The 113214-nt window shown below is 39.9% G+C and overlaps 1 protein-coding gene across 1 annotated transcript; it reads right to left on the bottom strand.

Annotated features, from left to right (window-relative positions):
• Positions 1-34738: 34738 nt before the first annotated feature.
• Positions 34739-108064, bottom strand: LOC149079877 (protein stum homolog). The gene is made up of 3 exons (XM_089240383.1): positions 107384-108064; positions 37328-37501; positions 34739-37231 (listed from the first exon to the last, which is right to left on the bottom strand). Exons 1-3 carry the CDS (start codon positions 107763-107765, stop codon positions 37185-37187), a joined length of 603 nt encoding a protein of 200 aa, XP_089096509.1. The 5' UTR covers positions 107766-108064; the 3' UTR covers positions 34739-37184.
• Positions 108065-113214: the final 5150 nt, after the last annotated feature.

Raw genomic sequence — 113214 nt, forward strand, 5'->3', positions numbered from 1 at the left:
GCACTGCAGCTAGCAGTAACTAGGCAGGTGAATCTGGTGCACCCACTTGGAATAGGGGCCTAAATGGGCAAGAAAGGGGCTAAATGCGAAAACAAGACAAAGGAATGGCTAGTTACGGTACTCGTTGTTGGTTATATAAATTAATGTGCAGCATGAATGATGAACAACATACGGTTTCACAATGTATAAATCCCAAGCGTCACAATATCGGTCACTATACAGGATGGGCAAAAAGTCCATAGGAAACTTGACGAAAAACCGGAAAAGGGGTCATTCAAGTATTACGTCGGGGGGGGGGGGGTTCGGATTTGCTAACTTTTGATGACGACGGGGGGGGGGGTTTGAAGGTTGCTCACGTCATCAACCACGGTATGTGCAATCATTAAGGCCGCCCTTCAAACCAGTGACGCAACAAATCGATTTAAAACTGAATTGTTGTGTAGATTTGTACCTTCTGAGATATGCACGACTGCATTCAAGGAGCCCCTGGGTCGTGACTCATAGCTTAAGAACCCCTGCATTAAGATGTTCTAGCTCGTTTGTCGAAAGATGTGTGTTTGACATTGCATATTGTCATTTGTTGGATCCAAAATACCAGTTTGGCGAGTCAGCAATCCACTAATTTGGCACAAAAAATAAACAGTTTCAAGATCGTCTGTCAGCATCTGGAGCATAGTTTCCAAAACTTTTTTGTTCCACCGCCCCCCCACCTCTTCAGAAGTATTTTTTGTCTCATCGCCCCCACTCAAGTGAATCCATAGGATACTATGTTACACCCGTAGCTTCTCTCGCCCCCTCCCGCACCATTTCATCGCCCACCAAGGGACATTGCCCACTTTGGGAAGCACTGATATGAAATGGCGAGTTGTGTGATGATTTTTCGCCAACAAATAACAATATATGACAACATGTGTATTAGAAAGTGCTGAAATCCATTTTTCCAATTTTATTACTTTTTCATGAGAGTATTCCCCCCCCACCACCACCCCCTCCCAAAATTTGGGGACTGGTGCTCGTTGTGACGAAATTTGTATTCGCAGTTCGAAATTCTTAGAAACTTTTAATCACAAAAATCTTTAATTTTAACGAATTCGTAAAACTTTTCACCGGATAATTCTTAATATAATAAATTTTCCATTAGATAATTTTTGCAAAATTTATCATGGGCTTGGAATTTTTCACAATGTGTGTATTTGTTGATAAATTTTATAAAATATATATATATATATATATAAAATTCCTAGAGATATTCCACCGGAGATGTGATTCTTAAAATTCTTCATAATATATTTCTCAGAAAATTTTCCCCGGATAGTTCTTAGAAATTTTTAAGAATGTATTACCGCATACTTCTTAGAAAGTTATAAAAACGCAATTCATACCACATAATTCTACTAAAATCTTTACTGAATAATTCATAGAAATTTTCATCACATAACTCTTAGAAATTTTCATCATATAGTTCTTAGAAATGTTTCATCATAAATTCTTAAAAAATTTTAGCCATATAATTCTTAAACTTTTTATACGGTTAATTTTTAGAAAATTTTCAAAAAAAAAAATTGAATTTTTCTAACTGAACATAATTGAAGGGCTACCGTGCTTGGTAAACTAGGTTGATATAGCTCTAACATTTGGTGTGGGGAACACTAAAGGCTAGAACCCCCCCCCCCCCCCCACACATAATTTCGGTGAATAATAATTCGCAATACTAGAAAATCAAAATAAGGGGATCAGCTTTTCCGAAGGGGGGGGGGAAGGGCACTTAAACTTCTATTCGTGTGTAATTAACCGGGCAATCGTGTGATAGTTAGATGTGGTACCACAACTTTCGATAGTAAAATTTTCTCCATATAATTCTTAGAAAAAAATTTACCATATAATTCTTAGAAAAAAAATTAACCGTGTAATTCTTAGAAAAAAATTATCATACAATTCTTATAGAATTTTTTCCCACCATTTTCTTATTAAACATTCTCCTTCCTATAATTCTTCGAAACTTTTCAATGATTCTTAGAAAATTTTCTCCATATAATTCTTGGAAAATTTGCACCGTTCTATATTCTTTCGAATTTTTCATCATATAATTCCCAATAATTTTAATTCCTGAAATGCAGATTTTTCGAAAGTTTCAAAATAATTTGAATTTTTGAAATTTTCCAATTTTATATAATTGGGGGGGGGGGCGTTTCCATCCTCCATACAGATAGAGGTCTAGCCTGTAGGGACGGGGGTCCTGGGGGAGAAACTTTGTATTTTTCAATTTTTTACATTATAGTACCTGAGTACGATGGCCCTGACAGAAAAATTTTGTAGCGATTTATAATTAGTAATAATAACACTCCCCTCACAGTATGAATAATCAATTTTTGTTACTCACCAGTGTAAATTAATATAAGAGAAGATAGATTCATGTTTTTTAAAGTCTTCTCCTCTTCATGTTGGGTATCGATGTCTCCAACACACAACAAGAACCAATCATGCCACCTTTATCAGCTGAACCGGCCATTTCCAGTGTCCGTCCGGGAGAATTACGTCCACTTTATTGTCCGCGTCCAAAACACAGAATAACTCTTTTCCACGTGTTTCCACAGGACTTAATGTATCGCAATTTTTTTTTTGCTTGTTTTTTTGTTTCTACGTCGGCGCCTGTGTCGAGATTTTTTTGTGTGCATGTGGTGGCGTAACTTCGCCAACATTTGATGTCCTGGAGCAGGATTATTATTATTATTATTATGAGGCGGAGGGTCACGCGTTCATTCTACTAACGCGCGTGGGTGGAGGTCCGTTTTTCCCACGGGAGATTATACGGAAAAAAAGAAGGAAAACTGGGTGAAACCAATGAAATATGATTTAGTTGATGGCTTGTCCCGGAATGGGGGTGAAAAATGGCGGTTTTTCGTTGCTTTGGCTTCAAAAAATTCACTCATTGGATTGACGTTGGCGAGGTAATTTGCGAGATTAGTATCATTTATCTCAGAAATTTTCTAAAAGAATTCATCAATTTTGAGAAAATAATTTTTTTCCAAAATTTAATTTAACTATTTTAATTGTAGAACATAATGATTCCCGTATACGTAAGTGATTATTTCTCAAATTTTGATGGATTTGTATATGCTCTGATTTTTATAATTATGCATGATTAAATAATAACTCCATCGTATTAGACCTTCGATTCGCAATACGTAGGAAGTAGTATAACGTATAAGTTAACCCAGTGGATCTCAACCTGGGGCCATATGACCCCCTTGCGGTTCTGGGATACTTTTAGGGGGGGGGGGCATGGAAAGAAAATAAAAGAACGGGGGTGCCATGAAAGGTGATTTAAAGGGCCTCGGAGAGCTTTAAAAAATAAGGCTTTTAAGTGAAATGTGGGGGAAAAAAGTATGGCTATATTCAGAATCCAGTGGAATTGCTCAAAGAACCAGGGCTTCCCTTCAAGCACGGGGCCCCCATCCGGGAATGGCCACAGGATCTTCATGTGCATACATGATTCTCCACAGCTAACATGATGAGGTCTGGTACTATGACTGAAATTTTGAAAGTAAGCATGCAAATTTGTTGTGCTTGTTACTTCCAGCTAAGTGTACGCGGCCTCAGAACATCATTGGAGGATCCCACAATGTCAAGATGGCCTGCATAGAACCTCCAGAAGAGGGAAGCTCACTGAAGCACAGGGGTCTAAAAGTCAACATTATGTATAAAATTTTGTTTTATCACTTTAGTATGGGCATTATCTATATAAAACTAGTAGGAGTTGGACAGATGCGTATTTACAGAAAAAAATGGGGGGGGGGGGGAATAAGAAGATATTAACCAAAGTGGTGTCGTGTTCAGGGGAATGGGTAATCAAAAAAATTAGACGAGAATGGGAGCAGGGTGGCAATACCACAAATTCGCCTTTGCTTCTGGATAAAAGTGGATGAGGTGAACGGGAGGGGGGGTTTCTCTGAATAACGACGGGGGCCGCGAGAAGAATGGGGGGCCATGGGTGGAAAAAGGTTAAGAAACACTGAGTTAACCTATTAGTATAACTTATAACCTAACGCATGACCTATTAGTATTAGCATAAGGAGGGATTTTTAACCTATGGGTCGCGGGGCTTCCGAGATGGGCCATTCAAATCAACTTACAGCGAGATTCTTGAGCTATGGGTCACAGCCAAGTACTAAAATTATACGGTACAGTACAGCAATTAAGCGGTGCATGTACTGTATAATTCTTGAGGAATTTTCTATTGCAGTCGTCAGAACTTTTTTCTTTTTACATCAACATTCTTAGGAATTCTTGGAACGTGCGATTCTCTTGAAATTTTTTATCGTAATTTGATTTTTTTAGTTTACTGCGCAATTCCTAGAAATGTTTTTCGTTTGTTTTTCGAAGGTTTTATTTTACTGTATAGTGGTGATTGCTTCTAATTTTCAACGATTCCTCAATCGTTACGATTTCCTTACTGTAATTAAAAAATAAATAAATTTAATTACATTTTTTTATTGTGTTTCAACGATAAAATAAAAATCTATAGTTTTTCGTATTTCTTACGAATTTTCATTTTCAACTCGAAAAAGAATTTTTGTTTTGTGATTTTTAAATTTATAAATTGCCCATTTTATAACTCTGGCATTCATTATAAAATATTTCAAAATTGAAGCTATTGGCATTCTCATTCTCTAAACTTAATTTTGGTCTTACTATTAAAATAGATTAAATTTTCTGATACAATTCAACATTTCAAGATTCCATAGAAAAAAGGAAAAAAACAACAATTTGAACTAATATTACGAAAATTTCAGATACCAATGAAGTCATTCATTTAGATGTTATCATCATAATTATAACTACAGTAGGATATCGATTATCCGGTGTAGTCTCTTGGCGTCACGATGTCGCCAAACTTTGCCAAGTTCGTTGCCAATTCCGGCCATATTTACAGGGAAATGCGTTAATTTTCATTTTTAAGTAAGGTAAGGACTATGTGCAGGCGAAACATGACATAATAAATGATAAATAATAGCTATTTGCATAATTTTCGTAAGAATATTTATATTCTTAGACTTCCTTTTTCTGTAATAAATTTTTGAAAACGTATAATACAGTACATAACAAACATACACATTTATGTATAAAGTACTGACCTGCACCAAGAGGTCACAAAATATGAATATGAGCGTTTATTGGTATTAAAATGGTGTTTTTGATGGTATGATGGGGGTAGGAAGTGAGCATTTGGCCTATCCGGTTTTTCTGTTACCCGGCCCATCCTTCGGCCGGATAGTTCGGATTCTACTGTCCTTCCCTAATCTAATCATTTCTTCAAAGAAGGAGCTAATCAAAATTAACAAATACGATAATCACCATCTCGGCCGTAACACCCCCTCTCCCCCCCTAAAAGGCATGGAATCGGATAGCTCCAATGCAGAAAGAAAAATTAATATCGAAATTCCAGAGGAAAAACAATCCGCTCTTTCCAATATAGGTGAGAGCATCCGGGTCACGGCCGTCCCGATCTCGCACGGGGATCGGTCGGCAATAGCCGTAAAAGATTTTTATGCTCAGCTTAACGACATTTCGCCCAACGTCGTGCTGACAACTCAGGGTTGAGCAGTTGATAAATTATTAGTCCTCTACTTGTCAACGCGCTCCTTTCTCTCTCAGGTACATTCGGAGCACACACAAAAACGTATGAAATAAATCCAACTCTCTCCGTAAAATTACTGCAAATATGGGTGGTGGTATTATTATTACTGATGTAATTTTCTTTTTACTATCTGCCTGTCTCTGGAACGTGTGGCGGGCATTTCGGATCGTAAAAATGTTAACAAACTTCCACACACGCTCCCTCTACTTTTTATGAAGGTTTCGAGTGGTGAAATTACTGATTTTTCACTCCAAGGTCCACGCTTACATTTGCTAATGGTCAGTGTTTTAGGGTCACTACCGACAGTTTCCTCCGGTTTTAAGTATTTGGGAAAAAAAACCATTTCTTGTGTATAATAACATGACCATGATGCCATGTAAATCATATCACGACTGTTGGGAATGGGAATTATTCAGCTTATATTCTCACCCTGTCCGGATAATATCTTTTCCTGATTAGCCATATCTTTGGAATAAGACTAAAATTTTTTTTTCAATATTTCTCTTAGATATTACACAATTTGTGGAGGATCCTATAGCGATTCCGTGCACACCGAAGCCACGGGGACGAGGGAGACACATTGGGCAATTGTACCTCACTGATTTTTCTAAAAGGGGGCATTTGCTTCCCCGTGGTTTTGATTATCTGTCACCCACTCAATAAGGCCGTATCATTTGCAGATTAAAGTCTTACGTCTACGAGCCAAGGATTTAGTTAATAATACAACATAGTTAAAACATATTTCAAGTGAACATAGTGAAAACATAAGACAACCATAAATACATTTTATAGGCATTGTATAATATTTTATCATGTACATATAGGCCCTAGCACGTGACAACTAGAAGGGTTGTCACGTGCTAGGGTCTTCAACCAATCTGAATATTTGTATGTTTGTATGTTTATGTCGTTCCAACAAATGTTTGTTTGTTTTTTTCTGAATTACTGGTACCTTCCTTGCTCTTTTTCTGCCGACCCCAAGCTTTTTTTTCTCTAAATATTTTTCCTCCTTCCTTGCCTCTTCCTGGGGGGAAGATTGGCAACGTTCGAGACGTTTTTCATCGCCGAAAGTTGCCCTTGCGGGTGATTCTGTGGGTGGGAACAAATCAGGTAGGAGCGAATATTAGTGAGTCTCTGTCAGAATACCGGGATTTACTATTATCCGCTAGGGAGGGGGGTTCAGATGTGGCAGTGATTCCAGTGCTGCCAAGGGGTAGTAGGGGATATAGGAGTAGGATCCACCAATTCAATATAGGCCTGAAGGACATTTGCTCCTCACTTGGGGTCACGTTCTTGGAGCTTCCCGCATTTACCGATAGGTGGCTTCGTTCGGATGGGATCCATCTAAATAAGAGAGGGGTCTGGGAGGTTTACGATAGTCTTAGGTCAGGTTTTTTACTCCCAGACCACGTAGTCGGGAATGCGGGTTAGTTAATGATAATCACAACAGTACTGACGGGGAATTACCCACCTCTGACTTGGATGGCTTCTCGATTGACAACAAACCACCGGGCAAATTAAAATGTGTGTTAATAAATGCCAGGAGCTTGGGTAACAAGAAAGATTTTTTAGAAACTATGATAGTTGTGGAGGACTTGGATCTTATAGCCATTACAGAATCTTGGGCAAGCGATGGGGATGAATCTTTCTTACACATCTCCGGATACGATACTTTTTTGAGAAATAGATCTGATAGGAAAGGGGGTGGAGTGTTGATATACGTGAAATCATGTTTGAAGGCTAGAGAGTGTAACGTGCAGAGAAGTGATATTGAAACCATATGGGTTGAACTTGAGAACAAAAGACGTCATAAGCTTATTGTTGGGGTTTGTTACAATCCACCGAATAGGGATCAAAACTACATCGCCAAAATGCATGATGAAATTTCCTACATGTGTAAGCGAAAGAGGGTTCTCATACTAGGGGATTTCAATTACCCGGGTATTGATTGGGAGAACCTTTCATCTGGAAATCAGTATGAAAGAGACTTTCTTAAGTTGGTGCTCGAAAATTTTTTGTATCAGCATGTATCAGAAGCCACTAGGGGTACTGCTATTTTGGATTTAGTTCTTACTAGTTCTGAGGATCTAGTTGAACATGTTTCGGTGGGGGAAGAGTTTTCTTCCAGTGATCATCGTATCGTCAGATTTCACTGTAACTTTTCCTCGGGTGAGGTTGATAACAAAAGACTGGTTCCTTGTTTTCGGAGAACTAACTTTGATGTTTTGCGAAGAAGGTTAGCGGAAGTTTTCAAAGACCGGTTGGAATCAGTAGGGGTGGTAAGTCAATGGGGAGAATTTAGTACGAAGCTGTCCTCTGTTTTGCACGACGTCATACCCTTTGTTCGAAAAAAGCGTGTTTGTACATCACACCCTCTATGGTTCACGGATAGCGTGCGGAACCTTTATCTTGAAAAGAAAAGAGCATTCAGAGAGTATAAAAGTGGACGAGGTGACCTATCATTGTTTACTGATAAAAGAAGACTGTTGAAGAAAGCGATAAGGGATAGTAAAAAGCAAGTTGAATCTAGGTTGGCAGATAACATTGGCTCTGACCCAAAATCATTTTTTCGATACGTCAATAATAGATGTAAGGGGACAGTTGGCCCCCTCTCGATAGGAGGCTCAAAAGTAGAGAGCAATGTAGGCATGTGTAGTGCTTTCAATGACTTTTTCGCGTCGGTTTTTAATGGAGATAATGATATTCGATATACGGGTGTTGCATGGGGTAATAAAACGCTCAACGATATTCAAGTGGAAGACGTGGAGGTCCTAAATCTTCTAAGAAATGTATGTGCAAGCAAAGCACCAGGACCAGATGATATCTATCCCAGGGTTCTCAGGGAAGGTGCTAATGAATTGTTGGGGCCAGTCGCACAGATATACAGGAGTAGTGTTGCTGAGGGTATCGTCCCGAGAGATTGGAAACTGGCTAACGTTGTTCCGATATTTAAGAAGGGTAGTAGAGAAGTGGTGTCTAATTATCGTCCAGTGAGTTTGACGAGCTCCCTCTCGAAAATTTTGGAAATTATCATCAAAAGGCAGTTTGTGAAGTGGATAGACGAGAATAATGTATTGTCGGATAATCAGCATGGGTTCAGGAAGGGGAAGTCATGTGTAACTAACCTCCTTTGCTTCTATGATTACGTGACTAAGGCTTTGGGTAAGAGCAAAAATGTCGACGTTGTTTACCTTGATTTCCAGAAGGCATTCGATCGGGTCCAACATGGCAAACTCTTGAAGCGTTTACACGAGATTGGAATAGGGGGCAACTTGCTGAATTGGATAGAATCGCGGTTAAGAGATAGGTCGCAACGAGTTATGGTGAACGGGGAATTCTCTGGTTGGACAGACGTCACAAGTGGAGTTCCTCAGGGAAGTGTCCTTGGCCCCATACTTTTTTCACTTTTTATCGATAAACTCGATCAGGGTATCGATGGAATTACTAGCAAATTCGCAGATGATGTGAAGCTAATGGGGGTAATCGGAAATGAAAGCGATAGGGAGTTGCTCCAGACCAACTTAAACAAGATTGCAGCATGGGCAAATGAATGGAGCATGACGTTTAGCGTAGATAAGTGCATGGTCGCTCATTTTGGTTCGAACAACCCACGGTTCTCTTACGAGTTGAATGGTGTTACTATCCCGGATGCAACTAGAGTCACCGATTTGGGAATTCTCATTGACGAGCGACTTAAGTTTTCTGAACATTGTTCAGCGGTTGTCAAAAAATCGAATAGAATGCTTGGTCTCATTTTCAAAAAGGTCTCTTCGCGTTCTCCTAAAGTCATTCTTCCGCTTTTTCGAGGCTTAGTTCGTCCTGGACTGGAGTATGCTGTAAGGTTTTGGAGACCATACCTACAGAGGGACATAGACTTGGTTGAAGGGGTGCAGAGAAGAGCTACGCGTGTCCTTATTGGCACACAGGGCTTGAGTTATGAAGAAAGACTTCATTTTTTGAATATGTTTACATTGGATGAACGCAGGTGTCGAGGAGATATGATCGAAGTGTTCAAAATTTTCAATGGGATGCATAGGATGGACCATGAACTTTTAGTACACCGCCAATCGACTGCTTTTACAAGGGGACACCAGTATCGATTGGTGAGGGACAATGCAAGGTTATGGTGTCGCAGGGAATTTTTCTCCAATAGGGTTGTTAATAAATGGAATAGCTTACCCCCGGAGGTAGTAAATTGTAACACAATTGACACGTTTAAAAAGAAATACGATAAACATGTTGGGGTAAATCGAGAAGCTATCCATTCTTAGAATAAGACAACCATAAGTATTCTTTATGGGCATTGTATAATATTTTATCATGTGTATATATTGTTTGTAATTTGTGTTAATTGCATTTTTAATTGGGTTGCTGTATTTTTGAAACATATGACAACCATATTTTTATGGGCATCTTTTTATCAGCCACCTCGTTGGGCATTTTGCCTGTTGTGGCGTTGTATTTGTATTTGTATTTGTATTTGCCTTGTTTTGGGGGGCATCAATTTCTGAAATTTTGCTTCCTTGTCTTCTCGAAATTTCTTTCTATTCGTTTCGGAATTTCTGTTTCTCCTCTTCTTCGAATTTTTCTTACTTTTGTTTTCTGAATTACTACTTTCTTCATTTTTCTGAAAGTCTGTTTTCTTCTTTTATCTGAGTTTTTCTTCTTACTTCTATTTCCTGAATTTTTGTTCTCTTCACTTTTTTTGAAATTCCGCTTTCTAATTCTTTCTATTTTTCTGAATTTGTCTTACTTCTCTTTTCTGAATTTCTGCTTTCTTCACGGTACGCTCTTGTGACCGATGAGTGTGTTTTGAATTTAAAAAAGTTTATCAAATATTGCTTATTAACGAGATGTCGAGTTTCCGAAATTAGTTGAACCACTGGTGCAGCAAGTGAAAATCCCTAATTGGATTTGTAGGACCCATGTCAAAAGCCCCTTAGACCCATGTTTGGGCTCCCACCCATATAGGTTAAGAATCTCTATGATAACACAAGCCTCCTCTGATCAATTGCTGCTCACACTCACCAATCTACCAGGAAATGTATAGTCTGGTTATCCTATTCGTTCATATATCCGACCAAGATGGCGGCTGATGCTTCTGTTAGACCGACCAGCGCTATTTTTCCAGTGCCGTGAGAAAAATTTAGGGTACGAAAGATATTAAAAAGAAGAACGGCATAAATTATATCATCGGGTGATCAGTCTCATAATTGTGAAAATGTTGGTGATGAGGGAGAAGCCATGTTGGATCTCTCTCTCTCTATACGAGATCGATGCAAGTTGAAAAATTCCCATGGGGCTCGTTACAGCCTTCAAGGCTGCGGCTACATGAGAAGCAAAAAAATAGGCAATAATAAAATTACGTGAGCATGTGTGTGTGTTACTTACTCCATTTTTCCGCACATTATTATTTTTGGGGGTTGATGGAAGGAGAAAGAATGGATTAATATCACAATCAGAGCTATCGACACATCAAGGTTTTTTTTTTGTCATCGATTTGTAATCAGTGGTTACACCAGAGGTACGAAAAATATTTTTATGCCCGTGTGTGTGTGTATGTTGGTGGCCTATTCCGAAAATAGGCCGATCATTCAAGGACTGGTTTAATGACGTAGCGGCAAATCGGACACATGGAAGTGATTTTCAATGGCCTTCGTGATTTTTGTGTTCGAATCTCGACGTGTTGTGTTTGTCACACGTAAAAGTATTCCAGTCTAGGCTGTGTTAAAAATGATTCAGCTGATATCGACTGAGATGTCAAGCCCTTCTATGTGCGGGTTTGAAGGCAGTATGATACTAAGGGAAAGTAAAAAACGATACATGAATTGTCACTTGGTAGCTGAGTGTTTCGTGAGCTGCATGCAAATAGGCCTACCGCCTTCTATTTTCCTAAATCCTGAACTATCGATGCTTTATGCAGGTGTTTCTTAAAATTTTATTTTCGTTCGTGGCCCGCTTTGGATTACATTTTCTTCTCATGACCTCCCCCCCCCCTCCTTCCTGTGTTATCCAGGGCCCCTCTAACCTCATCCAGGCGTGAGACTCTTTCTATTTGGAGGGCTCATATGCCAATGAATGCAAATCAGTTTTCTGAAAACGAATTTTGTATTGCAAGTGCCTCTTCTCATTGTTAGAACTTTCAGTTGCCAAAGCATTCAAGTCGCTATCTTGAATCTATCAATGGAAAAAAAAAACCATTTTGAATGAAACTTTGTATTTCAGAAGTAACTAATCTAAGACCACCAGTGTATCCAGAAGTAGAGTGGGGGAAGTAATCACCCTCTCAAAATCCGGATAATATGGCAAAACTCGGCCTGTCCCGTAAAATACAGGACGATACGATCTCTGCCTCGGCTTTATTCGCAGCTGAAGATGAATGTACCTCCGCTCCATTCGGAGCTGAATATTTCTGCCTCCACACAATTCGGAGCTGAATATTTCTGCCTCTACACAATTCGGAGCTGAATATTTCTGAATCCACTCATTCGCAGTTTAAGATGTCTGCCTCTGCTCTATTCGCAGCTGAAGATATTCACCTCTGCTCCATTCACTGAAGATGTCTGCCTTTGCTCAGGAACGGATCCAGGGGTGGTTGTGGCCCGGGTCTACGATGATCTTAAGGTGGCCTTGATGTACAAATGGGTAGGGGCAGAAAAGAGAAAGGAATCTCTGCCCGTGCGGGATCTATTTTTGGTGCTCCCGGTGACGTTTCTCAGCTCAACAAATTTCTTTTTACCTTCCAACTGATTTGGCACCCTTTCCTAGAGAGGTGCCCCATGTGGCTGCACACATCGCACGGCCTCTGTGGGGACTGAAGGGCTTCAGCCTAGTTTCTTATAATTTTTGTTTTTTATCATACTATAAATTTTCTTTATCGAGGGAAAAGTGAAAAATCTGGTCTCCAAGGCCCCAACAAAGATCCCAGCCTAGCGACCCCTGCTGCAGGGGACGTGGGTGCGATAAGTGCATCCAGTATAAGCTAGGCCAGTACGTCCTATAGATATTGTGTCTAGGAAGTAATGAGTCCCGTATATACCTGGTGACTCGAAATGTTACGCCGTCCGCCAACAGCATTTTTTTTTTTGCCTTCTGGCATTTGCAGCGAATTGACAAAGGCACTAACAATTTTAAGGGAATTAAAATTAATTTAATACTCTAGAATACTTTAAGACATCCATTTTTAAAAATATTGTCGGTGCTTCTATCTACTTTCAAAATCAAAAGTGCCTTATTTAGTATTAGTATGTGGTGATGACGAAGCTCGGGTATAAAAAATTAAATTCTTCTCATTCAGCTTTGCTGCTTATAAACTGACCTGAAAGATCAAACTTCCAGTTCAGTAATTTTTTCAAGACCCAAGGAGACATCCAAAACAAAGGAAAAAACAACTTTCCACAACAGCAAACGACAGGTATCGTAACAAGTGAATTTTCCCACACTCTACAATATAGTAATGTGCTGCCATCTAATGTCAAATTTAAAAGCGACTCATGTGGTGATAATGAAGTTCAAAGTAAAAAAACTATATTCTTCATTCGGCTCAGTTCCCTATAAACAAAACTCATAAACTGAACTGGGAATTCAAACTGAAAGTTCGGCTATTTTATTTGAGCATAAGGAGACGTCCAAAGCAAAAAACCTCCTAATGAGCAGACGACAGACGGTTTGTTCGGTTCCCTACAAGCTAAGCTCACAAACAGAACTGGAAGTTCGAACTGCCAGTTCAGTTATTTTTTAAGGACACAAGGAGAAGTCCAAAACAAATAACCCGGAGAGAAGCAGACGACAGAGTTTGAGGCTTGCATCGAGCTTATATTACTGGAGGGAGCATCCAGCCGGCGCGACGGCAGCGACATCAAATGTGAGGCGTGACTCGGCGAAAACAAAATTCCCGCCTGGCAATTTGCACAGTTCGGTCTCTAAATATTGGGTTTTAAACATTAAAAAAAAGGACAGAGAACTCATCTAAAGGTGAAAAAAGAGTAAATTATTTTATTCATTAATATTGGAATCATTTCTTTCATCAATTCTTGAATTTTCCTTCATTAATTATCATTTCTAATTCCTATTTCTATTCTTATTATTATTTCTATTCTTATTATTATTTCTATTCTTTCATTACTCATTATTATTTCTTTCATTACTTCTGAAATAATTGCTTTCATTAATTCTGGATTTGTTTCTTTCATTAATGCTGAAATTATTTCTTTCATTGATTCTGGAATTATTTCTTTAATCGATTCTGAAATTATATCTCATCAATTCTGGAAATGTCTCTTTCTTTCATTCTGGAAATGTCTCTTTCTTTCATTCTGGAAATGTCTCTTTCTTTCATTCTGGAATTATCTTTCATTAATTTTATCATTATCTCTTACATTAATTCTAGAATATTTTCTTTCATTAATGCTGGAGTTATCTTTTATTAATGCTGAAGTTATATATCTTTCATTAATTTTGAAATTATCTCATCGATGCTGAAATTATTTTTTCATTTATTGTCTTAAATTCCTGTGGATGCCGTAAGAAAATAACGGGGGATTGTGTTTTTTTTTCACCGAGTCACTTGATGCTCCGACGAAAGATGTTGGGAACACAGTTCTCAGCACTGCCAAGGTGGAGACCGCTGACGTCATACTCTCTCCAGTAATATAAGCTCGATGGACGCTTGATTTATATATTGTTCGTGCTGCTATCTAATCTCGAAATTTCAGGCAACTCATGCGATGATGAAAGAGAGAGAGTTCTTTGTTACTTTCTAGCATAAAATTTTTTCATCAGACGAAAATTTCTGTAACAACATTTGCAAATTTGCAATAATCGATTTTTTATGTAGAAAACATAATTATTTCTCTCCACAAAATAATTCGGACAATATGGATGATCGAACAAATAAGTGAAAATCCGGATTATGGGATCCAATCAAGATAGGGTTACCAAATTCAAAACTGAAAAAGGAGGACGTCGGGTAGGAACCTTAGGCAGTACCGTCTTAACGCATACCTCCCCTCCCCGGGCCGTGCCCGAAGGCCCTCAAGAGAAGAGATGCCTCAGAAAAACGAGACGTAGTTGAATTTTTCGAGAATTTTTCAGGTAGGGCCTCAAAAAAATCCCTTGGCTCGGGGGTCCATGATGCTCTTAAGACGATCCTACCAGCCCTACCCTTGTGGGGGGGGGGGGGGCATGGAATTCCAGTACTTGATTCCTTTAGTTCTATTAATTGACATTAATTAAACAAAACAACAGTAAAAAATTCGAAAAATGATCAAATTTATAGAATTGCAACGTATTATTTGATAAAGAGATGATGAAGCGCATTAAAAGTATGACATAAATTTATGCCTGTTCAATACGGTTCGAGCCACGATGAAGCGTCAGCAGGTAGACCATGATTATTATTATTAATAACTAGGGGGGCTCAACCCCCCCCCCCACTACCCTTCACCACATATCTTGTTTATTTCGTCCCACTTCATCAGCGTGCTATGGAAACGGACGTGTGAAAGCACCAGCTTACTGAAGAAGCGAATTTTAATGAAAATAATAATAAAGCAACAAAAAACAAATGAGATTCATCAAGTACCCCCAGAAAACTTCCCCATGGTGGTCCCCAGATTCAATTCGCTGAATTTCAGTGGGGTCCCACACTGGATATATATCTTGGGCTACCGATGTATTGCAAATTTTACAATGTTAAACAACAAAAATCAATGAGATACATCCAGGGGCACCGAATTAGAACCTGTCAACATTTCCATGGATCCCTGACCTGAAAGCTTGTCGGACACCGCCCTGTGAGGGGCCACGAAAATTTTTCATTTTCATCAATTTTACAACGAATAAAATCCAGGGCCCCACATCCAGTAGCGGGGACACAATACGCAGATTTTTAGTGGGGAATCCAGACTGGATTTATCTCGGTCTTCCGCTGTTGCAAATTCTACAATGTTAAACAACAAAAAAGAATGAGATTCATCCAGGGCCCCCAAAATGAAATCTGTAAACATGGGGCCCCAGACTTGGAAACTTGTCGGTCATCCCCCGGTGCGAGTGCCATGAAAAATTTTCATTTGTATTCGTTTCACCAACGAATAAAATCCAGGCCCACCCACGCAACTACCCGTGACCGAATTCCCAAATTTTATGGGGCCCCCAGACTGGATATATCTTTTGCTTCCGCTATCGCAAATTTTTCAACCTTAAACAGCAAGAAAACAATGAGATCCATCAAGGGCCCCTGGAAACGGAAACTTTTAACTTATACGTGCAATCCCCCCCCCCGGGTACCCCGACCCTGTGTGTTGGGAGCACTGATTTTGTATGCATATAAATCTCGGCATCACCCCTCACCCAAAAGGGCAGGACTGACAGGGGCCACAGCGATTCTTATCACTTTTTGATTTTTCACACTATAAATTAACCACAGAGGGCCCCTGAAAAGCTGGTTTCGGGGCTCACCATCTAAATTCCAGTCTAAGGGCTCTGCTGTAGGATGTAGGAGCCTCTCGAATTTTGTAAAATTAATTTTTAAATGCAACGATCCCTCTCAATGGATCGTGCTTGATTACGATCCGGACTATCAACGCCTTCCTGAAATAATGAAAAAAATGAGTGCAATAAAATGAATTATTTCTGAAAAAAAAATTTCCCCCTTCAAGATTTATGTTCGTAACTCGAAAAGTTTGTAAGTCGGGGAGCAACTACATTAAATTTTTTAGAGGGGGCCACAAAAATTGTTTTTGCATTGGGCCGCGAAATTCTCCTAAGCCCGGACCCGTCTCCGATTTTTGAATTTTAATTTCTCAGGGAATAATGCAGTTAAAAACATGTAATTTGTTCGTTGGGCTCAGAAGAGAAAGAGCAACAACTGCCTGATTGGAAGTTAGAGGACGGGGAGGGAGGGATCGTATAAAAATTTACATTTTTTTTATTTTGTGTACACTGTATTTTCATCCTCAAAACTCGTACTGGGTGATTTCTGGTCACATTTTGAGAATTTTTAAAATTAGAACCATATCCAACTACGACGAACGGTTGGTGACTGTAACACACTCCAAGGAGAAACCATTCAATTTTAGAATGGCCGTAATATTGACAATAGGTAGGGCCGCAAGTAGTGGGGCGGGGGGAACCAGGCGGGTCTGATGCTCCGGGCGCATCACAAAAGGGGAAGCAAATTTCACCATTCAACCTATCCTCCAGCATTTTGGAGGGGGGGGGGTGGGGTTGCCTAAATGAGTGGTTGCCCCGACTAACCAAGTACCCAGTTGCGGCCCTGCTAGTAGGTATCTTATTTGTGACGAATCACCGTTATATTGGGTATTTTTTCTTTTAGATACATTCTCAAGTTTGTAATTTACACCTGGTAGCATTTCTTTAACTTCTATAGATCAAACTACACAGTTGATCTACTAATGACCCACAAAAATCTCATGTCTTTATTCTGTAGAACTTGGTCTACTGCATGTGGCCCATCTGGGCACTTCTGGCACCGGGTTTTCAAGTAACAATTAGATCTGGTTCCGATTTTCAAGAGTAAATATGCAAATAGATAGGAATTTTTAGCTAGGCAGTAGTGCCTATCTGGGAAAAATCGCTTTGTATGTGGGTGTATGATAATGTTAACACAGCCCGGGGCGTAGTTCATGAAAATTGTGAAAAGCTAATCGAAAAGCTCAGCAATAATGTGTGAAGTCTAGTTTGCAATATTATTAGTTTCTCATCTTTTGTGTCATCCTTTGTGATAATGATCTTCAACTATACAATCAAGTGTTCTTAAAATTTTAGGATGATCGATGTTGGAAATAAATTGTACGTAAAATAAAAACACCATTTGATATCTTTTTGTGGTGCCCCTTTATTACCGATGCTCTAAGCACGTGCTTATTTTGATCAGGCCCTGGTGACAGACAGGAGTCATGGACGGTTATTATTGCTGCGTCACCGCCGGGGCTCGTTGAACTCCTGTCATTAGATTGTCCCGTCGCACGGATCTCTTGGGCTGAGCCCAAGAGATTGAAGATGGGTAAAAATCCACAGGAACGAGGATTTGAGAACAAATAAACGCCTTCATTTGCATCAACTAGAAGTCCTGCTGTAAAACTAGAGCAGCCTTCCAAACGTACGCCTTCTCTCTTCGAATTCCTGGTCCGAGTCCCCAGAATCTCGTTCTTCCATTCGAATAATCGCGTGCTACGCGTCATCTCTTGCATGCGTTCCCCAAAAAAAACACCTCTTCAAATTTCTATCCTTTTTAACAATATAAACTTATATGGTGATTGTTCCGCATTTACTGATCACTGTGTGTATTCAATCACCCAGTATCGAATGTTTCGAAATAAAAATCACACTCTCAGAACGTGTTGCTCTATCTGTATTTCAGGGAATTCATGGTATTCTGAACATTCATTCAAATGTGTTGCAATGGTTTTTGTGCCTTCGGTATATTTAGGGAAAGAAAAATCGATATCTTCACACCAAAATAAGTCGCCAAGTCAACGAACTGAGACATGTCTTCAATATAAAGATGGCGTATGTATTCCTTATGCGATGTCTTTTCTCTGACGCAAACGTGCTATTGTGTGTACTTACGTAACGGATCGAATTCATTTGCGTAATGAATGTGTGGTTTCTGTATCGTCGTGGCAATCAGTCTCGATGAAGTTGAAATAAAAGTCCCGCTTGTTTTATTTGTTGGTATGGTGACGATGATCGTTTGCTCACTATTATCATTGTTATTATCATCATCATATGAGGAAAATAAAGGTCCCCCGTCCACATAATTTCTACGTCTTGGTATACCTGCATGTGGTTCATTTACAAACAAAATTGTGTCCTGGAAGTTAAATTGTTCTCGGAATTCCCAGCCCATTCTTTGAATTCAGGGCAAAAGCTTGAGTGTACGGGTTAGTTTTGTTTTTACGGACTAACGAATTCCTCATTGTGAGACACTATGATCACATCATGATGGGAACCGGAAGCTGTTGAATGGTCAAATATGCTGACCATCCGGATTCCCGGATTGATACCGGTTTCTTCAACTTCAATTTGAATAACACAAGTAATTTTAGGGATACCCAATATTTGTAACGTTAATACTATAGAACTCCGCCTCTTCCTCCTCCAGCCAGAGCATGGCCCACCGCTGTCTCAATGAAGAGATTAGTCGGTCGAAGAAGACCTCTGGGCCATGCTGGAAGCTGTGCATGTATATGTTGTGAATCTGACGAGAAGTCTGCTACTGTTTAGGGGCCGTTCAAGTATTACGTAAGCAAATTTTAAGTCATTTTTGACCCCCTTCCCCCTTGTCAGCAAAATTTCGTCATCAGCTCTGCCCCTCTGAATCCTAACGCATATTGGTGGGATCACAGAAGTACACAGGGAGGGGCATGGGGGGGGCTCGTGCACCCCCCGACGATCAAAAATTTATTTTTTTAATGCAGAAAATATATTTTTTAAATAGAAATTTCTCAAGAAAATAGATTTATATGTTACTATAATCAATTTCTATTAATTCCAATGTTATTTGAAGGCTAAGAACTCAAAATTTATCTTTAATAAATTCATTGCGACCTACACTCTAAGCCATATAATGATAAATCGCATAAACGCCCTTGGCCCACGGACCAAATATGGCCCTGGGGGTTATCAGATGCGCCCTGCCCTCCTCAAACATAATTTTGTAAAAATGAACTAAGCGGCACATTAACAGATCGCTTAAGCGTCCCGTGGTACAATTCCAAAGCATTTAAGCGACCCGTGGAACATTTTCAGATCACTTAAATGACCCTGGGCACAGTTCCGTAACACTTAAGCGCACATTTAGAGAGCCCTTGACTGACGTGCGACGTAGTTTTAAAGCACTCAAGTGGCTCCCCAATGCGGTTCTACATCACTCAAGTCACCAGCGGCCCATTCTCAGATTATTTAAGTGATCCGCGGTATATAATTACGAATCACTTGAGTGATGCGTGGCACAGTTCCAAAGCATTTAAGCGGCCCGGACACATTTCCAGATCCGCGAAACATTTAGAGATCACTATAAGTGGCTCTGTAGGGCACTTATCAATAGGGGGGGAGAAGAATGTTACTTCAAGTGCCCACAAACTATCGAAAGGTTTTTGGCACACCGAGTAAGATGCCATTAAAAATATTTCATGTTTTCATAAAGGGTGGTTGATGACGTAAGCATTATCCAAACCCCTCCCCCACCCCCCTTGTCATCAAAAGTCAGAAAGTCGGAAACCCCCCCCCCCCCCATCGATGCTGACGTAATAATGTTCGTTATGTGTAGCGCTGCCATCTACCGTCAATTTTTCCAATGAAGTGTAATGATTGAATAATTGTATCTTTGTATAGGCCTCTTGCTCTCTCTTGACAGACTTTTCAACGGGGACATCGGCTCGCAAGACTATATAAGACCAGGTTCCCGCCTAAATTTGGGGACATCATTCCCAGAAATGGACCAGGAAGGACGTTACAAAGCTACAGATAAAATATGGGCATGAAGGAAAAAGAGATCTGTTATTTCTTATATTAGCTTTTTTTCAATTTTTCAAAATTGTATTTATTTTATTGAATTTTCGCTCCGATTTTATTTCTTTGATTTCTAGAATTTTCTGGATTTTTCTTGAATTTGAATTAAAATTTACCTATTTTTCATTCTTTTCTTGATGAATTAGAGAAAATTCGACTTTTTCCTTGCGGGGAATCGAACCCACGTCGTCTCACCTTGAAGACCACTAGATTACAAAGGCAACGAACATCTCAATCTTTCCTTCGGAGCACTCTTTCCTAAATGTCTCTTCGCATCAGCCAGTTGTTAAAAATCTTCGTATGGATATCGGAGAGTGACGTCATCCTCGGATAAGAGGCTATCTGGTGGCACTGTCAGCAATTATGAGCTTTGGCTTGAGTTAAGCCGGATTTTCCTAGGAATAGGTTTGTTGCGCCGCATGAACCGAATTAGACCATTTCACGCCGGCAGAAACGTGTTACATAATTACGCTACGCGTTTTTGTTTTCCTAGCATGGCGCATCCTCAGTGGGCGCATCAGATCAGGGCTGCTATATTATAATATATGGCTTTGGCATCAGCTACTCTGTCGTCTGCATGCTCCGGTTTCAAGGGAAGGGAAAGAAAACACACAAGAATGAAGAGAATCTCGTCAAAACCGCGGCGCACGACGCATTTGACACCTCCAGAAGCAGTCGGCCAATCACGCCTGACGCGAAACGCTGTCGTGAGGCGTATTGCGCTCTGTAGGAAAACAGTCACGCTGCTTTTCTTATTGGTGAGTGGACGGCGTGTCGCGCTGGGCGAATCACGTTGCTCGCGGCACTGGAAACCTGCTCATAGGAAAACCCGGCTTTAGGTCCAACCGTCCATGTACGGTCCCCGTTCAGTGCTCTATTAATATTAATGGCATTTTTATTAGGAAAGCGAAAAGCGAGAAAACCTTTTCCTAGTTTGTGGCATTACACCCCTCCCCGTATTGAGAAGTCCTCAAAAGATCTAGTGTAGACCTCTCAGACCTCCAAAGAGACACCCATTTCCGCGTCCTGTCTCACTTGTAGCATAGAGGGGAGTCGGTTAAACGGTTTCGTGTCCACCCACTTCGTCACGTGCGTTGTCCTTGAGTGATAGGAACTCAAGGACAACGCGGGAGTTGTCAAGTACGGGAGTCCATTTGCTGGACTCCCGTACATAAGCGAATACAAGCTCTTCGAACAGGGGGAAGGGGGGTCCACCGAGAGTGCGTATTGCGATCGAGGGAGGGGAATTGTTTACTTTCGCTCTGCTACCCTATGTATATTCTCGAAGGGCAATGCCAATCCGATCGAGGGGAAACAAAAAGGCTTAGCGGTTGAGTCACGAGGAATTTATTGAAGAGAAATTTTTGAGTTCTTCGCCTTGAAAGCATCGAAATCGACAGATATTGATTAGAATAACATATAACGGTGTTTTTTCCCAATATTTTATTAAAACATCTTTTGTTTTGCTCATCTGGGAGTGGGGAGGGGTATAGTGGGCTCGCGTCCTCTCCTCCGCGCATACTTCTTTGATTCTCTGATCCCAATATGCATTAGAAGGTAGGGGGTCAAAGCTGACGAAATTTTGCCGACCAGGGCGGGGGCGATCAGAGTTATGCTGACAGGGGGGGGGATATAAAATCTACTGAAATAATACTTGAATGGCCCCTAATATTGGTAAATGCATATAATAAAGTATTAAATAAAACGTTACACGGAACCTGGAGAAACAAAAAGTATTTTGTGCATAAATGATTGACATTTCAAGCAAATACCTAATGAATACAAGTATTTATTTTAAGCAAATTGTAAACAATTTTTGCAAATTTCCTTTTTCGAAGTCAAGTTCCAAAAAAAGCCCCAAAGTCAGTTGCGACGTACAAAATCCAGTTCAAGGAAACCATCCATCCCCCACACTAACAAGAACCGATCCATTCAAAATAATACGATATTTTCCAGGAAGTATAATTGTGCTGAGTGTCAAGTGGATTGGGCCCTCGTTACTGCCGTTTAACTGATTAGTCTCGTACCGATCGTTCCTAATGAGGATAACTCATTACGAATATCCACACGAGGACATTACGCATATGAGAGGGATCCACCCACGAATTCAATTGGAGTCACCGCACGAATTTTAAGTAGCCTCCCCCTCTCTCATTTTTTTAATGAGCCGACAACGTGATTGTATTTTGTAAATACACGCATAGTACATAAGCGGGAGTGAAACAGCCGCCATATTGACCTATAAACCTCGGAATTAAACATTTGCTTGCTTAATATATTCAATGAGTTGCTCGAAAGGACAATAATTACAAGCAATTTCTGAGTTATGGATCTGGAGAATCGAGTGTTAATATTTAATTCCGGGGTTTTCTATCTATTTTTTCTTTTCTCCACCCGGAATCATTGTTATTTGCTTAATCGTGTCTCTTGTTCATTAATGATTCATTAACTTTGTCTCTCGTGGTAGTTTTTATAAATGATATACCGTTTTTCGGGCCACATCAAGCTTGACGAATAAATCATAACGAGGTACAAAAATATGGCTTTTGCCCTCTTATTTGATTAAAATACGCGAGGAATGTAAATCTCTCGTTTTAATGGTTGGAGAAATACTGAATTATATTACGTTATAAATATATGTATTATTTCCTAAAAAAATTTGAAGCGTACTAGAAAAGGTGAAATGCGATTCACATACATTAAGATGTTATTTAGTCGCTGTCTAGCGGCAGGTATTACAAGTTTTCATGTTTGATGAGATTTCTCATTCAACTGCCATCTGTCGGCCAAAAGCTCAAACTCTTGATAGAAATATCTTGTGGTGCTGCCATCTATTATCAGTAATCACAAAAAATGTTTTCAAAACATTTCTGTAAAATTTGTCTTTATCGTTTTAATTTAAGTTTTTCTTAACCAGAGGGTGCTAAAGACATTTTCAGTGTGTGGATTTTAATCGCATCTCTCTCCTGTACAGTCATAGTAACTCGTGGGAAACTTCCCATATTCGTGGGAAAAATTGGCCACAGGGGAAATTTCTTGGCGTTTGTGGGAAATTTTGAGAGGTTATCAAATAAAAGAATTTTTGTTGAAAAAGAAAAAACAAATGCAAAACCAATGCTTTTCTAGTGCAAAATAATTGACTACATATTTCCACCGATAGATAACAGCACAAATTTCGGAATGTGGGGGGAACATTAGTCAAAAGGGATATTTTGCTTGACGAGGTTACCATCACTGCTCAGGTAGCAGAAGTAGCAGATGCTTCAGAAGTGGATGTTATCAGCTCAGCATCCAACTACACAGCTGAACAGAAATTGGTACAGCTAAGACCAAGGAATACCTTTGTTACAAATTTTAGAAAGGAATTTTAATTGCTAGGACAAGTAATAATGATTAACCATACTGAAGTCACATGATGTTGAAAATATCGTGCACTTTTGATATTGTTAATGCCGTTGCTAGTTGATGCGAAGTACCGAGCACTAAGCTCTCGTCTTCTTCGTTTCTCTACTTAGGTAGAGATATTGATCAGTCAATGGCAAAATGGTTGCTTAAAAACAACCACCAGTACATTTTTTTTTAAATTATATATAACCCTTTATATATAAAATATTCTCACTAATACAAAACAATATCGATATACTGTTAACAATTTTCAGGGGTTAAAACATCTTCTACCCCATCAGATTACACTTACTTTCAAAAATAAATCTCGTCGATTGCAAACATTCCCAATATCTACAATATTAAACAAATCAGTTTCACAAAGTGATTAACACAACATAAGTTTACAGCATTTTTTGCAATATTTTTCCATTTAGACAGAAAAATGATATGTGTATATACATGAAAAACTCCAACAATGTCACCAAAACCATTCAATATGATTTCTAAACATTTGACAAATATATTTAAAAAATATATAATTATAAAACAGAAAAATAGAGTATAAGGTTATAAATGTTTTTTTTTTGTAAAATACTGCAAATAATAGCAATATTAATCACTACAGATCGATTTTTTTTCGATATAGTAGAATGAGAATGTTTTATGTAAATACATTTATTTGCAACAATATTTGAAAGGTATATAAAATGAACACTTTGTGTGAATTATATATATGACCTATCAGCATAGGCTTTTCAATCCAATATAATTGTATAATTATCAGATGTGCAAAAGTAATATCAAATAATTCTGAGATTGTAAGGGGGGGGGGTGTATTAATGTTCTGTGAATTCTAATGACCATTTGTAACCTTCCACTCTATTTTATTTAATTATCTATTTATTTTAATGTGTTGGTCAAATGTTCAAAAGTCACACTAAATGGTTCTGATGGCTTTGTTGGGGTTTTCATGTATATAAACATATCACCGTTCTCTGAATGGAAATATACTGTAAAAGATGTTGTAAACTTTGTTGTAAAAGATTGGTAAATTTTGATGGGGTGGAAAACCCCACCAAATTTCCGCATTTCTAAAGTAAAATCGGCAATTTTAGCACTGATTTCTATGGGAATCGTCCTTTGCCTGACCTTCAAACTGATGCTGATGATGATTATGACGTCTATTCGAAAAGCCTCATTACTGGGAGGATTTAAAAAGTGGCAAACCATTATAAAGGCATAAATTATTATACATATACTAACAGGATTAAAGAAGTGACAAACCATTGTAAAGGCATATACACGTCTTAAACGCATTGCTAGGAAACCACGGTAACCAAAGTAAACGTTCGGAAAGTGATTGTTGAGGCCCAAAAACCATTGTTGCCGGACAGTTTTTTGCCCATTTGGGGCATTTGCCCTGGTCTGACGAAATTTTAAAGTAGCCTATCGTTCAAGTCGGGTCCCATTTGGTATATATGCAAAATTTGGCGACGATCGATCTAAAATTGTAGATTTGTATAGAGAACATACACACACACACAGACACACAGAAAATCAATTTTATATATACAGATTGTAGATATTGAGGATGTTTGCAATGATCGAGATTTATTGTTAAAAAATATTTATGATCTGAGAGAAGTAGTAAAAGATGTTATAACTTTCTGCGAATTGTTGAAAATCTAAATCAATATACTAATATTGTATTGTAGTAGTGAGAATATTATGCGTGTATAAAGGTTTTATATAATAAAAAAAAAGAATCGCCGATGGTATTGTTTAAGCAACCATTTTGCCATTGACTGATCAATATGTCTACCTAAGTAGAGAAGCCAAAACGGAGAAGTCGAGAGCTCGGTACTTCGCATCAACCAGCAACGGCTCTCCCGTAGTAGAACATCATTCTTCGTCAGTTTAGCAGAGCCCCCTGATAAGTGAGAGGAGGGGGACATTTCTATAGATCTTGACCTACCACTAATCTTGGACTACACAAAGGAGCTTGCAAATGCTCATTTTGACAGACTACGGTCTTCTGAGATTGCTTTGGAAATACGACTGCGACGCCAGTCCTACAGTGTATGTACTGCCATCTCAAATTGCTTACACAAAATTTTAGTATGAACTCATTTTGTGTTGATAAAATACCTCTGATTGGCGTATCTCGATTTTATAACATTTTACAATGTTTGGAGTTTTTGGGTAGATAGATAGATAGATAGAACCGCTCACAACCCCGAGCTGATGCAAAGCACCTTACTTCCGTTACCTCAAAAGAGGCACAGTTGTGTCGGAAAAGTTAGCAAAGATTTAAATTGGTTACTCCCCTTGCCCCGTGCTCGCAAGTTTCGAATCACTCGCGTCGTTCTCCCTATGAAGACAGCCATCAACTCGATGCAACGTACAAGCCATTTGACAAAAATGGGTGACTGAATCCAATGACTAGGGAGAAAAATTGCATGTGCGCCCAGTGGCACATAAAGCATAGCTAGGAAAAGATTGAGAGCATTTCAAAGAAAGGTTGAAAAGGCTACGACTGAAAACAAACTGGATAGACAAATTCAGTTTAACAAAGAAAAAGCTTTATATAGAAAAAAGATTAGAGCTGCTAGAAACAATGCCTGGCGCAACTATTGTGAAAAAGCCGTGGACCCATTTGGGAATGTGTATCAAACAACAGTAAAGAAAAAATCATTACCACTCCAGATTGTTCTTCAGAATCCACAACAATCTCTGGAAGAAGCAGCAAGAGAACAACTTGGATACTTCCATCCCGACCCAAATAAAAGTGATGAAAATGAATGTTCACCTGATCTTTCAATAAGTTATGGTATTAGAAATAATTTTCTTCATGATAAACCTATAACTAAGAATGAAATCAAGAGATCATTGTCTAGAACTGGGAAGAAAAAAGCCCCAGGTCCAGATAAAATTACCATACCTTTGTTGCTTAAAATTAACAATATTTTTCCTGACTTTTTATTTTATCTATTTAATAGATTTTTAAATCTGCAATTTATTCCTGATATTCTTAAAACAGGAAATGTTATTTTTATTGCTAAACCCGATAAGCCAGCTGGCACATTAGATGCATTAAGACCTATTACTTTATTGCCGCATGTCGGAAAAATATTTGAGCGTATCATAATTCAAAGAACCTCTTATTTTATTGAAAGAGTATCTTATTTGCATCAATTGCAATATCGATTTAGATATGGGCGCTCAACGGAAGACGCTATTTGTGATCTTTTAGATAGAGTAAATCAATACAAGAACATTGGAAAACATGTAGCATTGATATCTTTAGATATTAAGAAGGCATTTAATAGTATTAGATACTCTAGACTTAAACAATTAATTAACAAATTACCAATTCCTAATGCACTTGCTCAACTCCTTATTAATCTTACAGAAAACCGATATGTGGCAATGGAAGTGGAGGGAAAATTTGTTAAACAATCATTACGTATGGGTTGTCCACAAGGGTCTTGTTCGGGGCCGCTAATGTGGAACCTTGTTGCGGATGAATTGCTTAAACAACGCTGGCCAGGTGGAGTACGTGTGCAAGCATTTGCCGATGATTTAATATTAATGATTGCACACAAAACAATCAAAGGTGTGTCTGAAAAATTCAAAGAAACTATGGTAATTGTAGATAGTTGGATGAGAAGAAATCATCTTCAACCGGCAATGGAGAAATCCAGCTATTTGTGGTTGAGTGATACTTCTAGAAGGCCAATTGTTCATCTTAGAAATGATAAAATTAAGAGAGCAACAACACTACAATACTTAGGGGTTTTAATTGATGACAAACTCAATTGGGTCGCTCATTTAAAAAAACAGAAAATAAAGGCTAATCGAACACTACAAGTTTTGGCTCATTCAGCAGGATCTAAATGGGGAATCAAAGATAAACAAAGAAAAATTTTATATGAGCAGGTGGCGGTTAAAATTTTGTTATATGCTGCAGCCGTTTGGGGAGCCAATCAAACTGTAAGACTCAGCAATCAGTTATTAGTAGTTCAAAGACCTTTTCTGTTGTACATGACAAGAGCTTACTGTACAACATCAACAGCAGCTTTACAAGTGATAGCGGGAGTCCCACCGCTGCCATTTCTAGCAGAAACTGTTGCTAAAACATCTCTTCTTACCAGATTGAATACTGATGTTAAAATTGATAATACAATAATATTTGCTAACTCATTTCAATCAAAAATATCTGGTTGGGACTTGCATCCAGCAACAGACGTAATTAATCAGGTTAACATATTGGAAGAACAAGAACCAGTCTGTATGCGAGGAAATACAATCTTTACCGATGGGTCAAAAACTTCCTCAGGAACGGCTGCAGCATGGGTAAGCTACATAGATGATGTAGAGACAGCAATATGGCAGGTTAAATTAATGTATCAATGTTCAGTCTTTCAAGCGGAACTTCTTGCCATAAGGAAAGCAATACAGCTAGCTGCACTACAAAAGAACCCTGTAATTATTTATACTGATTGTAAATCTGGTCTTTTAGCCATATGTAATCCACTTTCAACTAGCATGGATGCAAGAACAATTAGAAAAATTTTATACCGTAACAAACATATTACACTCAAATGGATAAGAGGCCACGAAGGAATTCTCGGTAATGAACGAGCCGATACTTTGGCTAAAGAGGCAACAGAATTTGAAAATAATGTAGCAGACATTCAACCACCTGGTTCGGCAGCGAAAAAGATCTTGAAAGAATATCTGTTGAGGAAATGGCAAACATTCTGGGATAACCCAGAAACAAAAGGTAGGCAAATACATATTGTATTGCCAAAAGTAAGCTTTAAAGCAGCAGGTTGGTCGAGAGAGACCACAATTTTCTTCTCTCATCATGGACCCTTTCCTAATTATTTAGAAAGATTTAAAAATCCAATAATTCAAATTGCAAGTGTGGGGACACAGGTACTCCCATTCATTATGCTACTAGATGTCCCTACTCACAAGAATTTCATATTGTTACACCTAGAAGTGAACTTATAAAAGAATGGTATAGAAGAATTCTTAAAGTTCCAAATTGGCTTTTTAAAATTACCAATTTAATTCACTTTTTAGAAGCTAATCTTGAAAAAGTACATGATAAACAGCCTCCAGTAATCTCAAGGAACTTGGATAATATTGGACCTTCTGATAGAGTTCTCAGATCCATGGTGAGGGAGAGAATTAGGGCTCCGAACATTGACCCACAATATGATTCTGATTTTGAAGAATGTATATCAAATAATAGTGTAGACTTGGATTCAGAATACTACCCGAGTGAGTAGTAATAAAATATCCAAGTTTTTGTACATATTCATTTTTATTATTGTTGTCACTGTTATTATTTTTATTATTTTTGCTCTGTAACTGTAAAAAGATTTGTTGTAATTAACTTACTTTTGTTTTAAAAGAGGCTATAATGCCCAAAAAAAGAGGATTGCCCAAAAAAGAGTTTGTCTACATTTTAGACATAAAAACCACAAAAGAGGCAATAGCCCAATAAAAGAGGCAATCCCAAGGTAGAAGTGATTTGATAATAAATAATATTTAAAGGAGGAGGAAGAAAGAAAAAAAAAAAATTTAATCTTATTTGATATAATAATGGAAACCCGCTGGTGCCTGGCGATAGGAGGCCCACTAGCGTGAGAACTTCTTTTGTTGCTCCTGGAGGATACCCGCTGTTGCCTGGTGCTTGGTGGCCCATCAGCGTGAGAATTTCTATATCTTTCTGGGCGATACCCGCTGGTGCCTGGCACTAGGTAGCCCACCAGCGTGAGAATTTCTATATTTTTCTTGAGGATACCCGCTGGTGCCTGGCACTAGGAAGGCCCACCAGCGTGAGAATTTCTATATCCTTCTAGAGGAAACCCGCTGGTGCCTGGCGCTAGGAAGGCCCACCAGCGTGAGAATTTCTATATTTTTCTTGAGAATAACCGCTGGTGCCTGGCACTAGGAGGCCCACCAGCGTGAGAATTTCTATATCCTTCTAGAGGAAACCCGCTGGTGCCTGGCGCTAGGAAGGCCCACCAGCGTGAGAATTTCTATATTTTTCTTGAGGATACCCGCTGGTGCCTGGCACTAGGAGGCCCACCAGCGTGAGAATTTCTTTGGCTCTCAGGGAATACCCGCTGGTGCCTGGCACTAGGAGGCCCACCAGCGTGAGAATTTCTTTGGCTCTCAAGGAATACCCGCTGGTGCCTGGCGCTAAGGCCCACCAGCGTGAGAATTAAAGCTTTCCAAATTCTCTGTTGTACATTTTTGATTTTGAATATTTGCCATGCTACTGTTAAGACCATGTTCCACCGAGGACTGTTGTCGCAAGACATTGATCTAAAGCATGGATAAGTTAATATATATATATATGTATTTTTTTTTTGGATATGGGGATCGGGTTGCGCTATGGCGGCCGCAGCGTTGTTGGTGCGAGAGGCGGGAGTGTTGTGGGAGATTGGGAGGGACGTCTGGCTCTCGGAAAGGCTGTGATGTTGAGGTTCATTTTTCCGCTATAGCTCACCCAATTGGGTAAAGGGCAGAAAATCACTTCATTGTGGTAGGCCTGAGCTATAGTCGGTTTCAGATAAAGATAAAGTGGCACATAAAGGCCGGAGACCGCAGCCTGGGATTTTGAAAGAAGTGTGGAAAAGAAGTGTTATGCTATCCAAAAACTTTGGGCATTTCATATATTTCACATTACGGTAATCCATTCTTTTATATTTGTGAAACGTCTTGTTAATTAATTGATTTCATTTAATCTCGGTGAAACGCAATTAAATATAATGTTTAACAGAATGTTTAATTGTAGTTAGATTCAGATGTGATGCTAAATATATACGAAATGATAAGAAATAAAAGAGAATCTATATTGTGGCACACAACGCGGCAGAATATTTATTTGTGCATATGCATTTTTCTTTTAATACCAATATGTTCGTGACCCACGGCCTCGCGACACCAGAGCCGTGTAGTGTGCCTTCTCGGTGCCCCGGGTTAGACTTTTCCTTGGGGGCCCGCCCCCCTTCTTGAAAGGAATATTATTATGCAAAACAACTGCAAACTTTCGTTGAACCACCATTCGGCTCGGGGCCTTGGTTGCCTCAACCTATTTACGGTCTTGGGTTTTTACAGTTTCTTTTATGTACCGACTCTCAGTAGATCGCGCACCGACGAGAGCGAGGGTGCAATGCTGCGCTGTTCATCGTCCACAGCTCAACCTGAGAAATCGGGTTTTCGGATGCCGGTGTGGATTCGGTTTAATAAAAACGGTTTATAATTGGCCGTTGCTCAACCAAAGTAGTGGACATCCTTAATAGATTTGATCCTATTTGCGTGCGGGGGGATGGGGGTGTTTTTGGAAATGCGCCTTCTGATGACAGGAAAAGCCACAGAAATTCCAAGAACTGGCTACATATGTGCTGCCATCTAGCTATGGAAGAATACAACGAAAGATTTTTCAGTCGGGGAAATGACAAAGGAATAGCTCTGTAGATAGCGTTACCAACCGTCCGCCTTTTTGGTGTCATTCGGAGCGTCTTTTTACGTTTCGAAAAATTCGTCCTTTTGTTCCCCTTTTTGTTTCCAGAATCAATTTCTTTCTTTTTTTTAAGGAATTGTTTTGTTTTTTTCAATCTCAAACATATCTCTTCATTGGTAGGAGTATTTGCGTGTAATGTCTTTTTCCCCCACACATTTTTACACTCTTTGACCAGCGTCCTGGAAATTCCCAGACCAATCCAAGTTGCCTTCAAGGCCACTGAACGAGACCGTACATGGACGGTCGGACACAATTCAGTCCAAAGCTCACAATTACTGATGATGCCACCAGATGGCGACTTATCCGAGGATGACATCACTCTCCGCTATCCATACAAAGGTTTTTAACAGCTAGCTGATGCAAAGATATATCTTTGTAAAGAGAGAAAATTCAACTGCCTCTCTGCGGGAAATAACGGAGAGTGACGTCATCCTCGGATAAGTTGCCATCTGGTGGCATCGTCAGTAATTGTGAGCTTTGGCCTGAATTGTCCGACCGTCCATGTACGGTCCCGTTCAGTCTTAACCCCAGTGTTCGAGGGTTACGGTTCAGTGCGCACGAGAGCTCCAAGGAAAGATTGAGATATTCGTTGCCTCTGTAGTCTAGTGGTCTAGGACGTTCACCCGGATAGTGAATGGACGTGGGTTCGATTTTCCGCAGGGGCAGTTGAATTTTATCTCATTCCGAAAAACGAGCTGGAGATTACACATAATCACCTATAAATGTGAAAAACAAAATTTATTAAACTTGTAAAAATGATTGTTAACTATGCATAATATCCGGCGATTATGCGTAATAACCGGATTTATTCAATTCCTGGAATGCATATGGCGGTTCTGTTTTAGTCGGGAAAAATTATTGTAGTGATGGGGTGTCGTGTTTGTTTTTTTTTTCTTTTGGGGTTTTTTTTTTTGCAGGAAAGTGGCGCCATCTGTTGCGTAAATTACAGGAAATGACGCCATCAAGGGTGCACGCAGGCATCCTCCTTTCTCAATTTTCGAATATAGTAAACCTTATCTGTTGATCCTATCGATTTGTGCGTGTGGTTTACAAAAGCGACATCTAGTGACGCAAAAATCTACCAGAATTTCAAAAACGACTATGATCATGCTGCCATCTAGTTACGAAATAGCACAAAAGGACGATGATGGTTTTTCAGTTGTGGGCGAGGTAGCTCAAAAGCATTTTATAATGAATAAGTCAAGGAATATATGACAAAAGAAACTGACAAGATAACAATCAATTGTGCAATAATCGTATTTATTGAATTTATTTTGATCATATCGTGCAGAGTGTGTGTATAAGTGACAAAATATCCGTTCAATCGAATTTCAGCCAATTTTATAAATTCAAAATGTCATTTTAACTATGCATATGTCGTTTTGTTTTACCTATTTTTGTATAATGGTACATACTAATGCCATTAATTTCCACTACATGCATAGGTATGATTATAAATAATAGAAATTGGTCAGAAAAATGTTTCAGATTTCTGAAATGAAGCACAATAAAAATACCTAGGAAATATAGTGTTAAGCTCGTACAAACATTTATAAATTTATTCATAGAAATCATCCGAATCTCCAACATTATTAATTTCATAATAATTTTGCTACCGCTATCCATTGTTGAAAAAAAGATCATGTTCTCTTTCACGTTGGAATTCTTATTCGTTAAATTTCTGGAATTTATCATTTTTGAACTTGAAAAAAAATTGTACGTTTAAAATTTTTTAGTTTTTAAAACCTGAAAATTCAAATTTATTTTGAAAAATGTTACAAATTGTTTTTCTTTAATTCATGTTCTGGGAAAAGCATAACCTCAAAATTTTAATTCTGGTTCTGGCAAGAGTCAGCGGGGACGTAAATATCCACATTTATCTAATTCTTGAAATGCTCATAGATTATTTTAATTCATTAGAATTTTCTTCCTGAATTTTGTGGATATATTTTGAACTTTTCCCAAGGAATTATGAATTTACTCAAAAATTAATTATTTTTCCCCCAATAGTTACCGCTGATTTTTTTTTTTCCATTGTTGAAAATTTCTCTTATTGTTTTCTTTGAATTTACTCAATTTTTTTTTTATTTTTCAAAATTTATTTCCTTTAATTTCCTCCGTTACCTTTTCTGATTTTATGTCAAAACACATATTTTTCGGTTCCCTCATTTTCCTCTGAATTTCGCAAAATATTCATCTTCAATTTTCACAAAAATAGTTTCCGATCAAATTTCAAAAAATTATTTTTACAAATTGCAAAACCTGTTTTATATTTTACACCTTCTCCCAATGTTTTTCAATATTTTCCGGTTTTTTTTTATTCCCACTTTGCACGTTATTATTTTCCTTCAAAAATTTCAATCCTTTTCAATAATATTTACATCGTTCCAACAAATTTCCTGTTGAATTTCCACAAAAATTTATCATCCGTCAATAACATAACAATACATATAATATATTCAAGTACGATAAAATACATTTTTTGGGTAACTCTCTAAATTTTTGCTAAATCTAACTTGTGACATATTCAGGGTGTACACACACTTACCGTTATCCAATAGCTAATTCTTTAATTTCGTTAGTCTTCGAAATAACTTCCGATTGCAAAAAACATTTCAGATAAGCTTTACGGGTAGCAATATATCACAATTCAAATTTAACAACCACTACAATTTTCATTGAATTTATTTTATGACAACATTCGGAGTTGATACGAGGTTCATAAGGAGTAAAATATGTTAGAAAGAAAATTATTAGTTCCTGAAATTTTGTGCATTACCCCTCCCCCCCCCCAAAAAAAGAAAAGCAACTTCAATTGGTCATAACTAGGGTGACCATACGTCCCGTATTTCCCGGGACAGTCCCGGTATTTTCTGTTTTTTAAGCTGTCCCGACTTTTTAGCAAAAGTGTCCCGGTTTTTCCCGTATTTTTCACGAAGCCTACTTGAATTTTTATTCTTTATTGAAGTCAAAGATTGAAATTATTTTCAACTTATAAATTATATTATGATAACTACAACTATAAATGAGTATATGAATCTCCCATATTTGTCTTAGTGAAAATTTTTTTTTCGTGGAATTTATTTTAATCCACTGCAATTAGCAGTAATGCTGCATTTCCCGCCATTGTGATTTCTCTGTTATTTCAACAATATTTGGCGACTTTGTTCGGTTTTGGCGTCGTTTTTGGCAATAATTGGCGATGTCCCGTATTTGGAATCCCAATGTCCCGTATTTCTGTCGGGGAAATATGGTCAGCCTAGTCATAACTCACTTTTGGTCTTGAAATAATGAATCTTTAACAAAAATTCACAAATACTATTTTAAACATTCAATTTTGTTAAACATTATTAAAGAAACCTCCGGGATGATAGACAACATTTGAAACATTTTTCGAAACTAGAAGTTTCTTTTATAAGGCTTACGAGTTAGGAATCAGCTATAGGGTTAACGGTGAGAGTGAACACCCCTCTATATCAGGGGTGCACAAACCTTTTCAGTCCGAGGGCCGGATTTGTTATATTTTTTACGGCTAGCGGGTAGGAAACTGTGCGGTATCGTCTATAAAAAAATTATAACAAGAATTAGAACTTTGCCTGGTTTTAATTTATACAAAAATTAACACGTTTTTAAGACAAATAAAATTTTAATTGGTCGACGCGTTCCGTCATCAGGACCTCGTGGTCAGAAACCACATAAATGAGTCGTGGAGGGGCAAAGCTGCATTAAGAGTCTTTATTAACTTTCAAGCGGCTTTGTGGAGGGTTGATGTTTAGGTCTGGTCATCCGGAGAGTTCGCCTTTGTATTTGCCGAGTCCGAGTGGTCTTTGGGTGCGAATTGGGGCGCCATCTGTTGCAGAGTGTTGAAATTCTGTTTCGACTGAGGTTAATAAAGCCTATGCAAGCTGACGAAATAGGAGGCGTGTTCCTTCCATAATTAACGAGGGAAATCTTGGCAAGTTCTGATACCGTATCCCTCGAGAAAATTCAGTTCGGAATTATGTGTTGCTTTTTTGAAAGACAGACGCTTTATCAAAATTATGTGAAATCGGGTGATTCTTCTTGAAACACCCTGTATATTTTAAAATTCTTCGATTTGCATTAGTGCTTCATTTCCCGTTATTGGCGATTTTAACAATGATCTGTGTGATAACTGGCAATTTCGCTCACTTTTGTCTATTTTTTGCTCCATTGGGCAACTTTTTTCAGCGATAATTGACGATGCCACATTGGATCCAAATTTCCCCGTATTTTTTATGGAGGAAATGTGGTCAGATATTCTGTTGCAAGTGTATTGACAGTTTTCTACCGGAACACTTTCCGCCAGCCGGAGGTTGTGCACACCCCTGGTGTATATTACGCATAAGTTTACGGATAAGGCGTTTTGTAACGTATTTTTAGAAGTACTGGTCCTTGCAGGTGGTTTTGTGCCCGAGACATACGTTGCGGGTATTGAGCGAAAAAGTGTTCGTTAAAAGGATGGGCTTGAAATTCGTAAATGATATCTGCTTTTGATATTACGTTAGTACAATAGGAACATGCGACTTCTACATGGGGGTTATCACATATCAAATATGCTTATTTTTCGACTTTGCATAGATGGATAGTGAGTTATCCAAATAGAATGTTCACCATGTCTTCACATGATCTGTAAACCTCCCTTAATCCCTTTAAACCTCTCAACTAAAAATACTTTTTTTGGCGATTTTTTCTATCGCTAAACAAGTTTCTTTTTGTTGCTCACAATCTCAAATCACGTGATTGGATAACTCAATCTTAGAATAAAAAATTGTTGGTGAAATTTTGAAAGTTTTCTTCTCAACAGTGAAGAAAAATTGGTTCTTTTTTATGCCAAATTGAAGTATATAATCTGACCTGACCTGAATAAAACGTTTTACGGCGGTTCCGCGGCACGTTCGCCGTTCTACCGCACTTAACAAACGGGCCAATAGGGTGGCCTATAGTGAAGTATATAATCTATGATTGAAAATAATCTAATACTCTAAAAAAATTTCCGTGGATTAGAAAAACGGTCCAAGGAAAGCAACGAAACTGACATGAGAACAATAATTGGTCGAAATCCCAACCCAAGATGCGCATGCGCAAATAATACTTGACGATTCATTCATCATTTTTTTTTCGTGACATATCGTCTTCACATTCTTTCTCACCGGGATTTTCTGGTTTATTAACAGACACCGAAGCGTTGCCATTTTCATGGCAGAAACCAGGTAGGAGTCAAATTTTGTATCCGGTTCATTCGTCAAGAACACAACTGACCAAAAATCATTAATTTTTGATACATTCTTTTTTCCTCTCTCAATAATGGCCAAATCACAAATTTGTCGATTTTCTCAGTAATCTTAAAAAATCTGGCGATATTTTTCTTGAGGAATTACATGCCAAATCATTTGGGCGATTTTCTTACAAAACCACGAATTGACAATTTTCTTCCAGAAAGATATCCAAATCACAAATTCGGAGATTTTGCTTTCCCTCGAAGCATGACCAATGGCCAAATCACGAATTTGGCGAGTTTTCCCCCCGAGGAAACCGTGATGACCATCAGAGGGTTCAATCAAGAAGCTATCTCTCTCTTGATTTGAGCCAACATTGGCAGTAGTATCTTGTGCTTGTTTCAACCAATTCCGCTTATCGGTCATTTATTTTGGCACTTTAGCGCTTGTGTGTGTGAGTATGCTGGTCAAGTCTTCTCGCGTAACGGAGCAGCATATCATGAACGTCGATGGAAAGACACCAAAGACGTACATATGAAGTCCAAAACGTGTTGCGTGCGCACCGTGTTATTTCCTTCATGTAGTGTTTTTATTTAGTATTTGTGCAGGTTCGGTATAGCTTGAGGCAGAGCTAGGAGTAAGCAGAGTGACTTGCGACCTATTAGTGAGTGCCAATCATCGTGCAAATATATTGAGGATCATTTGGCTGCAGAACTGAAGATAAAGGGGGGGGGGGAAATACAGACAAGTATAATGACACTTGATGAGATGTGGGCTGTTGCGTGAGTGTTTTTTTTCTTTGAGTCACATTCCCCGTCCAAGGATTCAATATCTGTCTCTCTCACACCGCGGCGCTGCTCGTCTGCGGTTCTTGCAGAGCTTTCTTCACTGTGAAAATTAAAATTGAGATTTTAAATACATCATCCAAAAATTAACGTTAGAACTATGACAGATACGAGATGATGGAGGCAGGGTAAAACTTACGGCTGAGGTTGACGAAAGTGATCCCCCAGTAAACGCTCCATATCCATCCGACGATCAGAGGCGCCGTGATCAGCTGCATCAAGGCGGCGACCATGTTGTAGCCAATGGATAGCTTCATCGTCTCGTGTTCCGTGCGGCATCCGCAAAGAACTGTCAAACCTGCCACCAGAGTTCCTGGAAAATTTCCCAAATTTTAATACCAAATTAGAGATACCAAATAGAGAGGAGGTACTAGCTATAATACCCGGCGCTGCCCGGGTTTTCTTCAATGAGGTTTTTCCTATTCTTTGAGGGACTTACAAACCGTGTCCACGTTAACCAATACATGGCGACTTCCTGCGCGACTCATGAAATGAACAAATCTAGATTTAAAGAAACATGGAAATGTAAAAATATATTTTTTTTCCTTTTTTTAAGGGGCGCTAGGTATTCCCTCCCCCTCTTGAACTTCAAGTTATCCATCTGTCTGTTTCTGCTTCAAAAAATGCTTAATTAAAGCTGTGGAATTTCTTCGATGTACTTTACAGGCGCATAATTAATTTTAAAACATCCTAAACTGTATGAATTTAAGCAGTTAAATATTAAAAGACAATAAGAGGAGACATTAATTTTCATGCTTGAGAAGATATAAATAAAAAGTTGAAATCCATGTTATTGCCTGGATATCCAACGCAAAAGTAGGTCCGGGGCTAATTACTTCCTATTTAATCTCCTGGGCTTCGTATATCTCTAAGCGAACTCAATATTTCAAAAATCGAGAATTCAATACAATTTTTAAAATTATTGATGTGGCGGCAAATCCCACTTCTACAGTAAAATCGGCAATTTTAACACTGATTTCTATGGGGATCATCCTTTGCCTTACCCTCAAAGTGATGCTGATGATGGCGTCTATTCGAAAAGCCTCATTACTGGGAGGATTTAAAAAGTAACAAACCATTATAATGGAATAAACTATTATACATATACGTACAGCGTTGAAGAAATGACAAACCATTGTAAAGGCACATACACGTCTTAAACGCATTGCTAGGAAACCACGGTTAACCAAAGTAAACGTTCGGAAAGTGATTGTTGAGGACCAAAAACCATTGTTGCCCGACAGTTTTTTGCCCATTTGGGGCATTTGCCCTGCTCTGACGAAATTTTAAAGTAGCCTATCGTTCAAGTCGGGTCCCATTTGGTGTATATGCAAAATTTGGCGACGATCGATTTAAAATTGTATATTTGTATAGAGAACACACACACACACACACACACAGACAGAAAATCAATTTTATATACACTGCTGGCCACCCAAATTACAACACCAAGAAAGACAAGAGATATCGCAACAATATTTATTTTGTAGATAACATGTTGACCAAGCATCAAATGATTAAATTTATAGACTTCTGTGAAGTGTGGTTCCTGCCAAAATCAGTAGCCAGAGTAGCCGCCATTGTTGGAGATCACCGCTGCCACACGCCTCGGCATTGATTCAAAGAGACTTTGGATGTGTTCTTGGGGTACAGCAGACCAAACAGCTTCCACGCGTTGCCAAAGTTGATCTGGTGTGGCAGCTGGGGATGTAATCTGGGTCAATCGTTGAGCAACCATGGACCACATGTTTTCTATCGGCGAAAGATCCGGAGAGCGAGCTGGTCAGTGAAGCAATTCAATCTGGCGATTGACGAAGAACCTTTGGACAATGCGTGCCACGCGTGGTCGCGCATTATCCTGTTGAAATATGGCTGTGGGCAAGCCCTGAAGGTAAGGAAGGACAACTGGCTCCAACACCTCGGAGATGTAGCGCTGGCTTTTTAAAGTACCGGCAATGCGTACTAGAGGAGTGCGAGAGTGATATCCAATACCGCCCCATACCATAATACCCGGTGCAGGACCAGTGTGGCGGTGCATAACGCAGCTGTTCAGCATCCTCTCTCCACCGTGTCTCCAGACTCGAATCCGACCATCGTGGTGTTGCAGACAGAAGCGTGACTCGTCAGTAAAGACAATTTCATTCCATTGTGCCGTCCACATCCTTCTTTCATCGCACCATTGGCGGCGGAGACGTCTGTGGTTCTGCGTCAAGGGTAGACGAAGCAATGGACGTCTTGCGGACAGACCACTCTGCTGTAAACGGCGTCGAATGGTACGCGCAAACACTGGATGATGCGGTACAGACTGAATGTGCTGTGCTATGGTTCGTGATGTGGCTGAGCGATCCGTCACTGCCATACGCCTGTCATCACGTGAAGTGGTGCACTGAGGTGGATGCGATCGAACACGTCGGTCCATCATACCCTCCTGCATCCAACGATCACATATCCGCATTACAGTTGTTTGGTTTCGTCCAACACGACTACCGATTTCCCTGAAATCTCGGTAGGCCACTATCCTTCCTCTGTCGAACTCGGATACTTGATCAAAAGATGATCGCTGTTTTCTACGAGGCATAATTGATCGTTTTTTTGAAAAAACCACAAGAAAAACACAATTTCCGTACTTCAAATCGTCGAAATCTCCAAGCCTTAAATAGCGCTTTGAAGTGGCGCCACAGGCACGCGTGATGTGCGTCTGCGCTGAAATTCTAATCATTCGCATATCTCACCTCCGCTAATGCATGTTGTAAATTTCATATTATTTGCATGCTTCCTTCAGGGTGTTGCATTTACGGTGACCAGCAGTGTATATAGAAGATAGATAGGTAGCGATATACTTTAATTTGATTGTTTTATATGCCTCTGGATGGTGTCAGATTAAAATATTTTTCCCCCAGACTTTAATATGTCTGCCATCTAGCATCTGAAAACAATCAAATTATGGTATAGCGTTCCCTATACTACTCCAGTTAACTCTTTTAAGCAGATCATTTTTTTCCTGCCTAATATTCCTATAAAAAATATTTCAAAATAATTTTGATCACGTTATACGGTTTTACTTCGATATTAAAAAACATGACATGAAATTTATGCCCTCCGTGAATTTAAACTCCCGTGTTTAATGAGAAAGAAAATGGAAAAATTCATATTATGTTTCATACTTTACGCTTCAAAGAAAGCAATAGCTACGTAGCGATCCGAGAAAAATTATAGAAAATGTTTTAGTTAAAGTTACGCGAAAGAGCGATTTCGACAACCCATAAAAAAAATGGTGGAAAATATTTCCAGTGTGTGGTAAACATGAATAAATAAGCATTATATTAACATATTTTTTTTCGAAAAAGTGAGAAAAATAATTTTTAAATTTACAACCGTGCAAAGCTAATACAAAATACATATATAATTCATTAAATTCTGAATATTATAGTTTTATTTTATGTGTGTTGTTGTTTTAAATTTATATTTTAGATTCCTTATCGTCCCTTTTTCGGAAAAAATTCGAAAATATTTAAATTTTCTTCGATATACGGATTATACTCATGTCCATAAATTAAGGATAATGCCAGCTCCGGCAAATAAAGGTTCAGAAACAAAACAAACGTTACTTATTCATAAAGTCCATTTATTAAACAAAAGATAAAGAACAAAAACGATGGTGTATGTATCATACCATTCATAAAAACTACGATTTTTGCTCCCTGGAGCAATTGTAAAAAAATATCTTCTTTACAAAAAACTTACTATTACATGGTTGGTATGATGGTTAATACATTGTATGTCTCCCATGCGATGAAATACAGTCCGTACAACGCCTAGGCATGCTGAGTATCAATTATCGATCTGATCTTGGGGAAGATCACTCCACTCAGAAAGAAATGCTCTCCGAAGTTCCGGTACACATGTAGGAGGTGGTTGACGGGCTGCAACTCGTCGGCCAAGCATGTCCCACACATGCTCTATCGGAGTGAGAATGCTGGCCATTCCATACGGGTTATATCCTCAGATTCAAGGCATTCGTTTACGATGTTTGCTCGGTGAGGACGGGCGTTGTCATCCATAAACACAAATTCTGCGCCCATGGCACCCCTAAACAAACGTACATGTTGTTCCAGAATAAAGTCCCGTTAAATTTGGGCTGTCGTGGTTCCGGTTTGACCATGCAGATCTGTTCTGGAACCCAGTATAATTCCACCCCAAACGAGCAATGCTGCACCACCGTAACGGTGTCGTTCAATGATGTTGTCTTGCTGGTAACGGGTACCTGGCGTTCTCCATATGAAAGTCCGACGTGAATCACACTGAAAGCTAAACCTGGACTCGTCGGAAAACATCACACAAGCCCACTGTGACGATGTTCACATTGCATGTTTTCTACTCCAGGCTAATCGCTGCCGACAGTGAGTTGCCGTGAGCGGAACACATCTGACAAGCCTGCGAGCATATAGACCAATATCTCCCAAACGTCTGTACACGGTTTGCCTTGAAACTGTGATACCCGTGGCTGCAGGTAGCTGACGAGACAGGTCGGATGCTGTGCTCCGTCTGCTTCTTTTGGCAGTTACTGCCAAATACCGGCCTTCTTTCGGCGTTGTAACTCGGGGGCGACCTGTACTGTAACGTCTACTGACATTTCCGTTACCTTGGAATCGTTGCCAAAGCCTAGAGATGACACTTTGGGCAATTCCAAGTTCCTCGGATATTTCCATCTGAGTACGCCCACATTCCACAAAAAATCATCCACATGCGTACTCTGTGTCATAACTATTCGCTTATGGCACTGAGCGCCTTACAGAACTCTTGTGAACAATTTTACTTCTTTGCCACCATTCCTTATATACCCCCCTCTTACACTCTGGTCATTGTGACGTACTATCGGCATCATCTGGTGGCTTCCTGAAATTTGCATATCATTCTTGCAGATGTGTGTGATAATTCTACAGGTGAAATTTTTACTTTTTCTGACAGGGTTGTCAGAGTTTTGCTGACAGTGGGGGGGGGGGGTGTCAAAAATGGCTAAAAATTTGTTGACGTAATACACTCATATCCATAAATTAAGGATAATTCAGCATCACACGGAAATCGAAATCTAAAGTAAAAATTTCACCTGTAGAATTATCACACACGTCTGCAAGAATGATATGCAAATTTCAGGAAGCCACCAGGTGATGCCGATGTACGTCACAATGACGAGAGTGTAAGAGGGGGGTATATAAGGAATGGTGGCAAAGAAGTAAAATTGTTCACAAGAGTTCTGTAAGGAGCTCAGTGCCATAAGCGAATAGTTATGACACATGTGGATGATTTTTTACGTGGTAGAATTATCGGCCGCCTGGAATGTGGGCTTACCTAGGTGGAAGTATCCGAGGAACTTGGAATTTCCCAAAGTGTCATCTCTAGGCTTTGGAAACGATTCCAAGATAACGGAAATGTCAGTAGACGTTACAGTACAGGTCACGAACCGAGTTACAACGCCGAATGAAGACCGGTATTTGGCAGTAACTGCCAAAAGAAGCAGACGGAGCACAGCATCCGACCGGTCTCGTCAGCTATCTGCAGCCACGGGTACCACAGTTTCAAAGGAAACCTTGTACAGACGTTTGGGAGATATTGGTCTATATGCTCGCAGGCCTGTCAGATGTGTTCCGCTCACGGCAACTCACTGTCGGCAGCGATTAGCCTGGAGTAGAAAACATGCAATGTGAACATCGTCACAGTGGGCTTGTGTGATGTTTTCCGACGAGTCCAGGTTTAGCTTGCTGTCTGATTCACGTCGGACTTTCATATGGAGAACGCCAGGTACCCGTTACCACCAAGACAACATCATTGAACGACACCGTTACGGTGGTGCAGCATTGCTCGTTTGGGGTGGAATTATACTGGGTTCCAGAACAGATCTGCATGTTCAAACCGGAACCACGAAAGCCCAAATTTAACGGGACATTATTTTGGAACAACATGTACGTTTGTTTAGGGGTGCCATGGGCGCAGAATTTGTGTTTATGGATGGCAACGCCCGTCCTCACCGAGCAAACATCGTAAATGAATGCCTTGAATCTGAGGATATAACCCGTATGGAATGGCCAGCATCCTCACCTGACTTGAATCCGATAGAGCATGTATGGGACATGCTTGGCCGACGAGTTGCAGCCCGTTAACCACCTCCTACATGTGTACCGGAACTTCGGAGAGCATTGCTTGCTGAGTGGAGTGATCTTTCCCCAAGATCAGATCCATAATTTGATACTCAGCATGCCTAGGCGTTGTACGGACTGTATTTCATCGCATGGGAGACATACAATGTATTAACCATCATACCAACCATGTAATAGTAAGTTTTTGTAAAGGAGATATTTTTTACAATTGCTCCAGGGAGCAAAAATCGTAGTTTTTATGAATGGCATCATACATACACCATCGTTTTTGCTCTTTATCTTTTGTTTACTAAATGGAAATGGGTTTTATGAATAAGTAACGTTTGTTTTGTTTCTGTTTTCTTTATTTGCCGGAGCTGGCATTATCCTTAATTTATGGACATGAGTGTACTTAAACATCTCCTTATCGGGATATCTAGTTTCGTTTATCTCCGAAACTGCCCAATTCGCAAACAATGCCTTATAAAATTTTTTGTGGGGGGAGGGGCGGGCGTTATCCGGTTATGATTCGTTTCATCAATCTCCCCAATTGCCCACTTCCCAAAAAAGCGTCATCTGCCATTTTTCGGAGTGCGCTATCGGGATACGGTTCATTTCGTTAATCTCTCAAACTTAAACCTATTAAGTTTACCTTTAAGAACCTCCCTGTTTCAAAACGTCAATCCAAGAATCTACATAGTGGAGGATATTTTTGTATGGCCAACACAGACTTAATTAAAGAATCCACACACATACCCGTACTAAGGCATAAGGAATCAATTTAGGATTGGGTGTGCTTTATAGGATTATTCCAGGAGTGTTTTCATAGGAGCGATGTTGGCATATAATTTCCTGAAAGTGGTCTTTCCGGGAGAAATTTTCTGAAACCGGATTTTAGAATAATTAGGTTCCATAATTCCCATCCAAACTGAAGACTTCTAAAAGAGATTAATGACCGCCATATTTATTATCTCAAGAAATTATCTTTTCTTTTTATGATTTTTTTATCGTATCTTTTTCCATGTTTCGCGTCCATTAAAAAAACATTAGCGTTGGTTTTTATATATTGGAGGTTTTTCCTCATTTTTTTCATTAATGAGATTTCTATTGACGATCGATTTTTACATGTCGAGGTAAAATATTACAGTTACGTTCCTCATGACGGATACAGTGAATATTTGCATAATTAATGAGTGTTGCCATGAGGTAATATCGATTTGTAGACTGCTCCGTCTACGAATTAATTTTACCTTTCTTTTTTGGTGGCGTATTTGTTTTTACAATGGTGATGTTTTCGGGTGGAAATGCGGACGTGTTGATTCATGTCAGCTCGAAATTTCACGTACTAATAATGTTGATCTATGATTGTAATATTCTCGCGTCTTTTGGATCATTAACTTATAATAGAAGACAGTAACGTGTCTCGGAGACTTCCTATGACCCAGCGGCATTGGAGTCGGAAGTGCCGTGGATGTTCAAGCACCCACATTATTTCGTAGCACGTGACTGTGGGCACCCTCTAAAAATAATTCAGGGATGAACGTTTTTTCTGAACAAGGCAGGAGCCGATCGCCGATAGGGTTATAACGCTTTTGACGCCCTGAAATTACCCAGAATATACATGCATTGAGCAGAAATCGATGAAGTCAGAATTAATGAAGGTGATTATTTGAGAATTAGTGAAAAATAATAGTTTTTTTTTTAATCAGTGGAAATTCTGAATGAAGGTAATAATACCAGAATTGAAATGAAGTTCGCGGAATAACAGGAAATGATCGCAGAATTGAAATTAAATTCAGAAAGATAAGCAATAATTCCAGAATTAATGAAAATTCGTAATTATTTAAGGAAATAATTTCAAAATTTTTGAATGAATAAAAAATAATTGTGGAAATAAACGAACGAAATAATTCCAGAATTGATGAAAGAAAGAATTCCAGAATTTATAAAAGAAATAATTCCAGAATTTATAAAAGAAATAATTCCAGAATTAATGAAAGAAATAATTCCAGAATTAATGAAAGAAAGAATTCCAGAATTAATGTAGGAATGAAATAAATAAGAATCAATGAAATAAATAAGAATCAATGAAATAAATGAATCAATGAAAATTCATAATATATGTGAAATAGATAAATTCATGATTAAGGTCTTCGTGTTTTATTCGAGGCCCGGACCTCGTTGGCCCACAAGTTAACCTGCCACAGCCTCCACGCGAAGGTATTCTCGTCGATTTGCACTTGGAAAGGCGGGCATATGAGACTTCCACTTCCGCAGATTCCCTATTCCTTCGCTTAAAATTGAGCCTCCGTGGGATAAATATCTTAATTTAAACATCAAACAAGAAATTCCCGTATTTTTTTCCCATTCCCGAACAGCACAAAAAAAAAAAAACGGGACGCTTTGACCGTTGATGCCATCAGTGGAAATTCAAAAAGATAAAGGGGTCCCTGCCATCTAACGTAACGAAACAAAAACACAATTTTATATCAAAATAAAAGCGAGATCTCTCTCTGTTTTTCCTGCTGACGTGGATAATCTCGTTATAAAACCCCCAGCACATGCATGTTTTCTCTCCCAGGAAAATAGTGACGGCGAAAATCGATCCCGGGGATTTTCCTGGAGGGAAAATTCTTATTTCATCCCCGAACGCCAGGGGGAAAAAAATATATATATATATATTAAATGAATAATTTTCTATTCTCGAGGATGATTTGTTGTTAGGCCGAGGAAAAATGTGTTCCTTCTCCTCCAAGAACTTTGCCCGCCAGTATTAAATGCAATTATTAATGGCTCCATCACCCCCTTCGATGATGGATCGTATTGTGCAAGATATTCGTGTGTGGACTTAAGACGGAAGGAGAATTAAGACGAATTTCATTTCGTAGGAGAGCTATTCCAATATTCATGATTACCCTATCATTCATTAAGAAGGTCGGCTCTCGCGTGGGCTCCCATGGAAACGATCCCTTTTCTTCTCGGCACTCGAACTTGAGCTTTTAGTGACATTTTAAAGGATTAGATCCATAGTATTAGCGCTCGGGACTCTCTTCCCTGCACTCGTTCAGCGTCCGTTCACTTTAGTCAGCTTTCGGGGCTACGTGGCTCGGTGCCGCTTACATCAGAGTTTTTTAACCGATGGGTTCGGAAGATTTCGAGAAATTTCGACCATTTCATGGAGAATTGTATTGGAATACTGTATGAACAATTATAATTTTGTATGAATACTGTATGTCGAATTACTGTATGAAGGTCTCCTATAATTTTTTCCATTTTACTCTGTCTGATGCTTTAGCCATCCAGTTGACTGCAGCTACTTTGCTGATCTCATCGATCCATCTTGTGTGAGGGTCAGAAAAAAGTCAGGGAATTTTTTTTTGTTTCTCCAGAAAAATTCAGGGAAATGAACAAACAAATTTCGCTGAGGACCCGATATTGCACAACGTTAGTAAGGTAGAATACTTTTCCTCTGGTTTCGTGAGTTTAAGTTAAGAATGTGAGTTTGGTTTTTCAACAGCGAATCTCAACCCAGCGACCCACAAAATTAAAAAAAAAATGTTTCAACATTACATCCACTCAATGGTTGAGTTGTCGAATTGTTTACATCAAATCAACTGCTGCAAATTCGAAGAATTATATAACACATAAACGTACGCACATCTTTAGATAAACCCACTTCTAAACTGCAACTACTGACGCATCCAGACGCAATTCACCGCCTTTGAATGAGTGAAACATTAGTAAATTGTTCTATGATAATTTACCTAGATACTCGTCCACACACGCGCAGACACGCCTCAAGCATTCTCCACGCGAAACGTTGTCATTCCAGAAATGCAATTTTGGTTATATAATGGTCTCATATTCCTATCCCGACTGTCTAGTCTAACTTTCAGGGCCTTTTGGGCTCGTACCATACCTGAGCCGCAACACTGACTCCATTTCGCAATCTTAATTTCAAACTCTGAATGAAATTCCTATTCATCCAAACTACGCTTGCAAAGGTCTTGGAATGCCGAGCTCTAGATATACAGTTTGTTAAGTACGTTCCGAATCTCAACTGTTAAGTGAATCCTTGCAATGTCAGCTTTTCGAGAACAAGGGCGACAACTAGAAGAATGGGGGGGAAAAAAAGTACCATCAACCAATTAAATCAGTGGGAGCAGAAGCAGCTCCGAGTACGATTCCTGGCATTGACCGCATACTTTCTGTCGCAAGGAGGGGATTTTGAAATCAAAACGGGACACACCATCTCTCCGCCAACGTCTCAAAGCATCACGACCATCATCTTCACTAGAGAGAGAAGAAAAGAGCTGCGAATTCCCACCTCATCTCAGAAGAAAGAAAGAGAGAAGAAATGGTTATTTTGAACCAATGCCAAGGAACTTAAAAGTAAGAGCTGATGGAGTTGCGCTCGTGGTAACACCGCTCTGGTGCTGCTGCTGCGTCAGCCAGAAAGATGAAGAAAAAAAAAAATTCATCGTCTAGATTTCCAACTGGAACAAGAATAGGTGGAATAATGCAAAAGAAAACAGGAGAGAGAGAATAAGGTTGTTACAGTTAAACTTTGCTCAAAAGAGGGGAGTAAATGGAGTAGAAAGTAGGTTGTAGCAAATTGTGTTACCCATAAAGAAAAAGAAGTGTTACTTTGTGTTTCTCTCATTGGCGTCCTAAACAGCAGCCAACGGAAGAATGTCCGAACGCATTGCCGATGGTAAAATTTTCGTAAGTTCCTTCATGGACAGAATTTACTTAAGTTGCAAGTCACTGCGCCAATGATACGATACGTAAAATCTACGGAATTAGATTCGAAAACAGCCCTTGTTGAGTTCAGATTCTAACAAATACTCACGGCAAAAAGCTCCGAGAGCCACACTTGCCCAGGGGACCATGGTTCGAAACCTTAGACGCTCATATCTCAAGAAGTATGTATAACACGTGAATTGTCTTCGTGTAGATGTTGAGACATATCCATCGACCCCAGTTAATCTAAACCAGCGGTTCTCAACCTTTTTTGACTTGCGGAGCCTTTTTCAGTATATAATTTCTATGGCGGAGCTCTATTTGACTCAAGGAGCCATTTTTTGTACTTAATTTTTTGTGGCAGAACCTTGTAGGTATCTCTTATTTACTTATCTATCAAATTTACTGATTCATTTTATTTTCCTCGAGTCCACCGGTTGAGAACCGCTGATCTAAACCAACCTTTAGGTTTGGAAACCAGTTGCTGCCCATTTACGTAGCGAAATAATTTTACGCTATATCTTTGGAAGTACAACTTGCGAATAAAAACCAAAATTGCATCAGGGATAGACGTTGGATTTATTCGAGATAAATCTAACGTCGCTTTATTTTTCCGTTTTGGATGCAAGACCGCCTTCATTGTACCCCTTAATGAAATCGCATTTTATGACCAGAAATATAATTATTCAGGAGCAGAAACTGCCAGAATGCTTCAAGAGACTTTTAGAGACAGGCCAAGTTTTTTTACGATTGCTTTTCTTGATCCAAACGGGGGTGAGATCACTTTGAAATTAACCTTGATCTTGGTGTCTATTGATAAATAGAACGGTAATAATCTTTTGCGATTCATACATGTCCAGGGGGGATTCAACATAGAACCGCAAAAGATTAAGAGCAGAACTTTTGCGCAGCGTGATTCGTTTAAAAACTCTAATTTCAGGTGTTTCAGGTTTTTGCAACCAATCCCCCCATCCTCACTCATCACGCGGCGCGAAAAACCTGTTGTGTTGGGAAAAAAAAAACCACGCCGTTTAACACACATTTCCACCAGAATCGCCCTTAGGGGGTTTGCTACAGTTGCGGTCGCACCGGACTCCTCGTTTTGGGAGATCCCCCCCCCCCGCATTTACGGTAACAATAATTTCATGATCTTCAAAAATCCTGAATTTTAATCAATTCTGGAAATCTGAATTTTCATCTATTCTTTCATAAATTCTGAATTTCCATCATACCTGAAATCGTTTTTATCTATATATATATATAAAACGAATGTATGTCTGTGTTTGTACTTTATGCATTACTACACCATTCATCCGATCGCCATGAAATAACTTGGGAAGTTGTTGAGTACACTCCCGCGAAAATTTCTGGCAGTTCCCCCACCACCACCACCCCTTTTTTCTTCATTTCCTTTCTTCTGAGAGCGCAGCAACGCGCGTTTTCAATAAATTCTAAATTTCCATCAATTCGTTAATTCTGAAGCTTCATCAATTTCGGATTTATGAATTTAATCGATTTTCGAATCCTGATCTAAATTTCAGGGTATTTTCAGGAGTTTTAAATCACTTTTTGCATCGGAAAAAATATTAACATTTAAACGATGATTTCACATCAACTCCACCGTTAGTACAATTTTAATATTTTAGATAAAGTTTGTATCGCCGGTAAAAATGTAATGTTAAAAAATAATTTATGTAAAAATTTGGCAATTTCTCTGCATCATACACTATACAAACTCTTCCGTTAAACACGGTATAGCCAACGACAGAATAACGAAAGTGAGAATCAAGAAACGGCAGCGGGAATGAGAACAAATACAAAAAAAAAAAATCCCAATCACATAACAAAGTTGATTCAGTCGGAAAACGCAGTTAATCGGCCTTGTAATCACTGAATAAACTGCTATCGGTTTTATGTGTGGAATGCCCCATAAAAAAGCAAACTCTCCTATTTTCTTTCATTTATTTTTTACAGGGTAATGGTCACCCGGAAAAAAAAAACGGGACAATTACCAGAGAAAGAAACTGGATGAACGAAGGTTGTTTTGTGTTTTTATTCTGTTCAGAGGAATTTCCAGGGAGATGGGTACCAAAAATTGTTCATTCGGCTGACTTATAATACCGTTTTTATTTCTGGTTATGGCGATGCCAGGCAACAATGGTTTCTATATATCTCATTATTGTTATTACTATTTTCGTGGTTCACTGGAAATAGTGTGGTAATTGGATGTGAAGCATCGGAAGTTATCGTAAACAAGTTTTTTTGCGGTGGATACTTACTTGCCTAGGTTATGATTCATATCATATTTTTTATCCATCTACCCCTTTTTTTATGCGCATCCTCTTATTTTATTTCACTTTTCCCGGTTTTATTTACTGGTACAATCAGGTCCGTCCTTATCAGACGCGGGACCCGATGCGAAAATAATTTCGGGTCTCCGTAGCTCCGGTTTTATATATTTTGTAGGGGAAAGGAATCCACAAAGATTCATGAATTATAGCAGAATGTGTATGGGAATACTGAAAAAAATATCTACTCATCAAAAAAAATCCAAATAGATAAATATTCAAAGTTAATGAGAAAGAGAAATCCAAGAATTAATGAAAATTCAGGATTGATGAGGAAAAAAAACATCCAGGAATATTGATGGAAATTCAGAATTGATGAGAGAGAAATCCCAGAATATATTTTTTTTGATGGAAACAATGAGATAAAAAATCCCAGAATTCATCAAAACTTGGAATTAATGAGAGAAATAATTACAGAATTCATCAAAACTTGGAATTAATGAGAGAAATAATTACAGAATTCATGAAAATCCCAGAATCAAATCAATTGAAGCTCAGACACCTTGTTTACTACGCGCGCGCACTATTTGATATACGTAACGTTTTTTCGCTTCTAATTACTGTAAATGAAACCCCCGAAACCGTGGGGCCAGGTCAATACCGTCTAGACTCTAGAGCATAGTTACCCAACCTTTTTTGTCCCATCACCCCCTTCTTCAGAAATTTTTTTCTCCCATCGCACCCCAACGCAATCTAACCCATAGAATCCTACGTCATACCCGTAGCTTCTACCGCCCCCCAGGGGGCGTTAACGCCCACGTTGGGAATCACTGGTCTACAGCATCTGCTCTAGAAGGTATTGGCCAGGTGCGACTGCACCTATCGCACACAAAGGGGATAGAATTCCTCTACTTTTTTAAACAAACTTTTACTTCTTAATCAAGTCGTACGTAGATTTTTACGGAAGGGTCTACAGAGCCGGGCACGTTTCTCATAAGTTTAGGCCCTTAGAAAACAATAAATTTTTGGCCCGTCTTAGCCTTTTTTGAGGAGTTGTCATGGAGTATTGTAATCAAAGAATCTTGTACAAATGCTTCCAAAATACAAATACAACGCCACAACAGGCAAATTGCCCGACGAGGTGGCTGACTTAAGAACATCATGGATCCCCCAGCCATTTTTTGGAGGCCCTACCTACTACTGCTACACCACACATGCACTCCGCCCACACCCACGGAACCTCCAACGAATCGGTACATGCGGGAATGTGCGTGCAGTGAAACCTGACGTGAAGTTTTTTGTGTTTCTCTGTAATGCTTGTTATGTGTAGTGCTGCTGCCATCTGCCACCAGTTTTTCAAACTATGAGTGAAGTGTTATGATTGAATGATTTATCGTTGTAGGACTGTTGCTCTCTGTGGCGAGACTTTTTAACGGGGAGATCGGCTCGCATTTGCGCCTTGAAGTTGGGAACCACAGCAAAAACCAACTTCAGCCGACCACCACTATGGGGTTCGAACCCGGATCCTCGCATCGCGAGTCCGTCACTATAACCACTCGACCACCACAGCGGCGGTGGATAGATAGATTCAAAATAGAATTCATCACAGTGTTCTTCAACATTTTTGCAACTGCGAGTCTGTGAAAGAAATTGAACAATTTCACGGTTCGGCAGAAATGGGAGAGATAATTTGGGGACCGGCAAAAAAAAAGTAAATAAATGGGAAAAATAATCAGCAAAATAGCAAATATATATATATATATATATAATAAATAGAAGAAATAATTTGAGGACAGCAAAAAATTAAACAAATAAAGTAATAAATAAATAGGAGAAAAATAAGCAAAAACATTAATAAATATGAGAAGGAATTTATAGACCGCCGAGAAAAATTAATGGGGAAAATAATTTGCTCAGCTGCAGACGGCCAACACAGAAATAAAAACCAGTATATAGAAACGGTGTAATGTTCAATTATGTATCTAAAATTATTCACCGGCTATACGTATTGGTCGAAATTTTTCGCTTAAAGAGCACTGAACTTCAAAATTTTAATAATTTTTTGGGCACGGAAATTATGGGCCATCAGAAGGTGACCCGTTTGCACTTGCGAGAAAAAAGCACCCTTCTATACAGAAATTATTCGTTCGATTGTTTTCGCAAGTCAGTCATGAAAAGGAGAAAGAATTTAAAACAAAATGATTGTCTGATTTTAAAATAAATGTTTAACAATTGTAACTCAAGTAACGTTTTGAATTACGTGTGTAATACAACGGCATTTCATATTCACAATGGCCGTACAGACACAGCATTTTTCTGGGGGTTTCAAAATTGAACTGCAAAACTGTGAGGAGGAGAAAGAGATCAACCATAACAAACAAAATTTGTGTCAGACGCAGCTGAGGACTAGGAATGTCACTCGATGTTGACAAGAAGCACTGTTCGTCAACGAGGCTTTTTTCCCAGTGGGATATTTTCGAAGCCATGACGTGCAAAACGTCCACTGATGCGGTCTTGAAACAGACCGCATAGGAAGAATTACTACCGAGTTGTTACAGGTGATGCATTTAATGACACGAAATGCAGTGATTTTCGTACCTTTAAAAATCGACAGTATGAAGAGATGGTATTTTTTCGGCCTGAAATATTGGTTAGCGCACTTGCCCGGTGTGCAAGGGGATTCTGGTTCGATTCCCGGAGGAGACAAATCACTTTTCTTTCCAAATATCAGTTTCAGCATAACATCCAGAAAATTCAATTTCTCAGAATCAAAAGTTTTGCAGGTACCATCAAGATCATTTTCTCCGCTAGGTCGTTTTCGAAAGTAATGGACGTTCCCGTACACCGTGAATCTGGATGCCTCCCACAGATCGAAAAAGGCATGCTTTTCTTTAAATTAAATTCTTACAACACCGCTACTGCTTTTTCCGTTCTTCTTCAGATAAGCATTAAATAAATCACGAATAAAACCAAGAAAAGGGAAATAAAGACATTATGATCAAGATTTGGGCAATCTCCAGGTACTAAACACATCAATAAAGCAAGACGGAAAACACTGTACAGAGAGAATAGAGGCATGACAAGTGAAATGTCTCCGAACAAAGAAACTTTACAGTTCAAGAAATACATCTTCTAGACATTTTAGTAAATATATATTTAGAATAGAAAAAAGTAAATTTATATTATGTGTCGCATGTAAAATAATAGAAATTTATATTATCACTCACATACATCAATTAAACAACGAGTTCGAGTTACAACGTAGGTGTGCAGTGCAGGTGGACTATTATTTTCAATTTACTCAGAAATATTCATTTTCATAAAAGATGTGTTTTTGCAAAAAGTGCCAGCACACACACAAGCAAAAGAGGCAAAGGCAAAAGGAAGAAAACTACACAAATGTAGAAGAGGGGCGATAGAGAATAAAACTAGATGTGTGGATGTAAAATTCAAGAGGAATGAAGACAGAATGGGAAGAACATAGAGTGAAAAGCTGATGGAAATTTATTATGATGAAATACGAAAAGGTAAAGGGGGTGGAAACGGGGAGACGATAAAAACAAAAATAGGAAGATAAGAGAAAAAGTTAGAAAAGAGAAAAAAAAAAGGACGGGAAAATAAGATGGAAAAACAAAAGAAAAGAGAAAAATATGAAGAAATCACCGAGGATAGAAAAACAGAATTATATTAAGAGATGCAAAAACGGGGAAAAAAAGGAAACTGAAGGATGGGTGAGGGAGAAACAAGAAAACAAAGTGAAGAAAGAAAAAGATGACAAGAAAGGAAGAATGAAACGGAAGGGAAGAAAAACAGAACGAGAAGAGGAAAGAGAATAAAAAGTGAAATTAGCAAAATAGGAAGAGGGATATCAAATTAAGCGAAATAAAGTTGGAAAGGGGTAGAAGATAAAGAAAAAGAGAAAAAAAAGAATAAAAAATGAAGGCAAGAAAAACAAGACTGGGGGATGAAAGAAAACCAAAAGGAAAACGAGACAGGGTGAAAAGAAACTGAAAGAAAGAAAAGATATCGAAGAGAAAAAAAACAAAACAGAAAGAAGGAAAGAAAAACTAAAGGAAAGAACAGCGGGACAAGTAGAAGAAAAACTAAAATACAGGAGATAGGGACATGGAGAAGAAATAAATGCAAGAACAAACAGCAAAGAATAAAAAAAACAAGACAGGAAGTACGAAGAGAAAAAGAAAAGAAACGAAAAACCTTACACCATAGACTAAATATTATTATTACTCTGTGCCTTTACACGAAGAAGTAAAGAAAGATAAACAAGAAAGGGATAAAAAGGAAACTAAAAAAAAGAAAAAAATATATAGGACAGGAAGAAGAAAGAAACTAAATGAAAGAAAATAGGAAGAAAGGTAAAGTAAAACAAGCCCAGGAAGTAATGGACAGAAAATCAAAACGGGAAGAAAGCAACTAAAGGAAAGCAAGACGTGGAAAGAAAAGCTAACTAAAACGGAAGGAAACAAGAAAAGCACTGAAGAAAAGAAAAACAGGAAGGAAAGAAAACAGAATCTAATCAAGTTGAACGTCGAAATGAAATTCAGAGAGATAAGTAGAAATAAATATCAACTGAAACGTACCGAGAAAGAGCAGAAACAAAATAACGTTCAATTCAATAACCTCTTTTCTGTTCGATTTTCGAAATACTTGTTCCTACTAATAAAAACAACGTGTCCCTGAAATATGTCTGCAATATTAATGCACTTCTCTCATTAATTTAATCGAAGCTTCGAGGTATTTTCCTTCCGCAAAAAAAAAGAGCTTTGATAATAAATTCTTTTATTGATGGCAATTCACGCATCCGGAACCGCTACCAGCCCTCTCCGAAAACCCACACAAGTGTCACTTTCAAGTCGTAAATTGGACATTGATCGGATTGAGCGATACGTTCTCTACTTCCACAACAGTTTAACGCTTTCCGGGTGTCATTAATCACTTTTCCAGAGTTTAGCGATTCCCGGGAAAAAATAAAAACGGGTTGGAAATATATATGTATACACAAGGAAGAAAATTCTCGAACCCTTGTCAAAAGCAGTTACGGAACCAAACAATCTTCTCTCTCTTTTTTCAGACAATGGTCTTTGGGATTATGGATTTCTCTGCACCAAAGGATTATAATGTCCCTCTTTTATGCTTAGAGTCATTAGATAGTGGAAAGGATATTAATGGATAACTTCACAGTTACTTTTTTGGAAGTTTCCGAAATGGAGCTCCATAGTGACACACTCTTAATGATGTCTGGTGTCTGAATATGTATCTGAAAATCTAAAACACCGCGTGAATTGCTTTTTACTTTCATCATTATATAAATGACCGTTTTCTCTACGTTTCGGGAAAATATGCTTTTGTCACAACATAAGATGATTTTGGTCAGAGTAAGAGGTCATACAAAATAACTGGTATTACTCGATGTATTTGCACGTGACGATTGCAATTCAAGATTTCGTCTAATTGAAAGTTATTTCCTTCTATGGCTCATATATCAAAAGTTGATGACGTATACATTTTTAAACTGAATATAGATATTCAAGTCCAACTTTTCGGATTATGAACACAGAAAGTTTGAGGAGATATTGATGTATGAATTGAGATTTTATTTCTCATTATCAATATTTCTCTCTTTTTATCTGACTTTACATTTTATGTACTATGTCTTTCACTCAACATCTCTTATCTCTTTTACTTATTAACTCTGACATTTTTTTACTAACCATCAGTTTGATACGATTTGACACTCTCATAACTTTTTCTTTCAACCATGTTTTTTTCCTCCATATATCCTTCATGCATTCCTCTTCTTTTTATGCCTCTTTGTTTTCTATCCAATTTTATCTCTATTGTTTTCACTAGTCTACCCTTAGCTCCATCACTTTCGCTCATCCATTATTATGTGTGTATCTTTTCTATACTCATCAATTTTTATTCCTATCTCCCATCCACACAAATTCCTCTTCTTTTTCTTATTTAACTGTATCCATCGCTTTCACTCATCTATTCTTATCTTTGCATTCGTTTTTCCATTCATCCTCTTCCCTTTATTTTTCTCCTTCTTTTATCTCTTTCATTCATCTACTCTTACCTCTAAGTTTGTTTTTCAATGTATCCACTTATCTCTATCTTTATCTTTCACTCATTCGGCTTCTTTTCCTCTTCCACTTTTTTTCCCTTTTTCTCACTCATCACATTTATCCTCTTTTACATTTTTCTTTCTTTAATGTACTCTCACATCTACCTTTACTTTTATTCCCCATTTTTTATCACTTTCCTTTTCATTCATCCACTCTTAAATCTCTACCTTTATTTTTTAACATCCATTCGTATCTCCATCGTTCACTCATTCCTCCTCTTTTTCTATTTTTTCTTTTCCATTTACTCATCCTCTCTTATTTTTTCATACATACACTATTATATTTGTGTCTCTATATTCTCCTCATTGATTTTGTCTTTCATTCATCTATTTTATATCTCTTTTTATTGCTCTTTGCTTTTCTACAATAAGCCTTTTCTTCAGAACCTCTTATAAACACATTTAAAAAAATTTTAAAGAAGCTAAACATAAGCTAAAAATCAAATGAGACCATCTTTCAAATGCTTTTCTTTCCTCCCGAATCTCACGTGAATGAGAATTGACAATTCTGTAAAAAAACTATGGGGCTCTCTCCATGCTCCATAAAAAAAAACTTTAAGTTTCCCACGCAAGAAGCTTTCACTTCGATATATTGATTTGGCTGGCATAACACAAAAGCTTTGATTCAGTTTTCTGAAGAAACTGAGCATTTTCGAAGATCTTCTCTCATTTCGTACGCAGACTTATATGCGGCTGAATTTTTACTTATGTGCGGGGCTTTCACATCTCCCTCCGAATCAGATATGGGTTTCGGTTTTCAATACCAATTTGTACTACACAGCTAACCATAATATCAGCAGAATTTTTCCAATACTCTAACGCATGAGTTATCTCGCACGTTTCCCCTGTAATTACGAGAAAACCTGAGAATTCAATACCATAAACTCACGGTCTTTGACTTGAACAAATTCGAGCTCGTATCAAAAAAACAACATATTGGTCATATTATATGTAGCATTTATTAAATCCCTAGATATTGAGAGAAAGGCGCATGTATTTACTTTGGAATATTTCCCTTGAAATATACTTTTCTTCAGATTTCCTAAATCAAAACACTGGCTGGAAAATATATATTATTCTTACCTCCCGACATGTCTCAAGAGTAAAGTTTGGTTTAATTCAATTTCATTTCCAAAGAAATTTCTCTCTCAAACATTTTTCCATATATTTCGCTTATCTTGAAAATTCCCGGAATATTTTACAGATTTCCAGACTTTTGGGATCACCCTCCACACACAGGAAAAATGTGAAGAAATTTTTCGAAAATATTCTTTGAAGAACATTCAATTTTCTCCAAAAAAAGATGGGAAAAGAAGAGAAATGATGGGAAAATAAATTGGATCCAATTAGCATAATATGAGTAGTCACCTGATGACTTCCATCAACAGAAAGAGAGAGAGAGAGAGAGAGAGAGAAAAAAAAAGTATTATCTCCAATGTACATAAGTATTCTCTTTCGTGGAAAAATAATATTTTTTGGGGAAAAGAGTAACGCATTGGTCTTTTAAACCCCAAGAATCTGGTACAAATGGATTCTGGGGGAAAAAGTATTTCCGGGGATTCGAGTCTAAGGAATTGAATACCTAGGAAAAAAGTAATCCAGGTTTTGTCCGGGATTCTTCTTGAATAAAATATAAGGAAATATGACGATCGTGGAGAAAAGTAATCTTCACTGGGGGTGATGATATTGTGGAATGGAGTTTGTATTATTTATTTATGATTCACCTTCTGCCTTGTACGAGGTACGGTTTTCATCGTACAAAGGATCACCAAGAGACAGATTGGCTTCAGAAGCCATCTGGGTCATCGCGGATCGAGATGGGAACGGGAGTTTCGACGATTATTCGGCTGTTGATATATATCCGAAGACATGCAATGTTGATGACTTTTTTTTGTTCAGTAGCGTAGCCTTTGAACATACAACAACATCTTCTACATTCGCGTCGAGTGACGCATGAGAAATTCCAGTTTCCATTTTCAAGGAAAAATAAAATTCGTTGGCATGAATAGTTAGTTGACATCATAAATATGTTAAGGCCATGCAACACACACACAACATGCTGCTGCATGTAACCAATTCATCAGAAGTTTCCCAGAGGAATGCTCACGATTGTTTCGATTTTTTTTCGGTATTTCGTTGGTACAGTTCGTTCTTTATTGCACCTACCCCGCAATGACAAAGACCGCTGCAAGTTTGTCCCTTTGCAGTTTTGGTGATAGCTTGTGAGACCTGCTGAGAGAGAAGCCGAATGCACTGGTCCTTCCAATTATCGGAAGGGGCCATTGTAGCAATGAAGTACCGTTGTTTCCTGATGCAGCTCATTGGATTTTTAGAGCAACGGAACCTCTAAGATAGTGTGCGGATTTTCAGGTTCCCAAATTCGGCATCTGTGAGTAATGACTGCACCCTCCAAGTGAAAATGAGCTTCGTCTGTCTAGAGGATATTCCGAGGCCATTCTGAATCAACCCCAACGCGAGCTAGAAACTGCAGTGAGAACCGGAGTCGACCGGTTGAACGCGGCCTATCCAACGCCTGTGCTATACGCCTACCACGAGAATTTGAAGCTCTGTCCTCTTGCACCTGAAGCGAAACCTAATGTACTGCGTCTGTAGAAACGGGGTTTCTTCCTCTTTTAGGACGAACAGCCTACGATCCCGTGGTTTCAAATTTCGTTACCATACTCTGAAGGTTTTTAACATTCATTGGACCTTTCCGAATCCTCTTCCAAGTCCGATATTTCCATAGAGCAGTTACTGCGAAATTGCTGTTTTGGTAAAGCAATTTGACCAAGGAAGCGCGATCTCGAAACTTATCGTTATTTTGAGAAGCAAACACATTGAGAAACAATATCTCAGTGAATGTTTCTAGGTTTTATAACAGCTGTTGCGTGGCATCACATACATTACATGTTTACTACAGGTATTCAAAGGGAAGCGTTCTCTGGTGGCGACATGTGCTACTAATTTTTTTTCTCCCTGAAACGAATTTCCATCACTTCATGAAGTCCTCCACAAAATTTCACAATTTTCTGATGACTGGTTTCGCCTGTAGGATACTTTAAAATAGGATCTTTTAATTATGGACACCCTGTATATATACATACATAAAATGCATTCACAAAACACGCTCAAAATATTAAATTTTATTCAAAAATTCACGTTTTTTCCGGTAACTTCTTCATTTCCAATAATTTCAAAATCCCAAATAGTAGTTTTCGTTGAAAATATGGGAGTAAATACTTCTTTAAAAAACAAACGTCGAGACGGTCATAATCACGGAAATTTCCCGAAAGTTATGAGCCACTGGCAATAATACCCGGCGCTGCCCGGGTTTTCTTCAATTACCGAGAGGATTGAAAAAAATGACAAACCATTGTAAAGGAAACGCATTGGTGAAGAACCACGGTAACCAAAGTAAACATTCCGAAAGTGATTGTTGAAACCATTGTTGCCCGACAGTTTTTGCCCATTTGGGGCATTTCCCCTGCTCTGACAAAATTTTAAGGTATCCTATCGTTCATGTCGAGTCCCGTTTGGTATATACATGCAAAATTTGACGACGATCGTTCTAAAATTGTAGATTTGTATAGAGAAAACACACACACACATAATCACCCTAGGCATAACTTGATCAATTTTCACTCAACATTCACAGATATTGCGATCAGGGCCGCAAATGGGGTTGGGGAAGCAGGTGTTTCTTCAGCCTCGGGTGATAAACTGGAGAGAACGTTGCATTCACCCCTTCAACTGCTCCTTCTACATTACATGGGGTTGGGGGGGGGGGGGTTGTTTCAAAATGCGTGCTTGTCCCGGCTGACAAAGTATCTAGTTGCGGCCCGAATTGCAATTAAGTTATCTTTACACAATAATACACGTGCCGGAATAATTTCCTCTATATAATTCATTTGATTAACACTTTCTGGAATCCAAATAAATTGGATTTTCGTATAATCTAATAACGCTAATCGAAATTAATGATCCTACGGCTCTCGTGGGATTTCCAAATCACGTTATAATATTCTTCAGTTAATTATGGCGTCGTAAAACAAAAAAATACCTCGTGTTATTGCTTCAAGCATGTCTAACACGATATCACAGTAAATCTAATTAGATATGAATGATCAAGTAATTAAATCTCTTTTTTTTCTGTCTTTAATATTTTTTCGGGAACGTCGTCTCCCTTTTTTCAGTACAAAGAAAAAGGAGTACCTTCGCTTAAATATCTCAGGAATATTACGGAGCCTATGGATATTTTTGATTTTCTTTTGGTTCGGGATTATTTCGCGTTAAAACTCGGAGGGGGAGGACAGAGATTATCATCATGACGTGAGAAATATTCGATTACAAGAAATTACGACTGGAAATGAGACGCGAAATAGATTCTATTTGCGAGGTGGGCAGTTAGGAGATGGGAAACCTTTAAAGAAGTTGTGGTTTACGGAGGAGCATTTGTTGCTTCTGGAATGGACAAAAGAGAATCGCCATAACCGCTATTGGCAGTGATGCATGAGTGGCAGGCAGTTCATGTGTGACATCAGTTATGCCATGATGTGATTCATTCATTACACCGGTAAGGTAGGGATTTTTCAGTTGCCACACATTTACCGTATGGTAATGCTTGCATTGAATCGAAGAGTAGATTGTCAGTAATTATATAGTAGGTTGTTGGCAATTAGTACATTGTGAGCATTGCCACTGTTGGGAGTGATGCATGAGTGACACCAACAATGCAGTGATGGGTGAGAGTCTCCGATAATGCAGTGAGGTATGAGTGACGAAGAAAATACAGTGATGATTGAATAGCAATGCATATGCGACACTGGTAATGCATGCGCTGAATCGAAGAGTAATATCACAGAGCGACATCGAGTACAAGAGTAACATCGAAGAGTGACACCAACAATGTAGTAATACATGTAATGCAATGAGTGACATCAACAATGTAGTAATACATGTAATGCAATGAGTGACATCAACAATGTAGTAATGCATGAATGACGCCCACAATGTAGTAATGCATGAATGACGCCCACAATGTAGTAATGCATGAGTGACGCCCACAATGTAGTAATGCATGAGTAACGCCCACAATGTAGTAATGCATGAGTGTGTAATGCAATGAGTAGCATCAACAATGTAGTAATGCATGAGTGACATGCATTGACGCATGAGTGAAACAAAAAAAATTCAGTGGTGCATCAGTGAAACAGAAAATTCAGTGATGAATGTGATGGTTTGAAGAATAGACATAGCCCACCATATTGGCCGCGCGCGAAATATTATATAGTGTCTATTAATTCAGAATGAACGAACGAATTCATTCTAAATTAATAGACACTACAGTAATGCATGAGAGACCCCAAGAATGCAGTTATGCAAGAGGGACACCGGCATTGCGGTGATGCGCGATTGACACCGAAAATACAGTGATGCAAGAGTGACACCGGAAATGCAGTGATGCACGCGTTGAATCGAGTAATAGCCGTCGTCACCCAACATTGGCAGAGATGCGTGAGTGACAATGCAATACAAATGCATGACATCGGCAATGAAATCATTCATTCGTGGCATCAGCAATGCTGTAATACAACAACTACGTGACAACTACTTATTTATCAATTACTCTACGCATTTTCAAAAACACCAGAGCCTTACGAATGAATACATCAGTAACGATACTTCTTGCAACGGGGTCTATGCAGGAGACAACGGACATTTCTTCCACCATGATTGGAAAATGTGCCGCAGCAGAAATTTTCCACACTCTAGCAGTTCAAAGTTTATCCCGGGCACTGATAATCCTCGAATTATTTCTATGGCATCACAGAAATGAACCGAAATCCACCGTCACTGCTCTATCCAGCCCGCGAAACCGAAATAATCCACACGAAAAACGGTAATTATTTCTGACCGTGATGGATGATATGACTCCCAAACCTTACAGCTACACGATAGCTATCGATTCCTTTTTTGAGTCGATATAACGATATAAGTGCTTTTGATGTCCCGTCACATAGTTCAGAATCCTTTCCAGTAAAGTCAGCCATCTCCACAATATCAGGCTTGAAACGAATCAACTCCAATTAGTAGAACGGATTTCATTGGTTTATTCCTGGATCCTGGCACTTCCTGGATCCCGTTAACGATTCGGAGAAGTATAAAAATGGATATATACAGTATATATATATATTAATTTCGCCTCTCTCTCACACACACAATTGGATTGTTATGATGATCGTCATCATCGTGATTCCGTCGTGATCCAATTTAAAAAAAGAAAGCGTGGAAGAGAACTAACTCGCTACAGCTACCCACGAGTAAATCGATAGTTACGAGTGAGTGGGAATCATTCCCATCATTTCGTTGTAATTGCTATTGATCTCTTGTCTCGAAATTCCCCCTGTTTCATCGCCAGGAAACCAATCTTAATCAAGCTGATTATACACTAACTGATGCTGACCTAGATATCAAAAAGCCTAAGCACTGCATTTTCGCACTTAAGAGAGAATGAACAACAAAAACAAAAAAATTAATGCTTCCAAGTAATATCCAATTTCCAATTACTGTATTTCTGGTAGACATGATAACTCGCGCGAAATTTCGTACCCGTCGCGAATAGAATTGTGGAATCGCGAATTAAGAACTGTTTAATGCGATGGTTGAAAGCTTTTTAAGCTCCAGGTTCCCCTTGGAAATGCGTAGAGGGCGTGTGTACCACTAGAAATGCTTAGTAGGTTCGCATAGCCTTGAAACTGCAGTAGAGAGGTGTGAGTTGCATATTCCTAGAAATTTGTAGAGAGCATGCGTAGTTTTAGAAATGCGTAGAAAGCTTTAATCGCGTCCTAGAGTATAAGAGGCATGCTTATCTCTAGAAATGCGCAAGACGTTGAGCATACTTAGAAATGCTTAAGAAGAGTACGTTGGGTATTATTCCAAATGCGGATGCGTTGTGCGTTGCACATTCATACAAATGAGGATGCGCGCGATGTGCGTTGCGTATTCATAAAAATCCGTTGCGGAAGTGCGTGGCTCTAGAAACGTAGTAGGCTGACGTAGCGCTCGTAATGTAAGAATGTCCCTAGAGCAAGCACCTTCAACCCGTTGCTCGCAAGCGCGAAGGTGCTCCCTGAAGCACCCAGAGTCCTCGATGCTCGTATCCGATTTCGTTCTCGCGAGCACTTGACCAACGCCTTCTACTAATTGCACTGAAGGATCGAAATCGATCCTAATTTCATGCATTCGTATGCTAAACTTGCTGTAAGGGGTGCTCTTTTTTGTTTTATGATGGGCACAGACAGTACTCGCGAAATGAGCATGGGCTGAAAAATGCAAAGAAAGAGTGCATAATGCTTGAAATTCGTTGGATTCCTGAGTATTCCTAGAAATACGAATAAAACGTGAGCACTCCTAGAAAAGAATGGAACGCTTCCTTACTCCCACAAATGCATAGGAAGCATGCTTAGTAGGATCGTTCTAGAAATGAGAAATTTGATAGAAGACTTGTTTATCTACTCTCTGGATATGTGAAGGAGGTTTGCGTACAAAGCGGGGAAAAATACGTAGAAAGCGTATGTATCCAAATACCCTAAAACACGCAACATGCGGCGTATCCCTTGGAATGAGTAGAAAGCCTTTCTGACCTCCCCCCCCCCCCCGCACGCACACCTATGTTTGTACCTTAGGGGCTGTTCAAGTATTACGTCATCATCGATGGGGGGGGGGGAGGGTTGGATAATGCTTACGTCATCAACCACCCTTTTTGAAAATATGAGTTAGGATTCAGAGGGGCAGAGCTGATGACGAAATTTTGCTGACAAGGGGGGGGGGGGTAAAAAATGGCTAAAAATTTGCTTACGTAATATTTGAACGGCCCCTTAGGAAAATAGAAAATATGTAGGATGTGTTCCTGCGTTATATGTTTGAAATCCGTTAGGAGACCCTCCTTCCTTGAATAGCCATAAAAATTCCCAACAGCCTTGCATATCAGTAGAAGTTGGCCCAGAATGGGCCAGATGGGGCCTAAATGAGAATTCTTGCACAAGGCACAGTAATGACAAGTCACGACACTGCAGAAGATACCTATAAAAAGTATCCATAAATAAATTACGGGGGGAGATGTATTATTAAAACTCATTAACATCTGGGTAATTAGCCCTCCCTAGCGGCGATACTCGGTACTTTTCGCCCGTATTATTACCGTTATTGATAGAATAAATGTCCGGAAACCTTGCCATGGTTTTTATTTCTTTGGAGAATCGACCCGTCATGTCATTACTAAACCGACTCGATTCGATATGTCAGAGACGATAAATTGCGTCATGCGACCAAGGACGGCTCGGCCCAAAACACGCACAAAGCCCATTTCCGACGACTCTCAACGACACCCAACCATACTAGACATACGGATCACGTACCAAATGGAAATTCGAAGCAAAATACAATATTTATGATACGGCACACGCACACGCACACACACACACACACACGGCGAGGATCCGTGTTTAGGCGTAACACGCGTGACGTGAGAAGTCACAGGAATACAGTAGGAATTTATGCCCGTAATACACAAACTGGAATACATATTGTTTCATAGTCGCGTGTGGACAGCCATGTTATGCTGGAGATAATTGTTTGGATATTATTCTGTCGCGTCGATAGGATATAACAAACAAGCTTCGATTGATGCCACTTACAAAACCGATACGACGTCCTCACGCGATTTCAAAAATAATGGGAATATTATCACAACAATAATTATCGGGAGGGAATAATTTTGTGATATTAGAATATCGACTGTGTCGCGACTGTTTTGCAGGGTGTAGCGTTTAGCGTTTCGCTGTAATGCATCCATGTTAAGCGTCATAAGGTGCTGAAATGACATCGACAGAACAGGTACGGTCTCGTGCAGTAATCCCTACTATAAGAGGTTGGTTCTTGAAATTTGGCACCCACGGGTCCCGCAAATATTGATAATTTGCCTGAGGCTCCCTTGCTCCTAGTGATCATTGCTTGAGGCGTATTTTATCCTTAGTTATAACTAAAGCCCGGATTATATGCAAATTCACATGTGCATATGCATTTGCATATTTTGACCCTTTTTAGCATTAACGCATATAATCATAAATTCAAAGAACTTTCAGAATAAGTGCATATTTTCGAAGGTTTATTAAAGCTCCTTCACTTTTTTTTCATAGTTTTTCAAATGAATATCGCTCATTATATCGTCATTGCATAGGTTTTCCCTTTTCAGGTGGGATTTAGTGAATTAATTGCTTTTCATTTTTGACCCCCTCCCCCCAACTTGCAAGCAAAACACTGACCCCTTCCCCCCTTGTCAGCAAAATTTCGTCAGCAGCTTAGAATATCTCATATCTTCAAAAAGGGTGGTTGATGACGTAAGCAACCTTCAAACCCCCCCCCCCTTGTCATCAAAAGTCAGCAAATCCGAAACCCCCCCCCCCTCCTCTCGAATGCTGACGTAATACTTGAATGACCCCTAACGCCATTTCCAGAGAAATAGCGTTGAAATTCTCCCGTTACTGGTATTTCGTTACTGAGCACACACACAGCTACGACTAACTAGAAATTAAAAAGAGGCCTAAATAAGAAATATGTAGAAGCTATTTGCATACGTTATATGTGGGGATATTTTTTTGTAAATGAAATATGCACTATAAGAAATAAACAGAAAATATGTATTTTAGAAACGTGTTGTTTTTTGTATGTGACTTTTTACTGCATATTTTTCAATTTTGGTACATTATTTGAAATTTTTAATTTCAAATAAAATGCCAAATAATAATACCAAAAGTGTATATTTTGGCATTTTCAGTGGATATTTTAGCATTTTTAGTGCATATTTTGTCATTTTGAGTACGCATTTTGTCATTTTGAGTGCGTATTTTGTCATTTTTAAGTGCATATTTTATATTTTTAGAGAGTATTTCGCCCCTTTTTTTAGTGCATATAATCCGGGCTTTAGTGAATAACCAAGGCCCGGTTGTTGTTGATCTGAAAATTCCTGAAAAATGACCATAAAATATGTCCCGAAAATTGGAAGAAAATTCCTAAAAATTCGAAAAAAATGCCTTAAAAACGAAATGAAAAATTCTTCAAAAATGACAAAAAATGCTATTAAACTGACAAAACAAATTTCTTTTGAAACTGAACCAGTCATTATATTATGTTCCCGGGTTTCGGCAATGGCCCCACCAGGGACAGAGCCTGGACTACGACTGGCCTTTAAGTCATTATATTAACTGGAGGTCGAAAGAAAAAAAAATTCTTATAATATCTAATTGAAAATCCACATTCAAGATTCTCAACATCAGAATATCATAAAATTTCTGAAAAGACAGGTTAAACTTCTCTCAACATCAACAAATGATATCTGGTCTTTCTCACAGTGTTAATTTGTCTTCAATTTCAGACGTTCCTGTAAAGACATCACGATATCAAAAAAATTTTCCTACAGGCAATAAGTCAGCGTTTTTTCCCCCCTATTATGTTTTCACATTTCATGGTAACGAAATTGGCCTACCCAACACCACCTGTGGCAGAAGGCCTCCGCGCGAAGCTCGTGACGTCTCTGAAGTCGTCCATTTCACCTACAGTCATTGGATATGCAGCAAAAAAAAAAAGGGGGTAAAGATTTGGCATACGTCGGACTGCTACATCCAATGGCTAATGAACGACTTCAGTGACGTCAAAACTTCGTACGGAGGCTTTCTGCTATAGAAGGTGTTGGCCTACCCCACTTTTAGCGGACTGACTTCATCGATAGCATCAATAAGCTACATACTTTTCTGCAAACACTGAAAGATGGAAACGTCATCTCTCAGTCTCTTCAATATTCTCAAAGGCAAAACAAAGTTTGAAAATCTTACTGCCTGCAGCATTCTTACGGATCAAAACAGGCCTCTGCGCTGTCTACCATAAACGTCATTCAGACTACTACCTAGCAAGTTTGCCTCATTTTGAAACACAGCCTTCTTATTTTGGCGCAGAATCTTCCTGATTCGCTCATAAATACCGCACAGTGATTGGATGTGGGGGCATAGAAATCTCCAATTCTGAGCCCGATCATTTCTTTTCCTCACAACGGTGATACAGGCAAAACGAGCAGGGAATTTTTTTCCCCTGAATATTCCGAGGGAAAATGGACTACTCACTGACGTCATAAGCAGACTGCGGAGGCCTCAACTACGGTATCATGAAAGAAACTGTACTTAAAACAGTCTGTTGAACCAAAAATATGTTTTAATTTTTTGGGGTGATCAAGTCTATTGGAAACATAGGAAGGGACTTAGAATAGGCGACGTATCGTAATTTAGATGACCATGAGTAATCGTATAAAGCATGGCTAGGCGAGAGATGAGTCGGTGATTGTTCCTTGTAATAGGGCTTTAGTGTATTTCACTCCCCGTTAGCGGACAGTAAAATCAGACAAACTCTAATTTGTGAATTTTTGTTCATAAATCGGGAATTTATCATATTCAACAGTAATCATGTATAATCCCAATTGGTAAGTATGATAAAATCTGTCAATTAAATACTTGATTATTCGAACATAATTATGGTATGAACATAACTAAGTGAAATTTAATGAAACTTTCTTTATCGAGACGATTGATGATTATTTATAATATCATTTTTACACACAGTAACGTATAGGGATCAACTGCGTAAGAAGTAAAACGTCGTATAAACGAGGCTATACTGTATATCGTACCTCTAAATAGCGGACACTCCCCGTTAGCGGAAAAAAAGTTTTGGTCCCATGGGTGTCCGTTATCGAGAGGTTCTACTGTATTACTAGAAGTGGGGTTCCAGACCTCAGCTGCATAAGAAAGAACGGGAGAAATATAAGTTTGGTAGCAGAGAAGTCTGACGTCACGAGTAGAATATTTAAGGTTGCGGCGAAGAAAGGAAAGTTTATTCAGACATTTTTGGTAGACATGATCGATATGATTATTCCCCAATAGTTCAGCCGAGAGTATAACACCCCAGATATTTAAATTGAGAAACTCGAGACATGGTTGCGTTATTGATCGCGTATGAGAATTCGCGTGGAAGAGCTTTATGAGAAGCTCTCGTGTAAACTGTTTCGAGACCATTGATGATTATTTATAATATCATTTTTACACACAGTAACGTATAGGGATCAACTGCGGGCAGGCATATGCCAAAATGAGCGCCAATGTAAACAAGATTACGCTGGGGAATTTCTTGATCGGACTTGCGACTAATTACGAGGTAGATTACACAGTCATATATATATATATATACAGGGTCTTAATAATTAAAGTTCCACTTTGAAACGGCCATAAAAGGAAAAACTACAGGACAAAATGTTGTTATCAAACTTGGTAACAGTTTACAGGAGGTCATGGGATTCAATTTTTCGCAAAAGAAAAGAGAAAGTTCAAAACCTCACCACCAGCGGGGAATGGCGCTGTGTGTGCAGTATTATTAAACGAAATAAGACATGACGACACATCGGTCTAAAATGGTTTTAATCGTTTCTGAAACGAAACTGTTTGCGGGGTTATGCAAAATCGCAATGGTGATAACATAAACAACAACTTGGCGGAATTGGGAAAATGCGCTACACCGACATGTCCGTAACATTCCTCCTGATATGCTAAGAGCTACTGTTGAGAATGCAGTAATTTGCTGTCGGAAAATGGCGTACGCCACGTTTCTAGCCTTTTCTGTGCCACATGCCACTGTTGCGCTGTAAGTGTGAATGCCTAACGGTCTATGTGTGTGTGTATCCAGTGTTGTGTGTGAAGTTAGTGCTGCCATCTGAAATTTCAAATTGTAAGTCAAGTTTAACGATGGAATGTTATCGTTGCAGGGTCTGTCTACGTTGCAGACTATTAAACATGCTCGCATTATCGAAGTTGTCACCCACGGAAGACCAACACAAGCCGAGCACCACTGTGCCGCCGGCGGGATTTGAATCCAAGTATGCGAGCGAATCACGGTGGCCACACGACCGCACAGCTTTACCCGCGGTTTCAGTGATAATTGTGATGCTGTTCTTTTGTCCCAGTGGTCATTCCATAGCGGCTCTTTTGCTCTGGCGATCATTTTTCGTGGTTCTTTGTTCTATCGATTCACACAACGACTACTACTTAACTGTACATGCACCCCGTACACGTTCCTCTTCGGAATTTCTAAAGTATTGGTTCATGCCGGAATGTGCGTGTTCTGAGCGTGTGGCCCTAACGTATTTATTTTGTCAGAATCGTGCTCGTTTCATGAAGCACGATTCTCTCATCATGATTAGTTTATGCTGGTGCTGCCATCTGTCTTCCATATTTGGAAATAAAGAATGTTAGAAATGCTTGAATTTACATGTTTCGTCACTTTCGTGCTGTAGGTCTGCGGAGAGACTTTTTAAAATAGGAGACCGGCTCGCATTCACGCCTTGTGACTCGCACTCTTTAACTATAATTTGCCCACAGCTCTTCCACCCTAGCGACCAGCTCCCTCGCTCCAATGATCCTTTACAAGCGATTTTCTGCAATATGCCATCTCTCCAGGCTGTAACAATACATCCGTACACAAAACCGCACTCATGGTCAACTTTTATAGACACGCGTGTGAAACCATCATCATCATCATCACCATCATCGATCCACTGCTGGATGTGAAGGTCTCCTTAAAACAAAAAAATTCCCATTTTACTTTGTCTGATGCTTCTGCCATCCAGTTGATATTCCAGCCACTTTTCTGATCTCGTTAATCCATCTGTTTTGGGGCGCCATCTCGTACGTTTAATTGGTTACACCTCGGGGGGGAATCCAATCCAGAATACTCGAGGTTCATCACATATTGATGTAAGTCTTCTCTACCCCAATTACATCTGGAGCTTTAACAACAGCAGATGTGAAGACGAAAGTCAAACGCTTTCTCAAAATCATTGAAGGTCATAGACTATTAATATAATTCGTATTCCTGATGTCGCTCTATGAATTCTCTGACTGTTTGGAGGATATGATTCATTGTTCCGAATCCACTTCGAAAACCTGCTTGTTGTTTTTGTTGTGCTGCGTCCAATATGGATTCAAGCCTAAATGTCAGCGCTTCGGTGAAGATTTTATAAATTACTGATAGGGCACTGTGATTGGTCGATAATTCCTGATATCCTCTTTTTCGCCATTTTTGTAAAGAACCATCATTGCGTTATTCCAATCTTCTGGCACATTCGATTGTGTGAGACAGTGGTGGGACATGATTTTGTGAGACGCGTGTGAAATGCGGTTGCAGTTATCATCGATGAAGGGCACGGTTAGAATCAGACTAAACGCCAGCTTTTATCGGTGATTCGACGAGTTTTTAAGGCCTTCGAAGTGACCAGACGAGTTTCCACCGATGCCTTCGTTGAGAGCTCTCTTGATCTCGGGGGCCATGGGCGGAGATACTCGGGCGGGGGGAGGACGTGTGGGGGCATTGCCCACCCCAACGATAAGAATTGACATCATCATCATCATCGTGGCCCCCCCCCACTCCCAGCAATAATGACCGTGCCTCCCCTCAGACTTCCAAGCCTATCTTCGCCTATGCTCGGGCCCGAGTTGCAACGCATTCAGGCTTATTTTATTGCAATAAATTGGATCGTCTCGTTATGACTTTTAGAGAACGTGTGATTCTTTTAAGGAGTTCCCCGTCATTAAGAAACCGCGTAGTAATCAGAACTGGATGGGTTCCAAACCCGGGTTTGTTTACGGCGTTTGTCTCTTCCAACATCCGGGGGGTTCGTTAACCGATTCCTGTGTGTGTGTGTGTGTGTTTAGTTGGAACACACACAAACACACACATGAGAATTAGTGTGCGTGAGTGTTTGGTTTGGGAAACTAAAAATAATTTACATTTATTCTAGCCAAGGTTTCCCTTTCCATTTTCCGAAATGGTTTGAAAGTAAGATGGGTGTAGTAACTGGGAAAAAAAAGATGATCGCTAGACCATCCAACAGGTATGGGTTCGAATCCCGGCCGTAAACTTCGTTAATGACGTGACGAGCTGAACCATGGCTTGCAATGATATGCGCCTGCATAGTGATGTCAGTAGAAATAATTCGCGGAACTCTCACCGCACTGAGAGCGTCACAGATACAAGATGTCCCATAAATTCCTAAATAGTTTAAAAATTTATAGAAATTGAAGGAATCGGTACATTTGAATGCAGTTTGTAAAAAATTTATTCTCACAAAAGGGGGGGGGGGAATCTGCTTTTGTACAGAAAAAAATGTTCAAATTTTTGTCGATAGAGGGAGCATCACGGAAGTAAATCACTGGAAATTTGCGGATCAGAGTCTTATAAAATGTCAGGGCTATATATTAAAGGTTGTTTCCACCTCTTTGATGTTGGTTTGCAGCCTTCGGGTATCGAATTCGCGACACCTCTAAACATCCTTTGGTGCTTCAGGCTAGTATCTTATCGACCTGGGCTACCGCGCCCCACAGTGGAGGGGGGGGGGGGTATGACATTTTACTGGAACCCGTTGATCCTAGAGGTATACATATTTTCAATTAGAAAACAAGTTTCCAAATAACGTGCAGCGCTCAGAGACGTCCTTCATGTTTCAAAGGGTTGTATAGTTATCAAAATAAAAAAAGTTAACTTTTTATACATTTGCCCCGTGCACTCCAAAACCAACTGAAAAGTTGTTGCCCTGTGTCTCTTGATGCCAACTAAAAAAAGAAATTAAACGTTTCTTAGTGTAATATTCATTGAGATATTCGAATTCGAAAAACGGAGGAAAAAAAACCAGCTCTAAAAATGCGGGAAAACGGTTTCACCCGCTGTTTCTTTCCCAACATTCCTCCGTTTTTTTTGAATTTGAATATCTTGGAAACGTGGAATTTTATTGGTTGGCATTAGGAGAGACAGGGCAACAACTTTCTAATTGCGTTTTGGGGAAACATTCCTTGAAATACGAATGGCATATCTGTATATATTACATGTCATTTGGAAACTTTTTCTAATTGGAAGTTTACCTCTAGGATTAACGGTTCGCCAGTGAAATGTCATACCTTCCCCTGTTTGCTATTGCACCCTGTGTATGTAGCGGCTCTCACTGCCGCTTTGTGTGTTCAGATAATAATCTTGATATTAATAAGTTTGAAGAATTTTTTTTTACAAAGTTACAAAGACAATATTTTTTGGATCTCGATAGGACGTAGCGAGCCGCCAATAGTTACTTCCATGCGTCCCGTTGGCCGTCAGTTCGACACCCCTGACTTAGATGACACAATGCTTCACCAGTAGAAAATCACGTGGTCTAAAATGGATGAGTTTCTACGAATCGTCCGAAACATTGGCAATTAACGCACATGTAAATTCAATTAGTTAATTTTTTGCCTCTGTCTGTAATGCGGTGAAATTGTAAATTGGACGCACACTACATAACATACAGGGTCGGTAAAAAGTCCGTAAAAATTAATAAAAACCGGAAAAAATAACCGAAATAAAAAATGGTTTGGCATCGCTAGGTCACGGGAATTTTTTTAAGACGGGGAAAAAACTCAAAAAACAGCCGATAGATAGCGCTGGTACGAGCGACTGCGGTGGAAATATGCAAATGAGACGGTTTAAGAACTTGCGCTCCTAATTCACAATCAGTTCACTGTTGTAAACCAGAATGTGAACAAGGGTGCTGAGTGCGAAGGATAAAGCTTTGTTGGTGAAGTTGTTTTACGTGAACCAAAAAAGGAATCAGCGACCATTGGCTTGCGTAAATTCCGAGTTCAGAAGAATGTGAGGACTTGAAAAGGGCCTTTAACACCGACAGGTCTCATAAAGCTTGTCTAGCGGTTTGAGGAAACTGGAACGCTGGAGGATCGTGGAAGAGAGAGCCGGACGATCATGTTTAAGAAAGGCACGTTCACCGCGTGTTGCAGCCGAAATGGAAGCGTCAGCGTCCGAATCAGCTGCAAAGACCAGCAGTGCTCGTGAAGTTGCCGGACGCTTGGACTTATCACCATCCTCGACACGCATTATTCTTTATGAAATCCTTGATCTGTACCCATACAGATTGCAGTCGTGCCATGAACTTCTTACCAGCGGATACCGTACAGAGGGGCACATTTGCGAAGTGGGCTTTTTCCAAAATCGAACAGAATCCAACCTGGGTCTTTAACATCTTGTGGGCAGATGAAGCTCATTTTTCGCTTCATGGCGACGTTAATACTCATAACTCTCGCATCTGGGCAACGTCTAATCCATGTGAGTACACGCAGAAACTATTGCATTCCCCAAAAAGTGACACTGCGGTGTTCACACAGGTTCGTCCATCATAAGACCTTTCTTCTTTGAAACGCAGTGACCAGCAAATGGGTGGAAAACACTACAGTGAATGCGCAGCATTATTTAACACGTGTGCGCGAGAAGGTCGTGCCCCGTCTGCGTGAAAGAGATGAGCTTTTCTACCGTCACGTTTATGCAAGATAGAGCAACTAGTCACACTGCTACTCCGGTCAAGGCATTCCTGATACAGACGTTCGGGGAAGACAAAATCATTAGCAGGCGTTGCAGGTTCCCATGGCCTCCTCGGTCTCAAGATTTGACAACCGGCCCTGGTTATGGGGATATTGAAATCCCGGGTGTATCGATATGGTCCATCCAATCTGTCGGAACTGAAAGATGCGATCCGCAGAGAGGTGACATGTATACATCCGGACCTGCTGCACTCTGCCGTTGCTGGATTTGTGACTCGCCTGCAATGTGTTATTCCCTGTGGCGGTGGTCATGTGGGAACACATACTGCTGCAATAAACGATTTGGAGGCATTCTGTTCGTTATTTGCGTATCTTTTCTTTGACTTGTGCGCATCAGCTCCACCCATCGGCTATTTTTTAAGTTATTTTCTCCCCGTCTTGAAAAAATTCCCGTGATCTGGAGACAGTTGCTGACTGACCCTGCAAACCGTTTTTTATTTCGGTTATTATTCCGGTTTTTATGAATTTAAAAATACATAATTAGTTTCTGCGGACTTTTTTTGCCCACCCTGTATCATTCTTCACATTCTGAAACATTTTCCACCGAGTACCATCATGTATCGATTTCGACCAAAGTATCAAGTCCAAAAGCAAGTAAACAAAAAATTCTTTCCAGTATCCAGTGATTGGCTACCTTCCAGTAATTGAAAAGAAACGGCGCTAAAAACAACATAATTTGCATAATTAGTTCCTTACTCCACTTTCTCAGACAAAAAAAACCAACTTAATGACTCTACTAATATCCATTTCATTAAGGAAATTGCAATTTCGTATTCTTATCGCCAACTTTAATTGGTCCATCGAGGAAAAAATGTCGCGTAGAGAGTCGATCACCAAGATGATATTTATACAAGATGATTCAAAAGTAAAAATTTAATAAATGCGCAATAGTACATATTCTTGTTTTTTTTTGTAAAATATTGCTGTTCAGGTCTGGGTTCGAATCCCGGTTCTCGAGCATGGATGTCTATACTAACGTAGCACTTACAAATTTCCTGGACGGATACTGCTGATCCCTTGGGAATACGTGAAGATCACGTTTAAAAAAAAAAATTATGCGATAAAAGTTATAAAAGCAACAAGCAGCAGCTTTGGTATTACAGTGTGACACCCCTGTCGGTAACAAATGCAACTAATCTTGTTACACATTTTTACGGTAATTAAAAAAAATCTCCATGTCTTCCTATACTTTTCTGTGGAAACCGCATCGTGTTATTACCTGCGCTTCTCCCAATTATTGATTTTTTATGTATATTATCCCCGGTACTAGAAATGCATACAAAGTTTGCGTGTCCCTGCAAATGCGAAAGAAGTGTGCGCTCCCCCCTAGAAATGCGTGAAGGGTATGCCTTCTTCACATGGTAGAACTTCACGTGACTCAAAAATGGATGGAGACTTGCGTGCTTCACAAAAACAAATTTAAATACCCCCAGAAATGCATAAGAAGCTTGCGTAATTCACACAGAAGAACCTTACATACCTCAGAAAAGCATTGGAGGTTTGCGCACTTCACACAGGAAAATTTTTAAACACTCCCAGAAGTGCGCAAGATGTGCTAGCGTACTCATAGAACTTTACATACTCCAGAAATGCATACGAGGCTTGCGTACTTCACATGGAAGAACTTTACATAGCCCAGAAATGCGTAGTAGGTTTCTGTATTCGGGACAAATGCGTAGGAGGTTTCTGTATTCGGGACAAATGCGTAGGAGGTTTCTGTATTCGGGACAAATGCGTAGGAGGTTTCTGTATTCGGGACAAATGCGTAGGAGGTTTCTGTATTCGGGACAAATGCGTAGGAGGTTTCTGTATTCGGGACAAATGCGTAGGAGGTTTCTGTATTCGGGACAAATGCGTAGTAGGTTTCTGTATTCGGGACAAATGCGTAGGAAGCGTGCTCATCTCTCTAAATGTGCGAGAGGTATGCGTGGTTTCAGAAATTCGTAGGAAGCTCGAGTGTCCCTAGAAACGCGTTAGAGGTTTCCGCGTACGCACACGTCATATCCAGCATCACTGCAACCCTTCCTTAAATTATAGACAGCTGATGTTTTGCAAGCGCAATACCTACGGCACCAGTGACGGCACAGACAAGGCTAGAGAAGTGGCGCTCTCTTATTCTACAATACACAGGACGTACTTTTTATTGGGGGGGGGGGGTCATAGGGAATCGCTTTTAGAGAAAGTTTTTGTTACTAACCGTCGAAAAGCATTTTAAATCAACAGTTTAGACTAGCACAAGCCACAGATCACCGAATAAAATGGCAGTTATTTTTAATATTATCAATTTTTGATCTCCTTGTGGGGGCGGCACAGGACACCCAAAGCACTCCCTCCGCCTTTCCGCTCCACCGAAACCTATTATAGTAAGTCAAAGACTCGAAAATTCTGTTTTTGAAACATTGCTGTTCGAAATCCATTCTAGCTAATGGACGAGCACCAAAGGTCAACGGCACTGACCAATGGGTACCGGACTCGAATGAAAAAAAAAAAAATGCCGACAGTACAATCATTAATTATCGATAGATGTCGGTTCACATTGTCACGTGGCATAGGAAGATAAAATAAAAAAGTTACCAGAGAAATTGGTGATCAATAACCCTTTCAGATCCTGGTGCCACAAATGTGGTGGTTGCTTTTTCTCACTGCAGAATTATTTGACATCAGTGAGTTTTGTTTGGTTTAAAGCAGTGTTTCCCAAAGTGGGCAATGGAATGTTCCGGGGGAGGGGGCGATAGAAGCTACGGGTATAACATAGGATCCAGTTAGGGGTTCGCTCAAGTTGAGAAAAGGAGGGATGAGAGAAAATGAATTTCTGAAGCAGGGGGCGATGGGAAAAAAAGTTTGGGAAACTGGTTTAAAGCAGTGTTTCTCAAAGTGGGCGATGGAATTGTCCAGGGGGCCGATAGAAGCTATAGGTACACTTGAGTTGGGGGGCAATGAGAGAAAAAATTTTTCGAAGAAGAGGGAGATGGGAACAAACCGTTTGGGGAACTATGGCTGAAAGCAGTGTTTCCCAAAGTGGGCAATATCAACACCTTCTAGAGCTTTAGAAGGTATTGGCAATATCACCCCCTGGTGGGCGATGGAATTGTCCAGGGAAAAATTTTGGGGAACTATGGTTTAAAGGATTGTGTAAGTTTTGACTTGGAAATATAGTCAACATGAACTTTAGGGGGTGGGGGGGGGGGGGCTTTCATCAGTGGACAGTACTTGAAGTTAAACTTTCAGGAAGTTTTTAAGATAGTTTGAAGGAGAAAAGTACCTCCAGGAAAAGTGTGATTTATTGCATAAAATTCAGCAATAAAATTCTGTAAAAAAAAATGTATGTGAAGATGAATGTACAGGGTGATTATAAAAAAACTATCCCGACATATGGGCCCCTAACTATCATACCATTCACAGAAACTGAATGAAATTTTGGCATAAGGTATTTTGATGTATGCACTCGAGAATGATATGGAAAACAACAGTGTCACTCTAACAGTTACAGTTACAGTGAGAAAATTTCGAAAACATCAAATGGCAACACCAAGTTTTTTGTATTGGAATGTGATCTCCATTGTGAAAAACCCTAAATAGCGTTCGAACGGCAACTGTAGCATGAAAATCACCGGCGGTAGATAGGCTAAAAGTGAGGACAACCAATAAGGACAGAGAAGCAGCATAAAATAAAGCATTTTATTGTGTTTTCCACATGACCTTGTGGAGGACTAATCAGGCTGGGATCTCAGCCGAAGAAACGGTGTGACGAATGAAACGAACATTAATGCTCTAGTGCACGGCAAAGTCCTTTTTTCCTTGCCTAGCTCCGGGGATTTTCGTGCTACAGGTGCCATTCCAACGCTATTTAGTGTTTTTCAGTATGGAGATCGCATTCCAATACAAAAAACTTGGTGTTGCCATTTGATATTTTCGAAATTTTCTCACTGTAACCGTAACTGTTAGAGTGACACTGTTGTTTTCCATATCATTCTTGAGCGCATACCTCAAAATACCTTATGCCAAAATTTCATTCAGTTTCTGTGAATGGTATGATAGTTAGGGGCCCATATGTCGGGATAGTTTTTTTATAATCACCTCGTATACCCGACATCATCTTGGTTGAAAAAAATTTCAGCTAAATGAACTATTTCTTCACACAACAAAGCTTCAAGTTAAAAATTCGAAAAAAAAAATGAGGATTTGCTGACATTTATGTTTTTATAATGCATATTTTTAAGCATCAAAAAATGCAAAAACATTTCGAAAATCCCAAAAAAAAAATGAATGAATGAAAGGGATAAAATAAACAATAGATAGTGTTGGTTTTCACGAGCTGGATTCAGCGCTAAATATCGATCTCCAGACTAGACCGCAATTCCCAAAATTTCTGCTATTCATCCAATTCAGCCGCTTCTCTTTGAAGTTGGCTGAATAATTTTTTTTTTTTTTTTGGCGCATTTCTCATAATAATAATATTACATCTATTCGACTGCAATTTGGAGAATATTTCCAAACATGTTGATTAAAAACGAAAGCATTCGCCGAAATTAATTAAGCTTCACATGCGAACCCTCGATTTAATTACAAAATGTGTACAAAAGCGTTAAATATGGTTTTTTTTTGCACATCCGGGAATAAATTACGGAATTAATTTTTTCCCCTTGAATCCGGGATATAATATTCGGCTCCTTAATTACGTAAATATTTAATTACGTTTATTAGAAATAGAGCGTTATATGTATATATGTTTTGACAGGAATATACGCTTCAAGCGTATGTGTGAAAAAAAAAAAAAAAAAAAAAAACCTTCCTTCGCGGTTTTCTAAATTTTGTTTACGGCAGTAGATGGCGCTGGTATAGATTTTATGTTTACTTAGTCATATTTATTGATTTAATTTTGTTTTCACTCGCTGATTTTGTAAGATGGGGAGTCGAGGGGGGGGGGGGGGGTTGTGGAGTATTTCATGCGCAGGATTCAAATAGGAGGGGCGTATCAAAGATGAATCCGAATGTAGTTCCGTATCGTTGCCTGCAAGGGCCTAGGGCCGGATTTTAAATCTCTCTCTGAGACCTGAATATTAAAAGTTCTACGTCTAATTAGCTCACCCACAGGAGGGGGGGGGGGACAACCTTGTGGCCAGCCAAGAGGTTCCATCTGGCACGCGAAAGACGTTACGGTAGAAAACTATCAACATACGCACAGCACGATAAATTCCCAGGCTGACCATATATATCTCCTTCATAAAAATACGGGAAATCGCAATCCATACGGGTTATCGCCAAGAAAAATTGCAAAATACAAGTAAAGTTGCAAATTAAATCCAGAAAAAAAATCAAAGGCAAGTAACTTTTGCCAATTACACCCAATACATTTTCAAAGGTAAGTGAAATTGTCCTTCACTGCCAAAAAATAAATACCTGCCAGAGACAGGTCAAGTTGCCAATTACAGCCAAAAAATTTTCAAAGGCAAGTATAAAGTCACTAATTTACAGAAAAAAGAATTGTCAAAGACAATAATTTTTTGTCATGAAAATAATCTTAATTCTTGATCTCGAAAATTCAAGTAAGCCTTGAAAATAGGGGCGAAAGGGAGCATTTATAAGAAAAAACTGGACATTTAATGCCCAGTAAAGCATACGTCACCATATACTCACGTTTCTAGCCCGCGAGTGGCAGAAGTACCTCATATCTGGATCGTGGACTGAAAAGCTTGTGCACCCCCCCCCCCCGTTGCCCCGTTGTATGCCTTATATCAGTGATTCCCAACGTGGGCTTTAACGCCCCCTGAGGGCGCGATGGAATGTTCCAGGGGGCGGTAGAAACTACGGTTATAACATGGGATTCTATGGGTTAGATTGCTTTGGGAGCGATGGGAGAAAAAACTTTATGAAGAAGGGGGCGAGATGGGACAAAAAAGGTTGGGAAACTATGCCTTATATATCATCACGGCTAGTATGACGGTCAGCAAGTGCTCCCTCACCGCTTAATGCTTTCGAATCCCGTTTATACGGGACAGCTAGCAATATCTTCATCACGTACCATACGCACAGCTTGAAATTCGGAGAAGATGTCGCCACGATGACTGTTGTCATTATAAAGTGCCAACAACGGCACCGTCGTTTTTTCTTTCGGCACAAAGTACGATAAGTTTGCTCCGTGGAGGCGGAGGGGGGGGGGGCTTTACCTCTTGCATCTAGTAGCGTCTTGACGGTTAGGCCAACAGGGTCCAAACTCCAAGCCCATCATCGGGGCCCGAAAATTATTCAAGATTTTCAGTAATTCTGATATTTTCATTTAAATGCGAATTTTTATCAATTCTGAAATCTTATATATAAATGTGAAAGTATGTATGTATGTATGTATGTATGTATGTATGCTCTTTATACAAATCTACAGTTTTAGACCGATCGTCGCCAGATTTTGCATATATACCAAACAGGACCGGGATTGAGCCGTAGGCTACTTTAAAAGTTCGTCAGAGCTGGGCAAATGCCCGAAATGGGCGAAAAACTGTCGGGCAACAATGGTTTTGGGGGCCTCAACAATCACTTTCGGAACGTTTACTTTGGTTACCGTGGTTCCCAACAATGCGTTTCAGACGGGAATATGTGCCTTTACAATGGTTTGTCAAATCTTTAATTCTGCCATCATTACAGTTTATTCCTTTATAATGGTTTGGCTCTTTTCCAATACTCCCAGTAATTAAAAAAAAACCCTGGAAGCGCCAGATATTTTTGCTTGCATGTATACAGGGTGTCCTGTAAGTGCTAATGTGGCCTTTATCTCATCAACCACCCATCGTTGAGGTATAGTTTCAATTTAAAAAGTGCTTAAAAGGAGTTTGAATAATATTCGCTGCAGAAGCTGGACATATGGCGTCACTAACAACAGAGAACAACAACTACGACGATAAAACAGGGAATAAAAATGTTCTACGCCAGCTGATGAGCTCAATGCTTGCCTCAAATCATCAGCACTCTACTTCACCAAACACCAACTCTGGCCATATTGCTACATTGCAATTTACTGCCATTAGTGAGATGGGTTGGAAGTGAAGGTTCTGTCTATCGGTGGTCGCCTCGAGTTTGTTAGGACATCAACACTCTGGCACGAAGCTAAAAAATTATCATTATCCACCAACATGCGAGTTCAACTGCAAAATGACTCAGCACTGCTATCATTTTCACATCAGTTGATCAAACTTGGCAATGGAAGAATTCCCGTAGACCCAAGCACTGGACTGATAACGTTCTCAAATGGATTTTGCCAGTTATTATATATATAAACTCAGTTCAAGAACTTGCAGACAAAGTCTTCCCAAACATTCAACAAAATCACCGAAACCATGAGTGGCTTTGTGAGAGTGCGATTCTGGCACCGAAAAATGAGTGTGAACAAGATCAACGGAAAAATCCTAAAAATTATTCCGGGAGACTCCACATCTTACAAATCGGTTAACACTGTCACAGACACAGCGCAGACAGTTCTGTATCCTGCAGAATTTTTGAACTCCTTTGGATATTCCGGGTGTGCCACCACACAATTTGACCCTCAAAGTCGGAGCACCTGTAATGCTTTTAAGAAATTTGGAGACACCGATACTCTGCTACGCCAACAGACTCTGCGTGAAGAAATTGCACAATTGCATCATTGAAGCAACGATTCTAACTGGATGTTACAAAGAAAAAGAAGTCTTCATTCCACGTATCCCACTCATCACCGAAGAAATGCCATTCACTTTCAAGCGGTTACAGTTCCCGATTCGTTTAGCTTTTGCCATGACAATCAACAAAGTGCAAGGCCAGTTGTTAGCAGTGGCAGGTATCATGCTACTTGAGCCCTCGGACACCTTTTCGTCACCTGTTCGTGTGTTGGTAATAGCAAAAATTTGTACAGCTACACACCAGATGGAAAAAGAAAAAATATTGTGTATCCACAAGCGATTGCCTGAAGATTTTAATTAAAATATTTAAATATAAAAGTAATTTTCTCTTACTTGATGCAGAAATTTTTTTGATTAAGAAGTAATTAATAAGCTATACATATATAAATTTTTTACGGGGCGGGCAACGTCGCCGGGTATCAGCTAGTCTTATATATAAATGTGAAAGTATGTATGTATGTATGTATGTATGTATGTATGCTCTTTATACAAATCTACAGTTTTAGACCGATCGTCGCCAGATTTTGCATATATACCAAACAGGACCGGGATTGAGCCGTAGGCTACTTTAAAAGTTCGTCAGAGCTGGGCAAATGCCCGAAATGGGCGAAAAACTGTCGGGCAACAATGGTTTTGGGGGCCTCAACAATCACTTTCGGAACGTTTACTTTGGTTACCGTGGTTCCCAACAATGCGTTTCAGACGTGAATATATGCCTTTACAATGGTTTGTCACACCTTTAACACTGCCATCATTACAGTTTATTCCTTTATAACGGTTTGGCTCTTTTCCAATACTCCCAGTAATTAAAAAAAACCCTGGAAGCGCCAGATATTTTTACTTGCATGTATACAGGGTGTCCTGTAAGTGCTAATGTGGCCTTTATCTCATCAACCACCCATCGTTGAGGTATAGTTTCAATTTAAAAAGTGCTTAAAAGGAGTTTGAATAATATTCGCTGTAGAAGCTGGACATATGGCGTCACTAACAACAGAGAACAACAACTACGGCGATAAAACTGGGAATAAAAATGTTCAACGCCAGCTGATGAACTCAATGCTTGCCTCAAATCATCAGCACTCTACTTCACCAAACACCAACTCTGGCCAAATCGCTACATTGCAATTTACTGACATTAGTGAGATGGGTTGGAAGTGAAGGTTCTGTCTATCGGTGGTCGCCTCGAGTTTGTTAGGACATCAACACTCTGGCACGAAGCTAAAAAATTATCATTATCCACCAACATGCGAGTTCAACTGCAAAATGACTCAGCACTGCTATCATTTTCACATCAGTTGATCAAACTTGGCAATGGAAGAATTCCCGTAGACCCAAGCACTGGACTGATAACGTTCCCAAATGGATTTTGCCAGTTATTATATATATAAACTCAGTTCAAGAACTTGCAGACAAAGTCTTCCCAAACATTCAACAAAATCACCGAAACCATGAGTGGCTTTGTGAGAGAGCGATGCTGGCATCGAAAAATGACAGTGTTAACAAGATCAACGATAAAATCCTAAAAATTATTCCGGGAGACTCCACATCTTACAAATCGGTTGACACTGTCACAGACACAGCGCAGACAGTTCTGTATCCTGCAGAATTTCTGAACTCCTTTGGATATTCCGGGTGTGCCACCACACAATTTGACCCTCAAAGTCGGAGCACCTGTAATGCTTTTAAGAAATTTGGAGACACCGATACTCTGCTATGGCAACAGACTCTGCGTGAAGAAATTGCATCATTGAAGCAACGATTCTAACTGGATGTTACAAAGAAAAAGAAGTCTTCATTCCACGTATCCCAATTATCACTGAAGAAATGCCATTCACTTTCAAGCGATTACAGTTCCCGATTCGTTTAGTTTTTGCCATGACAATCAACAAAGCGCAAGGCCAGTTGTTAGCAGTGGCAGGTATCAACCTACTTGAGCCCTGATTTTCACACGGGCAGCTTTACGTCGCGTGTTGGTATTTGTACATCTACACACCCGATGGAAAAACAAAACATATCGTGTATTATCCACAAGCGATTGCCTGAAGATTTTAATTAAAATATTAAAAAATAAAAGTAATTTTCTCTTACTTGAATTTTTTTTGATTAAGAAGTAATTAATAAGCTATACATATATAAATTGTTTACGGGACGGGCAACGTCGCCGGGTATCAGCTAGTTATTTATATCCTTAGTTCTGAAACTATTTTCCTAAATAATTCTGAATTTTCAGTCTATCTGAAAATTGTTTTTCATGTTTTTCATTATTTATCGAATTATTTAATTTTATTATCATTAAAATTATTTCATGATTGATTTTAAATTTTCACAAATTTTAGTGCGCGCATATTTTTGTACAGGAATTTATTTTAAGAATTTCTGTAGATATTTCGATTGATTTGTATGCCGACTTTACCCCCCATCCCCCCCACAAAAAAAATAATATCTGAGGGTCCGGGTGGCCCCGAACTCCTTAAGACGGCCATGCTTGTAGCGAGCGACCAGTGCCAAAAACCTTCCAAAATAACATCTTCTAATGGATTTCGATGTCACCCCAGAATCATTGAGCCAAAGACTTTTCTGTTTTCTTCCCAACGGATCGGAACGTTGCCCAAGGCCCAATAACAGCATCGGTCTCTGATCCAATCAATTTTACGAAGAGAATAAATTTCCCTTTAGGCTATAAAAGGGAAGGAACCAAATAACTCATAGGAAAACCTATAGAGAGTAACCTTTTTGGCCCCCATTGATTCCCAGAAGCTTGGCTTTCTTTTACCAGCCGTGAAAACATCCCTAAAAAAACACATACCAGAAAGCTCTATCTTTATTAAAGTGAATCACCGGAGTATATCCAAGAAAACCGTATCTCGTATAATCCCGTTTCTCGGGGGGAAAAAACTGTCAATTTTAACGAGAGCGCGTTATAAAAATATACCGGCGCTTGTTGTTGATGTTAAAGGGTGAGATTGAACTGTTGGAGAAGAGATAGAATAGAAATGGAGGTCTTAAAAGTTGTTTACTTCGCGGCATAAACCACAAAAACCACGGCAGAGAGAGAGATTCCCTGGAGTACACGTGGCTCTATAAAGGTTAGGCTGTAAATGTTTAAATACATCCATAAATTTGGCTCTTTATCTAATCCCGGTGTATTTTCAGTGATGAGTAAATCACACAAGATTTATTGCCAACTGGGACTGAAATATTTCCAGTACTGCATAGGGAATATTAAGTCAGGCCCCCGTTATAAAGAACTTTCAAGGGACCAAACATTTCGTACCCTATAATGAGGTTCGACTGCAGGTAGATACGGAACAGCATTTTCTCTGTATCTGTTAAGTCTAACAAGGAAATTGGTCCCAAGGTGACGTCTTCAACGACGCATGGGCCAGCCAAGTACGGCCCGGAGGAACTTCTCGAGTTCATAGAGGCACTCCATGATAATGTGGATAAGGTGCTACGATAGATAGATAGAACCGCTCACAACCCCGGACCGATGCGAAGCACCTTCCGTTACCTCAAAAGAGGCAGAGTTGTGTCGGAAAAAGTTAGCAAAGATTCATAGTGGTGGCTACCCTTGCCCCGTGGTCGTAAGTATCGAATCACTCGCATCTTCTCCCCATGAAGACAGCCATCAACTCGATGCAACGAGCATACAAGCCATTTAACTGAAATGTATAGCTGAACCCAATGATTAGGGAGAAAAATTGCACGTGCAACCCAGTGGCACATAAGGGCCGGAGACCGCAGCATGGGATTTCAAGGGGAAAAGACTTGTGGGGCAAGTATAAGAAGAAGTAGAAGTTGGCATGTTGAAGTGGGAGAGATTTGAGAATGGTCTAAATACGCAATATGTATAAAATATATATACATCGCCTCCACTGTGACGGGGAGCCTCCGTCCACAGTGCTGGGCAGTTTTGTTTCCTCTTTCCTTTTACGATGCTATGATAAATAGCAGGTGCCGCTTTGGCAAATGCCTCATTTTTCCGCTCGGAAATTCGAGCAATTGACAAGGGCCACATAATTTTCGGGCACCTCCGGTGAGCTTTGTCCAAAGCTCCCTCCAGAGGCGGATATATCGTTTTATGGCCCGTGGGCTACACAAATTTTGCCACCCCGCACTCATTCTAGTACATTTTTCTTGACTATATATTTATTCCTCCAAACTATCTACCACCGGCCTATTGAGCCTTTTTTCTCCAGCATTGTAAATCTTCTGTATCTAAGTCACTCTTTCAGTCGTTCACATGCTTTCACGTCCTTTAGGTCACTGTTTTTGTCCCTCGCTCACCAGGTCATTCTTTTGGGCACTCACATGCTTGCACAGCACACTCTCTAGGTTAGTCATCCAAGTGGTCTAGATTGTTTTGAAACGACACTATGTTTTAAAATTTCGAAACAAAACAAGAAAGTTTTCTTCTTTGAAAGATTTCCCGTGTTCCGAGATTTTTAAAGGTTCCGTGGCGTTTGATCATGCGGAACCCCCCAAAAAACTGTCACGGAACCCAAGGGTTCTGCAGAGCACCAGTTGAAAACCCGTATGTTGGAAGGTGTAGTCAACACCAAGCTCTAGTTAGAAGCTTATTCTACTGAAGCTGGTGTTGACGGCGCCCCCAGAAATGCGTAAAAGGCGCGCGGTCCTTGGAATGCGTCGGAAGCGTCTCTCTGGATATGCGTACGGGGCACTCCTAAAAATGGTGTAGAAGGGGGGGGGGTGTGCAGAACGCGTGTTCTACTCCTTGAAATGCAACGGACAACGGACGTGGTCGTATCTCTAGGCATGCAAGAAGATGTGAGTACTCCTTAAAGTGTGCGTACCCTCAGAAATGCGTCGGAAGCGTCGAATCCCTTGATCTGCGCGGGATGGGGGGGGGGGGGGGGGGGTATTCTAAAAATGAGTAGGAGGTGTGCAGAATGTTTTCGTGCCCATTGAAATGCATAGAAAGCATCCACGCTCGATGAAATACGTGGAAAATGTGCATTAATTGTGCAAAATTAAAATGCACGTACCCCTTTAAACGAACAGCAGACAATACTATCACTATATGCGGCGTAAAAATTCTGTACCGGAATAAATGCGTAGGAATCTCGCGTACACCCCCCCCCCCTCTCCCTTTTACATTTTGTCTATTTAAACGAATATTTTGTCCTACTACTTCACTTGTTTTTGGGCCAGACTTTTCTTCGCCAGGCAGTCAGGTGCGGATCCAGGACGATGTGCCGGGAGAAGCGCGAATTGTGCGAGTTCTTTGAATCATCCCGTATTTTATGGGACAGATAGTCTGTACTAAGGGCTCTTGGTAGGCGCAATCATCCCCCCCCCCCTCCGGATCCGCAGGTAGAAGGAAGCCGAGGCAGATATCTTTACCTGCGAATGTGAAGACGAGGCAGACATCCTTAGCTTCGAATGGAGCGAAGGCAGACATCTTCAGCTGTGAATGAAACGGGGAAAACAGATTCAGCAGTGAATGAAGCCGATGCAGATATTTTCAACTGCGAATGAAGACATCTTAAGATTCGAATTCGAATGGAGCGAAGGTAGGCTTCTTCAACCGTGAATAAAGCCGTGGAATTCTACGCCACTTTTGCTACTACCACCAAGATCTGCGCCTGTGGAGGCTCCGGGGGTGCTCGCGCCACTCCCCTTCGATACCCTCCGCGACATAAACTCTGTCTGCCGCAGCGGTCTGGCGTAGGCTCCGACGCTTAAGCACCTTCCATTTTCAGGGCCTATCGCTTCGGCGGGTAAGTTGTTACACACTCCTTAGAGGATTCCGACTTCCATGTCCACCTACCAAGAGGGGGGGGGGGGGTCCACTGCACCCAAAGCCCCCCATCTTTGGCTCTCTTCGAGCCCCGCCCACGAGAGGGAGAGCACCCCGACCCCTCTCGACTCTTGTCGAGCCGTGAATGAAGCCGACATATTTAGGTGCGAATGGAGCGAAGGCAGACATCTTCAGCTGCGAATGAAGCGGAAACAGGCGGATCCAGGGCGATGTAGCGGAGAAGTGAATTGTTGCGTAGGTGCATTGGGTGATCCCGTATTTTACGCAACAGGAAAATTTACCCCCACTATTATTCGGAACTCTTGGGAGGGGTGATCGCTCTTATAACACCCACCCCCGGATGTGATAATTTTAATAATTTCCATTTCCTGAGCAAAAAACTGTAAAAAAACCACCCTCTACCTTGCGTTTTTGTAACTATTTTTCCCTAGGAAATCCGCAGAGCTCTCATTACAGTATATGTAACAGCATCGATCACAACAGAATGCTGAGGAAAGACGAACTTATACTGTGTGTGTGCATTCCTGGATCCCAAAAAAAAAACACAATCTCGCAATAAGCGATCCACATCAGAACCTAACGTACCCCATGGGAGAAAACACCAGGTGCCGTTCCCATTCTCTCTCCACCGTCAGATTAGATTATCCACTAAGCCCCACGCTACCTTCAATGTCCAATTACGCCAAAGGCACTAAAGTTAATAGCAAATAATATATTACTACGTATATATAATCCTATATCGAAGTAAGGAATCAAATTAACGGTAGGGAGGGGGAAAAAAAAGCCTTCTTTATCCTCATTTAAAAAGGGGGAAATAAATGTTTAAAAAGACTTATTTCCTGGGATGTGGGAAAAAACAATTCCCAAGAAAAACTCTTCTGTTGGGTAAAAGGGGGGAAAAAGAAGAATTAAGAAGTTGCCGGAAATCTCATAAGAATCTTCTTGTTCTCGTGAAAGGAACACAACTTAAGAGGATTCTCGCTTTTCTTACAATTTTTTTTCTTCTTACGAGAGCGCCAATCCTCGAAGACAAGAAAAGATAAGTTCTTAAAGTGGCCAGAACCTTTCATCAACCAGAAAAGAATTGTTCTCTTGAAAAACTCAAAGAAATTTATGGCTGCAACTCACTTGAGACAAAGAGAGAGAGAGAGAGAGAACACCTCCGCCCACGCTATATCATTAATATCATTCTCCCCAGATGGATAGATACACAACGTTGTTATAAAGGGAATCGTTTTTACCCACTAGAAATATTGTTCACAGGCCTCGTCTACAAAATCACCTGAAGGAGATTTTAAACGCTTGTATCTCAGGAAATGTACGTCTCTGATGGAATTTAAAGCGTGTAACACAGCCTAAGAGCTAACATCTAACTCAGACGAAGATCCAAACTTTGATGATATATTAGATATCAATATTCTAAATCCAGTGAGAAGCCTCGGCTGAGTGACTAAGCCTAAGATCTAACATCTAACTCAGCCGAAGATCCAAACTCTGATGGTATATTAGATATCAATATTCTAAATCCAGTGAGAAGCCTCGGCTGAGTGACTAAGCCTAAGATCTAACATCTAACTCAGCCGAAGATCCAAACTCTGATAGTATATTAGATATCAATATTCTAAATCCAGTGAGAAGCCTCGGCTGAGTGACTAAGCCTAAGAGCTAACATCTAACTCAGCCGAAGATCCAAACTCTGATGATATATTAGATATCAATATCCTAAATCCAGTGAGAAGCCTCGGCTGAGTGACTAAGCCTAAGAGCTAACATCTAACTCAGCCGAAGATCCAAACTCTGATGATATATTAGATATCAATATCCTAAATCCAGTGAGAAGCCTCGGCTGAGTGACTAAGCCTAAGAGCTAACATCTAACTCAGCCGAAGATCCAAACTCTGATGATATATTAGATATCAATATCCTAAATCCAGTGAGAAGCCTCGGCTGAGTGACTAAGCCTAAGAGCTAACATCTAACTCAGCCGAAGATCCAAACTCTGATGATATATTAGATATCAATATCCTAAATCCAGTGAGAAGCCTCGGCTGAGTGACTAAGCCTAAGAGCTAACATCTAACTCAGCCGAAGATCCAAACTCTGATGATATATTAGATATCAATATCCTAAATCCAGTGAGAAGCCTCGGCTGAGTGACTAAGCCTAAGAGCTAACATCTAACTCAGCCGAAGATCCAAACTCTGATGATATATTAGATATCAATATCCTAAATCCAGTGAGAAGCCTCGGCTGAGTGACTAAGCCTAAGAGCTAACATCTAACTCAGCCGAAGATCCAAACTCTGATGATATATTAGATATCAATATCCTAAATCCAGTGAGAAGCCTCGGCTGAGTAACTAACTTTATGGATTCTACAAGCCTTAATTGAATGAGAAGTCTCTAATCGAGAGTACTTTAGGAATTCATTGAGCCTCGGCCAAGTATTTTGTGGGTTCTGCAAGGTGCTGCGGATAGATTGTGGTCGGTCGGATGAAACTTCGAAGAAGTCCGGGGTCTAACAAAAACAAAAAAAAGTCTCTTCTCAGACAGCCGGCAGACCTTTCAACACGTATCTTACCAAACATGACGATTCAGGCATTTGCCATTTTTTCATTTCAAATATCGAATTTGGATGGAAGCACCAATGTAACACACAACAATCATAATTCTGACAACGTAAATGCGTTAGGACCACACACACGCCACGTTCCTGCATGTAACCAATTCCGCAGAGGAAAGTTCATGAGGTGCATGTACGGTTGATCAGTAGTAGATCTTTAAACAAATCCAATGATATCTAATTATGGTATAATATTTAGATAATAATGGTATATGTCGAGGCTCAATTAATTCCTTCGGTACTTGGCCGAGATTTCTCATCCAATTAAGGCTTGTAGAATCCATAAAGTTACTTACTCAGCCGAGGCTTCTCATTCGATTTAGGCTTGTAGAATCCACGGAGAAAGCCACTCGGAAGTGGCTACTTATTGGACAGCGGCTTGTAAAATCCACGACGTTATCTAACTCAGCCGAAGATCCAAACGCTGAAGATATACAGTCGAATACCGTTATAGCTAAAATCTCGTTTTAACGAAGACATCCAATCCCCCCCCCCCCAGATACGTTTACAAAGGAACAATCCAAAAAAAAAAAGCAATTCCTTTATAGAGAAAATTCGTTGTAACAAAGTTATTTCTCCGGTCTTTTGGAATTCGTTATAACGGGATTCGAACTGCATCAATACCCTAAATCGAATGAGAAGCCTCGGCTGAGTAACTAACTTTATGGATTCTACGATCCTTAACTGAATGAGAAGTCTCTGACCGAGAGTACTTTAGGAATTCATTGAGCCTCGACCAAGTATTTTATGGGTTCTGCAAGTTTCGTCAGAATGCTTATGGATTCTACAAGCTTTCATCGAATAAGAAGCTTACGCTGTGAGTAGCTTATTTTATGGATTTTATAAGCCTCGACCGAATAAGAAGGCTTGGTTGAGTAACTTCCTTCGTGGATTCAACACGCTTCAATCGGATGTGAAACCTCGACCGAGTACTAAAGGAATTCATTGAGCCTCTATCGACTATTGCAGCGGTTCTCAACCTTTTCTGACTCGTGGAGCCCTTTTCAGTATATTTTTAAATGGCGTTACCCTTTAGGCCTCTTTTATTTTGTTTGTTTATCAAATTTATTGATTTATTTTAATATCCTCGAGTGGCCGCGGAGCCCCCGGGAAGTGCACACGGAGCACCGGTTGAGAACCGCTGGGCTATTGCATGGATTCTGCAAGCTTCGTCAGAACACTTCAAGGAATTTACGAGCCTCTTCTGAGTGATGTACTTCGTGGATTCTTTGTGCTTAAACCAAATGTCCTGATTCCAAATGTTTCACTGATTTTACAAGCCTAGGCCGAGTACCTCCTGGTTTTCTCAATCATATAACAAGCACAGATAGAGTACTCCAAGGATCCGGTTAAAAAAATCTCGTCACAGAGAGCAACACGCCTACAACGGTTAAAATCCTCAACTGTTACTCATGGTTCCAAAAATTATGGCAGCACTTAGGTTCACAACATGGACACACATATTCCAGCATTCCCTTGACGGACCATGCTGATCCCTTGGTAATACGTGAGGATCATATTAAAAAAAAACAAACATGTACCAATTCGTTAGGAATTCCGCAGAGGAATATGGACGAGGTGCATGTGTGGTAGTCTAGTGGTAGTAGCAGTCCTACAGGGAGATTCGCTGAGGCTCGACCGAGCCTTTCATGGATTCATGGTCAAAGACCTAGTATAGAACCTATAATAAATAGGAAATTTTACTGCTGTTTGATTTATCCAGTCATTAATTATCAGGCCCAGCCTATGCCATCCTTTGAGGAATAGATGCGGACTATTGTTATGTGGAAATCATGAAATCATAAAATAGTTTCGAAATTATGAAGTACAGACGAATACCGTTATAGCGGAAATTTCGTTTTAACGCACACTTGCCTAATCCCCCAGGAACGTTTACATAGAAATAATGGAAAGACCTGGAATTTCTTTATAACGAAATTTCGTTATTACGAAGTGATTTCTCCGGTCACTTGGAGTTCGTTATCACGGGATATTCGACTGTATTGAAATATTCTATGATATTCACTTATTTTAACCGCTCACCGCAAAATTTTACAAACAGCATTCAAGATTTCGATAAAATGTTGAATAATTTTCAGTCCCTGGACACGTGGCCCGTTCGTCCTTGCGAGAAAAAAAGGGCTTCAGAATAAGAATATAATCAAGAATATCATTTCACCCCGCCGCCCCCCACCAATCCCATTGATATCCAATAATCTTCAACCGACACAGACATTTTTCGGGAAAACGGATATCGGAACTCATTTCTAATCTTCCACGTGGCGAAATAATCCTTCATAAACGTTTCCCCCCTCTCCCCGCGTGGTGACGGCACGGCTCTTCGGCACCCACCGATGTCATTAAGGTTTCAGGACGTGCATCTACCGTCGTCGTGTACTTGTTGACTTCCCATATTCGAAAAGGGAACCAAACAAACAAAAAAGCTAAGAAATATTGCGTCCGTGTTCAGAATACTTTAGACGTGGGGAGGCAAAAAAGCGTCGAGTATTTCTGGTAAAAAAGTATTTCCAGTAAATAAAACTCATGCAGAGAAGACGAGGGAAGAATACATTAAGAAATGATTGAATCTTACATCGAAGAAAAGTACCCGCAATCTTTTGTACCCCCCTTTTTTTTTCCGATATGGAATGAATAAGATTTTCGCATGATTTTTATACAATATACAATGCATTAGAATGAATATTATGTGAGCTAACGTCTAACCTGAATTATTCTTCCGGGACGCAGGAAGTAAAAAAATGTTAGGTATTGCTCTAGTAATAAACATAATGTTCACTTGGATATGTATGAAGACCATACGTCACACATTCAACAAAAATGTCCCGTTTTTGGTAAATCTCCCATCGCCCGTGTCCGTTAAAAGGGGGTTTCCACTATATTTTTATAACATCGGTTTTTCTGCCGCAGGTGGAATTTAGTGAATTAATAGAGATGATCGTATTTTCCAAATATCAAGTTTTCTATTATTAAGGCTATTTCTGGAGGTATATATCAAAAGCGTTTTGACTTTTTGTTACTGGTATTTCGTTACTGAGCGGCTAGGACAAACTAGAAAATAAAAATGCCTAATTAAAAAATATGTAGAAGTTTTTTTGCATATGCAGGTATGTGCGGGAAGATATTCTTTGTAAATGAAATATGCACTAAGAAATAGAAAATATTCATTTTAAAAGCATATCTGCTTTTTTTGCATGGTGAATTTTGGCATTTCTAAGTGCATGTTTCAGCATTTTAAGAGCATATTTCGGCAATTTAAGTGCATATTTCGGCATTTTTGATAATTTTTAACTTTTTCATGATTTTTTCGAATATATTTTAGGTGTTATTGCATATTTCGGCATTTCAAGTGCACATTTCAGCATTTTACGTGCATATTTCGGCATTTTAAGAGCATATTTCGCTACTTTTTAGTATAATCCGGGCTCTTTTCATAAGGAAACAATGCCTCAGTTTTCGTCCGTTTCGGATTCCGCCGATTGTTTCCGGACAGATTGTTTTCGACGAAAACAAAGGTATCACTGTACACTAAAATACGTTCGAACTTTTTTCTTATGTTCAACTCAAATTTCATCTGCATAACTTTTTGCTCTTTGAGTCTTCACAACGTGCCGCCTATACTAGCAAGAGCTGCAAATATTTCGGATCTTATCTTCACAGTTTGCTCCAGAAAATGAAGCAGCTTTTTTTTTTTACAGCAGGTGTTCAGCTACTTTTTTTCCTAGTTTCTCTGAATCATCTTCTGCTGTATTTTCATCGGCCATAAATTCAGCAATAATTTCGGCATCAGTTGGGGGGGGGGGGGGGGCGCCGCAAGTTTGTAGTGAACCCTGCCAACATTTCCTTAAAATAGGGAAATGAAATTTCTAGATTCTCAAATGCTTTTTTTTTTTTGGTAATGCTCCGATGTTCTGAAATTTCATTTTCAGCATTGTTTTGAGAATCGATGAAATTCCGCTGGAACACCAGATCACAATGAACCTTCTCTCTCTCTCTCTCTCTCTCATCAGTGAGGTTACCGCTTCCAACCAACACCACCTTCAGAACAAGGCCTCGGCTCGAAGCTTGTGACGTCAATGAAGAAGGTCATTTCTTCTATTGCCATTGGATATGCTGCAAAAAAAGGGTAAAAATATCGCATGCGTCGGCCATATTGCTGAAAGCATAGCATAGCATATGCTGAAAGCATATTGCATAGATGAAAGTGACGTCACGAGCTTCGTGCGGAGGCCTGTGTAGGTGGTGGTGTTCCAACCCGGGCTTTCTTGATGCGATTTCGAATTTTCTGTTGGCTAAGTTTTTGCCATTCTGAACAAGCCATCCGCATAGCATCCACCCGCTCCCCCCCCCCCCGTCAATCCGCGCAAGTTTGACAAGATCCATCAACACAACGAGTACGAATAATAATTGTTTTTATCAGTTTATAAAAAAAAATTCTTCGGAAAAAAAGCCAGATTTACAAGGGAAGAAAAGGAATTTCCGTGCTTTCCCGTTTTTACTATTATCATCATGGCTTGACCTTCGAGGTATGGAGTTTTCCGGAAAATTACTTCGAGAAGGGGTGGGGGAATGCATTGATTTAGTGCAGTAAATACAGAAATTTGTTTCCTCTTTGAGAAACAGATTTTTCGAGAAAAAAGAGGTTTGACTGTATATTTGGAAGATTCTGGAAGCTCCGTCCGAATACTTCCAGGATATTATTGCGACAGCCTCGACCGAGTATTTCCAGGATATTGCGAGCCTCGACACACGAGTGCTTCGGGGATTCTATCAACCAAGACCGACTGCTCCTCGATTCCCCGAGCATAGACTGATTTCCGCAAGCCTGAGCTAGAAGATGTACCGTATTATGAGTTTTGGGGAACTGTGACCAAATATTTGACTGGTTGAGCGATGATTAAACAGAGACACAAGAGATTCTCCCCAAGATTAAAACTTACATTTAATTCGATTAAACATTTTTCAAAAGCTCCGAGGCAAATATTCAATTTGTTCCGCAAACATTCAATCCACGAGACCATAATCACGCTTCCCTCTTTCGAAATCTCGATCAATATTTTTATACTGTGAGCAACTTCTCGTTCATCCTAGAACTTCATCGCGACTTTTCCTGATAAATATTTCGTTCGCAAACACACGCCCGGAAGTGAACAAGTTTCGCCTCGCTGAAATAGCAACATGTTGCTGAAGGCAACAACACACCCTGATTACTAGAAATGTTCGGCGCTTTGTCTATCGATCACCAACTCACCACCCGCGTTCGCGTGACCTCTTCTACTACACACAATAGAAACAAGAATAACATTGTACAGGGTAACACCTTGAAGCACACAAGTGAGAGAGAGAGTTGATCATTCAATCGCTAATTATGCATCCGGCAGCAGCACCTTGGTAGTCAACTCTCTGAAAGAGACCGATCGATGGATGCACTGCTCTCTGTTAGAGAGCTCGACGAGAGCAATTTCCACACCTGTGCCAACACTGATAAAAGAATTATCTTCGCTTTCCTCTCTATAGGTCCTTAATGGCTGCCCTCCCCCCCCCCCCCCCGAGGAACGTCTGGCTGCCCATGAATTATTATCAGTCATATATCGATGGCTATCCTCTTCGGATCGTGTTCGAGGATATTGCACCGAGTGGTAGATCGAATATTTCTCTGGGTGTGTGATTTACTGAATTATTCTCCTGTGCCCTGTAAATGCAACTGTTTCCTCGGGATATATTCGGACGAGCCTCAACAGGGTACTCCATGGATTCTGCGAGCCTCGACCGAATAAGGATTTAATTTTGAATAAAAAGTCACGAATTCCGGTCAGGTATTTCGTGTATGCTATTAGCTTCTGTGTGTTTTCTGCGGATTCCTGGCTACCTTTAGTCACTATTTTCTTTATTTTGTGGTAAGCCGATCTCATCCAGAGTATGTAGCCTCTGCATTAAAACACTGAAAAAATTGTAATGAATGAACATTGAACATTCTGTTGTGGCTTTAAGCCAAAGGTGCTCACGAGCTACAGGTTGAAGATGCCTGCTCTAAGCGATAGAAGCAATGATTTTGTTAAAAATCATTGGCTTTTGGCTTCCAGAGGCCAAGGGTAGCTAGTGTTGCATAAGATTTCGGATGACTTCATTAGCACCTTCCAGCCGGGAGGCAGATGCTACAACTCATTTAGCTGTAAACAAAATGATCCTACAGTATAAGGTTTCATAATGATTATAATAGAAATCGAATGGGAGGAACTGAGATTATCCTGAAGTGAGTGAATGCATGCATCTCGGAAGAGAACATACCTATAGACCGACACCACACGCATCGCTGAACACACACAAAAACTACAGAAAATGCTCGTTCAGGAGAATTCCGATGAGTCGAATGAACTGTTTGTTGAGGGGCATAGTTTTTACACGTAACTCCAGAACTCTTATAAGATAGTCGAACTAAAACGATAAATCAAAGCTATTTGTTAGCCGTTGAGCATTCGAGTGGTCCAAGTCTGACTGCACGCACATGGCCAGAGAAGTACCTCATCGTACACCTCGTACACATTCCTCTGCGTAATTTCTAACGAATCAGCACATGCCGGAATGTGTGTTCTGCGCGTATGTGTGGCCCTAACGTATTTATGTTGACGAGTTGCGCTTGTTTCGTGTTCGTACTGCCATCTGACTTCCATTTTAAGTATGACACAAATGACAAGCATCCTCAAACATAGACCGCACGGAACACAAGACGCAAACCTCACGGATCTTCGGACACTTCACGGACCTTCACACATTTCACTGACTTTCAGATAGTCACATAATACGCATAGCTAGGTGAGTGCTACACGCATTGCCACAAACACCGCACAGATCTCCTGGCACTAGACGCATCACCAGACGCGCACAAACACACATTACGCATCGTCAGACAAGCACTACGCGCATCGGACACACACCACTCAGATCATCAGCCTCAAACAGCAACGAATCTTCAGGCACTTCACGCAGCACCTGACGCAAACTACAAGGATCTCTCAACACCTCAAGCATCACCAAACACACGCACGCAATACGCATCTCCAGACAAGCGCTACCAAACCACACATGCACCTCCTCCACATTCTTCTACGGAACTTCTAACTAATTGGTACATGTAGGAATGTGCGTGTACGTGTATTGAACTTGATGTGAAGTTTGTTTCTGTGCAGTGCTGCCATCCAGTGAAGTGTAATGATGGAATAACTGATTCGTCGTAGGCCTGTCGCTCTCTGTGGTGATACTTTTTAACGGGGGGATCAGCCCGCATTAGCGCCTCGAAATTCGTGCATAAAAACTGTTTTTTCGCAATTTTTGTAATTATTTTTCTCCTTCACCCCTGATTCAGTGGCCATAGGCAGCCTAGAGGCATTCTTTGGTGGTTTAATCTAGAGCCACATAGAATATGGGAATAAAGATATCTTCATTCCGATCCTCACAAGTAGTCGATGGGAGAAAATGTCAAAATATTTTGAAAAAAAAAATCCGTCTTTTCGGAAAAATATGGAAGAAAAATTCCAAAAACATCCAATGTTCGAAAAATCAAATCTAAAAACATTCGATGTTCCAAAAAAAAGAAAAAAAAAATTCAGGAGATATCAAAAAGTAGTAAAAAAGGGGAGGGGGTAGAGACTTTCAAAATGCCTGTGCTTGGAAATATTCACATCACAATTCTGTCTTAGGCCGGGATTACACTATAAAAGTTCGTTTATAAAACTTGAAAAATGCAACCAATAGGCGGATCAGTTAAGTTCTCTCGAATGTAACAGATGTGTTTATTGGTTACATTTTTCAAGTTTTATAAAATAACTTTCATAAGTGAAATCCCATCCTTAGATTAGTCTCACTTCTGAAATATAAAATTTCATTTTTTCAAGTTTATAGACTGAATATCGAGTAAAATAAACTTGTAGGTATCGGGGGAACCACCAAAAATATTAATTATTTTTATAATTAATCCGGCCCTGAGTGAACACTGGATAACGTTGTTTAATAAAAGTACTTTTTTTAAAGTTTAAAAAAATTAACAGTTAAAAAATTTAAAAAAATAACAAATATTTAAAATAATATTTCAGATATTTATATTTTTAAATAATTTTAAAAATTTAAAAAGAAAAAAATTAAAATTTTTAAATTAAATTTAAAAGTTATTAAAGTATTAAATTAGTATTAAATATTCGTAATGAACAGAACGGCTTATAATTTTGGTCCCGTCAGTGGCCGTTGTTGACAGGTTTTATTGTATAAAACTGTGAAATATGGACAAAAGGCAGTTAAAGTTGCTATATCTCCATCTCAGAAGGAAACGAAGGGATACACGTATGTAGGTACATTATATTAATGAGCAGGGACCATCATATGGTGTTTTTAAGGGTATTTATGGCAAATAATTAAAAAAATTCCGTGAAAAATCACCTTCAAAAAGTAGCCAAAGATGCGGACGAATTCGCTCCGCATCCGCATCGTCTGAATAGCTCCGAATAAACCTATTGTCAAAACTTCTATGTGCGGATGCGGAGCCCGCACTTAGGTTTTGACACATGCGGACGACGTCCGGACCCGCATGAACATTTCCTAGGTGCGGAGATTTTTCGGCTCGTCTGAAAAGCGCAGTATATTCCAATTGTTAAAACCTCTTCCGGACCCGCGTCCGCATCCGCTCCGTGTGAAACTGTGCGTTTTACGCACAAAACGCACAGCCAGAGCACTATGTGCATCGACAAAAACATCACTGATCTCCAGACACTATATACCCGTCACCAGACAAGCACTACACCAATCGGACACAGACTACACAGATCACCAGCCACAAACTACACGCATCTTCAGACACTTCACACATCACCTGGCGCAAACTACACGAATTTCTTTGACACTTCACGCATCACCAGACACAAATTACACCAGACCTTCAGACACTTCAGGGTGGATTTAAAAGACAAACACACACATACACATTACGCATTGCCAGCCCCCCTCCCCCCCCCCCACACGAATATAATGCAAGCATCTCCAAACACACACACTCTCACAAACATGATTCACAATCACCAGCTACGCACTTGCTCACATCCACAGACATTCACTCACGAAGAGATAAGAGAAACAAACTAAAATATATCTCCTTTTTTAGCCGGAAGAGCAAATGCTTGTACGGCGTTCATCATAGGTTATGCATCGGGCGATCACTATATCTCTCATTCATTCTCCTTTTCTTGAAGAAAATCTTTCGTTCCATCGAGTGATACACGGCTAACATCACCTCCCGATGTTTCCTTCGCCGAGATTTTTTCTCCTTTTCTTTCCCGATACACCCCATTCACTCGGAATAATGATCGTAACAGATAAGTGCCGGAGAGAGAAGACTGTATTCATCGAGGAATAATCGATTATAAGAATCTGTGCGCGTTCAAGTACCCTAAAAAACAAAATACTATGAAAGAAAAATCTCCTTCATACGGTGATCGATTTTTTTTCTTTCCCATCCTTCCTTTCAAACATCGATGAATAACAAAAGAGATGTAAACGCATATATTGGTCGTTTCTAGAAAGCCCCTCTGTTATCAATGGGATCAAGACGTGCAGGTAGGTGTACCGATGGCCACAGAATGACGCAAATATCGGCACTTGGGAAATGATGCAACGTGCAATTTTCGTTTCTCCCGTATGAGGAACACATTAAACTGGAGTCAGTCCGGAACTGGGGGGGGGGGGGGGAAAGAGGAAATTGGCAAATATCCAGCAAGAATGACACGAATTTTCCTCGATCCCACGACATGACCATCAAAATGAAATCCTCCGTTTGAAAATATACGCGTGTTTTTCTTTGTGGGAATAAAAACCGAATTCATCCCGGAATCAGCTTAGTTTTGGGTTTTTATGGCCCTTTTTTTCTTCTTCTTTTATATTCTCTGGTCAAAGATCTTTTTATTTTTCCTCATTGGAAGGCGGGGGTGGAGGGAGTCACATTCGACCTTGTACTGGTGAGGGTCTAGGACGTTTCAGGCTATTTATTACAGAGAGGAGGGATTCGAAACGGCTTGAGATGCCTCCTCTGGCAACCGTGCCCGGAATGTGTACCTCATTATTTTCTTTTATATAGAAATGACCAGGCATTCTTCCGATTTATGAGACGTCATAAATCAGAATCCTGAAAACCGCTTTGAGCTGTATATAAACCTTTGAAATGCGTAGGAAGGCTTGCGTACCGTGAAGTAGAAATGCGCAGTGGCGGTTCGCCCCCTTTCCCCGGGAACTTTTTGGATGTGAGAGTGCTCGTAGAAACGCACAGTGAGGTGGTTGCGTCCTAGAGGGACTTAGGACTCAACCTCCTGGAAACGAGTGTGAGAGGTGTGCGCAAAACCCTCGAAATGCTTAGGAGGCTTACCTGACATTAGAACTAACTATGCTGTAACGGTCCCTCCTAGAAATGCTTGAGATGAGCGGGCACTTACAGAAATGCTATAGATGTGCGGGTACTTCTAGAAATGCACAGTTCGGTGTTTTGGAGGCATTCACCCTCTTGATGATATAACTACCTTTGAGATGCGTAGGAGGCTTATTTGCGCCGTTAAAATGTCCCTTCCTCCCAACCACGAAAAAATGCTTGAGAGATGCGAGTTCCCCCAAAAATGCACAGCACAGTAAGGTGCCCAAGAAGCGCATTGGGGGATTCAAACACCTAGGGGAGAACGCGTGTCCTTTGAAAAGCGTAGTAGGTGTGAAAACAGCTTGAATGTAAGGTAATCAATCAATAAATCACTCCCACCGCCGAAATGCGTAATTTTGGAAGGTGCGCTAAGTGTGCGGTGGTGTGTGTGTGATTTTAGAAATGTGCAGGTGTGTAGTTCTCACGCCCTAATAATGTGTGCCTAATAATTTTGTGTGCTCCCAGGAATTCATACAAAGCTTTCGTATACTCCTTTGTGCAGAGCATAATGTCATACTAGATATCCCTCGTGCAGAGCATAATGTCATAGCCAAAAATACAATATTCGGATTATACAAAATGTGCTGCGTACTTTTCCTGCTGCCCTCGTTACCTTCGCGTAGGGGTCACACTCAATTTACTTGATATGGAGATCCTCGAGTCTCCTGTAGAATCTCCCAAAACAGAAGAGAGAAAATGAGCCAGCGTTACTTGATCGCGAAACGCAAACGAAACGCCACAGGGAGAGAGAGAGAAGAGGCAGCTATATATTGTTACACATGCTAAGTTTCGCAAGCTCCCGTTTTTCCCGGCTATTGATCGCTACTACTACTACTACTACTACAACCACCATCGTCTACCGGAGTATATGTGACGTCACGGGAGGAGTGAAAGGAGCAATATTAACAGCTGCGGCACCACGACCACCACTACTACTCGGTTACCTGAGGAAACGACAAGAAAATAATGTGTGGGGTACTGTCTTATACACATTTCAATTAGGACCATTCCGTTTGGCGCTACAGGTTATTAGTTTTTTGGTTCTTCCCTCCCAAAAGCTATTTTTACTCGGGCCAACGTCACTTCTTGGCAGCCCGAGTGTTTATTTTGAATGCTTTCTTCTTGTTCTGTGCGAGTGTAACACTTATTTTAAACCTTTCCCCCCCCCCCCTTCATAAAGATTCAAACAACCGCCAACGTTACCTATGTATATCTCCTAGCATCTGTAGATGTCCATGTCTTAGGTAGGTCCCAAGTTGGCGATTGATCCTTTCATTGCCCCGAACACCTGGAGAAATTGCTCAAAGGCTGCCTGATGCCGTCAAAGGACTCCTCGTTTAAATAACCCGTGCAGATTGCATTCGAGAACTGCATTATCCTGGTTGGAGCTAGACCTAGAGCAGCGTTTCTCAACCTCTTGTCCGCGTGTCCGGAAAATTCATCCCTAACAACTCGTCGCCGGAAAATTCTCCGACAGCAATTTACCGCCAAGCAATTAATTCACCGCAAAGAAAGTTCACCGACAAACTATTCAAAAAACAGGAAAATTCACCGACAACAAGCTCGACACGAAAGAGTGAGCTAATGCACGAGTGAACGAATGAGCTAATGCACGAGTGAACGAATGAGCAAATCAGTCAGTGAAGAGGCAGTTGAATGCGTGAGTTATTGAACGAGAGGATGAGTTACCGAGTAAGTGAGCGATCCTGTGAGTGACTCACTCACTTGCTCACTCACTCGATCATTTGTTCACTCCGTCACTCATTTACTCACCAGGCCGCTCACTCTTTCACGCACTCACTAGGCCGTTCGTTTTGTCACTAGATCGCGCTCACTCTCTCATTGTCCAGGTAGGTCATTGTCCGCTCACTTACTTGCTCAATCGCTAGCTCACTCAGCCATGGGCGGAGATACGGGAGGGGAGGCATGGGCGGTATTTCATTCCCCCCCCCCCCACGAGCAAGCGTCAAAGGCGGGGTCGACTGTATCCGCATACAGGGTGCATAGAGCCTACAGATATACTTCCAATAAGAAAAAGTTCCCAAATAACAAACACAGTAGTGCTCAGATACTCAATTCATCTTCCAAGGGGTTGTATAATTATTAAAATTTGAAAAAGAAATTAACTTTTTATACAGTCTACAGTTCTAACCCAGTTAGAAAGTTGTTGCCCTGTCTCTCCTGATGCCAACGAAAAAAAATTCCATGTTTCCAAGTTCAATATTCAATGAGACATTCGAAAAACGGAGGATATTTGGGGGGGGGGGGAACGCTCTAAATGCGGGTAAAAAACCATTTCTTTTCTTCTTTTTTTCAACTTCCCTCCGTTTTTCGAATTCAAATAAAATACGGGATTTTTTTTTTTCGTTGGCATCAGGAGGGACAGGGAAACAACTTTCTAACTGGGTTAGAACTGTAGACTGTATATAAAAAGTTATTTTTTTAATAACTATACAACCCCTTGCAACATGAATAACATATCTGAGTACTACACGCTATTTGGAAACGTTTTCTACTTGGAAGTACGCCTCTAGGATCAGCGGTTCGCAAGTGAAATGACATACCCCCTATTTGCTATGCACCCTGTATATGAACTGTCATCGTCATCATTCTTCCCAGCAATCACCATCGTGCGGCCTCCTCCCCCCCCCCCCCACCCAGAATTTCAAGTCTCTTCCCGCCTACGTCACTCACTTCGTGCCGAACTGTTGTCGGTGAATTTTCCCAATTCTCCGCAGATGAATTGTTGCTCGGTGAATTTTCTTTGCGGTGAATTAAATTATCCGCGAATCGGTGGTCCGTAGGCGGACTTGATAACTTAATTGTAACTGAATGAAAAGAGCTGTTCAGTCGTTGCAATTGGCCGGCGCCCAGGCAGAGGGTCGTCGTGGCGGCTAAAAAATTGGCGTCGGCACCTAATATTTATCACGCGTGATGGCTAAATTTGAGTCTGGGGACAACAATGTGAGAATTTCGGAATTCACGTGTGAGCGGTTTTTACATACATGGGAAAAGGTCGCCAGGGCCCGAAAAAAAAATTATTTTGGCCGTTTTTCTCCAGAACAAAAAAAATTTCTTGGCTCCTAAGGAGAATTCGAGTGACGCCTAATCTATTTTCTTCAAATTGTCTCTGAAGCCCTGTTAATTTATATTAATTAAACCACCTTGTGTGTTCCAAATAGAAAATAGACCCTCACTTAAGGTAACCATATCCTTCTCTATCCAGAAAAGAAACCACTTTGGTGATCACCAGATGAAGTGATAAATGCATCAAGAACTTACAACTTGATATATTTTGTTAATTATACTGTACTAAACATCTGAGCTCATGGTGAGCATCAATCAATCCTCTGCCCCAACTTGAACTCCAGGCCCGTAATAGGGTCACGGGCGTTTTATCGGAACGCTCCTGCTTTTTCTTCTCTATTTTAAGCAATATTTACGTGCATTTCCTCTTGTGTGAAAAATTATCGGAACGGGAAAGCGAATTCATTCACATTTCAACCTAACATATATATATATAGAAATGTCCTCTGCGCTTATTTTAATACAAGATTCATCGGAAGATTGGTTATATTTGTGGATATGATGATTACAAGGAAGAAAATTCATCTCTGTCCCAACGGGGACTCGAACCCCGGTCTCTTGTTTGCCGGACGAGTGCTCTACCAACTAAGATATGGAAACAGAATATTTGAACTTTGGAGTGTGTATATATATATGTTGAAAGGCTCCGTACATGGACGGTGGCAGCAATCAACTAATAGCTCGTGAATGACATAGGCCACCAGAAAGCCACATCACTACTCTAAAGCAGTGGCCCATGGGCTCGAGTCTCCCTCTCCAATATCTGCCATCATCATCTCTATTTTTTTTTTTCCACACAAATATAGATTTCAAAGCATCCCTATCAACCGAAATAATGCAGCTTCCCCCAATCATGTAGTGCAGGGGTTCTTAAACCTTTTCCACCTTCGCCCCGTTCTCCTATTCAATGCTCATCCGCAAGCTCCACCGGCTCCCCAGAACTGTTTAACAAAGAATCTCTTCGAAAAGCATTTGTCCGGGTCACCGCTTCTCGGCGCCACGACAAAGGTTTGCGGTGCACCAGGGCGCCGCGTTGCACAGTTTGATGTAGTGCATGCATGCTCAACCTTTGAGACCATTCAAGTATTACGTAAGCAGATTTTCAGCCATTTTTGACCCCCCCCCCCTTGTCAGCAAAACACTGAACCCCCCCCCCCCCCTCCCCCCCGTCAGCAAAATTTCGTTAGCAGCTTAGAATATTTCATATCTTCAAAAAGGGGTGGTTGATCACGTAAGCAACCTTCAAACCCCCTCCTCCCCCCCCTTGTCATCAAAAGTCAGCAACAAATCCGAACCCCCCCCCCCCCCCGATGCTGATGTAATACTTGAATGACCCCTATAGCAAAGTACGCGAGCCAAATGTGGCCCGCGAACTCAAACTTAATTTTGTAAAAATGAACTAAGCAGCTCATAACCAGATTCCTTGTGTGACCCGCGGCACATTCACGGATCATTTAAGTGACCCCCGGCACATTCTAACCTCACTTAAGTGACCAATGGCACATTTCCAGATCACCTAATTGGCTCGCGACATATTCCCAGACAACTTAAGTGACCTGCGGCGCATTCCCAGATCACTTGAGTAGTGGCCCGCGGCACATTTACCTACGTGACCCTCGACACGTTTTCAAACCATTGAAGTGGCCCCCACACTCTTCTAAAGGTGATGCTCAGTGGCTTTAAGAATTTGGTGGAAAGTTCACGCGGACCTCAAAGGAGGCACAAAACATATTGTCGAGGGATGCGGCGGCCGAGTGGGCTATAAACCAAAGTGGCAAGTTCGTGGGGGGAGGGGGTGGTGAGGGGATTTGAGAAATGAGTGTTGAAGAAAATTAGACTACAACGGAAGAAGGGTGACAAAATCTGTATATACAGTCGAATCCCGTTACAACGAACGCCAAGAGACCGGAGGAATCACTTCGTTAAAACGAAATTGCGTTATAATGGAATTCCACGGGTTACCTAGCATTGTTCCTATGTAAACTTATTTGGGGGAGGGGGGATTAGAAAAGTATTCGTTAAAACGAGATAAAGTTGGTTTTCTGCGGTCTCCCATTCGAAAAAGTCGTTCCGGCAGAGAGCAGGCATAATGTGATCGCATCGAGACTCGGCAATGTTCACTATTACGCATCCAAATTTCGTTTGAATACTCCTTCAAATTTTAGGTTGTTTTTTTTTTAGTTATATTTCTTTGTTTTTCATGAAAAAATACCCCTCATTTCGCAAAATTACCCCCCTTAAAATTTTGGAGAGGAGTGAAATTTCCCTTCAAAATTATTTTGCTCGGATAACACTGAGACTCGGGTTTTCTGATAGCAATAACCGAATGGTAACTGTATTCGAAAAAAAAAAAATCCGATTTGCAAGTACGATGACCATATATCCCGTTTGATCGAACGGGACGTATGGTAAATGGGCATTCGTAAAACGGGACAACTGTTCCCCCCCCCCCACCACATAATTTTGATTGCAAAAGAAAAAATTCAATAGTTGTGGTTTTTTTTTTTTTCGCCAGAATGTTGCATTTTTGTTATTCGGCCATTGTGCGGCGTTGGAATTGAAATGTCAAATGTGCATCATGAAAATTACGATATTTTTATTACATACATACAGTACCGTAACTAGGCAGGTGCAACAGGTTCACCCACACAGGGCCCACTTGAAAGGGGTGGCAGCAGAATGGGCCTAAATGGGCCTTTCTAGGCCCAAGAAGGGGCCTAAATACAAATTCTTGCACAGGGCGCAGGAATGGTTAGTTTTACGGCACTGCGTATACATAAATCCCTTGAGAAAATCTCTCGGCAAAAAATAGAAATTTGAATCTGGTCAACTGTAAGAAACTGATCAAGAATTGAAGGAAAGATTTTTTTTTTTTCGTCCTTCTTCACTATAAGAAGGCCATTGCAAAACCAGCTCCACACGTACATGGATCACAGCGAATACTACGTACTGATTACGACATTAAATACAGGAATTTTCCTCAACGGGGCCCTGTTACTAGCCCCTCTGTTCTAGCCCCTCTTACGTAGTCTTGTAGCGAACAGGAATACAGGATAAAAAATTAAGTTTGATTAAATCTTAGCTTCAGAACGCGCAAAAAAAGCTTTTGATTGAGAAAAAAAATTTTGATAACATTATCCGAAGTCCCGATGACATAAAACTAATTTCCCTTCCCCCCCCCCCCCCCGTTACAATATTGGTCCGTTCCGTTCTTTGCAAAAATGACAACAATACCCGAATTCGATGATTTTTAATAAGCTGCACCGACTGTACTTACATTGCATGAAAAATTCAATCATTTTCCATCTTCGCTTAAAAATATGGGAGACAGGTGGCAGCACATTCAAGAACAAGCACGACGCTGACAACATAAATACGTAAGGGCCACTCACACACACACCACATTCCGTCCGGCATGCGCCAATTCATTATTACTTCCGCAGGGGGATGTGTACGAGGCGCATTTGTGCTGTTCAGTAATGGTCAGTCCACAGGAGACCCAAAACCGTAGATCCACCCAGGGCCGCAACTAGATGCTTGGTCAGCTGGGACAAGAACGCATTTTGGCGCCCCCTCATAATGTTGAAAGAGAGGTAAAAGAGTGAAATTTGCGCCCCCTCTAGTCCGGCGCACCAGTTCCACCTGCACCCCCCTAGTTGCGGCCCTGAATCCGCCTCAGCACCCATGGCGTATTGGAGGCCAGAAGCGACAACTGATAACAACGACGGAAACCCTTTCAAGAGGGGTAACAGGAAAAAAAAAAAAAGGCCACTCACCTGTGCCAGGGATGACGACATTCATGAAACAGCACAGAACAGCCACCGCGATCGGCATGCAGGGTATGGCCTTCCTGAAGTCACCGTGCTTTGTTCGAATGCTGACGATCTCGTACTTGCTGCTGCCGGTCGCCGCCATGGAGGAGGAGGACATCGCAGCGACGTCATCCCTAGAATCCTGTTTGGACGCCGGTCTCGGAGACGGTGGCCGGAAGGCGCTGTCCGGGACCGGCCCCAGGCGTATACTAGACGTATCCGACTTGTTGCAATCGCACGACGACGGTTCGCCCAGCAACGTCCCGTTGTTCGCCGGCGACTTGCCGCACTGGTTGCAACAGTTCCTGCTGGGGGAGGGGTTCCCGAGACCAGTGCCGCTTTCCATTTAGAAATCCTTGTATAGGGTCCAGAACCCGCTAATTAAGGTGTTGGAGAAGTGGCACCATCCTTTGAACTTCCACCCACGATAGGAAATCCACGTGTGCGGTGTATATCCGAGGGGGGAAAAAAAGACAACTCAAGATATCCAATGAAATTCCTTGCACGGGGACATTGTCTTTTTGCACACCTTGTATAAGAAATTAGTTACGGTATCAAAATATAAATGGAATTTCCCCCCCTTAAATCTCCGTCTTATGGGTGAAGTAAACACGCGACCGTCAACGACGAGAGCGTAGTTGCAAATGCGGGATCGTGCAACTTCTTTTTTTTTTTTAGCGGAATCTCTACAAGGAGTGAGGAAAAAAATCGCCAAACAAGTCGCCAAATGATGAGCTTCTTTGTAATACACGTGCTCGCATCTCGCCAATTAATTCCCATTATCAAATGTTTCTCTCAAGATACTCATTTAATTTATTTTTTTTTTAAAGGAATATTTCAGGATAAACATTTATTTACCTGTGGTGGCAATTATGATGTCAATATATCACCTTATCTCGTTTCCTTATTTGGTGGTACTACGTATCTTATTGGAGATAAGGGACCATTCAAGTATTACGTAAGCAGATTTTTAGCCATTTTTGCAGTCCTCCCTCCCCCCTCGTCAGCAAAATTTCGTCAGCAGCTTAGAATATTTCATATCTTCAAAAAGGGTGGTGGATGACGTAAGCAATCTTCAAACTCCCCCTCCCCCCCTTGTCATCAAAAGTCAGCAAATCAAACCCCCTCCCTCCCCCCCCCCCCCGATGCTGACGTAATACTTGAATGACCCCTAAGTGTTGTTCGGTAAACGTCAAAAGAGATCGGTAATGGTTGAATTGTGAATTGGCGGCACCTATGACTTGATAAAGTGGGGTCAGTGACTCTTTATTAGAGTCAAGACACATTAATGGACCTTAGCTAGGTGTGGATCCAAAGAGGGATATATCTCGCAAGAGCCAGATAACATAGGGAAAAAAAAATTGTTTGTCCCGTGAAATACAGGGAAGATAAGAAATTATGATCCAAAGCAGGCTGTAGGGAGGTGCAGTCGGCATCCATTTAAACCAGGGGGTCGTCAACCTTTCAGACACGGCGGGCCAAATTTAAACTTCCCGAGAAGCCCGCGGGCCACCAACCCGTGTAATATTTAGTGGCATCTTAATACTAGAAGGAGCCGATGGGGTCCCGAGTTAAACATGGACAAAAATAATTGAAGGCTTTTTTGTTTGTTATGAAGTTATTTCTTTTATTAACAATTTTGATTAATTCTGAATTTTTTCGCAAATTCTTAAACTTTTTTTCATTAATTACTGATCAAATTAATTAATTCTTATTAATTTTTAATCCGAAATCACTTTAAATGATTCACAAATTATTTATTTTGTAAATTCTGAAATAATATTCATTTTCTTTCTCAGTACATCCTGAAATAATTTCTTTCGGTAATTATGCAATTACTCTTTTATTGATGTGTGAATTTCTATCAGAAATTACGAAATTATTTCTATCATTGATTTATTTTTTTCACTATAATTCTTAAATTATTTGTTTCAAAACTATTTGTTTCAGTAATTCTGAATTTTCAAAAATTTTTCCGGAATAATTTCATTCATTCATTCTGAAATTATTTCATTCATTTATTCTGGAATTATTTCATTCATTTATTCTGGAATTATTTCATTAATCGATATTCCGAAATTATTTCATTAATCGATGTTCCGAAATTATTTCTTTCATCGGTATTCCGAAATTATTTCATTAATCGATATTCCGAAATTATTCTTTTCATCGATATTCCGAAATTATCCCTTTTATTGATATTCCGAAATTATTCCTTTCATCGATATTCCGAAATTATTTCTTTCATCGATATTCCGAAATTATTTCTTTCATCGATATTCCGAAATTATTCCTTCCATTAATTTTAGAATTAGTCTTTTTTCCATTGTTTTCAACTATTTTCTAAAAATGATCGGTGGGCCGCCATGACAAAAAGCTCCGACAGCCAAACGTGGCCCGTGGGCTATGCGTTGAAGACCCCCGATTTAGAAATCCTAGGACCGTGAGTCAGTTAATCAAAGAATGTTGTTAGCACTCGTTATAGTGTTCATTTATTATCCTCCTTCCTCAGTTCTCCTGAATTATTTTTCTCATAATTACTGAATTATTTCCTCCTTCCTCAGTTCTCTCCTGAATTATTTTTCTCATAATTACTGAATTATTTCCTCCTTCCTCAGTTCACTCCTGAATTATTTTTCTCATAATTACTGAATTATTTCCTCCTTCCTCAGTTCTCTCCTGAATTATTTTCCCCTCAGTTACTGAATTATTTTTCTCATGTGTTCCCGAATTATTTCCTCCTTCCTCAGTCACTGAATTATTTCCTCCTTCCTCAGTCACTGAATTATTTCCTCCTTCCTCAGTCACTGAATTATTTCTCCCTCAGTTCCTGAATTATTTTCCCCTCAGTTCCTGAATTATTTCCTCATCAGTTCCTCAATTATTTTTCTCATGAGTTCCTGAATTATTTCCTGCTTCCTCAGTCCCTGAATTATTTTCTGCTTCCTCAGTCCCTGAATTATTTTCCCCTCAGTTCCTGAATTATTTCCTCATCAGTTCCTCAATTATTTTTCTCATGAGTTCCTGAATTATTTCCTGCTTCCTCAGTCCCTGAATTATTTTCCCCTCAGTTACTGAATTATTTTTTAGATAAATTTTTAAATAATTTCTTTCCTTCTGAATTTTCATTAATTTTTTGTATTTAATTGGTGTGCACAGATCGCTGAGAAAACATTTGTTAGCAGTCCCGTATCATAATTTTTTTTGTTTCGGGTGCTTCTTCGCAAATGTATAAAAGCAATCGGGACGAATCTCAATCGAAATTTCACTTCATAACTAGTATAATTAATTAAATACAATCGAATTCTATCAAAACACTAAAAATCGAATCGGCTTATATCGATATAATATCGTTCCGGCCTCACCGTTAATTACAAAACCGAATCGTTGCGTTCAATTTGAAAGGATAAAATGAGAGAGAGTTTTAAAACAGCTCCCCACTGATGGAAAAACGCGGTGGAGGTCTTTTCCTGTCCTCTCCTTGAATAATAATAATGTAGAAGGTCCACACACACACGAATAATTCATGATGGAGATTTTGTTTGTTGTTGTTGATGATGACGATGAGATTGCGTGTAATTAACTGTCCTCAAGATGGCGTTTGAGCTCGTTTTAAGTAACTCTCCGTTATTTTCGCGACCGCGAAAACTTGTCAAAAAGACTCTTCGGGGGTCATTATAATTGCGCGTTTTCTCTTCCAGGATTTGATATTTGCGGGAATTCTGTGTATTGCTTTTCAGAAAAATTCCTGGTTTTTACTTGTTGGTGTTGCATAAAACGGGGGGGTTTGTTGGGGTGGTAGAGAAATCTGCTCCATGTAAAATTGATCGCCAAGCTAATAAATAATTTCTCGCGATTATCCGGATAATTCAGCAGTGGTTCTTCAACACTTTTTCTTCCATCCCGCACCAACAGTGCAATGCGGCGACTTACCTTCCCACACCCTCCCCCCCTCGTTGGATAATTAATTTCCTACTCGTTTTGTTTCTTTGTAATCAGTTACATTAATTATCTGTATTGATTAATTTTTTCATAAACTCTTTTATAATTATTATTTAATACCTTTTTCTAGGGGTCGCTCAAGCCCCGTGTCAGCAAAATTTCGTCAGCTCTGAACCTCCTAACGCATATTGGGATCAGAGACATATGCGGGCGGGCGGGGCACGAGCCTACTTATGCTGCCCCCTCGCGGACGATCGAAAATTTATTTTTTGATGCAAAAAATATGTTTGAAAAAATTTAAATTTTGGAATAAAAACACTTGTCTACGTTATTATAATAAATTTCTGTCGATTTCAATATTTGAAGCCTAAGAACTCAAAATTTCTTATTAAGAAATTCATTGCGGCCCAGCCTCTAAGCCATAGATGCTAAACTCATGGCCCGCTGAACAAATGTGGCCCTCGGGGGGGTTATCTGATGTGGTCCGCCGCCTCAAACCTAATTTTGTAAAAATGAACTCTAAGCGGCACATTTACAGATAATTCAAGTAGGCCCGTGGCACATTCACACATCACTTGAGTAACATGTGGCAAAGTTTTAGAGCACTTGAGCGGGCCCCCAGTGCTGTTATACATCACTCAATTTACCCGCGGCATAGTTCCATAGTTCCAGAGCCTTTAAGTGGCCCGGGCACATTTCAAGGTCACTCGAAGGATCCGCGGAACATGTAGAGGTTACTAAAGTGACTCTATAGAGCAGTGGTTCTCAACCTTTGTGAGCCCGCGGCTCGGTTTCATTCATTTTTGTGAGTTGAAAGCCCGGTCAAACACACGACCAACAGAAAATGAATGAGGAAAAAGGAAACGGCTAATCACTCGCCGCGGCCCGGTATGAATGATGTCAGGGCCCGGCGGTTGAGAAACACTGCTATAGAGCATGGATTTAGTTGAAACTGTCACGTGGGTTCCGTGACTTTTGAATTCAAATATCTCTGCGAATATCACACTTGAAAGCGTGAATTATTATTATTTTTTATTTTTTTGCCTCAATAAAGACAGTGCAACAAGTTTCTAATCTGGTTTTTGAGGACAGGGGGTGCTCGTATAAAAAGTTTTTTATTTTTATTTTATTTTGATAACTATACAAATCCTTGCAATATGAATATACAACCCCTTGCACAGCACTACTTCAGTATCCTGTAAGATTGACTCGAGCCAAAGCAAAATGATAGAAATTTTTCTCCAAAACAGGGGGCACTTGAACTTCAAATACCTGACAGATACCCACGTTAATATTCCTTACAGAACCTTTAACGTAACGGGTATCTATTGGAAACGTTTCAAACCCATAAATTATGGGTTTCAAACTTCACCCACGTTTTTCCTAATTGCTAATTCAGGCGCGCGGCATGTTTTAAAATGTCTAACTCGTTTTCTTCACTCTTCAATTTTGTAATCTCATTTTTTTTCAATTTTTAAACACTCTTTGTGTAAACATCTTTTTATATTGTGCTACTATACTATATGATTTTCATGTTTTTGTGGTTATAATTGTGTATTCTCATATTTGCCTTTTGACTTCCAAAGCTTGTTTACCGCAAAAGTGTCGGGGGAACTGATGGTAATTTTATGCCTATTAGGCTTACCATCATTAGAAACATTTTTGCAGCTTTTGGAGCAATGTAGGGAGGTTCCCCCTTGAGAACGACCTCCTCATTGATCCATATTTTTCCTATTTTTTTCCAATTTTTCAATTCCTTCTAATTTTTTCGCCTTTTCCATAATATCTTATTTATAATTTCGAGTTATGTGTATAAAGCAGCCTTTTTTGGCGCTATACTCTGACTTTTGAAG

Source organism: Pholcus phalangioides, unplaced genomic scaffold (assembly GCF_987345545.1).
Source record: "Pholcus phalangioides strain wild (caught in Gottingen) unplaced genomic scaffold, Ppha-v1.0 ptg000012l_1, whole genome shotgun sequence".
NCBI lineage: Eukaryota > Metazoa > Arthropoda > Arachnida > Araneae > Pholcidae > Pholcus > Pholcus phalangioides.

Excerpts from the sequence above, each read along its gene's own strand:
- LOC149079877 (XM_089240383.1), bottom strand. The coding sequence starts at position 107,765 with ATGGAAAGCGGCACTGGTCTCGGGAACCCCTCCCCCAGCAGGAACTGT. Across the intron at positions 37,502-107,383 it reads TGTCGTCATCCCTGGCACAG|GAACTCTGGTGGCAGGTTTG; the intron begins GTGAGTGGCCTT and ends GAAATTTTCCAG. Across the intron at positions 37,232-37,327 it reads CACTTTCGTCAACCTCAGCC|TGAAGAAAGCTCTGCAAGAA; the intron begins GTAAGTTTTACC and ends TAATTTTCACAG.